The 120,457-nt window shown below is 38.9% G+C and overlaps 1 protein-coding gene across 3 annotated transcripts; it reads left to right on the forward strand.

Annotated features, from left to right (window-relative positions):
- The first annotated feature begins 48,708 nt into the window (after positions 1–48,708).
- Positions 48,709–114,588, forward strand: LPCAT1 (lysophosphatidylcholine acyltransferase 1). Of its 3 annotated transcripts, XM_041476484.1 has the most exons (15): positions 48,709–48,985; positions 54,698–54,840; positions 56,410–56,624; positions 66,245–66,357; positions 67,739–67,799; positions 70,193–70,251; positions 75,029–75,063; positions 77,572–77,626; positions 81,436–81,518; positions 92,030–92,155; positions 97,739–97,892; positions 98,755–98,853; positions 102,388–102,526; positions 106,679–110,844; positions 111,183–114,588. In XM_041476484.1, exons 1-14 carry the CDS (start codon positions 48,869–48,871, stop codon positions 106,861–106,863), a joined length of 1,584 nt encoding a protein of 527 aa, XP_041332418.1. In that variant the 5' UTR covers positions 48,709–48,868; the 3' UTR covers positions 106,864–110,844; positions 111,183–114,588. The 3 variants fall into 3 exon arrangements, with proteins under 3 accessions (XP_041332418.1, XP_041332417.1, XP_041332416.1); XM_041476483.1 differs by lacking the exons at positions 106,679–110,844; positions 111,183–114,588 and adding an exon at positions 105,713–106,630 and having other exon boundaries at positions 48,727–48,985; XM_041476482.1 differs by lacking the exons at positions 77,572–77,626; positions 81,436–81,518 and having other exon boundaries at positions 48,727–48,985.
- The last annotated feature ends 5,869 nt before the right edge of the window (positions 114,589–120,457 follow it).

The raw sequence follows: 120,457 nt of genomic DNA on the forward strand, positions 1-120,457 counted from the left end.
GGAACAGATTGTGCATCTTCAATTTCAGAAATCAGATCAATATTCAATGTGTACAAAGGAGTGTATCTTCTGATTTTCTGTTTGAAAACAACACATTGTGGCTTGATTCACAAGGGCCCTTGGATGCTGAGTGCTGCAGCATTTAGCTTGCAGGCAGTTTTGCCTAGTGAAGCTCTCAGCTGTGACCTAGGCAGAAGCAGGTTCTTTGCAGAAAACACAGTCAAACTAAAGAGTCTGGGAATGGGATTTGCAGAAACCAGCACGCCACACAAGAAGCTAGAGCTGCTGAGGAAGGCAATGCTGGTAAGAAGGCTATAGGTTAAGTCCTATTCCTTACAGGATTGTTGATGTTTATCTCCAGCTGGTGTTCATAACCAAGACTTTTCTCCTGGAATTAGGCACTGAGGCTTTCTTCCAAGCATTAAGAGTGGTGTAGTCCTTTCTTTCCCAACAAAGAAGTGGCAGAGACAATATTGCAGTATCCCCTTCTCTGCTCCATTTCCGTTCCCTCTCACCATCTATTGCAGCATACTTATGGTTAAATTATCTCCCATCATCAGTGTAAGCCAGGTTGAAGCCTCTCTTCACAGGGATAAGTCCAAGTCCAAGTTAGTTCATATGAGTTAGGCTAGCACATGAAACGAGCAGAGGATGTCTCACTTATAAATCTTGGTGGTACCCTGAGCAACACCAAGAAATTTGGGAGCCCCATGGCTTGCTTGCTTGTGCACATCGTTCACATTTCTGGTGATACAGAATCTGCTATTCCACCCAAACAGGTAATGTGATTTTAATCCCCTACCTGTTTTTCACTCTGAGCTCAGTTAATTCCAGTTTTCTTTCGTCTACTTAAAGCTAAGCGCAAACATGAATATTTATGGATATGTTTATGGATATTTGGCTAATGAGGTAATTTGGTCATGCTTTAAAGCAATAAGTTCCCAGTCACTTGTTAATGAAAACAGTGTTTATTCTTGTCTTCATATTGTGGATTAGAGGAGGGTTGTTGGCTTGCCACACAATGGTCAAATGCCATATCAATGAAATCCCAACTCTTTCATATATATACACACCTTTTATAATACCAAGTAATCATGTATTTGAGGGGTTTTGGTTGAGAGTTCAACGCTGTTAATTTTGAACAACTGAGACAACTGTATTTGTCATCCTCTGTTGAGGTGGACGCTTCTTAATGTAAATAGAACACCCGCACCTTTCAGTTACTCCTGAACAATTTAACACTGAAAGAAATAAACATTTTTCTTCTAAAGTTTCCCCTTTTTAAGTCGTGCTTTTTCCTTCAGGTTTGTCATGTTATGGTAGTTGTGTTGAATGATGATTTATTGACCAACACTTATGTCCAGCAATGCCTTGGGCACATGGTTACCTTGGAACACTCTTAGGAGTTCAACTGGAGTCAGCAAGACTTCTTGCAGTCAGCAGAGTGACTGCAAAATTGGTGTCCTTGGTGTGATTTCCAAATCCTTATCTTCTTTCTGCTTTGGTCCTAATTTTTCCTCCTATAACTTCACTTTGTGAGAAACTGGTCCCATTTCACCAGTTATATGTGAAGCAGTAATAGAACTGGAGAACTGAAGAACTTAGCCCAACACATATTTTTTCATCATAGTAGCAAGCGAGCTTCTAAGAGGAACTTTGAGTATCAGATTATTGAGCAAGTCATCTAAATCAAGATTTGGGAACAAAATATTAAGATGCTGCTTTTAGAAAAATAAAAAAATAGATTAGTCTAACTAGCTTGGCTCATGTAAACATTTTATACTATGAGGATACAGGAAAATGTGAAAAAAGGCCGTACACTCCTAATACATTTAAGACCTTACACTTAATACACTTAAGACTAGTCTAACCTTTCACAGGAAAGGGAGCATAGAGAAGATTATCTAGAGATCATCTCCTGTGATGATCAGTGAATCCTGTTGCAATGTTCATTTTGTTATTTGAAATGTCTATTTACAGATGTTTCCCCCTTCACAAACATCTCAGTCATGAGTCAAATCTAGGAAAATTTAACAGTAAATATTTCCACCAATATTTAATTTTTCCTTCGGATTTTTCCATGTTTATGGATTCTATACACAGTGGGAGAGGCAATGCTCTTAAAGCACATTAGTCCTAAATCCCTTTCCTGACAGTTCTTATATTGGTCCCAATAGACAGTCTTTGAGATCCACACATTAGTTTTGCTAATTTTTTTCTGATATTCTAAAATTTATGGAAGGTAAACTGTGTAACACTGCTTAACAGAGCTCAAAGTGGCAAATTCGTGATGCTAGTGCTGAAAAGTTCAAGTTAGGTGTTGAACACTTGCTACCTCTACTACCTTCCTCTTTCATGCATATATTTTCAGCAAAGTCATGCTGCTTGATATAGATCTCTCTCTTCTTGGTATAGATCTCTCTCTTCTCTCTTCTCTACAATCATTTCTTTTTTATCCAACAGGTATCTAACATAAAACATATACACTATCAAAGGAAAAGCTAACAAATTCCAGGACTTCTTGCTTCCAGCCATATGTACTAACTCCCAGGGCACAAAATTTCTTCCTGCCATTCAACTTGACCTTCTAGGAGACACAATGTCCCAGCACCAATGGGAGTGGATGACTGTGCTCTACAGATATACAGGATGAAGGTCTGGCACACTGCTGGCATGCAGAGGAATCATAGTTAGACCAGGAGATCATTTCAATCCTAGCCTGGTGTAAAAAGTAGTGATTTTTTTCCCCCAGGGACCATGCTTGCACTTTAGTGCTTTGGTGATTCACTGTTTTTTGAACGTACTCAGATCAACATAGGATCATTACATCCAAATACCATCCAGGTGGTCAGTGATACAAGGCAGCTTCCATGTTTGCAGGACCACAGCAGGTTCTATCACTCTCCTAGTCCCTGGAGCCGTCTCCTCATCAAGCTTGTGACTGCTCAGCAGACCTTGGATTGCCAAAAGTGTTATCCCTGCTGGGGCCAGATTCTGAGAACATGCCCTTCCTTCACCATGTGGCTTCCCTACTTAAGACATTCAGCTGGCCCATCAAGCTCTTTGCTTGAGGCTCCCTTTCTTCTGGCTTTCTCTTGAACAATCTTCAGCAGCTGAGGTGAAGAAGCAATAAGGGTTTCTGCCAAGCCATGCAGCAGCAGGACAGCTCGATGATTAGTGATGAAATAAACTCCTTCTGCTCCCTGAAACCTTTCAGCTGCCCATCTCATGACTCTGAGATGAGCACCTCACCCACAGGTCCCTGTGACAGGGGGAAAACACCTGCTTGAGATAAAATAGAGAGAAGGGAAAAGGAATGATGGAGCCAATGATGTACCCATTAGTTGTGGGGTCACATGTGGGGAAGAGAGAGCTTCCATTCCTTGCTCCAGAGTTTATACATCACATTTATGCAAGGTAGATGTAGATTAGGCAGCTGATTCTGTTGTTGTAGCACAAATTAGAATCCAGTACTCACTTTTATACATGAATGCCACATCATTCCTTTTCAGAGTCATATGTCTCCTGGCTCAGTTAAGTCCTGAAAAAGCCAAAGAATTATGGAACAGCCCTGGTTGGAAGGAGCCTTCAAAGCTCATCTAGTCCAACCTTTTAGAGGAAAGGGAGCATAGAGGAGGTTTGTCTAGCACCCTGACCAACTTTATCTTGAAAACCTCCAACCATGGGGACTCAACCTAACCCCTCTGCTGAAGGCAAGTCACTTCAACAGGAACCAGTTAACAATACAGAGCTGATAGGATGAGTGGGAGAACTAAATTCATGGAAGAGGGAGAAGGGCAAGTGAGGGCTCCCCTGAGCTTCTGGATGGAAGGGGATGCAGCAGTATCTCCCCTACCAGTCGTACTCCCAAAAAAAGAAGCTACCCAGCTTGAAGGACAGTATCTGCTTTACTTTCTTGCTCTCAGTTTTTAAATTTTGTGTATTTATAAGAGCAGAGTCCCACTTGCCCTCACACTAGAGCATTTTTCAGGGGGAGAAGCTCTCATGCAGCGGGACGTGGCAGAGAGAAGAGGGGTAGGACTGACACAGGAGCCAGCACAGCAGGGACTGAGAGGTTGGTGAAGGAAGCAGGATGCCAGCTAAGCATGTTCCAGAGACAGCCCTTTCTAGGGTCTGGATGGGACTGCTTGACATTTTCTGCACTTCAGAATGTGTGAAACCTACCACATTGACTGAAACAAAGACTGGAGACAGAGATTGCTGCTGCAAAGACACACTGGAAGTTCTTTCTCATCCTTTTATTTCTGTTCTGCTGTAACAAAGTAGTGGAGAGGAGGTCCCCCATGGTTGGTGTTTAAATTTAATTTCCCTCCTTGTGTAAAAAATCTATAATGCTGTTCTAACATTTCCTGGCAATATTCTAATACTTATTAGAATTAGAATTATCTATTACATAGACTTCTGGCAAGTACCTGAGCATTTAGACCTTGACAGGATTTGGGATCATTAGGCTTTGCGTTGGGAAGAAGCATGGAACCCATCTTCATTTGTGATGATTTGATAAGGAAGATATATTAATTTTCTGCTGTGTTTCTTTTCCCATTTCTATGCTGGTGATTTACATGATGGATTTATTAATCTAAAAATGCATTTAAAACCAGCTTGTATTAAAGTAAATCATACAACATTTCTGAGATTGTGTTTAGTTTCAGATCTGTGATTTTTTTTTTATCTTCTGAAACTCATTCACATTGATTGGCCCACACTTCCAAGTCCATTTCTGACTGATGCAACTACAAATTTCCAAAAGCAGGATAACCATCAATTGATTCTGACAGTTCATTTCCTGATTCAATCCTGACTGTAATCATACTGATTTGATGCATCACTTGTTGGCAGGAACATGATTCAGTATTCAATCATAATGCAGTGTTTTGATGAAAAGTTCTCCACACATTTATAAAATATAATTGTAGTACAATGTATTTAACTGCCCATTGCTGTTGCAAGCATATGTTGTCCTAGGATTTCTCCTAGGAACAATACCTAGACATACTGAATGGTAATAACTGCCACTAAATCAGGACAGTGTTAACATCACTGTCACTTAACATGGATTAATTTAACTAGTCCTAATGCATGTAAAAAATAATTAACCAGAAGTTCAGTATGTAGAAAACTTATGTTTTAGCTTTTACAACAGATCAATTAAATAAAGATAAATTCTGTAAAGTTCACTCATTGTTCAATAGACCTCAGTGAAGAATAAAGGATTTCTGAGGTTCACTTTACAAGGAGAACCCATGAGCATCAGTCAGAAATTTTTTGTTCGTCTTGGGAATGAAAACATTCATGGGGTTTCGTAACATTCTTTAGTTGCATAGACAAATTCCTTGTCTTTTATTGTCACTGTCTGTGAATATTTAGTTGCAAGACACCTTATGAGAAACAAGTAAAAAGTAGTGCTTGGGGATGTTGGTTACAAAGATGCGGAGTAGGTGGTAGTGTGAAAACAGGAAATACTATTTACACAGTGCTGTTTCTGAAAAATAGTCTGTACAATAACAATATCTTCAGCAATGCATTGTCAAAGTTTATACAGCCCATGATGAACATTTTGATATTCTGGTTTTGAGGGTCTTAATTTACAGTATCATTTTTTCCAGCATAAAGAGCAAACAGACTAGATATATGTATGAAGCTAGCTTATGTCTCATCATTGTTGATATGTTGATATGTCTCATGCATTGTTTCATGCAGAAATTTTTGCGATGTTGATACTGCATGTAGAAATCTTTGCCAATTAATCTCTTCTTTGGCAGTGTATGGGGCTGCATTTTCAGCTGGAGCATGCTACCCACTTTGCTTCAGTGTAAGATCAAGCTCTGCATATTTTATTTAGGGAAAAAATTATGAAGAGAATTATGTTAATAAATGTTGAAGAGACTAGAAGAAGATGTATTAGGGGTTGAAAGAGCAGAGCTAATGAGGTTTGACAGGTTAACTTTCCTGGAATTTGCCTAGGGTATCCCCTCAAGAAGTAGATGATTTCAAAATCAACATCCTTGAATGAGCTTTTGCATAAGCTTTACCTTTCTCCTCCTAAGTGTTACAGGGGGAAAAAAGTTAAGTGTCTGTAAAAGCAAATAAAGAGAAATTTTAAGGGAAGATAAAGAGATCCAACAGAGCGATCCCAGGGGAGATGTGAAAGGAGAGCACAAATGAATCTTTCTGTAGGCAAATGGAAGAGAAATTTTTTCTGGTTTAACTAGCAGTGGGTATAGCTGGTACTCATAAGAATAGCATGGTGCCAGCTTGTCTATAGCTATCAGTACATATATATTGCAGTCAGTATGAATGTGACAGCCAGGGAGTGCCCTGTGGTAGAAAGAAACCTAAGCCAGCTTCAAACTGGTTAGCTTTGTAGCAGCAGGCATCTATTGTGACAGAACAGACAGGGATGGAGTCTGCAAAACCAATATTGCAGGCAGGGAAAATTACCCCAAAATCTAAAATAACCATAGAAATTAAAGCTTAATAGAAATTGAAATGGAAATTGTGCCTGCTCTTAAGGAGAACTGAACAATTCAAGGTAGCTGTTGGTCTCGAGATTCTGTGGACCCTAATAGCCTAGAAATGTTTTGGTGCTGGCTGATCCATCAGCTGTCAGCAGATGAATCTGGCTGAGAATGCCTACGTGAGAAATACATGAAGATATTTGCAGAGATATTGGACTGGCAAAAGTTGAACAGCTTTCACATCTACTTGTTCTGCTTTGTAACACTGCAGTATCAGTTGACTTGCAGTAGGCAAGTTAACCAGCTGTGTCCCATCTCTCAATCATTTGCATCCATTGTAGGAAGTGAGTTAATATGCAGAACACTGTTAAAATAATTCATCAACCTGAAATCAAAAGCTCAACACAGTCTCAGAAATAATAAGATATACTTCAGTTTAATATAAATTGCACTTAGCTGCATTGAAAACTTCATAATCACCTAATTTAAAGCACAGCAACACAGAGGGAAAATCTTTCTAGACAGCTATTTAGACTGGTTTTCTCTGACATTAGCAGAGATGGAAACTGATGGAATGGATCTAAATGTCTCCTTCCAAGCCACTGACTCTAATGAACATCCCAAATCTACTTCCAACTAAGCACCTTCCAGTTATAATATTGAATTACATTTCAGTCATTTTTTTATAAAAGATGAGAAATTTAATTGAGGCATTTTATCACTACAGTACACTATCTTATCAAAAGAAGTTATTAAAACCGTAGTGCAGTCTGCTCCAGTAGAAGATTTTTAAAAATTAGAAATTTTGGAGCATCTGAAATCTGGAGAGCCCTTGAGAGTAAGTCCTCCTCCAGCACAGTATCTGCTGCTTCTAAGACCAGCCTGGAACTGCTGCTTGGGAATTCTGCTGTAGCATTAGGTTTGCAAATATAAGGGGGGTTAGCAAAATGGAAGTTTAAATGCTTTCCAAGCTGCTTTTGTATGAGATATTATTTAAAATCTTTGTCTCAAGTTCAGTTTAAGAGAGGCAGCATCATTCTGAATCCACCCAGTTTCTTTAGAAAGGATTCAGCAGTAATTTTCAAGTTCTACATCTGCCCACCCAGCTTGCTGGCAATGTCGGATCATTTTTTTAAAATCCTGTCATGACATTTATAGAACATTTTTTCCCCCTTTGCTTCAGGAAACAGTCACAGAAGTAACAATTAAAGTGCATTGATTGATAAAAACCTGTTTTGTGGCAAGTCAATTACAGGCCCAAACAGGTATATCTATTCCAGTCACCCTCAGATCAGCACTCAGGCTAAATCACCCAGGTAGTCACTTCCAGAGGTATACACTGTGTGCAAACTGTTATCTGACTGGCAAAGACTGCAGTGCTGTGAACCCTGAAGCCCCTTTAAAAATGAGCCCTTAAAAAATCCCCACACAGCCTCCAGTAAGACTAAAGCACAAATTAAATGCTCCTTCAAATAGAATGGCTTTTCAGCAAGCTGTACTGGTAGATCCTGTAGGGTCTGAGAAGACACAATGCTAACACCCCTTCCATTGCTCTTGATGAGAAATAATGGAGGAAGGCATTATTTGACAACAAGCAGTCACTCTGTCCCGAAGAAGAACAGAATGGCAGAGGAAGAAATGGAGGGGGAAAGCTTTCCTGGCTGTCCAGCTACTTCTGTGTAGCTGTTCCAAACCAAATTGTGCTGAAATGCTTTATGTTGTTGGAGTTTTCTTGCAAGTTGGAAGGCTGGATTTGAGGGTGTGTACAGTTTCTATTTGGTTTTGGGTTTCTGCTCTGCAGAACAATTTGCAGTCAATTTATCAAGCACATTATGCAACACAAAGGCCGGGATATTCTAGTTAATCTGCCATGTAATTAGTGTCTTCCTAACTATTACATGGTGGTTTTCTACCCCAAGCATCACTTACAGGCATATGAAGGATATTTTGACCCCAAATCTATAAGACAGTCAGTAGCTGGGGTGGAACAAGCCAGTGTTTGGGCTGTGACACTGACAGTGTAACACAGGCTGGTGCTTTTATGTGTGTATTGCAATGACAGGGGGAAAAGGCTTATCTGGGATATTTTCCTACACCAGGAAGATGTAAATGGATATATATGTAAAGCTGAGCACACACATGTATTTCCCACAAATATATGTATTAGCAACATTATATGTAAAGATACAAAAAATATCCCTAGCAGTCACATAAAACTTTATTTCCTATGTTCCGAAAAACTTGTCTGTGTGGGACAAATTATTTTTTAACTCTTTTAGTCCAGTGATTGTGTGTCATTTGAAATAAAAAAAACCAAAAAACATTATCTTTCTTGGACACATATCTATGAAAAGTATCTAAATAAAGATTTATACCAAAAGTAATTCTAGGAAACCTAAAAAGTCTGGTTTAAATGATGGAATATTCCTACAAAAGTTATTATTTTTACAATTTTTTTCTGACATAGTTTTGTAAAGTTCTAGTGAGTGATCTGAATTGTTGAAAACTGAAAATATTACAAAAAGTGCATTAGAAAATCTACAGCCTATTTTTTCTTTACCTTCTAGGAATTAATAATAGAATATTAAATGGACTTTTTTGTCTTTAAAAATTTAAAACGGTAATTGCTGTACATAAACAGAATTCTTAAATTAAAAAAGTCAAATGAGCTACATTTAATTCTTAGTTTATGTCTCTTTCAGAAAATGAAGATTGTTGAATCAGGAGCATCCTTTAGCCATCATCTCCAAGGTAGGTGCTCTTAAAAAAAAATAAATAAATAAAAAAAATTAGTCTTTTTAGCTATAATGTATTTCTATTTTCCACTGGCATCCGTCTAACAGACAAAACTGGTCCTTCAGCAGTCCTGCAGTTTAACACAAGATACGTGTCTTGCCAGCTCCTCTTTCGGCATCGGGTTGGGAGCAGTGAAATTATGATCCCCATTTCCCAAAGCAAGAGCTCCACCATTTGTTGGCCAGCCGCAGTGCATCCTTCCCCGTGCTTCCAAGGGCGAGACAAGGACAGGGAAGCCGAAGTTTGCCGAGCAGGTGACATTTCAGAAGCGATGCACATCCTCATTTTCTAGCCTTGCCTTAGCAATCAACAGAGAGCTGTAGAATTTCTGCTCCCAAGACGCTCTCGCTGCGGGACAGAGTCTCATTTTTTACCGTGCTGAGGAATGGGGGTAGAAAAGTCTGAAGAAGAGAAGGACGCTGAGATTTGTGCATGGCTGAGCAGCACATGGTTCAAGAAAGATCCAGGAGCATCCTTGCCTGGCACCAAGTGACTGGAACCATGGTGTCAGGCAGGGAGAGGCTGCTGGCACTGCCATGCCTGAGGTACCACGGGACACACATATACCAGTGCCAATGGGAATTTCCCAGGTTTATGGCATTTTGAAGTTTCCTGTTTTCAGCTAGGGTAGATTTAATTTCTTCTCAGCAGCTGTTACAGCACTGTTTTGGGGGTTTGGAATGAGAACGGTGCTGATAACACACTGATGTTTTGGTTTTTTGCTAAGTCATGTTTGTCTTAAGTCAAGGACTTTTTTCCATGTCTCATGCCAGTGAGGAGGTAAAAACAAAAACAAAAACAAAACACACACACACAAAGAAAAAAACCCCTACCTGTGAGGGAGCATAGCTGGGACAAATGACCTGAAGTGACCCAATTTATGACCTGAACTGACCCAATTTACTTTATTTTCAATTACTAAACTGTTCTTATCTCAACATACAAGTTTTACTTCAATGTTCCTCCCCATGCCACCGGGGTTTGGGGGGAGAAAGGGTGTGTTAGCCGGTGGCTGTGTGGTTTTTCATCTCCAGCTGGGTTTAAAACCATGACAGTTCTTTTTGGCATCCAATGTGGGGCCTGAAGGGTTGAGATAAAGCCAGATCCAACCAGAGTGTGTCAAAAGAAAATTGCTATAAACATTTACTCTATTGGTTTAACAGCTGTTACTTAAAATTTGGACTTATTTGTTCTTATACTCACAGCATTTTTTCTGTATTATACCAGTTGTACTTTATTTGCAGTAAGTGTTCTCTGTGGTGTATTTTGTAGGATGGGCTTATGATATGACAGTGTCTTTGTTTGGGGACACCAGTCTGGGTTATGTGTTCAGTATTGCAGGCACCTTTGTGCTTTGGGAGTCATCTACTCAAAACAATTAATAATCAGACCTTTGGTTTTTTCTCCTCAGATGAACAACCTACGGGGAGACAACTTCCTATTTTTTTCTCTTCTCCTTTTTTACTTCCTTGTCCTCTGGGCTGATTACTGTAGTCAAGAAGTTTAAAGATTTTTAATATCTTTTGGCTACCCTTGAAACCAAACATGTTGTCCTTGAAACCAGAACAAGTGTCTGTAGAGAACAAAAATGAAAAGCCAGCAGATGTTTCTGATTTTTTTTCTAAAGTCCACTCAGACTTTAATAAAATGTCCAGATTGCAGAAACTGAAATCTATCAGGTTCTAAGTAGAAATTAGTGCAAATATGGTGTTGCACTGTTTCCAAGGAAGAGTGAGCTCAGGATGGGATCATAGAATCGCTTGAGGTGGGAGGAACCTCAAAGATCATCTAGTACCAACCCTGCTCTCATGAGCTTGGACACCTTTCACTAGACCAGTTTGTTCCAACTCCTATTCACCCTGGCCTTGAATGCTTTTAGGGTTGGGGCATCCACAAATCCTCTGGACTACCTGGTCCAGTGGCTTACCACTCTCACAGTAAACAGAATCATATAATGTAAAATGTGTCTCCCTGGGGTAGTAAATGTGACTCAAAAATAACATGCAAATGTCAGGTTAGGCTTTGAGCAGTTTTCAAAATCCTGACAATTATTATAATTACCAAACTACAGATTTTGTAAATGAAATGGTTGGGTTTGAGACATAAAGAAGAATTTCATTCCAGAATGAAATGTCTGCCTTTCCGTAATATTTCCAGGCCTTGTGCATCTGTATTTCAGGACCCCACTTTTATAACCTCGTATTTTCATTGAAGAGCAGGAGCTGCTGCAGTGATCCCAGACAGCTCCAGCGCCAGGCACTGTAACCGCAGTCACTCAGAAATCCAGATATTTGACCAACTAACAAAACTGTGATGTGTACCAGGCCTGAGCCATACAACAGGAGTCACAGGTTTTCATTCCCTCAGTAACTTTTCCTGTTGTACACAAAACACGCTCCTATCCATCTTATATACTGTGCATGTGCATACAGCTCTGTGCATATCACTGTGTAAGGATGGATATCATAATCTACTTATAGATCATGCCTTACCTCAGGTATTCAATGTTATATGCAACAGAGGATGTTATACGAGCCAATCTTCACATAAAGATCACAAGCAACCTGAGCCATGTTTATTTATAAAGCCCTAGATTTATTTTAGGGGCTGCCTGAGCCTGGCAGCACTGGTGGCTGCTGCCCCCAGGCTCCAGCTGCCTGTGGTGTGACTGAGATCATAGTGCCAAAGGACTCTCCACTCAGGCCAGGATTATGTCCTTTTCCAGGTGACAGTCTCCCTTGAGACATGAATAAATATTTCATGTATTCATTCTTCTTATGACATAATTGAAAGCATATCTGAAGCCCCATTAAGCAGAGATTCAAAAATAATATTTTAAAATTCAGAATAAATCCCAATAAATTGTACTGCTTTTGGAAATCTCTTCCTCCTTCAGTGAGAAGCTGAAGAAACTCCAAAGAATTGCATCAGCTTTTCAAAGAAAATTAATGAGAAAACTCCTACTGAATTATCTGCTCCATAATTTAAAAAATGAGAAATGCTTTCTTTGGGCATTGAGTTATGAAACAAAATTAAGATATCCATATAATCACAAAAGATTGTAATACATTACTAATTTAGAAACTTTAATAATACTCTGCAAAGGAGACAAGTGTGATTAGCTTAAGAGTGCTTACAGGTTTCTAAATTTTTAAAATAATAGTAATTCCTGTGATAAGAATGGAAAAAAACTCTTCACATTTTAAAGGGCATGCCAAGACTTCCTGGAATCCTGGAAAGGTTTCTAGATGCCAACTGCTTTTGAATCTCTGTGGGAACACCTAAATTGTTTTTCCATTCTGGTGCAGGAAATATATAGCAATATCATCTTAAACTTCTCACTTGAACCTTCAAGTATAGAATTCTGCATTTTTTATACATGGCAAGGATTCAGAATTGTTCTCACAAGACTGGCAGGTCACTTAGACTTGCATAATATAATATCAGAACAATGCATTTATTACCATAACTTACTAATAAATAGAATATTTCTGGAGTCAAATTTTGCTATGCTTTTTTTTCCTCTTGGGAGAAGGAGAAGGGTGGAATGTCACATTGTGTGACAAATGAAAATGACCTGAGCCCTTGTGCTTTTATGATCTGTCAATATCTTTCTGGTAATAAGATGCCCATAACTGAACATAGCATTGCAAGAGCATGTTTTGCATCCTAAAACCACATAAAGAAAGATTATTAGCTTCCTGCTCCAATACAGGATGATAGGGTGCCTGGTGGATGCAACCCAAAACCACATTGACCTTTCTTTCTAGGCACAACACATTGGAAGCTCATGTCTAATTTGTTACTTAATATCTCTTGGGATTTTTAAAATTGGACTGGAAAAGGTAAGGAAAGGAAAACTATGACTCTCACTTCAGCAAATGGATGGAATTTTTATTTCAGAAAATAGTTTCCATTCTGGTTTCTCTGTTATTGTTGTTTCAAAGCAACAATTTTACAAATATAAATCCACATTGAATAACTAATTATTCTATTTACAGTGGATTACTTTGTATGACCCAGTCCTGATTGCTTTGGTAATATGAGGTGAGCCTTAGAATCAAAGATACAAGCCCAGTGCATTGAGCAACCAGGAGCTCTCTGAAGACTTGCAATAAACACAGAGGTAAGTTGTAAGCAGTAAGTAAATAATATTTCAGTAATCACAATTTTTATTAAGTATGTAGTTTTTTTAAATTAGAAATTAATTAAGGAGACAAGTAAGATAAATAAAGAGACTGTATTTTTTATAAATTTAACCTGCTGAAAGCTTTTATTCAAATGAGTGTTCATCTCTATTAACTCGTCTTGCTGAGCCCTGAGTGTTCAAGGACACCAGACGGTCCCTTTGTTTAATGTTAGGGGAGCCTGGTGCCCTAACTTTGTATCCCTGAAGGCAGTGTGTAATGCAGCTGGAATGCTAATGGGTGACATGCTGCAGGAAAAAGGAAGCAGGTTATCATATTTGGGACATTGACAACTCAAAGTGTTGGGTGATATTGAACAACAATAGTCACTTGACTAACATGATAGCATTAGAAAAGCCAAGTCCTGACCTGTAACTAAGATATGTCATGCTCAGAAAGTGGATTAAGTTCAAAATGAAATGTCCTGAATACAAAAAAAACCCTCCCAAACTACAAGATTCAGGGTAGGTATTATAAATATGGAATGATGAACCAATCTTATCTCTGCAGTTGCAAACACAGCTCTGCAATGGTCAGTCCATCTCCCTTCTTACTGGTGTCGTGGTCCATACCTTCCTCTCAGGAAACAGAAGAAACACAGTTCTACAAAGCACATAAAACTGGAGGTGCTGGTTTCAAGCATTTGTGTACAGACAAAGTAGGAGAGCAGAAGCAGTGGCAAGCCCCTCTGAGCAGCACCCAGCATGGCAGGAGCGCGCTGGGACACAGACAGGGCAGCACAGAGCAGCTGGGAGAGCTCCGTGCCCGTGATCTCAGAGCTGCCACCTCCCCCGGGGGAGCAATTCCCCACTGAAGGGACTGAAGAAACCTTCCTGCCTGTGGGAGGAAAACAGCTGCAGTGACCAATCTGCACCTTGTTGTACCTGGGGATTTAGAGCTCTGTGACCATCTTCTGAACATATCACCACTGTACAAGAGTCTCCTAGACACACACTAGATAGCAATTGGCTTTTTAATACTGATCATCCGTAAAGAAACTGCACAAGCATTAGAATATAAAAGAATATTTCTTTTAACAGAACAAAATTCCAGTTTGGGGGTTTTCTAGTGTGATTTTTCTTTTCTTTTTTTTTTTTTTTTCAGTGAGATAATTCATTGTCCTAGCCATATAATAAATATAAGGAAAGGAGCAGGACACAGATAATATGAGCAAAGCTCTATCAGGAACCTGTGATTTCAAAGACTGTGCTAGTCTCACATTGCCTTAAGCTTTCATGTCTGAGCAGCTAGGAACAGGAGTATTTGATCACACACTTCAGAAGAGCATTTTGAGGCTAAATCCATTGCATTCTCTAATATTTTGAGAAGTCTAAAAATATACATACAGAAGTTATAATTGCTCTAGGCTAATGTTCTTTATATGTATAATATGGATACAACTGTTCCTTTTTCATGAGAGAGTAGTCCAGATTTTTAGTTGTTCTACAACTAAAAGTTTTACTTCATCATGGAACAAGCACACTCCTTTTATGCTACCTATGCTATCCTTTTATGATACCTATGCATTGATCCAGACTTCAACCACACTAGCACTTTCTTCACATTTCTGTCTCACGGAGCTGAAATGCACAGCAGCAATGACTTTGTACAAGGACTAATTAGCATTAGACCTCAGCAGTCATTAACGGGAAAATAGTGAAACTTATACTGTTTTCCCAGTAAAGTGAAAGAAGAACCACTGCTAAGTCTGATACTAATTAACATAGTCATATGCTTAAAAAAGAAAATCAACAATGACAAAACTGTGGTGACAGCTTGGCAGTGTGATAGGTGATACTGAGGACCAGCCACTTGCACAGTAATCCAGATTGCTTGGCAAGATCATAAACTCACCACTGGCAAGTTTTTCAAATTGCCTTCTAGCATATTCCCCACTCCCAAGCCAAAATTAGGGATGCCTGTGTCACCTTCACAGAATTTTCCATAGTCTGAATTTAAATACCTCCCAAGAGAGATTTACTGGCACACTGGGAGAATCTCTTCCACAGTTTCACCATCCTTAGAGCACAGAAGCTTCTTCTGGTGTCTCAGCTGAGTCTACTGATGGACAGTTGGAATCCTGATTCCTCTGCAGTGCTCCATGCGTCTGCTATCTATCTTCCCTGTAGCCACTTTTATCTTATTTAACAGCTGCTGGCTGAGTTTAATGCTTCATTCTTTACTTCAGGCTACCCCTCTTTGTTCAAATTTCCTTCACTGAGGACTTTTTCCAGACCTATGATCATTTCCAGTTAGCCATTCTTCAGTTTTTCACTGCCCTTATGATTTCAAACTGCCTTCTCAGCCCTCTCCTCCTCATGCTTTGTTCCATGCCCACAGACATATTCTTTATCCCATACTCTAGGTCATTTGTAAAAATACTGAGCAGTTGGAGGCACAAAGTGGACCCTGTCTGTTTTGACAGTGCTATCAGTTGCAAAAAATCTTTGAGCATACTTTTCTGAAGAATTTCCAAACTGCAGCTTGTCCAGGATGCGCTTCCCTATCGCAGCTGTCAGTGTATGACATGAGACAGCAACCAACGCTACCAACTGCTGCTCATCTGTGCAAGAGTTTTCTCATCTTGCTGAAGAAATTTAGCAATTTGCCACAAATTCTTTCTGACAAATCTACACTGTAACTCATTTTATTGCTTTAATAGGGGGGTTCACAGGTATTGGTATCAATGCCTTTTTTTTTTCTGTAATTCATTGCCCTGGTCCAGGGTGGGGCTGTGGGGAGCTGGAGCCTGGCCTGGGCCCTGAGCAGGCTGGAGAGCTGCAGGGGGCCGAGCAGGGGCAGTCAGGGCTGGCTGTGCCCTCATGCCCCTGACAGTTTCCTTACTTTGTTTGAGATCAGGGAAAATCTTATCATTTGGCCACATCGGTCTCTTCTCCAAGGTAAGGAATAGGACAAGACAAAATGAACTCAAATTACATCAGGGAAGATTTAGATTGCATATTAGGAAAATTTCTTCACTGAAAAACTTGTCAAGCAATGAAGCAGGCTGCCCAGGGAAGTGGTTAAATCACCATGACTGGAAGTGCTCAAAAAGCATTTGGATGAGGCACATTTTAAGTTAATTCATAATGCAGAAAGTCACTCCAGAGCAGCTAAGTATGGTAGTGGATAGTTGTTTCTTTGGTAACTGCAGTAAACAGCCTTATGCCTAATAAATCTAAGATAACAGAAAAAGTCACAGGGCTCAGTTACAGCAAGAGATTAGCCCTCACTCCAGAGGCACCACATCCTGCCCAGTCACCCAGATCCAGCCCTGCTTCCCAGCTCAGTCATGCTGGGCTCTGTCATTTGGTCATGATTTATTTACCCAGAGTGTTAAGTTGTCCTGGCATTTCCACAAGAACTTGTAATGGATATGTAGCTGGCGGAGGGCATGTGTAGACAGCACAGCACAGAGCATTGTCAGAGATACCCATCTGGCTGGGAGGGAGCCAGCACACCTATGTGGAACAGCAGAGCTCTCTGCAAAAACACAAACCTGAAATCCCCGGCCACATTCAGGCACAGAAGCAAATTAGCTCAGCTCAGCACTGCACATGCACAGCTTACATCTCCCAGCCAAGCAGGATCAGGGCCAGCAAAGAGATCTGTGTGTTGATCTCTGCTGTGCAAGGCTGGCATTCCCCACAGAGGTGGCTGTGCTGCCTTCTCCTCCTGGTGGCAAAACCAGCTCTTCCCTCAGCATCTTGTGTACAGCAAATGCAGGAATACCATCTGCTCTTTCCTCCCCTTGTTCTTACTGAGCACTGGCTATAACCAAGATGACCTTTGTCAGAAAATACTTATCACACTATTTATGTCTCGAATTGTTGACATACCTTGTCAAACAATGGATTTACGTCCTGCCTAGTTGATGTATGAAGTCCATACCTGATTTATAAGTCACGCCTCTTTGCTACTGCATTCATTTAAGGGTCACTGAGCTGATTTATGGCTTGAGATTTTGAATGATAAATCACAACTGCATTCTGCATTTCCTGTAACTGATTTTTAATCCTGCACTTTTCACTTCCATTATAATCTTTGCTCTGCTAACTTGCCTGTACAAATAGCAAAAAGATACCCTTTAATAAGATAGAGCTCTAGGGAATACTTTGCAAAGCTCAGGCACCTTTAGCACCACCAGGCTCATCCGGCCAGGAAAAACTATTCTAATCCTTGTATAACCACACCACACACAATCCCATGAACCATTCTGTAGCCACTCAAACCAACACCTTTGAGGCTAGTGTGGTCTGAACCACAGTTTTTATAGGTCTCTGATTGTGTCTGACAATGCAAACAGCCAGCATCCATTCATAAGGGCTCAATACACCTGCTCTCAGATTTGGGATTATACAACAAAAAGGCTGTGAAACCAGGAGAGCATGGGCTGGCAAGGCAGATTGGGCTGAGTGCTGAGAGAGAGTCCAACAAAGCCAGTCTCACAGGGGAAGGCTTCCAAGCCCACGGAAAGAGTGTTAACAGAACCCCAAAATTGGCAAGGTGCTAAATGCAGGGTTTTCCACCAGAAGGGGGTCAGACAGCTAATACTGCCTATACAGCACACTTCAAACATTTTAAGTGTGAATTACCATCTGCATATTTTGGCTGGTCCTTCTGTTTATCAGTATCTCATCCTCTTAACAGAAATGGAATAAGTATTAAAGTTAAAGACAAAATAGCAAAAGGAGTGCTTGCAGCCAACTCAGGTGCAGTTATCTTCCCTAAATTTTCTATTTAAAACAGATGTAGAATTCAGCATGTTACTGGAGGTGACAACCTCTCTTCATTTTTGATAGTACAGTATCTCTTGGGAATTAGGACAGGAAACCCAGACATCTATTTGTACATGATTATTTGTATATTATTGCTATATATATTAACAGAGATTTCTTCTGCTCTTGTACCATGAGTCTCTATACTGGTCAGGTATGTTCTTTCAGGAAAAATAGCTTGTGTCACTACTTTGTGGCTTTGTCAACTATAATTCAGAAAAAATATGGTGGATTTTAACACCTGCAGATTACAACATCCGGTTCAACTACAACAACTCATGTTCATAGAAAAGGAAACCTCTCTCACTGGTTCTCTCACTGGGTGTTTCTTCATACAAAGCAATAAAAATGTAAACACGGATGAGAACTGTCAAAGTCCTACGGGTAGGTGCCTACGCCCTATTCCCTTTGCTCCCTCTGTACTTGGCACATCACATGGGCCACAGCTATCTTCTTACAGCAGGGGTTGTGACCAGGCCTGGGGATTGACCCAGCACAGTAAGCCATGTCACAAAAAAGTCTTTAAAGAAGAATATATATTCATCTCTTCCTTTAGATCCTGTGACTAAACCAGATGTAGGGGTACTGACCGAAAAATAAGAAGGGTCAAAGACTTCTGTTCCAAAAAACAAAATGATTGCTGAAAGAACATTATTGTCACCACTTACATTGTGACTGACATTTCCATTCCTGCTGGGCGTTTCTGTGAATGCTTTAATTCATGTGTTGAGTGTTGCAAATTTGGAAATAAGACAGGTTGCATGTGACATACAATAACATTCTATATGTCTCTGTGATGCACATAAAAAAATAAGAAAGTTGTTTTAAGAGCACTGCAGGACCAAAGAAAAAGCTGCAGAAGTTACTCCAGGGTCATACTGAAGCTGTTCAGCAGAAACCAGCCAATGCATTCAAAGGTGGACAGAGGATGCAAGAGACTTCAATACACCTAAAGCCTGTGTGGATGGCATGTTTGCATGAGGGAGTCCTCACCTAAGGCAAACATCTGTTTAACATCTTTATGGATTATTTGGACAGGGCAATTGAGTAAGTTCACAGACGAAACAAAGTTGGGTGGGAGTGTTGTTCTGCTTGACAAACTGTGGATGGGCTGAGGAAAATGGCATGAGGTTCAATAAGGCAAAATGTCAGGTCCTGCACTTCGGTCACAACAACCCCTGGCAGCACTACAGGCTGCAGGAAGAGCAGCTTGAGAACTCCTCATCAGAAAGGGGCTTGGGGATGCTGGTTAACAGCCAGCTGGATATGAGCCAGATGGGTGGCCAAGAAGGCCAAGGGCATTCTGGCCTGTATCAAGAATAGTGGGGCCAGCAGGACCTAGGGGAGAGATTTTGCCCCTGTACTTGGCACTGATGAGGCCACACCTTGATTACAGTGTCCAGCTTTGTCCCCTCACTTCAAAAAGGACGCTGAGAGGCTGAACTGTGTTCAGAGAAGGGCAGTTGAGAGGGTGAAGGATCTGGAAAACATGTCTTATGAGGGAACTGAGCTGAGGGAGCCAGGATTGCTTAGTCTGGAGAAAAGGAACATCAAGGGGGACCTCATTGCCCTCTCTAACTACATGAAAGGAGGTTGTAGTGAGGTGGGGGCCAGGCTCTTCTGCCATGTCTCAAGAGGAAGGATGAGAGAAAATGGCATTAACTTGGTTCAGATTAGATATTAAAAAAAGCCTTTCATGGACAGAGTGGTTAGGCATTGGAGTAGGTTGCCCAGGAAAGTGGTGGAATCACTGTCTTGGGAAGTATCCAAAAGGCATCTGGATGTGGCATTTGGTGATATAATTTATGGTGCTGCAATGCTGGCAGCTGGACTAGATGATCTTGAAGATCTCTTCCAACCCTGATGATTCTGTGATTCTGTAATTGCCAAGGAGGGGATTTCCAGACTAGAGGAAGAAGATATAAAGCAGAAGCAGCAAAGACTGGGCAATTCCCTCAATTGCAGCAAACACAATATTTTATAGTTCTGTTTCTGAAAAAGTGTTTGGGGATGGCTCTTGCTTTGGGGATTTTTCTGGTAGGTATTGACAAAAGGTTGAATGGTTTGAATGAGAAAAGGATTTTAAAGAAATCTTCCTCTCATTAATTTCTCAGCTACCATTTCAGATTTATTTTATTTAGGTGCAGATGGCAGTACTTGTAGGTGAGGAATGGTACTGACATGTGAGAGGCTTGTGACTTACTGAAGCAAATTATTAAAGTCAAGAGTAGTTATTGTCAGAATAAATGTATTCTTTAATAATCACATTAATAAATGTTATTATCTACTCTCCATTTATACAATCACAGTTTGAGAAGTTCCAAGTAAAACTTAAGAAGTTGCTGTTCCCTGGGAACCATACGTTTGCATGGATCTAAGATTTTTAAAGAAACCATTATTCAACATGCTGTTTAGTTACCAATAGTGCTGAGAAGGTCCTTGTGGTTGAATAAATCCAGCTGCAAACAGGCTGCAAAACAACCTTTTTCTTCTTTAGGCAGCTACCTGCAAGGACTTTTTTCAGGTGTCACCCTGACACAGAGGGGAAAAAATAGAGTTTCAAGGTAATTTCCTCTGTCTCTAAAAATTCATCGGAGGAAAAGTAGGAAAGAGATGTTTAAAAACCAATAAATTTCAGCCATTAATATTTTCAAAAACAATAATTTAAAATTACTCTTTGCATCTATTCAGGGCTACTTGCAGCTGCTATGACCTACAGGCAGGTTAGCTCTTAGATTTGTGACAACCAGCAGAGAAAAAAATGGATTATCTCTTTGACAATTTTTTTCTGCTATACAGACATGCCCCAGAAATAAAACTGCTTGAGGTGTTCTGCTGAAGGTACTTAACTCTCAATATCCAGAGACAATAACTGCTTGCATTACTGAATGTCACTGCATGGAATTTTAGGCATTGGTGTCTAGAGCAGAGAAATGGACACACTCTCTGTAACACTCAGTTCATTTCCTTGGCAAACCAAGGTTAGTGTCCTTGTTTGGAAATACTTCATCCTCTTGTGTGAATCCAGCAGGATGCAAACTGTTGGCAGTTATACTCACACCAATCTCCAGGCTTGTTCTTGAGTTGGCTTGCCTGCCAAAGCTGGAAGATCTCAGTTAAAATATTTTTCTTCACTGCTGGCTGACAAGATCCTATCTACTGGCTGTAGGTAATTAAAGAAACTGAAGCACTAATATTTGCCATAGAAGTTTCATCACTAGCCACAATGACACATACTTCCTGAGAAAGCACCTGAACCTCTGAAAGTTAGAAAACACCCTGCAGACAGTGCTGCCAGACTGCGACTTTATATTTTCAGTGTAAGAAATGGGCAAGTACTTAGCTTTTCCTTTTTCCATGGGCAAATCCTCTTCTCTGGAGGTCCCAAGCTGTTTTCATTCACCTGTCCCACCCAGATGGGCAGTGTGGCTTTGCAGTTTCACCCAGCGCAGTCTGCGGTTGTTTGCCATGCTCAGTACTGATGGATGGTGGGACTGAATCAACCAAAGCCTTGAGGTACAGCTGCTCCACATAACTCTGAAGGGAGCAAACCAGAAGATACCATCTGCCTCCAGCTTTTAAAGCAGGATTTATTAGAACTCAGCATATAAGTGCAGAGTAACTTGTCAGGTAGAGAAATCTTATTAAGTCAATGACATAAATTCACAAATATTTAAACAGGTCTCTTGTTCCCTGAAGCATTGTAGGGAATATCCCTCTCTCCACCCTGCTTCCTGCCTCACCCTGCCCCTCTGTCCACCTGCTCTGGCTCTCTGCCCTTGGGGCAGAAGCCATCTCTCATCCTTGTTTAACAGAACCACCATGGGAAGCGCAGGCTGCCCCAAACTGCCCCATTCAGCAGCCACACAAGCCAAACAACAAATGCTCTGAGAAGCAAGGTGGTCCTCATCTCTCAGTGGCACCTTACTATTAGCTGACATTTTTATAAATAAGACCTGTCTTCTCTGAAATATAAATATTCCCAAGGTCGGATTCAAGGAGGACTGAAAGCAACATTTCCAACCTTAAGCCTCCTCTTCCTCCAGCAGTCCTATGAGTTCACCAGGGTCTTGCTTCAGCAAAATTAATCTGCCTTACTGAAAGTCCAAGGTGCCAGCAGCAGGACAAGAAACCTCGCTGGCAGACCTGGCCAGCCTGCACAGGCTGTGCCAAACTCCTGGAGAAGCACATTCCATGGGACTGCTCAGTGTCATACACATTTTTTTTCCAATCACATCAAAATGTTGCTTGGTTTTGCACCAAGCAGAGGATCAGGATGCTTTTCTAACTTCTCAGTAGACCACCAAAGGACATGTTCAGCACACTAAATTCTTTCATATATCAGAGGGCTTATCTGCAGGTATCTCCTGTTCAGCTTCCAATTTCTTGCTCAGTGCCAGACTTAGATAAACCTTTCCACTCATCATTATTGCTGTTAAAAGGTCAAGTCTTTAGCTCATATCAGCTTGCTGACTGCTTGCCATCTGACTTAACGCAGCCACTGACATGGGGGCTTTAAATCCACAATGTGTCTGCAGCCTGTAAACCAGTGGTTAAGCTGACATATTGGTCTTCCAACAACCAAGAATTCATTGGGAGGAAATTCCACTGTTATTTAGTACGTGTGCATGTCTGCAATGACAAGTTCTTCTTTAACAAGTAACAAATAACCCTTTTTTTTAAATGTACAAATCATAAGGGTTGTGACAGAGACTCTGTACCAAAGAATAAGGCAATAGCGATGAGTCATCCCAGAGACAAATGAACCAGATTTGCTTTATGTGAGCATGTGCAACTTCTCCTGAATGACTTCCACGTCATGTACTGTACAGGTCAGAAGTGCAAGAGAGCTGAAAAGTAACAATAACTTTACAGTAACTGTAAATTGGGCTGTAATATTTTACAATAAACTGTAAATTGTATATTTTCCAACCTGCACACAGCAAGCCAGAACTATACTTCTAATCGTTTTGGCATGTGAATTTATTGATTTACCCTAACAACCTGCATTTTCCTGGGGTATGCAAGCTAGGAAAAATTCTTTTTGTACCACTTCATATCTCTGCCAAGTCTGAGTTCAATTTGGTAAGACAAAAAGAAAGCACCGAAGCTCATCAGCAGTATAGAAGTTCCCATCATGCATCTGTCCTCCATCTGCATGAGTGTGGTCTCACAACCGCAAGAATTTAGGCAGTGCTTGGGCATTTGCTGTGTGTTGGGAGACTGAGTGAGTAGGTGTATGTGTTTATGTGTGGTGGCCACCCGGCTGACCATCTATGTCTGTCTGGGAAGGGAGGGACTTTTTAATAAGCTTTCTGATTAGGAAAAGCCAGAGGGATGATGTAGCTGTGTGGAAGTATCCTTGCAATGATTTAGGGTTTTCATGGTACAGGAAGCTACATCAAAGCCTCCTTCATTCCTGGGCATAAGTGGGGATGGATGGGGAGAATTGGTTTTCTGTAAGAGTGGACAAAGTGTTGACAAAGAGGCATTGCCTCACTCCATGTTTGGCAGCAGATGGGCCTATATGGCTGGGTAGAGATGGGGGTGGTACTGCTCTAGCATGCGTATTCTGCATGAGGCACCAAAGAACCAGCGCCCCAGAGCAAACCAAGTAGCAAAATGTGCCAGCATAAGGAGCACATATCTGCTTGGGCAGCAACACACAGTTAGCAGGAATGCAGCTTCACTGAGCTGTGGGTCAGGACCATGAAAAGAACTCTAATGATTAAAACAAGTGACACAGGTAAAACTACCACGGTCTAGATGAAGAGATTTGGTTCTATCGCCCAGCCACAAGGCTGCAGAGTGTTTCATAAGAAAATATAAGACACCTCAGGCAGTAAGACTCTACCTGAAACATCTTGTTTTCTCTTTCAGGGTATGAAGGATCCCATGTATATTTATGGATATGAAAGATCAGGTGTATCTTTCAAAACAAGTTCTTTCTGGGGTAGGGAGGTGAAGATTACAGATCACTCTTGAACTGTTATTTCTGGGTCTGGAAAAATAACCTTACCCAAGCAGAATAAGTCTCACAAGACAGAAAGTAAAGAAGGAGAGAAAAATGAAACTTCAAAAGGTGGCATATATGGTGCTGTAAAAGAGGGGGAATGTGTGGATCTGAAGGGGTCTTAGAAAGTGACTCAAAAGAAAAATTTTTTTCCTAGAAAAAGTAGACACCATACAGAATTTATCTGGGAGAAGGATGTCTTTCTATCGCTGCATTGCATAATCATATGTCTTTGTTTATTACTGTTAAGTAGGGGAGAATGAACTGGCAACTAATAATATGTTCAGTGCCTGAAACTTGATCAAGCAACAGAGTTAATCCCAAATTAAAATTTAATAATGACTTTTTTCCCCAAAAATCTGAACAAAAGTGCTTGATTAGACTCTGAGTATATGTAAGAGTGTATTTTCAAACAATTGTTTTGGAGATCTAGGAAGCTTGGGTTGCCATGCTCTTAATGCAGGGAATATAGCAGATTCATAAGGAAACCCTGGAGCAAAACAGTTAATAATGTCGTGTAAACATTTCCCATGCAGAGGTCACATATAACTGACACACAGCACTGCCGATTTGATAAAACACTTCTGTAGACTAAAACAACATAAGCCAGCCTGTCACTCATTTGAGCCTTAGCCTCAAGGCTTATTTAAGATATAGAAATGAAAACGAAGTGTGCTTTTCTGATACTCTCTCCTGTTTCTCTTCCACTGGTGCTGGAAGGACCAGTAGGAGTTCAGTACATGTTGGAGGAAATTGTGGTACCTATTGGTGAATGACACTGCTATTTGTACTCTATGCCCTACATGACCCAATCAATTCTTTGTTGCAATAAACACCACTGCCTGGCTAAAAAACTTAACCTCAAAAATACTGAACCCAAAAACAAATGTCATTTGAACTAAATTGGCTTTTTTTTGTTTGTTTGTTCATTAAAATTGTTCATAAGATTCCATTTCCTGAGGCAAACAAAGGGCAATAGAAGCAGAGATACTGCTAACTATAATCCTTGATGATTTTATATTGAAAAGTCAGTGCTTGGCTACACCCATACATATTAATTGTGCTGCTATACTCAAACATTCAAATTAACAATTACAAGCAGGAATTCATAAATATCAAACTTTACTTAAAAAGCCTACCTTCTATGTTTATCTTTATTGTATTGTTACCAATCAGGCAGTCTACACCAGCTCAGGATTTAGAAGTCAAGAGTTTGCACCTGAACTTAGAATTTTGATTGATTTGAGAGCAGACTGCTCCTGTCTCCTCATGTCTCTTGTAAAAAAGACCTGTTCCCTGAGGGAAATATTGTGCTATTGAAGTTAGCTATCTGGCTGAAGAGTTTCTTTGCTGTGACTGTTACAATCAGCTTATCAGCTTAAAGGATACTTTTTCTGATTCAACATTATGACAGAGATAATAATAAAATATTACTAAACTTGAATGGGGCTGAGACTTAAACAAGAGTATTTTTCTTACTTTTTGCTGTCATAGGAATCTGAAAAGGTTGAGAACTCTCCCCTTGATATCATCTTGCAGACTAGTTGTCTAACCTACATCAGTGAAGAAAGCCACAGAGATGGCTGACGGATTTGTGAGCAAAATAAATGTTTTGTCAGCCTCCTCCAGCTGCCTGAGGGACCATGAGCCCAAAAGACAATGTCAGGTGTCAGTACCAGAAGGCTAAAAAAGTGCCAAATCCTTCCCAGGGAGAATAAAGCATATAATGAAAACTGTTAGAAAATTATAGCTGCAGCTGGGTAGTGCACAGAACCCATAATTCCATGGGACTAATTCTGGAATAGCAGCAGTATTCCCAGGCACACAAGAGGGATGTGCAAGGGCTGTCTACACCAACACCACTAAGAAGGGAGAAGTGCCTACACCAGAAAAAGACTCTTATAAGGTTGCTGTAAGTTGAGTCAACTCTCTCTCCAGTTGAACACTCAGCAATATTTGTGTCAGTGAAGGAAATCCCAACATTGCACTGAAAGAAATACCCTGAACATTTAACAATTAGTGAGAATATTAGATTACATTGATGCAGATGAAATAGCCTCTGCACAGAGGTATGTGCCGTAAATGGCATGCACAAAGGTTTTGGTTTTTTGGTGAAAGCTTCTAGAGAAAGTGTCTTTGTGTGCTATATCAGGAGACTGTTGATTCCAAATACAGTTTTTTTATTGTATGCTTCAATCTGTGCTGATTGCCTTGTCATCTGTTTTATTACATCCTGAGGACTTTCATTTAATTTATTTAAAATTAAGAAAATTAAGAGCAAGGAACAAGCAGGCTCCATTGTAGGGTTCAGTGATTCTCAGAAAGGAACATCACTAAAAAGTCTTGAAAAATGAGAAATTTGGTGCTAATGTATTTTGAAAAAGAGTGCATTTGTCAATGATGCCAGTTACTGAAAGACAAAGGCTGGATAAACAACTTTTCTTTATAGACATCATGTTTTATCTCAAAAAGACATTATACTGCTCTTATGGTCAAAGGACATTAGAATGGCAAGATATGTAATCATAATTCTTTACTAGACCAACTCATATTCGAAAAAAATTAGGTTTTTGGGCACAGAGGCTCTCGTGTACATAAAACCTTGTCTTTATTTTCCATTGCTTGATAACAATGCAGATATATGCATTATAAAAACACAACAATGCAGTTTCTTCAACTTCAAGCACTTTGAAATCTGTATGTGAAAAGTCTCAGAAAAAAAAAAAAAAAAAAAAGAGGAGGCCTTTTTTTGCCATCCTTATCACTGCTACAAACATTGTGATTGACTCCAGGTTGTCAGCTCATTTTGATCTTGAGGGAAAATCCAAGTGAGTGGCCTGAATTCACTTTGGAACAGGATTTGACATCTTGTGAAAATCTGTCATGACAGTGGATCAGCCTTCACTTTGGCACACGTGATGAACTTATATTTGCGTTGTGCATGGAGCAGTGCAATTTTGAATGAGTACTTCCTTATAAAAAGACAGAATCCCACACTCACAAATTTTATATCTTGGTGACTCCCTCTAGGGTGAACAAATCCGATTTCTGGGACTGATGACTTTTTGTGACAAAAAGGACAGAGGAATTAGCCTTAGATTGCCATTGCAACACATTGATTTTGTCCTACTTAAATCTGCATTGAATTTCATTATATTTTTATTAGTACTACCCTTAGTAGGGTAGTAACTAATAGTATAGTATAGCATAACTATACTATACTATAGTGTAACTATAAAAACAAGCTTTGTCCCAGAGGAATTCTGTTTAGTAATACACATAATTTTAAGTAAAAAATCATTACAGAAATCATTACTCACATTAGACTGATTATAAAGTCATTAAATGACGGCTGTCCAAATAGAATTCCTAATGAGGACTTGTTGATAATAGCGTTTTCCTAATAAACTCTCTCAGCTGCCAGGAAAATGTTCCTCAATACTCCTATGTCAGTTCTGAAGGAAAATACGGGCAGATTATAACAGGGCAGGGATCTCAAAGACCAATCAGTAGTGAAAAGGAGGGGTCATTTACACAGTGGGGACCATTGCTGGGTCAGAGAGTGGGACAAGGAGAAAAGGGCTGTGTTTAAACTGGGAATGTGTTTTCCAGCTCTGGGTTTGTATGTATCTTTTATCCATGATCACGTATGTGGCTGCTTGGAGCTTTCCCAAGCAGAAGGCCAGGAGAGACTTCTTGGCTTCCTCCTTCAGCAGTCACCATCATGGTCAGCCTGGAGGAATGGTGTAGGCAACAAGGGGAAGGGTGGCAGCCTTGAGAGTGGCCCTGGCTGTGCACCAAAGGGATGGGCTGAAGGAAAAAAAGCTGCTGCTGAGGATACGAAACACTGATGCCTTTTTTCTTCTTTATTATCACTCCCATCTCAGCCTCAAGGCCCAATATTTCTAAGAGGTCTAAAATTAGCAACACTTTTTCTTGCTGGTGGACTCAAATCTCAAAGGAGGATGTGTGAAGAGGACAGAGACTGTTTCAACACCCTCACAAGGGGAAGTGGAGAGGCAGGTGCTGATCTGTTCACTCTTGTGACCAGTGACAGGACTCAAAGGAACAGCATGAAACTGTGTCAGGGGAAGTGCAGTTTGGATATCAGGAAAATGTTCTTCACCCAGAGGGTGTTTGGGCACTGGAACAGCTCCCCAGGGGAGTGGTCACAGTGCCAGTCTGACAGAGTTCAAGAAGTGTTTGGGCACTGCCCTCAGGCACATGGTGTGACTCTTGGGATGTCCTGCACAGGGCCAGGAGTTGGACTCGATGAACCTGATGGGTCCCTTCCAACTCAGCATATTGTGTGATTTTAGTAAGATTTTAGGGCAGAGCTATCAGTAATGAAATGATGTCAAAACAGCAACACTCAAGTGCATCTTGAAAGAATAATGAGCCTTTTAAGTCCTTAGCTGGTAATATTATAGCATATTGCGGCTATATCAAAGTGATTTAAAACATTAGAAATATGTCTAATTATACTAGACAAAGTTAACTATATATTTCTAAAAGTTAAAAAAACTAAACAAAACAAACAACCTAAACCAAAAAAACCCCACACATTTAAAAAAAAAAAATCAAACCAAAACCCACCAAAATATTGCAATATTTTGATTAGGGGCTGTTTTAACGTAATTTTGTATGATTTTTTGGGAAAAAAATTAAAGTTATTTTTATTCATCCAAATGATGAAATTCTGCAATGGTTTTCCAGAAAAAGAAACCTGTAAACAAATAAAATTCCAAAGTTAAAAGAAACAACAAATATTTTAAGCCAACAATGAAAGTAGCTACAGTATAATTTTTTGTTTGTTGTTGATAATCATCTAAGATCTAAACTTTGCACAAAATCATTTGGTATCAGGGAATGGGGCTCTGAGGAGCAATTGGAATCAAGTATGCTTCACTAACAGCAATTAACAGCATGCAAGCTGTAGTAGCTGCTGCAATGAAACAGGGTTAAGCAGGATGAAGGAACACACTGCATTACTTTGAGAAAGATTCCACTTTCTTTTAAGGCTGATGTAAATCTGCAATTACTTCTGTCACTTTTGTAAAGTCATTATGGCCACTAAAGGCCAATGTCTTTTATCAGAATTCACTTCTCATGTATATTAACCAAATGCACATTTTTCAGAATTACTCATATCAAAATAAGCAGTAACTGACTGCTTACAAGGTTTTGCGCAGGTGACTGTTCCATACATTGTTTTTCCCATGTATAAATGAAAACCAAAATCTACAGAAAGGGAGTCTTTTGCAGCCACTTATTAACATTTGTTAATAAATGTCTCCCAATGCTAAAAAACTCTTTATTTCTGAGAAAACACAAGGTCGAACATCCAATGGAAATATGTTTGCTAACAGACCACATGGAATAGGATAAACATTTAATTATATAATTTTGAAAATCCAAGAGAATCAGCAGAGCTGTAATTTGTCACGTTAGTCTGGTTTTGAATACTTCACACTGAACTTCACACTTGTTTACTCTCATGTTAAAAGGATTTTTTTCTTTTGAGCAAAAAAGGAGGGTGAAAATTTTTCTGTAGAACCAATGCTGCTTTAGCAAAACCCACCACTTTACAAAACACTGCAGGAGACTCTACTGTGAACTACTTTTGTTTGTAAAAAGACTAAAGTATTTCCATCTGCCTTCAGCCAGTGAGAAGTTATCCTAGAAATTATTTTATAGGAGACTGAATGGCAAATGATAGAACTGTTTGCTAAGGAACATATAACCTATAATTGATTTTACTCCCCTCAGTTTGAATAATACTTTCCTTTATCTAAAATGCATGAGCACATTTACATCTATGGCTCATTTTGGCACAAAACTACATTAAAGCTTCTCTCTGAAAATGAGCTGGAGTCTGCCCACATTGTTTACTGTCTTATCCTCCTTCTTCAAATATTAAATCAGTACCACAATCAATTTCAAACTATTAAGTTATAGACTTTGGTATTCTTGATGGATTGTTAGGTCATCCTGCTCAAAAGTGGCACAGAAAACCAAAAAATAAATAGACATGATAAGTAAATATGTCACGATATACTTATGCAAATATGCTGGTGGGAGATGTGCTCAGTTATCCATTTTCCATAGGCTTTTCCAAATGTGTAATCATGGCTGACATATACAAGTCACAGAAAACTCTAATGAAGACTGTAATCCAAATTATGTGTTCTAGTTTCTGGATTTATTTTTTTTTTTTAGCATTTAGGAATAATTACTGATCTGACACGTTTTTGAAGGTTCACATTCGGCATGTGAAAGACCTGATCTCACTATAATGAAGAACTGGAGGGTTTTTTTAAAAAAAGGAAATGCTCTAGTAACTGTGTGCAATCCCCTTGAGTTCCCAGCCTTATCCAAAAGAGAAGATGCACGAAGTTCATTTGTGGAGAGAAGAATGGTGTTACTGTGTCCTGTACTGCTTGCAGATCCTGTTTCTTACGTACTGTGCTCCTACATGCAGAAGATGATTTGGGCTACTCTAACAAAAAAATGAAGAATTAATACAAGTAAATAGAATGGGGGGAAGGGGGGAGGAAAAAAAAAACCAAATAACCCCACAAAAATAAACCCACCAAACCCCAAACACATGAGTTCAGCACTAAGGTCTCAATAAAACATTACATGTCTTGACTGAATGGTCCTGCTCAGAGCTCTGAATGCACAAACACTGTCACAGAACAGGGAGTCCAATACAGCCATGAGATGCATCTGCAGCATACATGGAAGTACTGGACCTTGTGAAAAAGGTGACTTGTTTGTGCTGGTGCCAACAAAGATCAGGGTTACCTGTTACCCGTGAGCAAGAGACCTCAAACTGAATTGAGAGCAGAAAACATTTTATAAGATATTCTTAAAATGGATAGTAAAGAATCACAAGGACCACGCTTCCTTCTAAACAAAGAAATGCAGTGAAAGTATTGCACTGTCATTTGTAGGGCATGTGCAGATGCTTCAAAAAGGTTCAAAAAATATTCACAAACTGCAAAAAATGCTTCTAAGAATAGAGAGAGAAAGACTTCAAGACCTCAATCACTTTAACATAACAAACAGAAGACTGAGAGGTGATTACACAGTATAATCATCTCTATGAGGGAAAAATACTAATACAAGTATTCAGCGGTTTTTGAAATCAGCAGTGTAAAGCGCACCTTTCAACAACAAGGTTGAAAGCTAAAACCTGTCACCCCCATTATTAAACAGGCAGAATATTTTAAAGAGGAGGATAGTCTGAAAAATGGTAATAGAGGAAGTAGCTGATTATCCATCTCTCATGGTCTTCAAATTAACTATTCAAATTAACTGTATCTTGGGCTGCATCAAAAGTAGCATGGCCAGCAGGTGAAGGGAGGTGATTTTCCCTCCTATTCCACTCTCCTGGGATCCCACCCGAGTCCAGCTCTGGGGCCCTTAGCAGAGCAAAGACATGGACCTCTTGGAGTGCGTCCTGAGGGGGGTCATGAAGATGACCAGAGGGCTGGAAAACCGCTGTTATGGAGTCAGGCTGAGAGAGCTGGGGCTATTCAGCCTGGAGAAGGGAAGGCTTTGGAAAGACCTTATAGAACCTTTCAGCACCTAAAGGTGGCCTGCAAGAAAGCTGGAGACAGGGTTTTTACAAGGGCATGTACTGATAGAACAGGAGGGAATGGCTTCATACTGAAAGGTTAAAGACTAGATATTAGGAAAAAATTCTTTACTCCAAGGGTTGTGAGGCACTGGGGCAGGTTGCCCAGAGGAGCTGTGGATGCCCCATCCCTGGAAGTGTTTGGTGTCAGGCTGGATGGATCTTTGAGCAATCTGTTGTAGAGGAAGGTGACCCTGCCCATGGCAGGGAGGCTGGAACTGAATGACCTTTAAAGTCCCTTCTAATCCAAACCCTTCTACAGTTCTATCCTGCACTGAATAACAAAGGAAGTGCAGCTTCCTAATGAAGTAATTATAAGGAAAATGTTAACAGGTACAAAACAGGCTTCTTCTTGTAATATCACTCTGGGAAATGACCGGACTGTTTCAGGTGAAAATCAAACATGCACAAACCCAGAATCAGCGTGAAGCAGGCTCCTTAAAGGGAAAGTTTTGCAAGGCTGTAGACAAATTAAATTAAGCCTTAATTATAAGAAGTAGTAAGACCTCATTCTTTTCAAAGAACCTTTGGGTCTGCCTGGTCTTCTGTATGGAAGGTTAGGCAAAAACAAGCTTCATATCTCAGTACTAAGCAAAATTAACAGTACCATTGATGTATAATTAACAGTATCATTGCTAAAGTGATTGCTTTCAAATATACACAGAATTAGTGTAGCTTCATTGTCATATTCAAACATATTTCTAATAGCCTTGATTAAAATTTAAAATAAAAAAGAAGATTTTAGATTAAAAAAAAATTTTGTTCTTCATGAGGATACTAACCTTTTAAAAATGCCACATAGCATTAGGAAAACTATCTGCTGTATTTCTTAGGCTAAAAGCAATCTGAAAGATAATGCAATTATAGAGATTGAGAACATATTTTTAAATAGTAAAAATACCCTTAGTTTTGAGAGCTCACAAGTTTTTGAAAACTTTTTTTCAAAATTTTTTCATCAGTTTAGTATAGAGGTAAAGTGCACAGTAGCCTTTACCTGTAAAATACAGAAATAGTTCTTAACCGTGCCAAACATACCCACATGCAGTTAGAAATGTGCACTCACACACATGGATAACATGCAAGTAACAGAGTTTGACTTCATGCTTGCAAATTGCATTTTTTCTTCCCTTCCCTCCCCTAAAATTCAACTGCTGTAATGAAAGCCTTATTAGATTTTCTACTTATTATTAACCTGGAGACCCTCCAGCCTCCTCCCTACTCTCTTTCTTATTCGTTTTTAAACTTCTGACCCGATGCAATCTGCCTGCAGGGGCAAATACAGTTATCTCCTTCTAAATTAAAATTGTAACTCATTTGGTACAGTTTACACAAGGCCTCAGCTTTGACACATGCAATTACTATGAACATAGGAGGAACATGATTGCTGAGAGCCACCAGAAATAGAGTTTAATCAGAAAACACGGAGTTGTTCCAACAGATTTGTAATTTCACCACTTGCTATTCTTTTATGTTCCTGAGTGTTCAGATAATTAGATACACTATTTTTTTGCTTCCCAAGAGGCCAGTGAAAGCAAAATTCCTTCTTTTACATTAACAAGATGAAATTATAATACACAAAATCTATAACTTTTCTGTTGAAATGACAAATTCATACAACATTAATTTTAGTACTTACAAAATGTTACAAATAATTTGTTCTGTAGTATCAGTGTGTATCACAAAATGTAGACTTAGGTGAATTAATCACCCATTCAGATGGATTGCCCAGTCTATCAGCTTTTACTCACATAAGAACCCCTAGGTTCTTATGTGAGTAAAACCCCTTTGCTTATCTTTAAAGACAGGGGCTTTTTCAAGGTTCTTTAAAATATAAGGTTCATATTTTGTGCCACTGTTAGGGAAGGATCCTTTGGGGTAGTGGATCAGACTGCAGATCCATTTTAAAAAATGGAGATGTTAGGAAGCAGATTCATAGCTCCCCCTGATCTCTGTGCCTCCAACTCCTCTCTGGAAAAAGGATTTTTAGTGTATTTGATCAAAGTTAGTGAAACACAGAGATGAATTAACAAAGAGATATCACCCACTGTAATTAGAAAGGAAGATGCAGACTTCAACTATATGTTGCCTTGCATGATGGAACCACATTCTTTCAAGAACAGGGCTTTTCATGACTCAACTGCTTTTACAAATAAAAGCATCTGAACAGTAAATATAAATGAATAGACAAGTGCACAATTGCAGGGTTTCGGGGTCCTTTTACCAGGGTCTGAACACATTCATCTCAATTATACTTTAATATCAAGTTCCCCAGGCTGATGGATGGGCCTCTGGGAGGACTGTAGGTCAAGTAGGGAGTAAGGTTACAGAAAAGGGCTACAAAAAAATACTTCAGGTAAAGAAAATGCATGGCTGACGATGTGCTCTGTAGTACAAATGTGGTCCTGCAGCTCTGGCTGCTTTTTCAAGAGGCCACCTGCTTTCTATTCCTCCTTTTATGTTAGCCATTAATTTTTCTGCCACAGGCACAATTCATACTTACAAGGTTGGAGGCTCAGACAAAAGCAGCTGCTGTTTCAAATAGCACTACTCCATTCCAAAGACAGCCAACTCAGCTGCAACATCAACGATGTGGATACACCACATCCACCAAAAGATAGACTTTCCCATCCTTAACACACTCTTTTATGCTGCATATAAAACAGCAAATCAAACCCATAAGGCTAGAAGGAAACAAATTGTAGATAAGACATGTTTATGGAAAGAGTCTGAAAGAGCAACAGAAAATCAAAGCAAAAGAAAAAAAAAAAAAAAAGAAGAAGAAAATTATTTTAACAAATATTGGTGAGGAGGTTTCCAGAAAAAGAAAGAAAAGAAAACTTCTTGGTCTAGTACCTTTTCATGGTTAGTGAAAACCTAACTTGTTTGATAGTAGCAGTTCCCAATTTACAAAGAGGTGGCAAAATAGAGAAATGTTGTATCATCTGAGCCCACTGCAAAGGCAGATTTATTTTACTTGGCCCCAGGAACACGCTCTGAGCCATTGGCACACACTGCCTTTCTGGCAGCCTGTGCACCCCCAGGACCCCACACTCAGCAGGCTCTATGGGAGAAGGCAAAGCACCTCAGAGCTCTCTCAGGTGCTAAAGAGTTTCTGACCTGACACATGGCCCTGGGTAACTTGTGCTTTTTTGTTCAAAGCCCATTTGGTTTCGTCTCAGCCCACTCTGAGAAAATCCAGCCCAGGGGTCCCTGCACCACACTTCCAAAGCTGAAAATGCAAGTAATGCAACTCAAAGCATCCCAATACCATCATAGGCACAGCTCTTGCATTGATGTTCATACAAGGAGGCAGGAGCCTGCAGCCTTTTTTTAAAAAAAAAAAGAGATCAGGATCAGGGAAGAGGAGGAGAGAAAAGGACCACAGTAACCCCGAGCAGCCTGCCTTATGTTGCAGATAAGAAAACACCCCCTGAATCAGCTGGAATTTAATCATGCCCTTGTGCACCAAGGAGAGTTAGAGCTTGGGAGCAGTTCTCCACAAATATGTGGGGACAGCAAGGGCTCACAGTGAGTGGTTTTGCAATATCCTGAATGGAAAAGAGACTGATTGTTCCCTGTCTTGTCCAGTACAGAAGCAAAAGCCAAAAAAATTCATAGCAGCCACGCTCAAAACAAATAAAAGGAAGTGGCTCACCATAAGGCTGATGGAGAGACGAGAAACTCCTCGACTCAGAGGCTGCAGCTTCAAGAAGTGTGATGGGCCTCTAACAGAGTCTGCAGGAGCACTTAAAAGGTCCTAAGTGTTGCAAAAGAGACCACAGCAGATTCAAGAAATACCCTCAGCTGGGAAACTTTTAAAAGGGAAGTATTTCATAGATTTGTTTTTATTGTTCCCAAGCCACAGGCTTTTGGACACTATGGGAGACAGGATAATGGATTAGTTAGCCCATGATCTGTGCCACTCCAGCCACTCCTCTGCTCTTAAGGCTTATATGTCCTACCAGCTTCCAGTTAGCAGCAGCTGGGATATTTCCAGGGCTGCAGCTAAACTGCTGAGTTTGACAGCCACATCCGGCTTATCCTCCAAAAGTATGCTTAATCCCATTTTTTTTAACCTGTTTCCGATCTCCATATTATCTTGCAACAATAATTCTAAACTCTGTTTAGAAACTGTGAATAAAGGCGCTTCATTTTTGTTACTTTTAATAGGTCACTTGGCACCTTCATTGAAAGTGCTCTACTAACCACATTATGGGAAAACAGTAAAAAAATCTGGGGATCTTTATCATATTCTTTACCATACATTCATACAGCTCTTTTCTAGCCTGAAACAGTTCATCCACTTATTTATATTTTATCCCTCTGTGCAAAATTATTCTCATAAAGTGTTAGAAAGTACATATTTTAGGAGGTAGCTTTGAGAGTTTAATGTCAAAATTTACTACAGATAAAGCACAGGAATTTAAAAGATAACCGTTCATTTCTATAGATAATTTCAATTCCTATTATGGTCTTCTGTTGTGCTGATTTTTCATTGAATACAGACTCTACCCTTGTACCAGACTCTTCCGCAGCACTCTGTCACAGTTCAGATAATTACAGCCACATAAGCTGACTCTGAGGGAACTGTGAGGACACTGAGTACTGTAATATGAACATGAAAACACCAAATACTAAGTATAGCAATAGAGAATCCACAGCACTTAAAAAGAAAGGACTGTCTAAAGTGATATTTTTATGATGGCCATGAAAATTGATAGTAATAGTGGCTCAACAGGAATAAGGATAGAATAGAAACACTTTTGTAATTCATTTGATTTGTGATGCTAGACTTAAACTTCTCTCCTGTGCTTGGAGAAGTATATACACAAAAGCAAGTGTATATACTTCAAATGCAAAGACAAAAATCTGTCTTATTTGCTGGACCAGCACAGCTTTCCGCTAGATGGTGCTCCGAGCCTTGGGAAAGCCATAAAGAAGTTAATACCTGCTGCATTGCGAGGGGAGGAACAAGTTGTTTCATGAGCTGGTGAACCAACAAATGCAAAGTGGCATCTTGCAGGACTCAATCCACATTCCTAGAGCCCTAGGCTGCAGTAATTTTGTTCTTTCCTCATGCCTGCCATGTACTCACAAGTATATTTTCTATTTCATTCTCACGTTTGTCTTCTCATCACAGAGACTGCCCCAGTCTTCACCCAAAAAAAATTCACAAAGCCTGTAAAGATGCCTCTAAAACATTTTCTGCAAAGCAGAAAGATCTCTCAGAAGGATGCTTTAGGAAAAAATATCTATTTTCATATATTATGCAAATTCTTTATCTGATCATCTTCATTCTTACTGTTATTCTTTTTATCTCCTCCACTGTTTCCATAAGGGTTACCATCTTCTTCCTTTTTGACAGGTAAAAAAAGAAAATAAAATCCTAAATAATGCTCTTGACAGACACTGACTTTTAGTATTCCATTGGCAGATATTGCAGTACAGATCCACATCACCTCTCCTCACCCACCATGAGAGGCATTAATTCTTTTTACTTGGGCAACACTTACTGCTACCTCCTCCTGTACGCGCTTCCATCTGGTAGCAGAGCAGCTTTTTCATCAGCCTCCTCAGAATAACAACATATGTAGAAAGATGTTGAAATACCAGAGACATTTCAGAGATGAGTTGCTGAAATGATCAAAGACAGGAAAAAAGTATCTCCCAGTGAGATATAAAAGTTCAAATCTGTCCACTTGAAAAGCGTTTAAGTACAATCACTTCCCAAGATAGGAAAATAAAGTTAAGAATTAGTACAGAACCAAAAATACAGACCTAGTTCAGCCCAAGTTAGCAGTGGTGTGCAGCAGAGTTGGGTTCATTATAAGATGGAAGAAGCTAAAACTGAGCAGACTGTAAGTCTTCCCAAAGAGAGTTGTGGGTTGTGGTGGTTTTTGGTTTTTATTTGTTTGCTTGGGTTTTTTTCTCCTTGTAAGAACTGCCTGTCTTTGGCTCAAAACAGCTTCCTCTGGTGGGTGGAACAGCCCAGCAGCTGGCAGCACCATCACAATTTTTGTGTCAGAAAACATACTGCCACAGTACACTAAAACGAGATTTCTCTTCAGGATGTAAGATTTTCCTGGGACATCGGGAAGATCACCATTTACAGTTGCTGTCACTGGAACACTGCTGATAAACCAGCTGTTGTGACAGTAGTCCACACTGCCATCATGAAGGAGCAGTCCACAGTGCTGCAATGCATTTGGAAAGACCACACGGTCATGTGGGCTGCTGGTGAGATTCATGTATCCAATATACTGAGTACACTCATGGAAAGAATATTCCTCTGTTGTTTGACAGAGTTACAGAGAAGTCTAGTTACAGTAAGACTGGTTTGTCACGCTTAATAGAGAAAGACAGTTTGTTTTCCTCTCTAGGTTTCAAACCCCTTTAATAATTACTTTGCTAGAAGAGAGGAAAGGCTGACCATGGCCCTAGGCTGACCAATAGGGAAATCTGTACTGACAGGCAAATGAGAAATGTGAGACTGAGTCTGACAGATCCATTTAACCTATCCTGGCGAGCAAGACATAGGGAAGAAACAGAGAGACAGAGCTGCTGGAAGTTTGAACTGCAGATGTCCTTTCTGTGAAACTCTGTGACTGATGGGGGAAGCCCACTTTGCCTTACCATGTAGAGCCTTAACTCCATAAGACTAAGTGTGTAGAAGACTACACACTTCTGCACCTGGTAATGATTCCTTAAAGGGAATCATCATGGACTTTGAGTGCTCAGTACCCAAAATACAAATAGCTACACATCCTCTCCCAGATTTATGGCCCTCGCTACTGAGTATCTCCTCCTTCACCTGTCTTTTCCCCTGCCCCATGCCCCAGTGCTACCTTGTAGAGCACCTGGTAGAGCAAGGAGAAGTGATAGCAGTAGTCAGAGGGTTCCTGATGTTCTTTCCAGCACGTCCCTCACAGAAACAGCTAGGCTGCCTTCTCCTGTCCAACAGAACAGAAGAAGCATTGAAACCACTGTTACAGTGGTGTATTTCTGCTTGCAGAGATGGCAATAAAACACCTTGGATTGAGGTTAACAGGGGTGTCTTATGTTCACCTCTTTTCAAAGGGGTTTTGAGACAACTTTGGTCTCTATTCCAGAGCAGAAGTCCTTGGACTCATTCCATTACTTACAAAGTCATCAGGCTCTCTGATGTTTTCTACTAGACATACCCTTGTTGGATTGATTGACCCTGGTTTGAAGAGCCTGTGATGAAAATATGACGTAGGCTTACCATGTTTTCCTGAAGCTGAAGGTGCTCTCAAGGGCCTCCCAAGGCAGCCTCCCCCCATGACTACCAGGTCAGTGTAGGTGGGTTTGCAGCCTCCTTGATGACTGCTGCCAGCTAACTGGAATTGGCAGTTACTTGAAACCCATCAAAGAAGGACAGATATGCACTGTGCTACCCTTTCTGGAATCTCCTTTCAGGAGTTTCCACATGCAGATGTAGAATTCAGCTCCTTCATTCATTGCTGCAGAATAATGCTGCCCCAGCTTAAATGGTAACAAATGAAAACCAGTTTTGATTTAGTTATCAAAAGCTGCACACTCCATAACTTAAGATTAAATATGGCCAAACAGAAAGACCGGCTAAAAAAATTACCAATAAAATAAATGCCTCCTGTACAATTTGTCAAAATTGTATTTACTGCAAAATACAGTTAAGCTGACCCTCTTTGGATTCTTTTCTATGAGGAAAGAGCCTTAAGCAGCAGTCTTGAGTGAAGAAGAGTAACATGCCAGTGTAACAGAGGTTTGGGGGTTTCACACAAGAACACAAGACATTGTGGGTTAATTGACCTGTATCTTTTGAAAGGAGATATGAAACTATAGCTTTTGTATGTGGTCTGTGGCAACAAATTACCTGCATGCAAACAGTTCCTACATGGTAAATTATGTGAGACCAAGGACTGAAAGTATGGTGTATGCATCTGTGTGCATGAGTATATATAAATTATTATTATTATTACTATTAGTATTATTATTACTACTGTTATTATTATTATTATTACTACATTACTGTTGAGTATCTTTTTATAAATATGATGCAGTTACAAAGCTTCAAGCTTCTGCTGAGCTGAGCAGGAGGATACTGAGCTATATTTCTTGCAAGTCATAAAATAAGCCAGTAACTAAAAATTTGACATTCATCACAGAGGAGAGAGCCAAGCTAAGAGGGTGCCCATGGACTGTGGACTCTGGCATGGTTCAGTTTTGAAAAGCAGTATAAAAGATTCTCTTCATCATGTCAGACAATAGAAGGCAGTGAGTTAATGGTTCAAAAGAGACACAAGTAGGGGCATAAACTTTTCTCAAGCTTTCTGAAAAATCTCAGAGTTCTCTTCATCATGTCAGACAATAGAAGGCAGTGAGTTAATGGTTCAAAAGAGACACAAGTAGGGGCTTCAAGCTTTCTGAAAAATCTCAGAATATCTAAAAAGGAGGAGAAAAAATGCTTTACACTATAGCAGCAGTGTATCTGAAGAAAAAGATTCTTTCTGAGAAACCTCCTTTTAAGTCATTGCCATTCCCTGACTTTCACAAACACTTCGTGTGATAAAAACAGTCTCACACATGCTACAGATAGTGAATTTGAGATTTTTAGGGCAGATGAGCCTTGAAATATATTTCAGCTTCCCTACCCGTTACACTTTGCTTTTTGTCTCTGATGCTGACTGCAACCATTGCCCAAGTCTCTGGCTGCTGGTAAATTTTCTGTGCAGTTCATTAGTTTAACTCAGTAGTCAAAGAGGTGAAGTCTGCCACTTCTGGAGCAATGGCCATTCAGGCAGAATACCACATGACCACCTAAAGTGATCTCTATAACTTCTGCCTCCAAATCCTAGACAGTGACTTTTGCATGAATTTCTAATTCCATTAAGAAAGACTGAAAATATTTGCTACAACAGCTAATGTGAGAAATGAAAACATCTGAAAGGAAACCTTTGAATGTTTAATTATTTTTTTCACTAGCCTTTTCCCAGATCTGCTCTTCTCCAAATTAATTTGAATCTGGATGCTTTTAGCTTTCTTCCAGTCACTACATCTTGTTATGATATTGTTTTCTGCAGGGTTAGAGTCACCTACCATTGGCAATCTCCTTAAGTGCCTGTAATCAATCCTACAGGATACATCAGACTCCAATTTTCTCACCAGCCAGGTTTTTTTTTCAGACCACAGAATATTCTCTTGTTTTCTGGTTGAAACCTCACTTAAACGCTATTGTCATTCATGACTCTCGTGGGGACAGCATGTGAGGAGCTCTGTATTGTTATCAAGGCACAGGGGCAATAATCTTCCCTGCTCCCTTTGCAAATCTTCTGCTGGCTGCCCTGTGATTACTGGTGGTTGTAGGTGGAGTTGCATGAAGTCACACAGAACAGCTTAAAGCTCATGAAAGACATTTTGTTTAACAGGGGTTGCTCTGTGGACCATCACTATGACTATTCTTCCACTGAGTAGCTTTTCTAAGATCTATCCATCCTTACCAAAGTTCTGGGAAAACTATCTGAACCAGCAATAGCACACTATAAATGAATCAAAAGTCACTAGCAGGGAGCTCCTGAAAACTGAAAACTGGATAGTTAGTGCCACTTCTTCCACTTTACACAACAGACATTAAAAAATCAATCAGCTTTTGGCAAAAGCCAATGAAAAGCACTAAAATCTAATCTATACAAGATTAGTATAGAACAGGACTGTGCAATTTACAACTGAATCATTTCAGTGACTATCGAAACTTGACTATTGACTACTACTAATTGACAGGGTTTAAACCTTCACATCAAATTAACGCACTCTGTATAGCCAACCTTACTGTTTGTCATCATGGCTCACTGTTGTAAAATATTTCTTTTGAAATATTACTAACACAAAATGTTCTATTCAAAGAATCATCTTTTTATTGGCAAGATGATCTTGAATTTAAGAAAAGCTGTAGAAAAGTTAGGTACAATCAGTCATATTAATTAACCACTCTGTTCTCCAGCACCAAGAAATTGTTCATAGCATGAAGAACAGCTAAGTAATTCTGAGCTCATAGAAGAGCCTATCTAAATTTAACTGCTGTATCATGGTAATGAGAGATAAAATGCCCTGCATCCACAAACAGATGGTGCTAGCCCACATTAATAAACTCACTGGAGAACTTAATATGCTTAGATTTAGCTAGGTTATTCCACTGGATGACGCAGGCCATGACGCATCCTGAGGCAATGTATCTGTATTTGGCAGTTCTTCATCATCTTACTTGGCTCTCCTGGCTACACCGTCTGCTGTCCCTGTGTCCTGTCCTGCCTCTGGGCTATCCTGACTTGCACATATACACGTGCAGCCCCTTGTGGTTCTTACTTGTGGAAGCCAAAACACTCACTGTGGCACAGCCATAGTTTGTATTTTCACACGATCCCTGGATTTTACTGACCCCATGGAAGATCTGTGCGTCCATCAGTATTTGGAGAGCAGTTAGTGTAGCCCTGCTCTCTCCAGCAACATCCACACACACACACTCCTTTCCCCAGCAGAGTGAGGGGAGCATACAGGTATGGAAGATACAGATGCCTGTTTCTGCCTTGCCCTGTTCCATCTGAGGGCTGCAGCTGCCAGGGAGCTGGCAGGGGCAGGGGCATGAGCTGGGCATAAGGCTGCTGGCACCACTGTGACTCCCATATGGGCTTCTTGTGGCTTCAGGCTGTGATTCTGCCTCCCTAAAATCCAAGGCAACAGATTGAATCTGGACATTTTTGCCCAGGGATCTTTTGGCAGCTCATCCTATCTGCACTTCCAAAAGCATAAAATGTTTGTATATTATGCTTTTCATATTTAGCCAGTGTTATTAGCTTATAGTAAATAGATATTTAAAACATATTAAATATCACACTATTTCAGAAAAATTAAGAATTCATGTGATTGGAAAACAGCATTGAATGCAATTGGATCGTGGTATTAATTTTGTGATGGCTGCTTCTGGTGATATCATTTATATGAATTTGCTTCATCTCATCAGCAATCTCTATTACTATTTGTGATGTGAATAATGAGCAAAGCATCCAAAAATAAATCTTTGGATACCATTTTCCTCCTCTTCTGAATAATGTTAATGTAGTACTCCTTAAATAAAGGTTGCCTAATACAAAATTTCTGTAAATAAATACAGTAACTTAGAAATGAGAAATCATAGGAAGTGGGTGGAAGAGAACAAGTGCAAAGTACAGTTCAAATGTGTAGGAATTCAAAAGGTATTTTCATAAGATATTGCAATATTTGCACAAAGACACAAGTGGAGTATTCAGAAAACTTTAGATGTTCTTATCTACTTCATATAATGTGACCTGGAAGACAGGAAGCATTTTCTCTGTGTCCTAACTTGCAGAAGTTATCATGACAGTCATGGAGCTCTAGCTGCTATATACCTGGGCATGGGATTTACATGGGGGCAGAGAAATACTCCTTCTTTTGAGCACAAGTGCATCTGTAGAATTTGGGGATCATGTATAGTCTACTTGCAAATGACAGATGCACCTAAGAAGGCAGAGATAAGAAGTCAAGGATTTCATTCCCTACCTTCCAAGATTATCTTATATCAGGGACATACTTTTTCATTTCCTGAGTATTGCACTTTCCTGACAGAACTAGAAACATAAAATGTTTTTAGCCAAGACATTCAGAGAAAGAAGAAGGAGAAGGTATATGAACATGAGAAAGAAATGAACACATATATAGAGGGCTACAATCACAGTGAAGCACTGAAAATATTTGCTACTTTATTTTGTACCTAGTTCCCTTTATCTGGGCTCTGTTCTCAACTTCCTACACCTTGTGTGTGTAGCTATTTACAAGGATGTGGTTTTCCAGTTAGGAAGTGAAAGAAGTTCAGTCTAGATCTAAACCATCCCTAAGAACCAAATATTTTTAAATGTCTCTGATCTATTATCAGAACTGGTATGAACTCCTTTTTCTGTGTTTCAGTTTAAGAAAAATAAGAGATAAATCAAATACAAGGGACAAACTGGGATAATCAACTGATCAAGTATGAGGCAAATCTCAAATTGCACAGCAATTTGTTCCACTGTCTTAAATTAACCTTTGAATGAGGTGAACAAGGCTCCTGCTGACCAAAATTTCTTTTCCTCAATGGGGAAGGGATGGAATCAGCACACACTGCACCTTAAATTCTCTCACTCTCATAAGGCTGGGCATTTCCAGTAGTGTGCAGGGACAGGGTTTGTGCACCAAGTGTGAAGAGCTCAGCACCTGGCAGAGTCTGTGACACTTAAAACATCAGCCTGCTCCTGCCCCACTACTGAGAGGCCATCATTGGGAGGATCTAAAGAGTTTCTTTGTGATGCTGAAGCCAAGGTCATGTGTGAACTATAATACTGTGAGTCCTGAGGTAAAACACAGGTATTAAGAGAACAGTTATTTCCTGAAAATTCTGAATTGTTATGCTATGTTTCCTAATAATTTTTGAATGAGGGAGATCTCTTTCTCTTTTTTAACTATCAAAGCAAGAAACTGCTCTTCTTCCCATAGACCTGCCACTAACTCCAAGCATTCCTTTTCTGATTCAAGAAAGTCAGATAGATTCTGTGTTTCTTTACAAATCAGAAGAAAAATGTTCGTGCATTTTCATTGCAAAAATTCGTACTACTTCTAGCAATTCAACATTATTTTTTCCCTTCATAAAACACCGTTTTATCAAATATTTTTAAAATCTTTCCTAGTTTAAACATAAAATAGATTTATAATGAAAGCCATAAGGGGAAACAAAAAAAAAAAAAAAAGAAAAAGAAAGAAAAATACCCCTACAGAACATGTGAAATCAACTGTAGAAAATTGTTTTAAGGGTGGAAGTGTACCAGAATCATGCTTGAATAGGTATCAGCTGATTCTACCAAATGGCCATCAAGGTCAAGGACCATCATAAAAATCAAAGCAAGGACTTTGCCTAGGCAATTTTTTTTTTTTAAATTTTGAAATAAAGTTCAGGGCTGCGGTCAATATATTTGCTTTTTATGAACACTTCTTTGATTTATTTTTGAGAAAGCTACTTCAGTATAGCTGTTAAATATTGAATACTCCTTTTCCTACTTCAAGGTTCACAGAAGATTTCATAATATTTGTATGCTTTTTATGCATGAGTCCTCTTATTTATACAGCTCCCTATAAATCATATAAATGAATGACAGAAAGGACCAATTAGAGCCTTTTCAGGGTGGAATGGCTCTTAGATGGTTGTGCAGTTTCATTTTAATGGTTTCAGGTTCCACAGTTTCCCTAAGGAGATTATTTGAGAGCTTACTGCAATTTGTTCTCACGATAGTCAGCTTCAACATTTCCTTTTCCAACTGCATCACAATACACTTACATCCAACATAATGTATCACACCTCTTGTGCTACAAGGTAGATTCCATAAATCCTGCAATAAATTCATCACCTCTCCTTATGTCCTTATAAGCCTGTATTAGCTGAGTTAGTAGCACATGCCAGCCTTGAAAGCAACATCACAGTTATGCCTCTTTAGTGATTTGCACAAAAAAGCAGCAATCGAATTCCAATACTACAGACATATATTCAAGCAACAAATTAATTCACAAAAATTATCCATGTTTTATAAGATAATTCTATGGTTCTTTGTATTGTAAGTATAAAATACTGCCCCTTTTTTGTGCATGCTTGCAGAGCCTTAAGCCCATCTTCCTAGAGTCGTATAATAAAATTCCAGGAGCAAGTTTTTTATCATGTGTCTCTGGAAGGATTCAAATAAATTTTCCAGTTCACTACAATGTAAGCAGTACTGTTGTGTGTGGCTGACTTTGCCCTGCCATGTATGCTGGTCCCTTCACCTCTCTCTTTGTCACATGCCAAACTGGTTTGCTTCCAGATTCCTAGCCTGCCTTTCCCATTCAAGTCCTGCCATGGGTTTGCCCCTGTTCCAGGGCTCATGCTCAGTTCCTTCACTGCTCAAATTTTATTACACAAGAAACAGAGCTTACATTCATCTTTTTACAATTTCAGATTAAAGGGACTACAGAAATAGGGAAACACATTTCTACAAGTTTAAGACTACCAGGTTGTACATTTTTTTAAGTTATCTGTCTTCAGTTATACTGATCACATCAGAATTTTGAAGAAAACAAATGAGAACCAGAAACCAGGAAAGCACCCCTTAACATCCTAATAGTTCATGTATGTACATATTCCATGAATTGTAATTTGATAACCATCTCCTAGCTTGTTTTAGAGGCTATATTATTCCTACTGAACAAATGAGTTCTATAAAACTACAAAGTCTCCTGGAAACTCTGTCAGGTGTTAATGTGCTAATTAGAAAATAATTGACTAAACCCATGAAAGCAGTAATAAAAAGTTAGAATACTGTTCATTCACTCAGTAATACAGAAGAAGTGCTCTAATAGCAAAGGTTTAAGAGCCAAAGGACCAGGCAGGTGCCTAATACTTCATTAGGTTTTATAACTGAGGAAGACACTACAAATACCAGAAGCCAGTGGCCACCACCTCCTCCCTGCTGCCCTGCAGGACAGCTTTCACTGGCTGAAGAGTCTGGAAGATCCCTGAGGGAAGCTGCAATGAACTCCCTGGCTACATGGCATGTGGGCCCTGTCAGAGAGAGTCTCTCCTTCATTGTGCAAAAAATCTGTCGTTCATTACTGAAATCAGCCCCTTATGGCTGAACCAGCAACTGGCTTGAAGTCACTGGAGAGGGAAAAAATGTGAGGGTGGCCAAATTGTTTGGAATGCAGCTAAAATACTTCAGAGAGTTTAAGGTTAAAAGGGATCATTGGATCAAATACTCTGACCACAGGACAGTAAGTCTTATTACCAATCCCAAACTGAGCTAAGAAGCTTGTTTTTGATTAAAACCACTACATTTGCATTACATTATGTCAGCTCCTGACCACTGATTCTCTTTGTTTTGCTCTCTTCTACCATTTTAAAAAGCTTTAGCACAGCAAATCTTGCATATCTTTTTTGACAAATTGATCATGGATTCAGAACATATCCTTATGAGAGGCTTTCTCCGGTACTATAATGTTCTGCCAGGTCTTTCCTGCACCACTTGATCTTTAATGTCAAGAGCCACACACCTTGTTCTATCAGTTCCCACTAATACACACTGGAATGCTGGTAGTACATGCAACAGTCAGACTGGACACATTGTACCTTATCCAAAACAGTTTGCTTGACATGATTTTTAGACAACTTTTTCTAAGACATAAGCTCTCCTTCCAGAGGCATGGCTTGTATTCCTGGAAAATCTGGCAGTAAATTTGGCCTGCGCATTTGGCCATTTGAAAGTGTTAATTTTATTAAGCAGTCCAGATGACATTGCAGTTGCTCTCACAGTAGTTTACTAAGTTACCATTTAGCACATCCATAGATTTCATTAACAATGTGTTGATCTTGGATCTCTGGTAAAAATCTTGAAAATGCTGAGCCTGCAGAAACTTATATACCCCAAAACCATGAAGACTAGCCTCTGAAACCTCTTCTGATCTTTCAGAAGATCAAAAATATTTCTCTATTTAACACATTGACCGTTCAGCACCATTAGGCATTAGAAGTACATATGGTATTAACCAAAAGACTCAGAGACCATTTTACAGTTCTAAGCCTACTAGATTAAAAACAGAAGCCATGGTGTTTCTGCAGTTCCTTGTATCAATTTACCTCTGTTACTGAATAAGGCTATCAGAACTGTTTTATAAGTCGAGGTGACTGACACTAAGGATATCTTACTTATCTCTTTATCAAACCTCTTTTGCTTCTTTTTCTACTGTTTTGCCTGTGGTTTATGTTAAAAGAGTAAAGAACAGTACAGGACATCCAGCTGTGTCTACTGAAAATGGACAGAACACAAACGATTTTCTTTACTTCTTAGTAACTTACTTTTCATTTCAAGATTTATTAAACCCCAAACTTAAGCTACTTCCTCGGCCAACTCTGCCAAGATCCCACGGTGCAAATTAGCCAGACTTCATTAAAAACTGTCTAGGTTTGCTTGGAACAGAGCTCTCCCCACGGACCTCACCAATTCCAGCCACGTGATGCCCGCACAACACCTGGCTTCTCCCAGGTACGGGAGCGGTGCTCATCCAGCTGCGGCACCTCAGACCCATCTCCAGCCCGGAGCGCCTCTCCTCGCCCCTCCTCGTTCCCCTTTTTCTCTAAATTCCCTCCTCTGCCGTACGCCCAGCGGAACCCCCGTTTGGGGGTTCGACCGAGGTGCCAGCACCCGCCGCCGCGCACAGCCCGCGCCCTCTCCCGCGCCGCGCCTTCCCGTCGTCCTGCCCCGCCATGAAGTTGAGCAGCCGCGGCCGGGGATGCTGCGCGGGCGGCAGTCGGGAGCGCGGGCCGCCGCCGCGGAGCCCCTTCGTGCACCAGCTGCGCTTCAGCCCCCTGCAGAAAGCCAAGGTAGGGGCGTGCGGCCGCCGGGCCGCCCTTCCTTTTGGGGGTTCGACCGAGGTGCCAGCACCTGCGCGGCGGCAGCTCCCCGCGGCCCATTCCCTCTCCTGCCGCGGGGGATGCGGCGCCAGCGCGGCCCCCGGGAGCGCGCGGGCGGTTCCCCTCATGCCGCCGGGCGAGGCCGCGCTCCCGGCATGCCCGAGGGGGACGCTCCGAGGGTGGCTAGGTGGGCGGAGGGAAGGAGGGCGGGAGGGTGCGCGCCCACCCCGCCGCCGCCGCTTCCCATTCCCAGGCGCTTCCCATTCCCATCCGACGCGGAAACCGGCGCGCAGCCGAGCCGCTGTAGCCGGCGCGCAGGGCGCATGCGCGGGCGGCCGGGAGGGCGGGGGCCGGCGTTCAGCGGGGAGCGCTCCGGCCGCCGGTGCCGCCCGCACTCCGCGCTCCCGCCCGGCGCCGCCGCTACCCGGGACCGGCGGCCGCCGCCGCGCACAGCCCCCGCCCTCTCCCGCGCCGCGCCTTCCCGTCGTCCTGCCCCGCCATGAAGTTGAGCAGCCGCGGCCGGGGATGCTGCGCGGGCGGCAGTCGGGAGCGCGGGCCGCCGCCGCGGAGCCCCTTCGTGCACCAGCTGCGCTTCAGCCCCCTGCAGAAAGCCAAGGTAGGGGCGTGCGGCCGCCGGGCCGCCCTTCCTCGCCGCCGCCGCCTTCCGCGCGTCCCCCGCCGCGCACCGGCTGCCGGGCCGCGTCCTGCGGCGGGCGGGGGCTCCGCGCCCCGGTGCTTTGTGAGCCGGCGGAGCCGGGCAGCGGTGCGGGGCGTGTGCGAGGCGGCTGCCGGGGGCGGCCGTGCCCGGGCCGGCGGGCGGGGGTCTGGGGGCGGCCGTGATGCTGTAGTGCGGGGCGTGCGCCTCAACTTGTGCTCCGGTGCCTGCTTCAAAGGAGAAAAAAAAAAAAAAAAAAGCTGTTGGTGTTTGTTTGTTTCGGGGGTCTTTTTGTGGGTTTTCTTGGCATTTTGAGGTTTGGGAGTTTTTTCGGCTTTTTCTGGTTTTCGTTGGGGTTTTTTTGGTTTTGTTTGTTTGGGGTTTTTTTGGGTTTTTTTTTGTTTTTTTTTTTGTTTTGGGTTTTTTGGTTTTTTTGTTTTTTTTTTTTTTTTTTTTTTTGTTGTTGTTTTGGTTTTTTTGTTTTTTTTTTTTAATGGGGGACGGGGGAGCGGCCCTGCGGAGCCGCTCTTTTTCAGCGTCAGGTTAAGGTAGGTATTAACCTGGGCCGAGCCATCCCGGTGCGGATGAAGTTTTGCCCCTGGGTAAATAGTCCCAGCGGCGTAATTTAGGCATTGGATTGTGCAGGTAGCGGTGACTACAGGAGGCGGTATTAAAATGCAAATTTGCAGTTGCGTGGCTTTTTATTTCGTTGTTTGGTTTTAGGGGTTTTTTTCCCCCTCCTCCGTGCCTCTGCCTCGCCTCTCACGGTGAGCTGTAAGTGGTTGGGTATTCAGAGGGCATGGCCCTTGTCTTAGGCTTTCGGTAAGATCTGGGTCACTGGCTGGAGGAAGAAATACCGTCAGAGGCTCACCTAATGAGGGGCTGGCCATTTCTGCCGCTTCCATCACTGTAATACTTCATAAAGCTGTTTTTTTGGGTGCCTGACAGCCTTCAGTACCTGTTCACATTGGAAATTATGATTCACTAATATTGAACCTCTTGGGTCAAGGCACTTTAATTCCAGCTTTGATTTGCATTTAAGTGAAGTTCCTTGTTGCACTGCCCTGTTGCTGCCCAGATGCTTAACACAAGATATGTATGGCCTGACTTAAAAAACATCAGAATGTGCCTCATGTTACATATCAGGCAACCCAGGAATTTATAGTACACTCAAGGAAAGGAAAGGTTTTCAGTTTTATTAAGTTGCCCAGTATGTATTCAGTGGTTGCTCATAAATTGTTGCTTGAGCTGGAAAAGGCAGAAAAGGTTTGTGTCATCTACTTCATTTAGTTTTTTATCTAGAGCTTCCTCTATAAATTGCATAGTTGTAAAGATTTCCTTTCCAAACCATACTTTGTTCCTGAAGTCATGATTAATGCAGTTAATGAGATAGAAGTCTTTCAGGGAGCAGAGAAAAACAAAGATAGCACATGTTCATAGGGACTAGGAGTGCTCCAGTTATAACAACTAATGTTGCTTTCTGCTTGGTTATTTATAAAAAATGTTAAAAATACTGCTGAGAGAGGAGAGCAGACTGTTTGACAGTTTTTGCAGTATTGAGTCTCATAGGAGCTACTAGCATTGCTGATCTGATGTTAGTCCTGACAGACCTTGAGGTGCTTTGTCAAGGAGGTGACTGCTTGTAGAGCACACCTGCTTTCTGCGTGGGCTGCCTGTTCATAGGTTTGAGATGGGATCTTTGCCAATGGATTTCAAGGATTTGTTATTTCCAGTGAAGATGAGGAGATGTGTTCAAACCACTGTAGTTTGTCACAGTGCACAGGCCAAAGGAGCAGCCTCCTCACCAGATTGTGTCTCAGACTTGCTTTTTAAGCAAGCAGTCTTTCATGATATATGGCAGCACAGAGTTCTGTAACCCAACCTCTCTTCAGTCTTACTGTTGTAGTTTCATGCAGGAAAAAGCCCATAAGCTGGCATACTGAACTGTTGTAGGTTTTTTCTTTGCCTTAGTCATGCTTTTCCAGCCTCTTCACTGATTAAAAGTTGTGCTTGAGACAGAAGCTGTTAAAGCAGAGCTGTGGAACTGCTGCACCTGAGAAGAAATGCTCCCCAGGTGAATTACAGAAGTGTGCATTCTCATCTGAGCAGCCTTGGAGAGCTACAGAGCGCTCGGTGTGAACTATTGCAGCTGAACTCACTTCCTGTTCAGCTGTAGGCATGTACTGTGTCACAGCCTTTTCTGTCTGTCCTGTGCATCTAACGGGGGTTTCTGGGATTGCACAGGCTGTCCAGGAAGGTTAGGAATGTAGCTACAAGAAGTAGGGAGCCCAGGGGACTGGGAGACAAGACTGCTTTGTCCGATGGTCTGGTGTCTGTTGCTGATGGTCTGCCAGATAGCCCCGTTATCTTCGCTACAACCTCGTCCTGCACTCTGCAAGAGGTTAGATTAGCTTTTTTATTCATTAATGCAGCTCAGAAGTAAATGCTTTTTAGCATGTTCCAGCCCAAGACTGTGAAAGAAAGGTAGAAAGTGAGAGGGTAAAACAACCACGAGGAGAAAGAGCAACAGTACAAAGTAATCCTTTTGACCGTCAAGGAACTGTTCAAGTCATCTTTCACTGACTTTCTAAAAACTGGGAGATTACAAGAGCGTAAAAGCAGTAAGACTGTTTCAGAACAGAGTCTCATCAGTAGAAATTATGGCTATTTTACTCTGATCTGAGGGTGACAGTAGGGCTCATTCTTGAAGCTACCTATTTTATTTTAGTACTATAATAAAAAGGTTCTTTCTGTGAGAAAGACAGACATGATTTTATTAACCAAGGATTTTGTTCATGCTAACATCTTCTGGGCACCTGTCATGTAAGTCCAAGCTCTTGTTACCTCTGCAGAGCTGGCAAAAGCATTACTGGGGCTGTCAGTAAGCATCTGTAGCTTTTTTCCCTGCTACTTCAAAACACAATACAATGCCATTTTCCTTTCTTCCAGTGTTTCTGGCCCTTTTATTTCACCAGTGCTGGTGTTCATTTGGTGCCTTGGTGAGCTGATTTGGCTCATTAAACCAGCATATCATTGTGTTTTTGTGTTCTGATTATTTTCTTCTGCTGGGATGGCTGTGTTTTTTCTCACTAATGAGCTATATTGGCTCATTGGTAGCTCACATAAGTGCTAGAGCTGACTCAGGGGGAGGATTGAGGAGAGAGTGAACAGGACCACTCTTTCACAGCAGTGATCTGTTAGATTGGCTTAGCTGCACAGGAAAATTTATCCTGCTGTATTTATCTCCATGAATGTGTCTGCTGGGGAACTTGCAGAGTGGGGAAGTGGGTAGTGAGAGAATCGTTGAGGGATTAATTCCTAGCTCCTGCACTGCCATCTTTGGTGAGTTGAGCTATGGGGGTGATAATAGTGAGGAAGTATAAGTGTAAGATGTAATTTCTATCTGATACGTGTAAAAGAAAAATCAAAATCTCTACTGTGTCAAATACTGCCTTTCTCAGTATTGTGACTGCTACTTTTTAACAAGTCATGGAAATTTTGTTGGGAATAAACTGTTTTTAGTGATGTTTCTTATGGTATTGGTAATTTCCAAGTTGCATTTTTTTTAGCTTCCCTAAAAGAAGCATGAGAGCTGTGCTACTGCTTTTCAAGATAGGAAACAGACCTAAAGAAGTAGAAACAAGGGTACTCTGTGATTCTCTTGCTCAGCACTTAGATACATGGGACCAGATATTTTGGAGAACTTGAAACTTGAGTTCATATTTAAACCTTCAATGTGAGGTCATACTTAAATCTGAATGCAGTCTCTCTAAACAAGGACAACATATGATACGTATGTAGTTTAAGTGACTTGCCTTACATCAGATTTAAGCCCTTCTGATGGAAGAATGGAGATCAGTTTCCCTGGGCAGCCTTCCATTACAAGCTGTCCACAGGTCTTTCACAGTATACACTGCAGCTTCTGAAAAAATAAGTTGGATGCTGTAGACCAGCAAATGTTGTAGTCAACCCCCTCTTGAGATTTCTTTAGTTATGAACTGAACCCCTCACAATACAACTCTGGATGGATCTTTAGGGGTTTTTAAATGTATCTCAGGACACAGGTGTTCACATATTACTTATTGCCAAACAGAATTTGTAGTTTTAATGGAAGACATATCTCTATGAACATCCCAAATATGTAGGAATGTGATCACCAAAATAATGTGCACATAAAGTCAGAGCCAGAGTGTATGTCTCCTGCATTCTGGTCTCTGACAGTGGCCAGTGGGGACAGGATCTTCTCCTTTTTTTGTCTCTTCTCCTTTTTTGTCTGACACTGACTGTGCACTGTTGCTGTACATAGGTTTTACAAGATAGAAGCTTTCTTACCTGGAAGGATGTCTGAATGTAGATATAGACTGAACTACTTTTCAAACGCTAGCACCTCTCTTGATTCCTAACCTTCTTCAGGAGGTAGACATACTTTTCTCTCCTGCCAAATTTCTTGTGTCAACAGGTGCTGAACTATTGCTTGCTAAAAAGAGGCTGGTGTCACAGCCAGACCCTGTACATTTGGTGCATTTGCTTCTTGCTGGCCATTACTATTCCCGCTGTCTCTGGAAGACCAAGAGGCCTTTTATGCACATTTATGCCATCTTTTATGACATTATGGATGCAACTTCTGCTTTTATTCTTTTACCTGGCACTAAAAGGATCATTGGTATAAAGGATTGGTGCAGAGAGTCAAGGGGTGGAATACCTCACTACCAGTCACCTGCCATTCACCTTTGCTCTCGAGCAGGAGAAGACTTGGAGTGGGAGGGAGGGAGGAAGGAGGTGTGAATCCCAAAGGTCTGTGTCCTCACCTGCATTTTGCTTCACTTATTTCTTAGTGGCTGGTCCTTCTCATTTTAGAAACTTAGAAGGCAGCAGCTCTCATCTCCAGAATGCTCCTCTATTTGCTGCCAGACATGGTGGTCTTGCCTATGGAGTTGTGTGAGTTGGTGTAACTTTGGTGCTCATCTGACAATTGTAGTGAAGTTTTACTGGTTCATCTGGGAAACTAGCCTACCTAAGGAAAAAAAAAATCCTTTTTCTGTCAGTTCTGCAAACTAAAGCGGAGTCTCCATGGGGACTGGAAGCCTGTTCTGGAGGGTGAGATTGTGGTTGTTATGAGATGATGGTGCCAGTCTGAAACAGCGCTGTAAAATCCAACTGCAGTGGGCTGGTAGCTTAGGGCTTGAAAGTGGTATCTTGGGCTTTTCTCCTGCTGTGTGTTCCCTGCACCTACCCTAGATTTACAGATTTGTGCACCTACAGAGTGAGTTGGTTGTTGAGCTGTTTTGGGAAGTGAGAGGAAGTGGAAAGTGAGCTGCATGATGACTAGATCTGCATCAGGGAAGAGAAGAATGTGAATTAATCTTTCCACAGCAGCCTTGAGATGCATCAGATTAAGCACAACATGAGACAGCACCTTATGCATTGTTACTCATCCTTGCCCAGATATGGTGATATTGAAAAATGTGCTTTTTTTAACCTTATCTGGCATATCTGGAATTGAATGGTATTCTGCTGTTTCTGCCATTAGATACTTTTAAGTTAAGAAATGGTATTAGTTTCTAGGAATCACTGATCTTTTCAGTATGAAATTGTGGAGGAATAATGTGGGTTGTTTTTTTTTGTTTGTTTGTTTGTTTTTGGTTTTTTGTTTATTTTTTGGTTTTTTTGCAGATTGCCTTCATGACCTTGACTCTGTTTCCTATCCGACTCTTTTTTGCTGCTTTTATGATGTTGCTGGCCTGGCCTTTTGCGTTCATTGCTTCAATGGGATCTGATGAGCAAGAGCTTGAAAAGCCTCTCTCCTGGTGGCGAAAGTGAGTCACTGATGTGGTGAAATACTGAGAGAATCATTATAAAGTTCAGCAGTTTGAAAGAGAGATGATTGGAAATACCTGTCTCAGAGACCTACTTTTCTCTTCAAAAGAAAAATATAAAAATTATTAAACACTTTCCTCAGATGGGGAACTAAATGCCTCAACTCTTTGATTTGCCAGGTGATCCAAGAATTACACTGGTAATCTCTGGCTTCTTATCTTTATTGAGGAGGTAGTGTGAAACTTTGTTGTGGCATCTTCCATTGCATTTATTCCTGTAATGTCAACTTCTGGTTATGAAAATTGACTCTATGGAATGTGCCCTGATCTCATATTCTAAATTATTGTTTTAAACTGTTTCACCCCATTGTCTTCTACCCTGTGATGAACTGACAAAACTCGTGTTGATTCCCCGAGGGCTTGCCCCATACTACGGTGCTTATTGAAAGTCTGTGGTTGCTTTGATATTGCAATGCTAATTAAGGTAGAATGTAAGACAGTGTCCTCCCATCCATGAAAACTGCCATTTGAGGAGCAGGAAGGGAGGGGTGTATCACCTCTTCTATAGACAACTTTAAAATTAGGAGCTGGCACTAGCATGAAGGAAGGTGATTGTGTTTTGAATCACAGGAGGGAAGGAGGTTGAGAGCCAGAGAGGCATGTCACTTTACATTTCATTTGGAGCGATATCAATGCAATAACTAATGGAATAATTGTCTGCCTTCAGTCTTGCATACAGTTGTTTTGAATCTTTTTAGATTCTCTCTTCCTCACTTATTCCAATTTTCAGTGTTACCCTGCTCTCCAGCCTCCAGTCCCTGTAAGTGTTAAAATTTGTGGTGTTTGATTTTTGTGCTCTGTTGATTCACAGTTTCTCTTTTCATGACTGTCAGACAGTTTAAAAAAACAAACAAAACTCCACCAAAAAAAAAAAAAAACCACAAACAAAAAAAACCACCAAAAAAACAAACCACAACCTTCTCCACCCCACCAAAAAAAAAAAAAAAAATCCACAAGAAACAAAACTCAAAATCACTTCAGGAGAAGATGAGGAAAGGGATGAAAGTAAACTATTTCCAAAGCTCTCATATGTATCCTATAGGCCTTCCTGTATTTGAGAGTTTCTGCCCTATATTTGTCCCTTTTTGCTTGGGTAAACTTGAAGCCAAGAATCAGGGTAGGTGCATTCTGGCAATATTCTAATAGCATATTTCAGGACTGAATTTATTAGAGCTTTTTAGGTGTTACTAGAAAACCTTACTGGGCATTGTGTAGAAGAAACTTAACAGTCATAGTCTTAATTAAAATTGACAATGTACTAAATGATGGTCTTGGAGACTAGAATGAATTAGTGTTCAGGTATAAAATGAAGTTGAACAGCATCTTGCCTAAAAAATGGTAAAAATGGTTTTAAATCAGCTGAGAAAGAGAAGATCAGAGTGTGTGCGGTGTTCCAGCTCTTCTTTAAGCATCATATCCTGTCTGAACTTCCATCATGCATGTAATTTTTAATTTTATTATTTTAAGGTGTTCCTGCAGCAACATAACTGTTTTCCCATCTCTTTACAGGGTAGTGGATATTTTGCTGAAAGCAATAATGAGAATGATGTGGCTTGCTGGTGGATTCCACTGGATAAATGTAAAAGGCAGACGGGCATTGCCAGCAGAAGCAGCAATATTAACGGTGGCTCCCCATTCTTCCTACTTTGATGCCATTCCAGTAACCATGACCTTCGCCTCCATTGTGATGAAGGCAGAAAGCAAAGATATTCCTGTTTGGGGAAGTAAGTTGGTAGATACCTCATTTTTCAAGAACAATTTTAAAAAGATGGCTTAGGAAGTTCTTTTAACTGGTCAACTCTGAATGTCAATAAAAAAATTGGGGCAGGAGGGGGAAGGGAATGTTCTTTTTCCACTTTCTCTGAAGTCGAATCCCCATATGAAGTCAAAGCAATCCTACAGAACTCATGGTTTAATTTGCAGTGAACTTGTAACATTTTAAGACCTGCCAGGTAGAAAAGCAAATTAGGATGGAGCTATGGAAGCAAAGACTAATGCTAGAGAGAAAGTCTACAAAGACTTGGTGCGAGTTGGGGTACCCTCCCAGAAACGTGTTTTAGGAATGTGGTCTGCTCTGAACACAACCCTGCCTTGAGGGAGTGCTGGTAATCCTTCACACATCAATAAGTTTGTTTCAGGCAGAGTGTGAGAGATGAGCACAAGAGCAGATTGGTGTGCACTTGGGTTTAGTCATGACAGAAGCAGATGCCTGAGTCAGTAGTGCTTGAATACTATATTTGGAATTATTCATGTATGTTCTCACAAATATTTGAGGGACACCTGTGATTTTTTGGTACAGTTGTGACAGGCAAAAAATTGTGTAAGCTTTTGGGCTTGTAGACTTCTTACCAAAGTCTGTGTTGAAGCAACCCACTGTCTTGTGTCTAGCGACCAGCAAAGTTCAAAGAATATCCCTGTGTCTCATTGTGTAGATTTTTATGGGCAATATAAAGGTGACAAAATATTTTACTTTGGCCATGGGTAGGACTCTTAAATGTAAAAGTCTAACAAAAGCTTTGAGTTCCTTTGCAGCTAATTGGAATTAGGCTGTTGGTATTGACATCCTTCTGAAATTTAATTAGACAATGTGTTTTTAAGGTCCCATTCAAAAACAGAAGCTGAGACACAGCCACAAATGGTGAGTGGTTAGCTATGGAAGTTTCATTTCAGGAATCTTGTCATATAAGGAAGGGTCTGCCTGTATGAGGTAAAATTCAGGCCAGATCTGTAGTTGCATCTTAATTTCGCTGAATATCTTACTAATGGTGTTTAGAAATTTGTGGCAGTGAAAAATCTATGTAAAAATTAATAGATGCTTTGAACCAAAAGAAAAAGGGTGCAGGCAGGCATGTGTTTTTGAAAACAAGTGTATGCAAACAAGCATAGTGTGAAAACAAAAAGAAATTGAACTCCCTTGTTCAGTTGTGAAAGAAGATACTGTTGTGAGACAGTATGTTGGCAGTCTTGTACAGCACAGGTGTATCCAGGCCAACTTGGGCTTTAGGAGCAGTCCAGACATAGAGGCAGGAGCTGGTATCTTCTTTCTGAGGTCACTCAATTGGCTGTTTAATAATTGCTGGCTCAGCAAAATGAAAGCAGTCTGTGTGGAACTCCCTTTGATTTGAAGGTGGTCTGTCTGGAGGACCCAAATTAAATGGGGTAACTCCAGTCCCTGTTGTGCTACTGCAATGTGATGAAATGGCAGAATGGCATTTGACTGTACTATAATGGCTACTAAAGTATCCCCACATGGTAGATTCATTGGGAACCAGGAGGATCTGTAGGGATATGGAGATTGTATGAATGTAACACAAATAATGTGTATTAAGAAGAACAAATTTTCTAAATACCTAATTTAATTTTGAGGTGACTTTTACAGAATTCCATTGAAAGTCTAGACTTCCTACAATATATTTTAAAAGTTATTCACTTCATTTAGTTCATATGTGAGTAAAACCAGTTACAGAAAAAGAGAACATGTAAGTGATTTGATGGAATATTACTGGACTGTACAGTGAAGTCAAATAAATGAACGTTTTGTATTGTATAGCTGCATTTGCTTTATGCTGTGCAGCCACAAAACTTATGTAGTTACTTGTGAAATGTTCACAAAAATGCCACAGGAGTGAGGCATACCAAAGGTGGTAATTGGGATTGAGAGTTGAAAAACCATTTTTGTTTTTAGGGGTGGACTTTTATATGAGCAACATTAATTATAGCAGTTTGTGTTCTTTAAGTAAATGGACCTTAACAGAGAGGTAGTAATCACTGTATTGATTAGTTTGGCTTAAAAATTAGTGAGAACTTTCCAGTAAAACTATTTTTTTAAAATCTCTTACTGTTTGAGAGAAGTTTTCTGTGAAGCAGATAGTGCTGACCATCTTCTCCTTTGATCTAGTATTTTAATCCCAATGTTATTTACACCTCTCTACATGCACACACAGAAAAAAATACATTTCATGTTATCAGACCACTGATATTTCTCTTGTGCTTATGTGATAATGTGCTCATGTTTTTGTTGGATTGCCTGGTGAATTGTCAACATTCTAGATATTCATCAAGAATTTATCCCAGAGAGGTCAGAATCATGTGTTCTTCAGTTTTGTAAGTCCTGCAAGCTTGGTATGCCATCTTCAGTAAGGTTTTGGAGCCAGTCACTGATATTCCTAAACTTATCTCTTGAGTCTTGTGAATGGTTATTCTGAATCTTCTAGGAAGTTTTGAATAAAGTACATTTATTTAAGTATCTGAGCAGACTTAAATAGGTAAAAAATGAAGTGGCAGAGGAAATTTAAAGATCATTTGCAAGGATGAGGACTCTGGGTGAAGAGTACATCCTCATCCTGTATATTCAAGTATGATATAAATAAATTGGCCTTTTGATGTAATGACAGTGTTTATTAAGACATTGTACATTGTATACCAGAGGGATCAGGTGCTTTAGCAGGCACAAAATGATCTGATTGCTAAATGGTTACTAAGATTGGTTCTGCAAGCATTTTAATAGGTTTCTGGAACAGCTGCCTATATTATTGTACCCTTAGTCAGTCATGGGATATTAAGCTTCTGATCCACTTGAAAGTCCAGATGATTAAAAGCCGGTTCTTTATGGGATTGGAAGTACTCCACAAGTGTATTTGTGTATGAGGGTTTTTATTGCTGTCTAACTTGAAGGCAGCTCTCTTGGTTTGCAAAGTCCAATTTCAGAAGCAGACTTATGTCTTGTGACTCTTACAGATATCTTCATCCTTTTTAGGAAAACAAAGAAAATCAGATTTAAAAATGCTCTTTGGTTCTGGGGTAAGAGTTATGAACTCTTCAGTCAGTGGTCAGTAGTGAAGAAAATTATCCATTTGGCACACACACAAGGTTAACAAACTCTGGGGAGGAACTGCTTGCCCAAATATAAACAGTATTTCAATGATCATTAAAAAAAATCAGTATCTGGAAAGAAGAGAATGCCAAACAGATGGAATATGTCATGATGCTGAAGGAAGATGTATGTTTCTATACAGTGATTTTCCAGGGTTTTGGTAGCTTGGAGATGTGACCTTTGCTGGACCACTTAAGTCTTACTGTGGGAAAATGCACGTAGGAGACTGTTATACATTATATGGTCTGGAGAAGTCAGATCAATTTATCAGTACAGATCCTTAAACTTCCCTGTTTTGTCTGCTGAATCTCACTTCAAGTCAGGACAAGGTTTGTGCATAAATTTTGGATAGTTACACTTCACTGTCTTATTTTTGGCTGTTGAAGCAACCTGGATGAAAGTAGTTTTTCATTGCTGCAATGATTGGTCCTGCTGCAGAAATGCTTCAGGAAGAAGGACAAGAAATTTATCAGTAAATATGAATTGATGGGGACTTTGGACCATTTTTATGATTTGAGCATTTTCACTGGTCTGAACTTTTAGAAACTAAATGTAAGTGAAAAGTTAATTTAAACTTTGGGCAACTTCTCAATGTCTCTAACACCACTCTGAAAAAAAGAGGGAGTTGGTATCTGTGAAATGTACAGGATGATAGGTTACCCTAGGTTTATAAAAGGGAAGGAGGTAATTTGTGTTTGGCAGAACACATCAGAGCTACAGAGAAAGGGAGAATTATACAGTGCTATAAAACTATCAATTCTCTTGTAGATGGTTTTTTCCACACCTAGTAAACCAGTGAATTTTTGTTCAAGCTCATTTTTTTGAAGTGCATTATAGGTTTTTCTCAAGCATCATGACTAAAAGATGAGAATAAAAGTAATTCAGGGGAAAGTATTTATGCTTGGCTAGCTGGGTATGTTTTCATCTCAAAACTTAAAAGGTGCCAAATTACCCACCAGCTCTGTTGTGCCGCCTAATCCTCTAGCCCTGCATCCCTCCCCACCCCTTCCATACACTACAAGGAAGGGAACTGTGGTAAACCCGTAGTTCTTCTGTGAAAATCACACATTTAAGCACTTACGAGATTCACTAAAACAGTCCTTAAACTCCTTATGGAAAAATCTGATCTAAGGTGAAGGCATTACAGATTTCTTATCTTTTATACACTGTAAATCAGGGGCTTGAACACTGAGGTCACCAGGATGAATGCCAACATCCTATGCTGTGTTGGCATTGTAGCCTGCCTTGAGTACACACTTGAACTGCCCATTTCTGAGCAGCATCTTGAAGTTGTAGCCAAGCTTATCCATTTCATCTTCTCCTTTAAAACCCTCTGTTTCAAAATTCAATGTTTCCTTCAGACTGTGGGCACCCAGATGGTCCTGCAAGATTTCAGTCTCACAGAAGCTCTCTCAGATTTAAAATACTTGCATTGTCACCTGTGTGTTATGGGTATGTGTTTATCATTTGGCTTGGAGTCCTGGAAAATTCTGTAAAAATTACTTCTCATTTAAACTGCTACTGGAATGCTTTCAAACCACCATCTCTAGTTAATATCATTTATTGAAGTTACAAACTGCAGTATATAGGAAAACTTCAAACCAATACTGCTGCCTGCCTTAAATACTTTTTAGATTGGCAGCAGAAAGCTAAAACATAAAACCATGTCCTCATACAGGTATTGCAGGTGTCTCTGAGATAAAAAAGAAGTCTTTGTCTCTCAAGGAATCCTTAAAGGAAATTGATCACATTTTTAAAGACTGACCCAAATACCACAATTTGCTTCTGTTAAAGCTAAGGAGGGTACTGATTATTTACTTCCCACTACTGACCTTTCCTTGTCCTATGGGCTGCACTGTTTCCTGGCTTTCTCTTTGGAAGCAGGGAGGAGAACTTTCCCATTAATGCTGCCTCCCATTCATTAATACCATGAATGCTTTGCATGCCTGCAGTCAGGTGGTCCATCTGCTAAGCATTTAGTCAAACTTGGAGAAGTTTTCTTGACATACATTTATCTTCAGTGGTTGATTTAGACTTGAGTCAAATAAGTATATATATAATATATATATATATGTATATATATATTTATTTATTATATATAAAATATATATATAAGTAAATATATAATATATATACTTATTATATATATATATATAGTAAGTATATTTATTATATATAAAATAAGATACTACCACCAGCTTTACAAATCTCTTACCGAGTATCATGACTATAATAACACTTCTTTTGTAAGAACAATGTAATTCCAAGTGCAGAAGATCCTAATTTTGGTTGAATTAAGTTTTGTGCATTGATACAACTTTGTGTATTTGGGGTGTGTATGTTTCTTGAGTTTTTACATTTTTGAGGTCTCTTGTGTCCATATGCACAGGAAGTAATTGTAAGAAAACCTCAATGGTTTTCTTCCCCTATAACTTGCAGAGGACTTTTGAGCCTCTTGTAGATTTCCTTTCTTCTTTTCTCTACAGAAAAGAGCAGTTTTCATATTAGGTGTTATTTCATTAGAAAAGTTGTGAACTTTTGTTCACAACAAAACTTCACAGTTGTGAAGTTCAGAACTTTGTGAGCATGTACATTTGGGTAAGGCAACTCTTGAAAACTAAGTCCAAGGTAGCACTTTTCAACCTTTATCCTTCATGAGTAAATACTGTAAATGGATATCCCGCTGCAGCCTACTTGTACAGCTTACCTCCGTGATAAAGGCAAGCAGAGCCAATTGTGCTGCCTCTGTAGGATTCCCTTAGAGTGTCAGGGGTTTTGTGTTGTTTGGTAGGGAGGCCAAGTGAAAGCCTCAACTTCAGCGTCCTCTACTTTTGCAGCCATCACTTTGTTTGTAGTTGATTTTACAGTGGTGAAAATGTAACTGCCCACTCAAAAATGTGTGTATGGATACATTTTAGAAGAATTGTAAGTCGTGCCCTGTGTCTGTTCCATAGCTTTTTGTGTTCTCTGGTGCCTTGTGGAACCAGTGGTGATGTTGCCAGTATAAATGGTTTGCTACAATACTTTCTGCTGTTGTGTGTTATACAGCACTTTGTGTCTTGAATTGAAACAAGGTTTCTTCACACATACTTGCCTGCAAAGAGAGAGGGGAAATAATTTTTTCCCTTTTGTCTTAAGAAGTTTAAAGACATCAACTGTATGTGTTCAGCTGATCAGGAAAAAAGATGGGTTTTGCTTATTCATTGTGCTGGTGCTGAAATTGATTGCATGGGAGTTACTGAAATCACTTGGAGCTGCCACCCTGCTATTAATTAAAGCAATACTGAGTTTTTGCAGGCTCTCTTTAAAAAGGCTGTTTCAAGCAACTTTCTGTTGGTTAGAATATCTGTGGCATTCTGGCTGCCCTGAGAGGCAGAGGTTTTAATGATTTACTGGCAGCACTTTTTAAATTGCATATGAAATGCCTGCCTAAGAAGGTAGAATGCAGCATGTCAGCTGTCCACAGGACTCCTTGTATGATCTGAAATTGGGAGTGAGAGGGACTAGATGAAATGGGACTGACACTGCTAGAGAAAAAGCTGAAATAATGACACTCACAAGATCAATTTTGTGAATTGACAGATTCTCTGTCATTGTCCACTAGATTTGATAATTCAAGGGTGGCTTTAATGGAGTGAGAGGAGCTGGGCAAGCACATTTTTCAGAATCTCTGAACTCTTGAGCTGTGGTCTTCACTATCTGGTTACAGCCAGTCTTGGACAGTTAAATTGCTGAGCAGAGGAGGATATGATTATGTTCTGTTTATTGAATATGTTGCAGAGTTCTGCTTGTTTCCTTTAGTTGCTCAGTATGCCAGCTGTCTGAAGCATTTTATGCTTTCACTTCTGGCCTGACTTCACCCTAGTCCTCCCTATTCCTTGCGTCACACACTACCTTAGGTACTTTCTCCCTGTGTTTAAACTTGACTTCTGACCACAGTCTCATCTTGGCTGCCTATTTGGTATGTTTTTCAGCTTCTCTTTACAGACCTTTGGCCCTGCTCCTGACTTGAACAGATCAACTTGGTATACAGCCTTTGAATTTTCAGATTTGTGTGTTTACTGAACATGAAAATATGTGGTGGAAGTAAAGGTCTGTGTAGCCTTGTGCTCTGTTTTCAGAAGTGGTTAAGAAAAGTAAAATTTAGCTTTCCCTTGGTGTGTATTTTCAGCTTTTTATTGATGACTGAGTTTCAAGTTCACTTAAAGTGTTGGACTTAACCACTAAGGGCCTGGTAGCTGGTGTCTCACAGGACCTTCAGTTGCTGTTTAATATTAAAACAAGAATTCTGTCAGCCTTTTTAGTCCAGTGTCTAAGGAAGTAAGGCTTAATATACTACCCTAATAGGCTAACTCAACAGGCAGAACAAATCCATAGGAAGCTTTCAGTTGCCTCTGTCTTTCAGCATACCAGAGTAATTTTTCTTTGCATGAGGGTGTGTTGCTGTTTGTGGTGCTGGTCATTTGTAAGATAACTCACCTGGTGTTCCTCTGGAGCTTAGTAACATTACAGTAGCTTTCTTTTGGGAAGGTTGTAACAGTAAAGCTCCCAAGTGTGCCCATCTTGTCTGTACAGTTCTCAGATACCAATGACATCAGTGTAGTCTGATGTTTTCTGTCACACTGCCCAAAGGAAAATCTGTCTGCTTGCTTAATTTCATGCGTGATAAATAAGACCCTGCTTGCAGCATGTCCTCAGAAGAGCCTAGGAGTTCTGGAATTATCTTATTCATTCATTGGCCTGAAGTAACCTAAATTCTGTCATTTGAGCCTAATGTAAAAGAAACTTTCAAGTGAAGGCTGGGGATATTGGATCTTTTGCTTTCCTTTATAATGTTTTTGTTGTGGAGTAAATCGTAACAGTGGGGCAAACTCAGGAGTAGCATCACTAAGAAGAAAACAATTATGATACCAAGTGTGGTTTCCCTTGTTATTTTTATTATTTGTTCTGTGTTTGTGGGGTTTTTCCCCCCTATTCTTTGTATGTTAGTCTTTTTGTGGTTTGTTTTGGGGCTTTTTTGTTTGTTTTTACCTCACCTTGACAGTACCCCAGCTGGCCAAAGATGATTTTTGCTCCCCTGACAAGCAATATTGTATAGATATTGTCTAAGAGTGGACATGTAGGAAAAAGTACAGGAGCAAGGTAACTTTTCTGATACGCTCTCTCCTGAGCCATGGCAGCTTATGGGATAAAAGTAGTATTTCAGAGGCTGGCTGAATGTTTGGGAACTTGCTATAAGGTTTGACAGATTCGTTTCTCAGAACCTACAGTACTGAAGGATTTTGGTGAGTTGATGGCTAAACTTCCAGTGGTATAACGCCATAACCAGCAGCTTTTGCTGAGTACAGGGCTGTAATTCCTTACACTGTTTTTTTCTTCACGCTTTAAGCACTGGCTGATCCGTTAATGTAGCAAGTCTATCCTTGACAAAAGCAGATTATACAGTGTCAGTGAACTCTTCTCACAGGGGCTGGAAAAATGAAAACTGTATTTGAGGCAAGTAGAATAGCTGATGTTTTAGTGACTCTTGAGCCTTCAAGTAAGATTACACGATACAAAAATTATTGAAAGGTTTGGAAGACAACCTGCTTAAATAAAGGCATGGAGCACTATATTTGAGGGTGCTTTTCTTGTAGTGCTTTTTGCAAGCACTACAAAAGAGCTATATGGGCTTATTATTTTGAAAGTATTCTTTGGTGTCCTTGTGACGGACATGCATGGAGAGTATCTTGTGGATTGATTTCTGATTTTTTGCTCATGTTCATTTTGTGTCTGGCTACGTACAAGAGGTTTCCCACTGAGCCAGAAAGAGGATGTCTGAGATCAAATTCATCTGGTATGAAGAACAGGCAAACAAGTGACAAGTGAGAAAATGAGCATGCCTTTTCTGTTGACACTGATTCTTCACAAAAAATAACATCAGTGTGTATAATATCTTGGGTGCTGTACCTTTAGCGGAGCTGAGCTGTCATAGAAGACAAAAGCTCTAAAGACAGAGACAGTTTGACTGACAGAATGTCTTTTACAAGCACCTAGGTAGCAGGGAGATTCCTGCTGGTTTGGGAGTGGCTATAGACTGTGTGATTTTTGTGGAGGGAGGAAATGGCCTATGGACAGCCACAGCTGCATTGTTGCAGAAAACTGCATAATATGTACCATCATGTTTTACATTATCTGTGTTGTATATATGGATCTATTAAAAACTGAAAAACTGCAAAATGCCAAAATTTTTAAAACTGTTTTCCTCACAGAAACTTGAGAAAATATTTCAATAAAGCTGCAATAATTCAGCTGAGTATTCGATTTTGCAGTGTAATATAATAAAGCAGTTATGTTCTTTTATATTAGTTATGTCCAGAGGACTAATTGGTGGTGGGGGGGGAGTGGGGATGTATGGAGGGGGTGGGGGATCGTTTTCAAACAGAGGGAAAATAAAGGCTGGTCCTTGTTTTTGTTTTCCCTCCTCTTCAGCTCTGATCAAATATATCCGACCAGTATTTGTATCTCGGTCAGACCAGGATTCTCGCAGGAAAACTGTTGAAGAGATAAAGAGGCGTGCCCAGTCTGATGGTAAATGGCCACAGGTACTGTATTCTGCTACTCTGTAAGAGATGGTATTTGGCATTTCCAGGCTTTGGATATGCAGTTTGCTTTTTTCATTGTGGGTGGCTTTAGATGGTTTGGGGTGCTGTGCGTGTGTGTGAAATTTTCCCCACCCCCTCTTTCTAGAAGATAAAATGTAAGATTCTCATCTGTCTCTCATTGCATTGTGTTTTGGGGGAAACTGGGTAAGTACATGGCTAGACAGCTCTTAAGTGGTACTAAATGGACAGACAACAGCAGGTGAGGAAGTCCTCTAAGAGGAAAAAAAATGAAGTGCTCAGCAGAATACCTGGAAAAGCACTGTGTGTTCTCACCCGTCACAAGATTATGGCATTGCCATTGTTGGCGATGTGGTACTGGGCAAGGCAGCCCAAAAAATATGGATGTTCCAATACCCACCTCTGTTAAAACACATGGTGAAAACATGGATAGAACTAGTGGCCCAGGACTTTTTTCTGCACCTTAAATGTGGCTGTTTATAATGTGCCTTGAAAGAGACACTGGGAAGGAAAGGATGATATGTAAGATCTCAGATTCCTAGAAGCGTGTGATTATTTTGCAAATTTGAAGCATTCCTGTGGTGTTTTTGAGAATAGGGTACTGTATATTTTTATGGGATTATTGCTGCTAACAGTGGGTATACCTCTGCATACTGGACGGCAAAAATGTTATGAACAGCTATAAACAATGTGACAGGTGATTTACAGCTTTTGCATCATGAGTTTCATGATTAGATTTCAAAGCAAGCTAGGACAGAGTGGGCAAAACTAGTAATGTTAGTTCTAGTCCATTGCTTTGTTCCCTTATAATATGGATTGGGGGGGGGGGGCTTTGTTTGTTTGTTCTTGTACAGTCTACCCTGTTCTGCTGAATTGGTTCAACTTAAGTGTTTTTGCTCCTTTTTTTATAATTCTCTTCAGGTATTTTCAGTGTCTGTCATTTGGGCATCTGTGCACATGCCCCGTAATAGCAAAGAGAAAATAACAATTTTCTTAGCCTGCAAGCAGGAATTTTGTTCTGATACACAACAGACTATGATACTTTATCTACCACAAAAATCTTCAGTGAAAATACTCATACTTAACAAGTGTTTCTGGTCATTGTTAGTGTTTCAATAAATACAGTTATTATTGGAGGGCAAGAAAGAGGCAAAAATCACCAAAAAAGAAAAATATTTTTCCTATTAAGGTAGAAGTTTACTTGACATCTTCAGCAACTTTTTTTTTTTTTTACTCTAACTGAACTGTCTGTCATGGAGAACATTTTTGCTGTAGTCGGTTAATAACAGCTTTAAAAATATGTGTTTATAAATAAATTCACATTGAAATAGTTCCTAAAAGTCAACTTTTTTTTTACTTCAAGATAATGATATTCCCAGAGGGCACTTGCACAAACCGATCCTGTCTAATTACATTCAAACCTGGTAGGTATTATGCTCATTTCTCTGTTCTCTACAGAATGTCCTTGTATCTTCATATTCTGAAATACCAGTTGCATTTTAATTTGCTTGCTGTTGCAGAAGTTGAGTTAAAAACCTTGCAATAGGGTAAAATTGGAATATAAATTTTGATGCTACAGGAAGATTGTAATTCTACTATTGAACAAAACAGTTTCAATAATTCAGGTTTTTTCTAGGCTTCTGAGATGCCTATGAACTGGAGGAGTAATGTTTCTTCCTGGGTTTTTGTTTATATTCGTGTCTTTTTGCTTTTTTTTCCCTTGCTACCTCCTATATTGGGTCTGTCATGCAGCATTTAGATATTCACTGCTACCTTAAGCTTTGTAGTGTATCTATTTCAGGCTGCCCAGCATTTGTTCTGTATTGTATCTGGCTGATCCTTCTCTAACTCTTCTGTGGAGTTGCATTCTGAAGATGGCACAAAAATGTTTCCTGTGTAACACTGTTACAGAGGCTGCCATGTTTTACAGTTTTTACATAACATCCATGTTCTAAGCTCTTTTCAGTAGTATCACCCATTTAGTTTATCAGATTAGTAGAGGTTGTAATGCTGAACATTGCTGTAGCTGTAAAGTGCATTTCCAGTAGGGACAAATGCCAGTACTGCAGCAAACCACTGATCTTTAATGTAAACTTGCCTTTATCATGTAGGTAGGGAGATGGTCAATAAAGGAGCTTCAGTGAGCAAGGCAGCTGTGAATGTGTTTCTGGACTTCCTAGTTTTCCGTGTAGTTTCTGGTCTTACTGTGTGTCTTGTGTTTTGTTTGGCTTGCAATTTAAATATCACTCTTAGAATATCATGCAGTGAGTCAGCACTGTGGTTCCTTGCACTGATTCATTTGGCTGAAAGAATCTCAGACTTTTCTCTCAGCTGTTACCTTTTTAGATGATGGAATGGTGATTAGGGAAACATCTGCTTCTGTAGCTCTGTGCTCTCCTTCTCTCTCCACCTGAATCCTGACCATGCTTTGAAAGCTAGCCTGAATCCTTCATGTAAAATCCCGATTTCCTGCCCTCCCTCTGTGCCATAGACATTCCAGGCACCATGTATTTCATCCTTACATTCTCACTCTATCTTCCTCTGCTCTGGTCTAGGACATGCTGCTGTCTGCCTCTTGACTGTCTCACTTTTCCTACTGAAACATTTGTCTGTATCCATCCAGCCTTCCGGAAATCCTTTGCTTCAAAATTCCTCACTTATTCCTCACATGTTACTTTAGGTCTCTATTCAAGTTATTTCTATCTGGATGCTTTTCCCCATTCTACTAACATGGCCTATGCTCCTTGCTCTTACTACACATTTTCTTGGTTTTGTGTTTAAATGGTAGTGTTGTCATCTACCACTCAGCTTTTGTCAGCTTTGAATTATTTCAAAAGTTACTTAGACTGTTCTTTGAGACTGAGCAGAAGGTACCACTGGCCTCCAAATCTCTTAAGGATTCTATACAGACCACCTTCATTTAAAGATGTTTATACTCCATAAACAATTACTCCTTTTAAGTCCTAACAGTTATTTTGTAAAGCAAATGTTATGCTAGGAATACAGTGTACTTCAATTATTCTGTTCTTAATTTTGATTGGAATATTAGGGAGATCTTAGTAAACTGTCAAGAATAACATAATTTGAGTGAAATTCTTAATTTCTTCATGAGAGAAAGAGATGTTAAGAGAAGTCTTGAACCAGATACTTATTATGCTTACCCAGTCTTTATATTAGAAACCAAGAAAATGCTTAGCAAATGACATGGAACTTGTGCTGCTTATTTATCACAACTGTAATTTTCCCATGAAGTGAAGCAATGCTTCTGAATAATAGCTCTAGTTCAATATAGCTCTAGTTCAATTTGTAACTATTAGTTTTCCCATAGCTACAGAATAGAAGTGACATTAATTCTGTTATTTCAGAGATGACAAATTGCCTATAAATTATTGTTTTTCAGATAAAAATAGAAAGCTGCTTTTACATAAGAAAGCCCAAGGTCTTTACCAAAAATATTGTTGACCATAGGGAATAAATTAATTTAACTATCTTGTGCATGCTCATTTTTTATATTCATTTATTGAGCTGAATTTGGTACTAAGCTTTGACTTGTGTAAATGACAATATGTATAAGCGCTAGAGGATAATTTGAGAGATAATGTAAACAAACATTTTTAATTAGCTATCTGCTGAAAAGGAGTCATTCTCCAGTGCTTGCTTTTTTTGATTATTTTCAAGGCTACTTTCAGATCCTGTTGTTTCATCATCACCTACTTCCTATCAGTCTGTTAGCTGTATAATTTTTTTCTTGCTGCAGTAAATTTCTTCTCTACCAAAATTCACTATGAATTAATTCTGTATTGTATGTGCCTTCTAGGAGCATTTATTCCTGGGGTTCCTGTACAGCCAGTGGTTTTACGTTATCCAAACAAACTGGTAAGTTCAGCTTGCAAATTCAGGGCATTTTTCTTTAAGTGCATTGGCCCTTGTGTAACCTTTTAGGTTTAAAAATTCAAAAATCATTACTAAGGTGTTGCTAGTTAAGCATTTATTCATTAAACCTCAAGCAATATTAGACAGTTTAAATGTTTCTGCTTTGAAAGTTGTTCAGGTTGTTACAAGAAGTACTCAACAAATGGCAATTTCTGTCCAGGATCTGTGTTCCTAAGTGCTCCCTGTTCCTGCAGTGTTTGCTGGAGAGTTTTGTTAATGTCATTTATTGCTGGAAGATGTTTCTGCATCTCCTGCCTTTGGGGGTGTTAGTCATGAATTACTGTGACTGGCTGAATGGTATAAGATAATGTCTTGAGGTCCTCTGCACCTTTATAAAGCGTCATCTTGTCTGTTTTACATTCACCATGCCCTTGGCTAAGGAATTAGCCAATTTGGACTAGTCCTCCAATGTAAATTATATTCAGGTAAAATGCAGATTATAGTGTTTATTTACAATATCTGATGTTTTTGTCTCCTTCTGAAGTGGAATTTACTTAAGGAGGGTATGGAGAGTGTCAGAAGTAAAACAAGGACCACCTGGTCGCTTTTACTGGTGCATGTCGCATCAGAAGGTCTGTGACTAGCCCATTAACAACCCCGTGCTCTAAGGAAGGATTTTTTCTTCTTGGTACCTGAGTAGCTTACAAATATTTCCATCCACTGTTCTTTCTGTCATTTACAGGTTGATATAAAACCTGTCATTTACAGGTGGATATAAAACATATGTGTGATTAAAAAAGAAAAGAATCCATGCAAAGTTAATATACATAGACCACCATTTGCTCTTGGCTGAGTCAAGGTGTAATGGCAATCAAGTAGTTTGCAGTAACCCCAAAATTATCTTGGCAGATGCTGTGACAAGAGTAGCAGCCTGGTATGCTTACATAGTATCAAGTGCATTGTAGCAGGCTGCCTGGGATTTTTCATTACATAATTGTTATATTTTCAGGAAGAAATATTCATTTCTAAAAATAGTTTGAGGTTTTGGTGGCACTGCCATTTAAAATGGCAAACATGCTTGTGGCTTATGTCATATTAATATGCCTTGTAACTTTTTGTTAATGTTAAGCCCATAGCAATATAAAGCTATCAAATGTTATTTTGTAAATATCTTCAAAATCCAGGTGCATACTGAAATGTCATTATTGCCTGTAGTACATAATATTCAATGTTTGTAAACCAATAGTAAATGTTCCTATAACTTTAACACTTTACTAACAGAAATTTGTGAGCTTCTAACATTGACGTAAAACAATATAAATGTAAATGAAAATTTTCATAATTTTTATGTTACTGCAAACATCTCATAAAAGAAATTCTAACTAGTTATATAGATATCCATTGTGAGCTGGCATGAGTTTGTGTATGGGACTTAAGTTTTTCCTACTACTTTTACTTGCTGTAAAACACTTCATTTTCAGTGCCTTACTGAGTCATTTAACCTCCTATGATCTAATTCCTAGAGACCTTCCAAAGGTCTAAGCATTAATGACAGGAGTGATAATTGCTATTACTGCTTTATTTTTACATTAGCTTGGGGGTTGCAGAAGAGTTGCATCAGAGTTAGAAGGAAGAGAGGCAGAAGGAATATGATGTGGTACATGAAGGTGAGGTTTATTTTGGTTAGGAATACGGAGTTAGATTATTTTGTTTCAATTATTGAGCTATTCTTATCTCAACCTAGAAGGCAAGGCTTACCTTTTCTTCCCAATTCTCTCCTCCCAATTCTCCTGACACGCCAGGGGAGGAGGAGTAAGGGAGCAAGCAGCTGTGTGGTACTCAGTTGCCAGCTGGGATTAAACCACAACACATGTAAGAACAGAGTAGGGAATGAGAATTGGTTTTCATACACTAGGATAACATTTTTAACAAACTTTAAATGTCTCTGGCTTTCTATTTGTTGCCTTGTTTGACTGATGCATATTATAATTTTAGGTTTAGAAAGGAACTTCTTAAGATCTTTGCTTAGCCAGTGAACTCCAGGTTACATTGTGTGCAGTCACCCCACTGTGTTTTGCTTGAAGTGCCTGCTCTGATCCATGTTCAGAGCTTTGAGTTTCACAGTATAGATGACAACAGTCTTCGATTTGAGTGCACCTGGCTGTTTTGAGAGACTTTTTGAGATCAGAACCTGGGTTGAATGTGGTAGGTGTCTGCACTCTGCCATGTTTATTTCATTGTAGTCTGTTGAAGAACTAGGGAAAGCACTACTGTTCTGCAGTGGGCTGAAACATGGCAAAAGTGAAGAAGTAAATTCAGAGTTTTTTTATAGCAAATAAATCTAGTTCTGGTTGCTGTGAAGAGCTCTGTGTTTTATATTTTTTAGAGTTGCTCCCTGAATAACAGTTATCTTGAGGCTTGTGGCTGTTTGTATTAGATGACATCTCTGGTCCTGTATCAATGCTTTTTAGTAGTAATATTTTAATATGTTTCTCTTCTTGATGCATGAGCAGAAAGAAATTTTAACGCTTAAAATGTTGTTTAGACCTGATATTCCAAATTTTGCTACTGGTTGTCTAGATTGGTAATATTTTAGGTATTGGATGCCTGAGAGCTATTACCTATATTCTAATTAGAATATGGGCTCTAATGTCTGCGCCCATAGGTTCTCTACTGCAATCCTTTTTACAATTTTTTACTTTTTTCCCTTGTTTCTTCATTTGAATTTTCTGTCAGAATGCTGTTACTTATGAAATTATGAAAATATATAAACTATATACCTGTTTAAATATCACAGAGCCATTTAAAATGTATTTTATGTCTAAATATCTTCCACAAGTAACTGTGCTATTTAATAAGCGGTTTGGCAGCAGCTCTTGTACAGTTTTGGTATATCAGGGTTACCTGAACCTATAAAAACACAGCCAATCTCCTGTTTGAAAGTTGGCATATGATTCTCAGTATCTTCTTGTGTCAAATACAAACTCTATGGAAGATGGCTCTTCTCTTTATTTCCTCCTGTGCTGAGGGGAAATAACAGAGGGGATAACATTCAAGGTCAGCTTGGATGGAGCTCTGGCTAGCAGGATGTAGTTGAAGATGTCCCTGCTCATTGCAGGGGAGTTGGAATAGATGGCCTTAAAAGGTCCCTTCCAACCAAGCTATTGTATCATTTTATGTACTTCCACACAGTTTAAAGTATGCATTACTTGGATACAATAAATGCAAAGAATGCTGTCAAAGAGAATGTTGTCCAGAAGTGTAAGCTGGTAGCTGTGATAAATATAAAAGGTAAGTTAGTTATGTAGGGAAAATCCTACTTCCTTTTCTCTGCTTGTTGTTATTATCATAAAGATATTGATGATGCTGATAGGAGTCTCCTATAACAGGGATCTGCCTCTTGAAGATCAGAATCCTGTTTTCCCCTAGATAGCGTTTCTGGCCATTATCCCTGATGCATCCTGATATTTTGACCAAAAAAAAAGCATGCCTGTCTATTATGACATTCACATTGGGAATTTCTTGCAGGATTGTTGATAGATAACATGGCTTACTTGAGTTTGACTTGCCAGCTAGCCAGCATGAGGCTGGATTCTGCAAATACCTATGCACTGTTCAGTGATCCAGACACTTTAATGGAGATCACATTTTTTCTTTATCTCCCTCTGCGCTGTTGCAATTTAGAGAGCTGAGTTGGAGATGTGTAGTGCTTGGTGTTCTATAGGGCAGATCTAGTCTCTAGATAAGTTATCAGCTATCTACACTGGTTTCTCATGGTTTGTAATGAAAGTTCTTTGTGGGAAAAAGACAAAACCCATAATATGTTTACTTGCAGTATTATCAGAGACATCAAAATAGCCAGAAACTGTGTAACAGTAAAACTATCCACATTATAGTTCTAAAATATCACTAGATGGAGGTGGGTTTTTTTTAATGCAGATAAATTGATTGCTGCAGATAGACTCATCCTTTATCATATTTCATTTGATTGAAAATAATTGTTAAATGTCAAGTTTTGAATTTTTAGTGGATCTTTAATCACGTTTTTCACCTTTTATGGATGGCTTTGCTTTCTTTTATTTTTACTTTAGGTGGCCTTTTGCTCTAAATGGTAATTTAAACTTGAGTTTAACTTGTTTTTTCATGGTCATGGTACGTGTGATCACCTGAAATCTCTAGAATGGGTTTGGATGGTAGCATAGAAGTGAACTGGAACATGTTCAGTAGGTTGAAAAAATTATCTTTCTGATCAGGTCTTTCAGAAACCTGAATTTAATTAGTCCTCTTGTCTTTACATTAATGCCTTAACTCTTTTTCCCCGTTAGAGCAGAACTAATTTTTAGGTTTTTAGATTCTTTTTTGTACACTCAAATCACATCTCCAAGTCGTGCAGGTTTTTTTCCTGTGCTGTTTCTTAGTATTAAAAGTATCTTAGTATTTTCCTGTGCTGTTTTTAGTGTTAAAAATTGGATGATTTTTACTGTCATATTCCTAGCTGTTATATATTGCTTTACAGGTCTCTGTTCCCTTTTTGCTATTTGCATCTTGTTCACTTCTTTTACTGTGATTTGTCCTCTCTTAGTGTTTCACACAGTGTTCTTTTTGGCCATATAGCTGTATAAAAGATGGGCTGATTCCTAACAGGGTTAAGATCTTCTGTAAAGAGGGCATAGAAGTTTCCATGAAAGGTTCTTAGTAATATATTGTCAGTTATGCTGCATGCAGTGTAAAAAGTTGAAAGCACAATAATTAATTGCAAATGTCACACTTCTTTTTTTAGGACACAATCACATGGACATGGCAAGGGCCAGGAGCGTAAGTGGTTAATGTTTTATTGCTTTTATCATTGCTTGCCTCAATTAGATTTTATTTATATGACTTATATGCATATATAGTCAACCAGTTGCTGGTTATTTGATTATTTTTTGGGATTAATTTATTTTTTATCTGTTATTCTCTAATTATACTAATAGTTATTAAGAGGACTCCAGGTGTAAACTTGTACTTCAGCTGCTATGATTTTGTTGGTTTGCAGAATGAGTTTTAGGTTTTTATTTCAAATTTATTATATTAGCCAAGTGCCTGAAGTAAAATAACTTGCTTCTGCTCTACGTATTCTGTGGCCTGCAAGTTGATTTGGTATATTACTGTATAAAATCTGGGGTTGTTATTTGAAATTGTTCTGCTCTCACGAAAACAGTTGACCCACTCAAAGACTTTGGAGATACTGTTTCCATTATCTTGTCTGAATATCATTTCAACTTTTTATTTAAACAAAATATTATTGTAGAAGTTCTTTAGCAAATACATGTAATATAAAATATTAAACAAAGCAGTTCTTGCTTTTAATGTGTTTAAAAAAATGTTAGGCATTATTTTCTTGTTGGGATTTGAATAGAAATCCCAAAATGTTTAGATCAAGAGTAAAACAACAAATTTTGAACCCTAAGTAAGGGAGAGTTGGCTTCTGTGGATTATGCTTTGTATTGTTTTGAACGTCCCATTTGGCATCCTATATTTCAGTAATAATGAGAAAACCATGGGGATTAGCCAAGATTCAACTAATTTAGAATTTTGTCAATTAAGTTTTGCACTTAGGAACCAGGTCTAATTAAGGACATGATTTTGAGACTTGAGAAAATCATGGATCACTTGCAAAGGTTCAGCGTACAAATGATTTGTCACTTTGGAAGTAGATGAGTCCATGGTTGTGTATAATGTAAACAGACACTGCAGCATTTGCTGCATAAAGGGATTTCTGTTCTTCTGAGCTCCTACCTCTTCCCTTGCCTTTGCACTGCAATTCATCTAAAAACCTCAGCCATAGAGGAGAAAGGTGAGCAACTTACTTCCACCTTAGTATCCTAAGTGAGGGCTCAAGAACACAGAGGAAGATGGAAGAAACCTGTAGGTGTCTTGCCTCAGATCACTATTATGTCTAGAAAACCCTTATTCTGAAGTGTTGACCTCTGCTAATAAAGGGAAATTAAATTAAAGCTGAATCAGAATCTGCAGCAGCATGTGATGTTATACAAATTGACTGGGTCAGTTTAAATTACAGCTTGGCTTAATTAGGATTAATTCTCCTGGATAACCTAAAATGTATTTGTGATGTCTTAACAGAAAATGCTGTCAAGACTGATAACAGGGTTCCTTTTCTCGGCAAACACTTCTTTATGTTTTGGCTAACACTAAAGCAGAAATCTGGAAATGTTTTGGTATCTAGGAGTATTCTGTTTGTTTAAAGGTGCTGTAGCCTGTTAAATGGATTGAAAACTTGTCACTTGCAAACTTAAACACTCATTGAAAGTAATGTTTTTACTGCTTTGACAGTATTCAGAGCAGATCAACTGAGTCTACCTTGAAAATAAAGAATGACCATAGTTGAGTTAGACACAGATTCTATCAGTTTTAAATTTTTATTTAAATTCAGGGTTCAATCTTTGAGGATTACAGAGATGGCAGAGAGAAAAGTTTACTTGTAACTTGTTGGGGGTTTTTAATGCTCTTGAACAAGGACCTAGAAACCAGACTTTCGTGTTTCTGTCAGGAGTGCAGACTTCAAATTACAGGCTCCATTGTTGTTCCTGATTCTTTGCTTTGATGTGTTGGAAGCTCAATAAGAAGGAAGTGAGGGGGAAATGTTTTGCAGCCCTGCATGGGTGCATAACAAAATGAGTAGGGTTTTGCTTCTAGGAACTGCCCTTTTTCTGTGTAAGAGGATTTTGGCCAGCAATCCCCTCACAATAATTGACTACTATAACTGCCTAGATAGTGTATGAAAATGTGGCTACTTGACACTGCTCCTTAATTTAGGTTTACTAAATCCTTTCCTGGATTTGAATCTTAATGCTTTCAAAGGTCAAGTTGATTCCAGTTATCTTGTATCTTAGGCTATTAAAACACACATACTGCATTTCATTAACAGACTTTGGAAGTATAATGCACTTTGATTCCAAACTAAGGTAATGATAAAATCTCAGTGGTTACATAATTAATGTTGCCAGCTTTGTGCTGAATACAGCATTTTTCTGAAACAGACTTATTCTTCCTTTAACATGTCATGCATATATTACCTTTCACTTTTTGTGTTCCTGTTTTTGACTATTTTTTAAGAGGCCAATTCAGTGTAAACTACTTTTGTTCCACCTTACAGAATTTAATATGTAGAAGTACTTTCAAAAGCCTTTTCTGTTAATTTTTATCTGAATATGATGTTACTACAAGTAGGATGCTACGTGAAGACTTTGGAGCATAATGTGTTACAGTTTCACTACATACTTTTTTTTCCCTTCATCCTTCCCTATCTTTTTCCCCTTTTAGGTTTGAAATTCTGTGGCTTACTTTATGTCAATTTCACAATTCTGTGGAAATTGAGGTCAGTAAAAAAAACTCCACTGTATTCTGAGCAGTTGTAGAATACATAATATTGTACATAATTCTGCAGTGAAAGTTTGTATTCATATCTTGGATGTATGTCGTAAAAACAGTTTAAGACACCACTTATATTTTAGACAAATGGCTGTTGTATCTGAAAATACAGTCTAAAAATGGAATAGCAAAATACAGTTTTCCAGTTGGCATAAGACTTTAATTTTTTAGTGATTTGAATTGAGTAGATAAATTTCTGGCTCACTTTAGAAAGTCTTTTGTGAACAAATTTCTTGTCTTCTAATGATAGCCTGATTGCTCTTTTGATTAGTGTACCGACTTTGTGTGTTAAGACATTCAAGTGTGTGAATGCTGATGTATGAACTAAGAACTGTCTTGTAGAGAAAAATTGTAGGTGGTTTCTTATAGGCCATATAAGTTATTTAATATCTGGCTATTTTTTTTATTCGGCTGCACTGTTCAGAATGTGAAGTTGGAAAGCACAAAGAAAATCTATTTATATTCTTAACTTTATTTTGAGGAAAATACTGTAATTTTAAGGCTGAAGACTATTGTAGTGAAAACATGGAAACAATTATAGCCTTGCCTTTCAACTTGTCCTAATGCATTTTACACAGAGTAATTACATTTTTGTGGACAATTACAGTATTTGAAGTGTGTCATATAGGATATTTGACAGATGTTCTGCAATTCTTTTGCTTTTTGAATAATGAAGCAGCTATTTAGGTCTGATAGATGGAACTGATGGCAGGGTAAATCAGTAGGAAGAACTATTGCATGTTTTCATACACTGTGTTACAATAGTAACATATATTGCATGCTGATCACTGTACTTTTCATTGCTCTGTATTTGCTTATTTTTGCAATCAGTCATTCTCAGAATTAATGAATATGCAAAATACCAGCCACTCAGTAGTTGTATGTGTTGTAAAAATTTGTGGTTTGTGTTATCAATTCAGTTGGATAAAAAACAAGTGGGATTTCCAGAATAGTGACCTGTGTTTTGCAGAAGGGCCAGGGAGTGACTGCCTCACTCAGGGCTAAGACAAACCAGCTGGTTGGCAGGATCTTTACCCTTTCTCAGGAACATGGTTTTCTGCCCTAGGCAAGTAAAATGGGTTCTTTCACACACTAGAGTGAACACTGCTGAGCTTTCTTGATTTTTGAGGCAGCAGCTGCTAGCAGATGTTGAGTTTCTGTAACTCTTACATAACAAGCTGTGATCTTTGGTAGTTCTTGAGGGGAAAAAAGCAAACTAGTGACCTTCTGAGATAGCCCATACTAAAGAAGGGGCTGGCAGAGGATAGAGGAGCAGACCTGTTTGCAAGGTTGCTCTCAAGTATGGGGCAGAGTAATACCTCAGGCCAGTATGAGCTGTGTTAATGTGAATGAGAAAACAAATGTGTTTGGATATCAAAGTTTTGAAGTTAAAATGCAGATGGGACTCAAACAGAATGTTGATGCCTGAATGCCATGGATACTACCTGGATAACTGTAGACCAATTAACACCAACATAGTTAAAAATAATTTACTTCTGACTACTTCCAGATGCTGCCTTCTTGTGTCAGTTCTCTGAACTTTCCCAGTTTACTCATGCAGCTTTTGGTACAGGAGATTCCAACTCAAATGCTGTCAAGGCTGTTCTGGAGCTGTAGCAGTTGAATCTGTTTTTGTAAGGATGTGCAGTGAGGATATATAGGAAATATTAGTTGGTTTGTGTTTGAAGTCATATTTTTGCTCTGGTCTCTGAAGCTTGTTGGTTGATACTCCTGCTCTGTTCAATCAACACAGAGATACTGGCAAATACCTACCAGCCTGGATACTGCAGTTAGTGCTGATGATCCAATAATTCAGGAAGACATATGACAAAACACAAACTCAGAGTTTTATTTTTTTATTAAATGATAGCCAGTAAGATTTAACAGCCAGCAATCAGGATCCAAACTTTGCTAGTCTGGGCTTCTCTGCATGTAATATATGTTCTGGCATGTTGTGTGTGTCATCCAGCGTGTGTATTGAGAAGCAAGCATCTATGTAGGTTTTATAACAGGTTTCTGTAAATATTCACCCATCCACCCATCCTGTACTTAGAACTGACATGCTGGCAATGTGAAGAAGGATATATGATCATCTGCACATGTAGTTTGTGTTGGCTCATGTCTGTTTGTTTTACTGACCTGTCTACTTCAGTGTTTGTACATCCACGACAGTCTGCAGCAGCTGAGAATTCTTCTCTTGGTTTTGTTAGTCATGTTGAAATGATTGTGCTGTTTATGTTGAGTTAGGCACAGACATGCAGAACACCTCTGAAGTCACCTCATATTCAAACTTCTGTGTTTGAACAAATTACTTGATAGCCATTTGCAACTCAAATAAATGAGGTTTGGAAGTTGAAGGAGCAGTCTTTCCATCTCTGTTAACTTCACAGTCTTTGTGGTTTTGTATATTATATGAGGCTGGTGTACCTGCTTGTAATGTAAACTTTGACAGGAGTCAAGTGTTTTCAGCTGCAGTGGTGCATGTAGGGAAAACTCCAGCAAAACTCAAAATAAATTCAATATTTGTCCTTTACAGGAAACAGGTGAATGTCCAATAGCAGTGTTTGGGTACTGTTGATCATACAGTTATGTAATTTTAAAAGCGCAGCTAGCTTCATGGTTATTGAGAAGTGTTTGCTGAAATTATAAACTTTAAAATAAAGACCAACAACTTTACCCGGTTGTTAGTTTCTGTTTCAAAGACTAGTGTGAAATTTCTGGGTCATAATTCCCATCTTCACTACCCATATGTAATTATATGTATACAACTAAGCTTCTTGCTGCTTTTTTTCTAATATAGAAGCTTTACACAGGATTGTGAGCATTTTGCTCGCTTAGTGCATAAATTATCTCACTGTGTGGCACTACTGAGAGAGTTGTCTGTCTGGTACGGAGTAGGCGTGATGATCAGAGTGATTTGCTCTTGTTCCTCCCATCTGAGAAGTTAGTCGCTTGGCAGAATGAAATGTTTTGAAGGTTTTATTGGTGAGACTGGCCATGATCTTGGGAATTACGTAATTTTTCAATGGACACTTAAAAACAGCTTTAAATACTGGAAGATATTTTAATGTAGGCTGTGCCGTTCCAAAAGCTGCCCTTTCTATTGTGGGTCTCCAGCAGTTCTGGTTTAATTTTCCCCTTTCCAACATAAATTGTTCAGTGGTTCTCTGGTCATCTGCATTCATTTAGATTTTTTTTTTTCAATGGAGTGTTAATGGCTCATGTCCCATTAGAAGGAAAAAAAAATTCAAAACATCCAACAGCAGAAAATAAAAACACTGCTCGTATGTATATTAGGCAGTTGTACATGATTTCAAAATGTGCAGGGGGACAGTAGATACCTGATGTCCTTAAAATTTGGATTCTTAATTTTTAAGTTATAAAACAATATTCCTTTAGCATGTGCTTTTTTTTGGTTATCTGGAAAGAGCTGAGCAATACAGGAGGTAAGTGAGGTTGATGCAAGAAAGTGCTAATACTTCTAAATTATTTTAAAATTCTGAGTCCCACTTAGGAAATGAAGGTAAAACTCTGCTTGGGTTCCATGTCATAAGAAATTAGCAGAGTCAGTGTTGTATTAATTTCTAGACGTGTGACATATACTTAAGCATTTAAAAGTTTAATTTTTAATATTTTCTGTAGTCTTAGTACAATTTTCTGAGTAACAACAAACTGTATACAATTTTCACGATAGTGCTGTAAGAGATTGTATAAAATGTTAAATATTTTTGGTATAATTCAGTTCTCTGTATGCAGTTTCTACCCGTGTATATTCCTTCAGAAGAAGAAAGAAAAAATCCAGTGTTATATGCCAATAACGTCAGGCGTGTAATGGCAGAGTAAGTATGTCGTAATTCCATATAAAAATAGATGTGTGATTTTAAATTTAGACTGAAGAAAATATCACGAAATCAAGTCGGTGTGGTTGTCTGCCTGCAAAGAACCTTGTAGTCTGCAGGAGTGTCTGCAAGACCTTTTACACAGCAGTTGCTTTCCCCTCTCAGGAGGCAAGGGAGCCACAAATACAGCAAGAACTGTTGGAATTGATGGGTTTGGAATATTTCTTTTCGGTTTGTTCTTTTGGGGATTTTTAACATGTCTTCATTTAACAAGCCAGTTCTGCTTACTCCAGTAGGTATTTAGTCTTTTGGGGGAAGGATATGGTGGAATTTTAGGAAAGTTATGTAACTGAATTTTGTGCTATTGGGGTTGCATTTTAACTATGACTGTTTTAATGAGGTTAAGAATAGTTTCATGTATTCATTGTTAGCCTGTAGTATTTCAGACAGTAAAGCGCAGTGAAGTGGCTTTACTTCCATTGGAAACAGAGGACTGATACAATGTAAATTAATTGAAGTTAATGTTAATGTGAAGACAGTTAAAACACTTGTCTATAGGGTATAATAAAGGCAACATTTAATACTTTCACTCTTTTGTTGCATTTTTATTAATGTCTTTTTCATTTATTTTTTGTTCTTTCAGTAAATCTTCCATTAGTCAGTAGATAACTTTCCATATTTACAGTGAACCCTCAGGCCTGTGATTACTAATAACTCTTGAGAGGTTTATGTATCTTCCTAATCCTGATTTTGAAAGAACTTGTGAAATCATAATTTCCTTTGTGCAACTTCTCTTCCATTTTCAATTTAAGCCAAAGGCCAGTTTGCAGGTAGTAACTGAGAATTCTTGTCTGCTTGAACCCACGTCTGTGAGTTTCCTTACGGATGTTGAGACAATAATATAACAATAGATCCATTGTACAAAAGGGCATTGCTCACAAGAGAAAAGAACAAAAGGACCTGTTTGAATCATCCTGTCTTGGAGACAAAAATCTTTGAGGCACTGGCCTCAAAGACTTTTGTTGTTAATTAAAGGCCATCACTTGGCAAGTGTTGTCCTCAGACTTTGTGTAGAAGGCCAGTTATTAAATCTTCATTCTGAACTCTGCTCCACTCACATAACAGGGATTGTGTGCTGTAAGGAAAAACTTTGAAAGCCTACAAAAGTTTACAACAACTGGCATGTCGCAAGCCTTCCCCTCTGAGTGCACTTAGGAGGAAAAAAGTGATTATGTTTCTCCCTCCCACCCCTGAGGAATTAAGCATTTTTGGTCACAGAAGAGGAGTGCAGATCCAACAGGAAGACTGTCAAAAGGGAGATGTCAAAAACGGCTTTGGGATGAAGCAGGGGCTGTAGATGCTGTGTTAATGTGAATGGGAAAACAAACGTGTGTGGATATTGAAGTTCTGAAGTCAAAATGCAGGTGGGAATAAAACAGAATGTAGATGCCTGGGTATCATGGGTAACTGTAGACCAATTAACATAAACATAGTTTAAAATTATTTACTTCTGACCACTTCCAGATGCCTCCTTCTTGTGTCAGTTCTCTAGACTTACTCATGCAGCTTTTGGTACAGGAGATTCCAACTCAAATGCTGTCAAGGCTGTTCTGGAGCTTGGAACTCAAGTACCTCAGGTGCTGTTTGGTGCTAGCATTGCACTCTGCATTGCTGAATAAAGGACAATATTACTGCTTCATCTAGATTTTCTCTAGGATTGAGTTAGTGGCAGTGTAGCATCTTATTGTCAAGAGGTCCTTTTGGGGATCTCTTTAGGTTTCTTACCCCTCTTCCTCATCATATTTCTCTGGCAGAGAGTCTAATTCTACTGGATATTTTACAGCATCAAAGGTGGCGCTCTCAGGTAGTAATGATTTGTGAGTCTAGAACCAGTGTTGTGGAAACCTTGTGTCTTGCTCTTGATTTCAGATGGAGTTGATAGAAGTTGCTGAGTGCAGCAATAGATACAGTTTCTGCTCTTGAAATCATTTGCCTTCACAATAATCTTAATTTTTGAACAGCTTCTATTTAGCATTGAACAAAGCATTTGACAAGACATCTTTATCTTATGCGGCTTCTGCTTGTTGACTTTCTGAAGAATTTTTGGTTTACCCATATTTGACTAGCTTTCCTGTGGGTGGCCACAGATGTGATTGCAGTCTCTAGATACTCAATTTATATATGTATGTGAGTGAACACTTAACTATTTTGGTAAGGAGGTGCTGTCATTCACTGAGGTTTGTTTCTTTAGGACATCAGTTTCTTGCACATTGGGTGAATTTACTTGCCCAAAAAGTGAAATCCAGAGTGTGCCTGTGTTATCAGAACTGGAATGACTCATACAGATAGCCACTGCTACTGAACATGCTTGACATCTTTTGGGTCGTTTTCTTAATTTGCACAAAAAGTATGTGCAGAATAGATTAATCTGCTGTTTAAAATATGGTCCCTACTTATACCTTAACGATATGCTTCACATTTAATTTTCTCATACAACCTATTTTTGAGTGAGTCTGTCTTGTTTGGTCTTTCTGGCCTTGTTCTGACTCCTACTCAGTTTAGTCAATTCCCGTGTCACCCACCAAGTGCTATCAGGAGCTGTGTTTAGAGTCACTTTCAAATCACTGAAAATGTTGAGTGCTTTTAAATATGGCAACAGTCCTGGCTGGATCTCTTTAAAATCGATAAATAAAGTGTGGTGCTGTTCTGAGCTATAATTGACTTAATGTGTTCTTTATTGCTCTAACAAAATTCTGACCTACTAGTAAGTCATGCCATATAGATAAATATAATATTGCCTTACTTTTGTATTACTTAAGCAAAATCATCATTTTGGTCTTCATGTGCATAACCTATTATCATCTTCTGTTGATGGTAGTCAACATGGGTTGTTTTGGTCTGTTAATTTCTTGAGTTCCGCAGTTTCTTCTATATATTTTCTACTTGAGTGTCAAACATTCTGGTCCGTGTTGGCTTGTGGGGTTTTGTTTAATCTTCTAATTAATAAGTGGTAGTTTACTGGAACTATGTTAGTGTTGTAAAATTGCCAGTCACTTGAGACTTCAATCCAGCTTTTCCAGAATTATTAGGAACAAATCACTTGACCATGCAATCACAAGTATTTATTTCTAGAAATTTCTCAGTGGTAGAGGAAATATCTCTATCACTCTTAGAGCATTGGGAAATACTTACTTTTATTCATAAGATATGTTGTCTTAATTCTTTCCCAATGTAAAGTATTGCACATGACAGAAGGGGGCTTTTTTCTGATGATAATTTTCCTATCCTTAGCTAATAGTTACATTATTTTTTGTATTTTCTCTTATGCCTTAAAAAGTCTTATGCTTCTGAGCTGCATCAATTGCAATTTTCTATGCATTTTTACCTTTCTATGTTGTTTTGCTGCATCACAATTCCTAATTTACTGATAGCTATTTAAAGAATAGCTTTAAGAGTGTTTTGTGGTTTGTTTGGAGTATTTTCCCCTAAAGTAATATATTAGTTGCCTGTTTTTATTGTGGGGTTGTACCCGTTTGCAACTGTTCTTAAATGCCTAATTTTCATGAGCAGCTGTATTCTGAAAGACATCTCTTAGTTGTACTCAAAGTACTATTTAGCGTATAGAAATTCTGTTTGAACGCAAAAGTAGATAACATTTACTCCCACTTTGGAGGGAAAAACAAGTTTGTTACCCTGCTGTTCTTTAGGACTTAGATATGTTTGAAAGAAGTATGCCAGTAGCTTAGCTTTTAGTTGCAAAAATTCATTTTGTACTTAGATAAGCCAGTGGTAATGCAGGCAGCTGATTGTGAAAATCTGCACTGCAGGCTCTTTGTGCAAGTGTGAAGTAACCTCAGCTGTAATTACAGGTATAAGCTGACTGATGATACACAGACCCACAGGTCACATATTAACATGCAAACACAAATTGTTTTCCTTTAGTTTTAGTTTCTCTTAAAGACTGTCTTCAAAATAGGGAAGAATGTGGTTAGGTAGTGCAATTTGGGAAAAAAATGAAAGACAAAATATCGCAAATCTGTTAATTTTCTTTTTTGCATGTGGCAGATGTTGAGACTGAAACTTGTTGGAAACCAGACACTTTTGCCCCTTTGTTTTTCAAAACTGTAAGCACTTCAGGACTGAAGTTCTTTCAGTACTCCTGATTTGAGCATTTTATTTTCCTAGATCTTTTGAGTGTTAAACTCAGCACTGTAATAACATCTGTGACACTGTCCCGGAGTTCTGAAGTTTCATTTTTGGTGAGCCCAGAAAGGCAGCCTTCCTGTAGAAATAGCAAAACGAATAGTTGAGTTTGCATTTTTCCAGTAATTTTGTTTTTCTTCCTCACAGAAACATTTAAAGACACGTTTGTATATTTGCAGTAGATGCTGAAATTGATTAAAGTGCAGCATGTTAAACACGGAACTTGAAACATCTGCCTTCCTGATGTTTTCTGTCAAGTGCTTGCCAGGATCACTTTCCCCATGTTGGAGCATGTCATACAGTTAAAGCACTGACTTACCAGCTTGACATATGAGCGTTAACATTTTGCTTTTGAAAAATGAGTGTTTTTATCCAGCATGCTGGTGAAGGCAAAAAACATTACAGGTAGTCTTCTGTGTCCATCTTCCCTTTTGTCATCTTCTGCACAGTCAAAATCAGGGTTTGTTTTTTTTCTTGCAGGCTCTGACAGCATCAGAACCTAATCTTTGCCGATATATGTGATAGAGTAATGCTCATTGCTGAAGAGTGGCCTTGAGGATGTGAGTTTACAGTAGCTTACTGGTCTGACTCATGGCTATTTGTTGTATTCAGTGGCCTGTTGAACCTAACTTGGGAAAAACTGCTGTTTTCTGTGCCTGTGCTGTCTGAAATTCCTTGTGTGATTCTGCACAGGTACTGTTTGGATGCTCAGCATTCAACTTCGAAATCCAAACTGGTTTTTTGGCATTTTTATACCATCAAAGGCATAAGCATCAGTATAAGTGGAATTACTGTAGTGTTGGAGTTAACAAGCATCCATTTGAAGCATCGATGGTGAAGGGTCTAGAGAGTAAATGATGTGAGAATTGGCTGAGGGAGCTGGGGCTGTGTAGCCTGGAGAGAAGAAGGCTCAGGGGGATCTTACTGCTCTCTATAACTGCCTGAAAGGAGATTGTTCCAAGCTGTGGGTTGGCCTCTTGTCCAACACAGTGATAGGATGAGAGGAAATGGCCTCAAGCTGCTCCAGGGGAGGTTCAGGTTGAACATCAGGAAGAATTTATTCATGGAAAGTGTTAAATATCAGAATGGCTGCCCACAGAGATGTTAGGAAACAACTGGACGTGACACCATGGTTTAGTTGAAAAGTCAGTGATCAGTCAAAAAGTGATCCAGTTAAAGCTGGACTTTAACTCATAGGTCTTTTCCCTCCTAAAAGATTCTATGCATTGTTTGGGTTTCACACCATAAACAAAAATGGAGATGAGAAATACGTTGTGCACTCTGTTCATTTCTGTGAATACTGTGAGTGTGGCAGGTGGAGAACATAGTCATAGAGCAGGGTTAACTGTGCAGCTTCTTGCTACATTTATTTTCTCAAGGAAGAAATAAATTTCTTAAATGTTAAGTAATACTTTGTAACACTCTGGTTTTAACTGGTTTTTGAATGCTGACAACACAAGGAGAACCTCCTCTGTTTTTTACTCCTTGAAGATTTGTGATGTGCAAGTCCACAAGATCAACAATTACAGGACCCAATTTCAAACAACACCAGGCAGAAATACAGTTGTTGGCAGCTTCTTTTTCTGTCTAAAAATTAAACCATTATGAGATAATAGATTCCTTATGTGAACTTCAGACTCATGACTGGACCTTCTTTTGCTTGGAGAATGTCAAAAAGTAGTAGTCTGAGGAGAGAAAAGGGACTATCTACTCTGGCTTTCCAAAACTATTAAGTTGGCAGCACTTCAGCTTGGGAAAGGATAGGGAAAAAGAGTGGAGGATTGTTTTGAAGGTCAGGAAAATCACCAGTGTTCTGAAAAACTATACTAAAGGAAGTCTTACTTTTCATGGCAGGAGAGATTGAAAGCACTCAACAGTAGATCAGCTAAAAGTAAATGGAGTAAGTCTTTAAAATGTCCAAAATTGTGGCATTCTTTACCAGATAGATAAAATTACTTCATCAGAGCTGAGATACACTGTAAAAAACATGTGGTTAATGAGTGATTCTAAAACACAATGGTACAAAAGGTCTCTGGTTCAGGAAGTTTGTGTGCTACTGATGACTAGATTAGATGACTACTAATAATTGAAGTTATTTGTCCACTGTGTTTTGTGTGTCTTTTTGCTGAACATCTGCTAATGAAGAAAAATACCAAATTGAATAGAATCCTAATGTTTTCAGCACCCAATAAAGATTATAATTGATTTAAAGGAGTTTTTCTGTGAGCAGTCTATGGAATGTTCTCTTGATTAGTTCACAGTTCTGCTTATGAACAATGTAAAACATTTTGAGAATATTTTTCTTGAAATGTAGATTCCAAATGTCACAATATTGCCTGTACTATTTTCTCTCACTTTGTATAATATTCCAGTAGTCACATTCTGTTTTATGTTTGGCATTTTGCATGCATAGTGGATTGGTATGCAGAAAATGAGGAAGTTAATAATTCATCTCATATTATGACGGCACAAATGTTAGACATAGGGAGCTGTTTGGTGTAAGACATCAGGATATAACAAGGATAACTGTTGTGTTTATCAGATTGGGTTTGCAGGAAAGCTTTTGGGGTTTTGTTTCATTTATTATTTTCAAGTGACTTGGTGACTTTGAAACTTCATGTAGTGTGATGTCATGATGGGTAAACAGCCAGCATCTTGGGGAGGGCAGGGAAGGAAAAAGTCTCAAAGTATGTCAAGTGAGATATTCATGTCAGGCCAAAAAATCTGCTGGACTTTTTTAAAGGCTAGACTCACATTAGTTGAGTGTGAAAGCAGAGGTAGTTTGAAAAAAAGAGGGGGGGAAATGCTTTCCAATGAAGATATGGGAAAAGTTGTTTTATTTTTAGTTTATTAAAAATATAGGATTGTACTTGTGATTTGCATCTCAAATTGAAATTATTTTTTTTTTTCCCCAATTGAAGTAGAAGAAGATTGCCCTGGAGGATAAGTTAGAATGGTTTGATAACTGGTTCTGTAGAAAATCCTGTGAGTTGCACTTGTACTGAGGCCTTACAGTGAACTCTAACAAGCCAGGCTTTATTCTACGATACTAAAAATTTCACAAGTCTTAGCACAAATAATGAACTTTATATGCTGCCCAGCTTCAGTTTCGTCAACATTCTGAGTTGAAATCAAGGTCCTTTAAAGCTGCTAGCTCTATACAGCTTGTGATTTGTCTTCTGAACTCAAGAGCCCCTTGAACTCTATCTGGCCTTGGCTGTTTCTATGATTGAACTTTGCTTTGAGCAGAAGTATTTCTTTCCTTCCTCACTTCTGATCTTTGTCATTGTGAAAGTCTGGATGTATATGTACCCTGTTTAAGTTCATTTGGGATTTTTTAAGTCCAGCAGCTTGAAAATTACAACAGGTGAACAAGAGAAGCTGCTTTTGTCTTTCTGAATCCTATTTTGTGTATGTGTTGACATTGAACATATATGTAGGTATTAATTGTAATGGGGATTTTCCTTCACTGATAGCAGCAATATAATTCTGGCCCAACTACCACCTCTTTTATAAGGGGTGCACAAAGCTATAAAAATATGCAGGTTGTGTTTCCCCTTGCGGTTTGGCTGTGTCTGAAATGACCCTGCCTTTTGTTTGGAATTTATTTTCTGTCTTAATTTTGGTTTTGATTTTCTTGTTGTTTGTTTTGGGCTTTTTGAAAATTTCTCTTTCGCTAGGCACCTTCAACATATTTGGGGACGATTATTTAGCAGTTATTTAAATCTGGTTTAAATCTGGCATTGGTGCTGGGTTGGCAGCCATTCAGGCTTCAACCCTCCCCCCAGGCTGAGTGCCCTGATCTTTCTTAGTCATCTTTCTTTTGATGTGTTGGAAAAGCATCTTGCTTTTGGTTTTAACAAGCTATTGTTTCTTGCTTTGGCTTGCCACCTTATAGTTATGTTTTAGCTTGTCCATCTTCTCTGTTTCCCTTGAGAGAATGCTTGAGTTTCTTCTGTTTCTTTAAAGTCTCTTTAATTGCCACCTTTAATAATTTTCAATGACACTAAATGTTTTTTGTCCTTTCGGAATTTAAGTGACTTACCACTTCTCCTGATTTCCTAATATGTCAACAGAGGAGCAGTTTACTCTTTCAGTTTCCTAACTTATTTTTAACATGCTTCCCCTTTTGCATGTAGTTCCCCTGTGCTTCAGCTGATCGCCTGTAAGTTCCTGTATTTCTATTACATGCTATATTTAGCATGGCCTGGAGGACTCATGCATTTTGGTGTAATGTGCTTGGCTGGGCTAGATATTTGTTTCCTTCTTTTATGGAACTGCTCTGGGTCGTACTGTCTGTAGCATGTCCTTGGTGGAGACAGTTGACATGGATTTCTATAGGGATGATCAAGTGCACTGGCAATAGAAAAGATGAAAATAGGAAGTAATCTCAACTGGCTGAATAGACTCTGCTTCTTTCATCCACTCCTTTCTCTTCTTTTGAGGAAAATTAATTTTGTAAAATACCAGTGATTTCATCTTGTATAATACAGCATTATATGGAATACTATAAAACAGAAATATTGACATGCTCCCAATACCTGATCTCTAAGTCAGGTTGAACTTGGAAATGGATTTCAATCCCCACAGCACGGGGGAGTTCTTCATCTGTATTCTACCATAAGTCTGGGGGGGTACGGTAAGGTATCACAAGAATCTTGTCCATTCCATTAAGGTGGTTTACTGATTTACAAATACTGCTGGGACACTTCATAGGAGGGGTTAATTGATGAAACAAGAGCAGATCAAGCAGAGAAAATTTTAGAGGAACTGGATTTAATTGCTTAGATCACCAGTATGAGGCAATCTAATTTTCACCACTGTGCTTGTAAGATGACTTTTCTATGTACCTAAATCATTTGGTTTAGTTGGCTTTGTCCTTTTGTTCCTTTCCCTTTGTTGCTCCTTCTTAGGAAGGGGGAAGCTATTCAGCCAAAATAACTACCTTCTAATTCCTTGTTTTGTGCATAAATACTATCTTTTTTTTTACCATATTTGGTACTTTGGAGCTTGAATATTTATTAGTGAGGTGTTCTTCCTAAATGTTTGACTTTCTCAGCCTTCATGAGAAGAGAGAAGCGCTGATCAGTACCTTTAAGGTTCAGTGCATGTCCTATATATCAGAATTCCTGAAGTTTGATAATTAATTGGTGGACAGAAGGGAACTGGCTTTTGTTATTTACCTTCCTATTCAAAGGCCTTGGAGTGAGATTCTGAGGACGAGACGGGCAGAAATTGTTTGCATAAGAGGTGACTGTCATTTCAGTTCAAACTACTTACAGTAAAGCATAGAATTGAATGCAGAGTTTTCATCAAAGCCAAAATTAGTGTGGCAGGCCTCAGGGTTTTGCATCAATCTTGCCATTAGTATATATTAACCTCACTTATTAAAAAGGTGGTTAGCAGTAAGGTGGACAAACTGTGGATGAAAAGAATGAAGGTAACTAAACAAAAAAATTCTGTGAAGATTTCATCAAACTAGAAAATGCTGCATAAAGGAGATAATGCTCCTTAAGTAAAATGAAGTGTAATAAAAAAATGTGGCAGATGAGTAGCTTATATGGAGCTATGTTGGCTTTCTAAATTGCATCTTATGTTTGTACACTGAATTCTTAAAGGCCTCTTTCACACCACGCTGTCTTTCTCTCAACTTTGCCACAGCAAATGCAGGGCAGCTACAATATCAGGATTTCCATCAGTTATCATTTGGTGCAAGAATTACTACAGAGCATTAAGTTAGAAATTAAGCCAAAACCAATACTGAATTGTTTGGTGTATAAAGACTTGGGAGTAATTTTTTTTTCTACCTTTATGTCATACGTTTAAAAATAACTTGTTTGCTTAGAGCGTGTTTTTGTGTGTTGTGTTCTAGCTGTTCTTTATAGAGAAATGTTGCCTTTTGTATAATATTAACCTTAGTTGAAGAGTGATTATGCTAACACATTAACAAATAAATAATTAAAATATTGGTCACAGTTGTTAATAAATATATATTTATGTTCCAGATGAAAAATTTTGAAACCCTAGTTATTCATTTATATGAAATTTGTGTATGAAAGTCTATGCACTGCCTAATTTTTGCCTTGTGTTCTTGCATATTTTCATGGACTCAGTCAAAGCAGATGCTCTGCAACTGATCTAGTACCATATTTCATTCTCTCTGTGTAAACTTACTTTTACCGGCTCTTCCTTATAGTTTTTCAGAAAAGAGAGCATAATTATTACAGGATTTCTTGCTGTGAAATAAGTGATTATTCTGCTCAGTTTTCTTAGTGCCTTGTTTACAGTGTTTCTTTGGTTTATTCAAGGGCGTTGGGAGTTCCAGTGACAGACTACACATTTGAAGACTGTCAGCTGGCTTTGGCTGAGGGACAGCTGCGTCTACCTTCAGATACGTGTCTTTTAGAATTTGCAAAGCTTGTGAGAAGCCTTGGGTGAGCATGTACAATATTTATATGGAAAGTGCATCTTTATTTTATATCTATAGTTTTCCCATCCTGTAACAATACTGTGTTTATGAGTATAAATGGAATGTTGTCATTATACAGTCAGGGAAACACAAGTGTAACATTAAAACACTACTGTACTTCACTTGCAAGCAGCACCCCTGAATCCTAATGAGTAGAGTAGGTTATAAAATTCTTATTTTCCATCTGACAAGTGAGCAGAGTGGATCTGAAGCATTCATTCCTGAGCTAGAAGACAGTTTCTGAAGAGGATCAAGAATACCGTGGGATTCCTAATATTTGATGCAGTTGAGAGTCAGTTGCCTTTTCCTGTGACATCTGTGGTGGGAAAACAAATGCTGTCAACAGCAGTCTTGTGACTGGATTAACCTTGTAATAGTGAGGACAGAGGGGTCACCCTTTGCTCAGAAAGACAAGGTAGTGGTTGATCTTTTGAGCAAGTCACTGCCAGATGGACTTTCTAATGCAGCTGTAGCTCAGTGAATGCAGCGTGGGTCCTCTCTTCTTTCTTCCCATAGTGCCATTTCCTGCTAGGTCTACCTTTCAAAAAAGCCTCAGCAAACTTGAAGAATTTACATAAACCAAGTAGTAGAACTTGCTGCTGTTTTCCAATTTTTCTCCTGCTTCTCCAGTGGTCTTATTGAGCAACCATGAACTAAATGTACAGCCTCATTCTGTTAACTCTCAATATGCGAACACCTTTTTCATTTTCTTGTCTCATCACCTGAAAGTACAGAGCGTAGTTTCATGTTTCCATTGTGTATTTCCTTTCACTAATTTTTCCTTCATCTTCAGCTTGTGTACATAAATGAAAATAAAGAAGAAAAAGCTCTGTTGGAGAATAAGGAATGTAGGACAGCACACATCATGAATTCAGATGACAAGGATATACTAATCTATTGTCAGGGCTTCCATCTGAAAAACGTCCATTAGCATAGGAGAGATTTATAAGGGAAAATAAAGATTCTCACTTTGTTTAAAATGCTCTGAATTTACAGTACTAAGGAAGAAAAACAAGTGAAACAAAACAAACCAACCACCCATGTCTCTTATTATGCAGTTGATAATCCTGGGATTCAGTTTAATCCTCTTGTTAAGTTGTCTGGCTTCTGTCTGCTCAATTTAAAGCTGTTCTTTCAAATTATGCTTTTCTAGGGTTTTGTTTTGGCCTCTGTAACAGTTACGTGCATTTGTGAGTGAGGTTTACTGCAGCCCAGAAGTTCTCTCTCTGGTATGAGCAATTAATCCTTGGTGAAATATAATCCTCTCTGAATTTGGGCATGTGCCAATAAGAAGGATATTATGCTGGTATTTTTCTGGCACAATTGGATGAAGATTGTAATATGACTTTATCTCTAATGCATGTTTGATAATAATGTAGTCATTTTGTTCTTATTCAAAGGTTTTGAGGCCAGGGAAGCATTAAGATCATCCACTAGCATCCCCAAATAACTGGAAGAGTAAATTTTATCCAATGGATTTTTCATCCAGTCTTAATATTTATTTTTTGAGCAGTGACGTACTTTCAAGATAATGTCCAGTCTTAAGATTGCTATAGTAAGGCAAATTCAGATTTCTTTTTGGTTTAGATTTTTTGAAAACAACTTACACCTCCGTTTGCTGTACTGAAGAGTTACTTCTGTGCACATTATATGTCTACAGGATTCATTATTGTTGCCTGTAAAATGTGCTTAGCCTGTGCTCAGCTGGATGGGATCCAGTCCAGAATCCATGCAGGTACAGCAGTGAGTTCTCAAGCTTCATCTAAGGAAGAGCTCGGGCTCTGTTAACAGAGCTGTACAGCTGGCTTGTATCAAACTCTGTGATAAAATGACTGCTTTATCAATGAGATCAATTGATCATAGACTTATCGTCTCAAATTGTGCATTCATTGCTCCTCAAAGAGTCATGTTTCTCCTCAGTCTGATAATTTATGTCTGACCAACAAGCTAATTCCTAAACTATGTGCAGTCTATGTTATAGCTTTCTTTTTTATTTCATTCATTGTAAATCCTCTGCGTCATTTGATGATTTATTCTGTTATTAATGTTTAAAGTGAATCTCTATTTTTACTTGAACTGGATCTATTGCCATGTTATGGACACTGAATCTTGTCTGGATTTTGTGCCTTACTAAAGACCTCTTTGAATATCTTCTCCTTCAGGAAGTGTTAATACAATTAATTAAGTCTAGTCTGTCTTTTTATGAGATACTTCTTATGAGCTGCTTTAGGGTAGTTGCCTGCTAAGAGATCCTTGAGTTCTGGTTTGAATTGATTTGCTCCTATTGTTTCAAGCTTCTGTTTGTTCTAATTCCCAATATTACCTCATCAAGTTGACCATGAGGATCCTTTTAGTCAATGCAGCTGTAAGAAGATTTGCAAGGACCTCAGGCCTGGTGCCTGTCTATTCTTGCTCAACAGCCTCTACCAGAGTCTCTATCTAGACTACAATGCAGACTTCTGCTCTCCACGTGTGTCTGAAATGGTCCAGACTGTAGGTAGGACTTTGTGTCCCCAGAGTAACAGCCCTCACAGCTAATTACCTGCGCTGTGACTTCAGAGTGCTCAGAGGTCATCTATAACAAGGGAAAAAAACCTCTGGAGGATGTTTACCTTCTGCATTTGTGATAAAAGCAATGCTCTCCACTACAGGAAGTGATCATGGATCAGGCATGACAGCAAATACCAACCCCTGCTTTTGTGGATCAAGGCAGGGTGTGCCAAGAGTATTCAAGAAGGTCAGTTTTGCAGTTTTTCAGTACCCTTGCTCTATGATGGCAAGAAGTTGCACAGAAGTACATCATCAAACATAAAGCTGCATGTATTGTGCTTTTCTGGCTTAGGGCATGTTTGTCTGTGCTTGCAGTTTCCAGTAGCTAGCTACAAGATCCAGCTGTTCTTCCAGCTCTCTGAAGGTTTTTGGCAGGTTCCCAGCATGCAAGAAATAAGCTTGTTTTCAAATAGTCAAATAGCGAAAACTAGCTTACTTGCTAAAAATAGTGATAATTATGCTGTAAGATATTCTACCTTGAGGGATCTGGTTTTCCTGGTGAAGTCTGCTGTGAAAAATTTCATGTTCAGAGCTGTTAATCTTGAAAAATGTCCTTTCCATCTTCATGGACTCAGGAATACTTCTTGTTCTCTTTAGTGTGCGCTGACCTAAAAAATGAAGCAAAACACCACAATAGCAAATAATTTTATATATCATAAAGCCTGGATCCTGCATGAAAACTATGAAGCCAACAAACATCATTTCATGAGGGAAGACATTTGTTGTGGGCTTTCTGTAATTTATGGCCTCCATTGGGATAAAAGTAACAATTGTAAAGGAATTGGGACATTCAGACCTTTGCACATTGGTTCAGAAGCTATTATAACATTTGCACTTGGCTTCTGAAGACTTCAGTTTAGCAGCTTATGGTCATCAACATATTAATGACTTCCTGGTTTTGAAGGGCTAGAGGGAAGTGAGCCCACCTTGGATGACCAGAAGTACAATTCTGTTATATTCAAGTTGAAGCAGTTTGCCTCACTGATCCACATACTGCTTTTGAGATTGCCTTACACATCTTTCCATATTTACAAAACATAAACCACAAGATGCCTGTAAGATTCTTGGTGAGCTGTATTACTTTCCATACATTATTTTGCCTTCAAGCTTCTATAGCTGTTCAGGCTTAATTACTCATGAAGAGGAGATCTTGCAGGTCTTGAGTGCTACTCACCAAAGGGGTGCTCCCTCTGTTCTAGAAGGTGAATTTTGAGACAATTCATTGCAAACAAAATCTCTCTGGTTTAGAGACAAATGTTACACTACATATTCTGCGTCAGTGGGGGCTTATCTCAAGGGAGGATTTAGATGCCAGCTGTCCTCATGCTACAGTCAAAATCCAGTGCAGCCACTACCCTGGGATGTGTTATCAGTGGACACTTCTTACATGTAATCCTGCATGTGAGAGGGTGAATTCTGTGTGCATCTCAAATCCTCTATGGATTTTTTTTTTTGTTATTGTTCCTTCTCCTTTTCTACTTGATTGTGGAAAATTAATGTTTGCAGAAGGGTGTCTCACTCTTTTTTCACTGTCTAGGACTAAATCTTAAGATAGGTGCTTTAATGCTAGGATGGAGATTTGTGAATGTTCTGTAGGAGCTGTGGGTTTCTGGAAGAGTTCTTGCATGTTCAAGTCTTATAATTCAGAAATACAGTCTTGGCATGGTTTAGTTAGTACATATTGGTAAGTCAGTATAGGTCATGACAAAAAACATGGGAGTTGTATTTTTACTTAAAAGTTGTGATGTTTAGGAAGAGTAACTACAGCAAGCGATCACATTCTGGAGCTGATGTATCAGATCATCTTCCTAGCAGAAATACTCTTATCTTTTTTCAGAAGCTCCTCAGAATGCTGATATTAAGCATTTTATTCATTCTTGTTACTGAGAGGAAGCTGATGAAGAGTCCCAGCTGCGGTCTGGGAGCAGTTCTGGTGTAAGCTTCTGAGTTGTGTGAATAGCTGCTTTTCCTTGTCTGCAGCAGCAAGCAGCAAAACAGACAAGTGCAGAAGGACATTGTAGGAGACTTTACTGGCATGTTTTGTCTTCGGAGTGGAAAGATGCCCAAGTTACCCTAAATCAGTTCAGAGGAGACCTGATCCAGATCTGCTTGATGTTGTATTAGGGGGGAAAGCTGCTTTTCTTTACATCATACCTGCAGTACCGTTTATTTTATTCATAGTAAGATTATTCAGTAGGGCTTTTTTGTTTGGTTGTTTTTGGGGTTATTTTTTGTTGTTGGCTTTTTTTTTTTTCGCAAAGCCAAAACAGGAAGCTTGACTTAGGCAAAAAAACCAGCCAACAACCATGCAGTAGATATCTATGTAAGTATAAAGTTCATTCATCAGTCAACATCTGGTTTTGCAATAGGGAGGGACTAAGGAAATTGTGTAGCTGTAGGAACTGCAAGAATTTTGTTTGGGTTACCTCATAATGATGTCCAACTCAAGACTGAATGTGAAAAATGAGGACTGATAAACAGGATTAACAGTATAATCACTATTACGTAATCCCTGATTTTTTATTTTTTTTTTTTTTAGGTAAGGACATGCATCATGTCCTTCCTGTTCAGTGACATTAGTAAATTTGGAAATGTAATTGGTTTATAGTACTGTCCTACAATACAGCCATTTTCAGGTGACCTAAATTCCACCAAGTTCTCCATGCTTGGAATTTATTAGCTAGCTCTAGACTGTTTCTTCCTGTTGAGCTGCTTACACATATGGCTTGTAATCAAGGTAGACTAAAGGACATGAGTTTGTCCAGGGTTCTTAAACCCTTGCAGTGATTCCTGATACAGCTTGAGAATTAATGGGAGCTTTAAAATTACAGACATACATTATTTGATAATAAAGTTGTGTAATAATCAGAATCTAAACTTTGTAGTGCTTTACACCATAATCATCCATTTTTTCATTTGATGTTTTGAAATACTGTTTCAAAACAATTGTTAAAACTGGGTTGATTTTTAAAATGTGCAAAAATAATATGCTTTATAGGCTGAAGCCAGAAACACTTGAAGATGATCTTGATAAATATGCTGCCAGTGCCATGAAAATGAAGAAAAAAAAGATTGATCTCAAAGAATTTTCATCCTACTTGGAATTTCCTGTTTCTCAGACATTAGAAAGTATGTTTGCACTTTTTGATGAGGTAAGAAACAACATAAAGTTTAAAAATTTTACTACTTTTTGTAAACTCCACTTCAACCTACTTCTGTTTCAATTTAATTCACTGAGGTCTGATTTCTGAGCACTTCATCATAAAATTTGCTTACTGCACTTCCCTTTCAATAAGGTAAGGGCACCTATCATCAGCTAAATAAAGCATTCCTTCAGCTAGAACTTAAAAGGAATATCAGCTGGACAAAAACTGTCTCTTTTCTAGATGCAAAATATGAAGAGGAAGAAATATGAAGAGGCTAGACCTCTGCTGCTGCTCACTGCAGATGAATGCAGTGTCTGTTAGCTGCTATTTCGTTTACCTTGTAAATAAATGACTTGTTCTTCTACGAGCCTGAAACCTGAAGAATCTTGGCAAATGAGTTTTTCATTCCTCTGGCAATCAGTCAGAATGGGGAAATGACGATTATCTTTGTGTGGATGAGCTGCTATCTGGACCAGGAGGAGGTGGATATGTCCACAGTGTTCTCTTTTGGAACAGATGTCATGTATTCAGGGCTTAAATTAGGGTGCATTGTCCTCTGGTTTTAATTTCAGCCCAGTGATTCAGAGGTTTAATGGAAAAATCTTAGATATGCGAGTGAAGGGTGACACTAGCAGCACTGTCTTCCAAGAATATTTAAACTGTGACTTTGACTGAGACTGTGAAAAGAATCTGCAGAGCTTTCACCCAGGTTCTTGTCCTCGTGTGATTTCATTTCAGTGAAATGTTTTTTTTTGTCGTGGCACATATAAAAATCTTTCTGAATATTCTGCATTTTTAGCAACTGTTAGTTATTTATGAAAATTGTCATTCAAACTGCACTATTTTGATGGGAGGTTTTCCTTCACAGAATGAAGATGGCATCATTGACATTCGGGAATTTGTCATTGCTCTGTCAGTTGTCTGTAAGCCATCCAAAACTCTGGAAACAATTCAGCTGGCATTTCAGGTAAGCTGCATTTTCTTGGTCTACGTAGTTTACTTATTTTTAGAAATTACTAATACTGAAATTAGACTCAATAGATGTTCCCACGTTTCCTTTTAATACTTGATTACATTTTCAAACAATATTAATGGAAAGTTATATTAAGAGTTCATGTTAACAGGGAATACATTGCAAGTGTAAGTTGTATAAAATTATGAAAGCTTGCGTCTTGAAATTGTCCTCTGTAGAACTCTGGCAGAATCCTTTTTAGCAAATTAAGTTTCAAACCTCAAGTCCTTTGTACAGATTCCTCTAAACAGTCTGTCGAGTTGTACTTACTACTCTTAGAATATTTCAATCAAATCTAATTTTTCAAGTTAATAAAATATTAAAAATTTCCTACATGCTAATAGAGATTTTTTTTTTATCTCCTTCTTTCTTCTTGTTAAAATTTTCTTCCCTCTTAGTCTTACCATGTATGTGTGGTGGTCCTGCAGTCTTTGTCCAGACTTGATGCTTCCCAGAAGTGCTCCTGATCTTGCTCTAGCCTCAGTGGTTTGTTGTAGCATCACTATAGATTGTTAATGCAAGCTTTTTGGGGAAGTGACAGCAACAATGCTTAACCAATGAGCTTCTGACACCTTGATTTATTACTTTTCAGTTAATTTCTTTAATATTACTGTTTCAACATGCAAACTCCGCTGCATCCTGCATCATCTTTTCCCTTTGCCTTGAATTCACATGGTCTTCAGTGTTACTGAAACTGAGTAGTGCTAAGTCTTGATGCTGTCTTCACTAGTGAATGCATGAAGCTCAGAGCATTCAACTGCATGGTGCTACATTGCAGCCTTATTTTCTGTGTAGTTGTATTCAGGTTCTTCAGCATGATGACTTTGAATACGTGCTGCTGAAGAAATGAGGCTCCTGTGAATGCTTAGTGTTCACATGTATCATTCTTACCCTTCAGCCAGAATCCAGTAAATTTAGCAGAGGAGGAAGGAGCAAAAATATTTATTTCCTACAAATATTGTGGGAAATTTGCCATTAGTAGCTGCTGTTACTTATTGCTGCTTCTGAGAGAAAAGCAGAAAGAAAGGTCTCTGTCCTGACTCAGTCCATTTCAGCTATTAAATAGCATAGAAAAATAGTCAGGTGCTGTTTGGTCAGCTCTGTGTCTTCATACTAAAATGAACAAATTTGAAGTAAAGGGGGCTTTGGGGAAATATTTTTTTAAATTTAGCTGTCATGCTTGATAACGTGCAAGATAATTTTATCATTTGACAGGAAGAAAAGCTCAGATTGGACAGTTATTTTCTTTCTGGAAGCACTTGAAGTTAATTAAACTGTTTCTTTAAAAAATTTCTGTTCTTCATTATCTGCTTCACTCCCTGTCACATACCAAAGTGACTCAAAATTATGTATTAATTACAAAATATAAAGTTAGCTGTAAAACTGCAAAGAAGCTTTATTGCCTGTATTAGGAAGGGGAAGTACTCAGCGAGGGGAAGCAGGTATGGCTCATTTTATCCTGCTAGTGGTGATTGGAAGGGTTAAGAAAAGTCTCAAGCTGAGGAAATTTTGCTTATTCTGGGATTAAAAAATAAGGAAAGGGAACATTTTTTAATCCTTTCCTACCTCCTGTCCTGACTTCACCTACAATAAGATATTCACACAGCTTACCTGGAGCCATTGAAGGACCTCGCTAGTTCATGAGTGTATGACTTTGAACAGGCATTGTCCTCTGCCCTTCCTTCAGGAAAAGTGCAACATTTCACATAGCTACAGGTTTTCAAAGTTAAAGTGTTTAGAGTATGACTAAAGAACTTGAAAAACAGTATCATTATATGCAGTTGTTACAAAACTGGGGGAAGTGGGAGGTAGATGTGAAGGCTGTGCTGCCATTCAATGACACCTCCATAGGCTGGAGAGTTTGATGGGGAGAGACCTGAGGTAATGGAGAGGGTCTGGAGCATCTCTCTTACGAGGAGAAACTGAGGGAGCTGGGGATGTTTGGTCTGGACAAGAGAAGACTGAGGGGGGATCTCATTAGTGCATGTACATACCTCAAAGGTGGGTGTCAGGACAGTGGTGCCCAATGACAGAGGAACAGTGGCCATAAATTAAATCACAAGTTCCACCTCAAGATGAAAAACAACTTATTTATGTTGAGGGTGGCAGAGCGCTGAAACAGACTTCCCAGGGAGGTTGTGGAGTCCTCCCTTTCTGGAGACATTCCAAACACACCTGGGTGCACTCCAGTGCACCCTGCTCTAGGTGACCCTGCCTTGGCAGGGGGTTTGGATTAAGAGCAGCACTCTGGTGTAAGAGCTACACCTTCCCTTCCGAACTGCAAAAGAAACTAAAAGCTGTTGTGAATCTTGTCAATATAGTGTTTATACTGGCCACCCAATATTACCTGACTACTTGTTCTGTGAAAATGTAGCAGGTTTTATTAAAGAAATGTCTTGGTCTTTGCCCTATTCCTGTGAAACAGTGTGCAGGCTAGGTGCTGGGGGGCAAAAGGCAAGACTCCTGATCTGAGCATATGTTTTCTTCCATGGAACTTCAATATTTTTATTCCACTAAGGTGTGCTGTCTCATGACAACTGCTTCTGCTTCTGTGAAGAATACATACTTGTGCCTGTTTTGTTCAATCTCATTAGTTCCCACCTTCTCAATGATGTAGAGAAATTAAAAGGAAGTTTCCTAAATGGCACTTTTTACATGGTTTGATATTTTTGGTGTTGTCATGCTTGAAAAGGACAGAGAAATGTTTCAAAACCTCTGTTCTCTCACTTCACATTGTATAGGCAAATTGAGTTATTTTAAGGAAACTATTTGGTACAGATGTTTTGAAGTATTCAGGTCCATTTCTCAGGGTAAAACACCGTACATATGCAAAAATGCAATGAGACTATGAGCAATTATTCATAGTTATCAATCTGTCAGAAATAAAGCTAACTTTTTGAGGTAACTCTTTAGGATGTAAGAGTATGCAATTGATTGTTTTCTAGAATAAATACTTGTAGAAAATTTTATGCCCGTCACTGGTGTATGGGGTAGGATTCTCCTGATTAATACCATTTAGATACAGACATGTAATGCAAGCTTGCTTTTGGATTTTGGTCAAAGGAATCTTGAGTTTTACACCTGACCAAGTGGAAATGGTATCTGATTTAGGCTGACCTAAATATATCTCCGGATATTACAGACTGTGTTGAAGTTCCAGCACATAGCTCGATGGACTGAATATTGTTCTCAGTTATATGTTTGCAAAACATGTTAATGTTTGACAGTCTTGTTGCTGAATATCACAGTGATTCCAGTGGTTAGGACTTTTTTCTGATTATAGCAAGCTTTACTTTCTAAGCATACACAGGTGAACTGATGATGATATTTTTTACCCAAACTAATCTGAAATCCTTAATATATCACATCAGTCTGAGAGTGACTAGAATTTCTAATACCAACTTTGTTTTGCTTTACTTCAGTGTAGTGCTGTTTATAGGAGCTGGCATTCAGCTTTGCAATGATTTATCTTGCTGTCTTGATTCATAGCTGTACCAGTCAGAAGGCGGAACTGTAACAGAAGAGGATTTAGCTCATATTTTGAAGACTGCCATGGGTGTGTCACAAATTGATGTTACCCATCTTTTTAGAGCTGTAGATGAAGAGGAAAAAGGAAAGATTACATATGGTAAGTATTCTAACTGCTTCTGAACTGTCACAAAATGTCAAAGTTGCGAGCACTCATGTTGACAAACAAAGCAGTTACATTTTTATTAAACTCTACCTTTTTTACTTGGCTTGACTTCAATATAGATAGCAGCACTGCAAACAAAGTAAATGTACATTTAAAAAAAACGAGTTTCACCTTTGGTATCAAATGCCATGTTTGCATGTTTTCAGTTTTCCCTTCCTCATCAAGTCACATAATAGGAGGGTTAGCTCCTTCAATGTTTTCTGTTCTATGACTTCCATGTATGTGAACGTGTATTTTTAAAGAAACCTGCCTTCGCTCTGTCTTGTTGTTTTTTCTTGTGTCTGAGAGCAGGAAATGAGGGAGTTAACCAGGCTGCCTATTCTATAGTCTGCAATGTAGGTGGAATGAAGGCAAGAAAGTTGCATTTGAAAAATTGAGACCTGGGTGAATAGATTGTGCTGAGAGTCGGAGTACTTATATGTTACTTCAGATTATTTATGTTTTACACAGTAAGGTTTAAATTTCATTGTATCATTTGAGTATGAGCTGAGTTGTTGATAGCCAACATATTAAGTAGATGTGCTTATGCCATACCCTGTTCCAATTGTTTTCCCTCAGGATAATCAGTATGTATTTCATTGGTAAAAATCTTACAAAATAATACATTAGTTTTAGTAAATTATAGTTTCTACATTAGTGATTCCTCTGTTTCAAGCATACAATACATATGTAAAACTTCAAATACACAAATGTTTTAGAGTTACTGAAATCAGTATAATTGCCACTGTCCTTTCCATTTTGCCTGACTATTGTCTTCTCTCCTTGATTCCTGCTGTACTATCCCTTTCCTTTCTGTGCCTCTGTCTGTCACATCCCCAGCATTTCCACATCCATCCTGCCCATTGTCTTTTTCCTGCTCATCACTGTTCCTCCTTGTCTTCCAACTCATATTGTGCAGTGACTCAGCTCTTCCCACCACCTTCCAATCACCGGCTTCAAAAATACCAGCACAAATCTTAAGCTGGTAAGCATAGCAGAATTGTAATTTTGGCACATTTCATTGTTTGAGAATAGCTAAATTTGTAGTCATGTACAAGTGAACTCAGACCAGGTTATGTAAGTTACCAAAGAATTCATATTTTAATATTAATCTGTAATTGGTGCATTTAATCTGCACTTTTTCCCTAAGTGGTCATCATATGTTCCCATCACAAGAAAATCTGGACCACCAAGAGACAGCAGTGGCCACTGGAGTGCTTGGCCCTCATTTTCACTATTTTATATCCTGTAGTCAAGATTAGGTTTTTTGTGATGGAACACAAAGTAGGTAGGAGGATGGTGTTTGCATAATTTCTTTGAAACTTCCCTTAGCGGTTTTTCTGAGAGAAGTGCTCATTTTATAATAGAAACATGTCATTTCAACATATCTGAAAGTTTAATAGTGGGATTGAATATCCAAGTTACTAGATTAGAGAATTAGAAGGTGTAAATAAACTTTTGGTATTGCATTTCTGTCTTGAGAGTTCCTGACATAAATATTGAACCTCTTGCCTCTCTTGAGAGTATGTGGAACTTCACACATGCTCAATTTATTGCACTTACTAAAAAGGGATGGTGAAAAAACTTGCAGACCACACAGTTCTGAGGATACTGTCAAGACAAGTTCTGAGAAATCAAAGCATTGTATCTGGTGGAATTAATGTTACTTTGGATACACACAGCAGAGGTCTACTGACAATCTCCTTTCTAGGGTGTTGGAATTTAAAACAGGAATATTAAGTTGAGCCTTATTTGTAAGAGGAAAAGATAAAATACCTAAAGTATCAAACCTAAATTGCTGCACGCACAGCAGAGTCCTTGAAGCCACAGATCTCATCTCAAAGGAAAAGCTCAGGTTGCAAGTAAACAGAATAATCAAGATCAAAATCAAGGATGTGAATCTGAGTTGTTGGAAATCTGAATTTTTGTTGCATGGTTGAAAGCACTCGGGTTGCCAAAGATTGATGTATCAGTTCTCTTACGCAGTGTGCAGTTGGCTTAGTTGTTCAGATGCACTTTGACTGCAAAGCTTTTCCTATTAGTCTAATATAGACAGAGGTAAGATTTATCAGTCTTAAGACATGGTTCTGGAGAGTTTGAATAGGATCTCTAGAATGGCATGTCAAATTCTAGGAAACTCTGCACCAGCTCTTTGTAGACAATTCAGACTATGAAAGTGTTCTGAAGACTCACTGGCTTGCTGTAGCCAGAAAAAAAAGGGGAATTGGCCATATTTGAAGTATCTGTATGGATGAAGAATCAGGGAAGGAAGAATTATTTGCTTAAAATAATTATATATTGATCAGGATTACAATATTTTTTTGCTTAGTGGAAACAGAAACTAGAGAAGATTAATGAACACAGAGCTTCCAGGAGGAGCATCAAGTAGTAGGAGGGTGTTTCAAGGGTAGGAGAAAAAAATCTTGAAGTTCTTGTGGTACATATGCATACTTAATGCAAAAATATAGATATGACTCTTAACTCCACTTTGGGTTCTTTCTTTGTCTCTTTGTTTTTAATGGAGGTGGGAAGCAAAATCACCTTTTTTCCCCAAGTTAATGACTGAGGTGATCTTTTAAATGTTTCACGTTTCTGATGAATAAGGCAAATGGTATTCCAAGCACTTTCCATTGCACTCTGCTGAGTACAACTTCAATAAGTATTCCTTAATTCTTTGAGTACTTATTTCAGCAGGACCCAAAATGTCAGCTTACTGAGATCTATCCAGAATGTTACTCTGTTCAGTCTGGATTGCCCTTTCCTCATAAAGACTTTATCGTTTATATGATCCATCAGCCTGTTGTACATAGAGTTTTTCAACGTAGATGGTAATGTTGGTTTTCATGACCTAAACTTCATCAACTTCTGTTGAAGTTATAGGTCCAGAATGCTCTAGATCCATATGGATAAAGGATGATACCCACTTTTTTTGTGAGCGGAAGGACAAAGTTACATTTATTGCCTTCTCCTTGCCTATCCCTTTGCAACAGTTCAGAGGCAGGGTTGCCCTACAACTTCAGTGCCCCTGTGAGCCATATGGCATTCCCTTGCTCCCTTGCCCTTTGCAATATTGAAAAATCATTGTCATCTCAAAGAGTGGCAGAGAGGGAAGGCTGCAGTGTTTCTCTTCTTCCATACCAGCCCAGTTGTAGGAGGAACTTCACTCCTTTGAAAGGCGTCTTCAGGTGTCATCTGCTCTGCACTCCAGGGAATTCACATCATCATCTGATCGTGAGCTCTTCTGGGATTGCACAGTGAATTTGAGTGGGAGGTGTGTGATACACTGTAGGTGACTGAATTAGTGAAAACATTCACATCCAGATTTTTCTAGTGTCAGTTTACGTTATAAGAATAGCTTCTTGTTGCTTGGTTCCTGTACAGTATTGTGTGTTCAGATCATGTCTGAATAAAGTCATATGGGCAAATTGAGACAAAGTTTCAGTGTCTGATTTTCAGCACAGAATGTTACTTCTTGGTGTTAAGGATTCCCCACTCCCCCAAGAACTAATCTGGCTTTTCTGATTATTGTGTTATTATCCAACATTAAAATCAGGAATTCTTTCCTGCATTATAGATTATCTCCTCAGTGTTATTCTCTAAAATATTGGAACTTCTAAAATGCTGAAATCTTGAAAGCAGAAGGCAGCAATGACAGCTGCTGTTAGGTTGAAGCAAACTATGAGTGCAAAGCATTAAAGGGCATGTTTGCAAAAGAGTTTTAAGCATTTAAGAAATGACTGCTCTTGATGTTCAGTGATCTTCAGCTGGAGGGCTTCTGTACTTCCCCAGTGAATAGTGGAATGCTGTGTCAGGGCATGTGGTGCTCATCATGCATTTTAATGCAAATCTGAGTCTGTTTACCCCTTCATACAGCTAAGCTCTGGCCTGAAGTGTTTTCAGAGGGCTTAGATAACTCTTTGCAGCATCTCAGCTCTGCAGATGTGATAAAGTTAGGCTGAAAGCTAAAACAAGCATTGGGGATAGCATTATGTTAACTGCTGCTATTTTCCTCCAAAGAAATCATGTGATTATACATGTGTAAGTATTCAAATTTAGCATCCTTCTGTTTCAAAGAGCTGATTCTGTGCAACAACTATTTTTTTTTAGATGACTTCTACACATTTGCTGTGTTGCACCCACACTTTGCAGAAGAATATCTCTATGCTGATCAGATGCGAGCTGAGAGCGGCTTGGAGACTTCATCTCTTTCTGCTCCTAATGGTATCTGTACTGACTTCAGCCCTGACAGCAGTGGAGATAGAAAGAAGCCCTTGCAGAAGAAACTGAATTAACACTACAACTGTTACCTTCCTCTCCTGGTGAGAGGGTTGTATTTTCTTGGGATTTTCATAAGTCACTCCAATTATACAGCAAATACCAGTTTTGTGTGTGAAAGTTCTACCTGCATACCATCCTTTGAATCATATGTGCTATGTTTAACAACATGTTCCAGGTTGCTTTGGGAAAGGTGTTTTTACTTTTTTTTTCAAAAGGTCTTTGAAAGGCAAAAATGTGAATGTGCTTCATTATTAATGTTCATATTTAAAAGGAAGCGGCACGACTTATTTATATTCCATTGGCTAGTTCCATGTACCAAGTGTCGCACAAACTGTGCATGTATAAAGAAACTGTAGCTACTATGGTGTAAAGTGCACTTTGGTGATTAGTGTTTTCCCTAATTACGGGGATGTTTATTTGGGGCCAAACTTTGATGTCCATATCTGAATAGTCAGTCTTGTTGATTTTGGTGGGAATTATTCTCTTGAGCAAGGCAAGCATACTTTGGCCCTTTGTTTTGGTTTCAGTGAGCAGTTTGGAAACAGTAATACAAAAACTTGCTAAGGATTACTTTTTTATTTTTATTGCTGAATGACAAAATTGTTTCTCTTTCCATGGTAGAATGAAAAGGAAAGTCTTATTATCCCTCACCCCAACACTTTTCTACTGTAATCTTCCGGATGCAATTAAACATGAATTTTTCCAAACTGACATGCCACATACTGTCTGAAAATACATAATTGAACTGTTTGTGCTTTCCTCTCATAACCAATTCAGATCATGACCACACAGCATTTTATAGGAGATGTGTACAGAGCTCTGTTTGATTGAGATTTATCAGGAGTCACAGGTTTCTTTTGTAGCAAGCCTGTATGGATAACATAGCATGGAATATGTCATGGAAACTTTGGTGTATCAGCAGAAGTTGGAAAAGGTTGCAGTCACTTCAGAGACCAAGCCAGCAGCAAGTTGCAGAACATCCTGAAGAAGTGCTAGTTAAATCTCTATAGCAACATTCCATATACTTCATAGAACATATATGAAGCTTAGAATAGTTTAGAACTGTTTAAAAAAACCACCACACTTGTATTTAGTAATACATATGTTTCCTTTTGTAAAGCCAGATGCCTTAACTGCTACTGGAGGTCTCAGAGAAAAATCTAGAGTATTATAAAACCACAGAACTTCATTGATTGGGAAATGTGACAGAAGCCTCAAGGAGTAGGAGGGAGGACTCTGTCACAAAATAACTGTGATGGTGACTCTGTCATAAAATAACTGTGATGGCAACTCTGCTTCCAAACAAAGAAATCTTCTAAGTAATTTCTGACTAGTTTTGTAGGGTTTTGTGCATGGAAAGCTATTGAGATTTGAGTCTTCCACAAAGGAATTTAAAACTAGATTTGAAAAGGAAGAATTTTAGCAAAGGATGTCTGTTTGTACCAAATGCTTTTATAACTATTTTTTTTAAATAATAGGAGGTGCTTTAAAGCTTATTAGGGTATTGGAATGTGTCCTTAGAAATCCTGAACTGTATGTGGCAGGTCTCCAAACTGGAACTGGCTTTAATAAAGAGGGTAGGAGGAAAAAAATGTAAGAAAATATGCTTTATGGGGCGTATGTGGAGGTAATAATTAAATTTTTGATTTATCTAGGTAACAAAAGCCAAGCTCATGGGGCGGCAGCAGACTGGCTGGCAAGATTTGAATTAAAGCTGATCATGACAAATAGGAGAAATTGATTGAAAAAATAAGACATATGAGAAACTACACTTAAGTAGGAATAGTCAGCTGCACAGAGGAGGGAGTGAATATTACTGTGCTATATCTGGAGGCAGGGATGGCACAGAATATGTCAAACTGAGCACTGTTAACTCTTCGCTGCAGAAAAGGTGCTCTTGATGGTGGAGTGCATGAGTATGTGGCCTGTGAGAAGCAGGGTGGATTTCTTCATTACCAAGATGTGATAAGGTCTTACCTGAGGTACCTGTTCATATTGGGGCATCTGAGAGAGATGGGGTATAAATTAATCGAGTCTGAAGGACAGAAAGTACTCAAAAAGAGATCAAAAGTATCCTTTAATCCAAAGAAGAGGACACTGAAGGAAGATGTGAACAGTCTTTAAATACGGGAAAAGTTGCTACAGAGGAAATAGGAACACTCTTCTCCACAAGGATGATAGGTGCTAGCTATTAATTGAAAAGGCAAATTAAGCATTAGGAAAAGTCTCTTACAATATGCCTTATTAAGCTAAGGAGGAGGGTTATTTCAGTTGGGGTGAACAGCCTGCCTTCCTTCAGTGGAGGAAGGAGGTTTTTGAAAACTGGAGTTTTTGAAAATAGAGAAGCTCCAATAGAGACACTTGATTTTGCTGATCATGCCCCAAGGTTACAGGAAGATGTCCCTGAGGTCTGTTTTCTGTAATTATGCAGGATGTAAGGGAAGGCAGGTGTAGTCTGGACATATTGTATCTCTACAGCACATGGCTCAAGCTGGCTGAGATAGTTATCTTTTGCTTTGTATGTGAGCTTGGGAATGTGAGAATTTCAGAATGCAGGGAATGAGAGAGTTCCTCAACATGTGTCTGGAAAGAAGAGGTAAGCTTAGAATCCCATGGACAGCTCTGAAGTGAGAGACACTCCAGAGGAGATACATTGACCACATCTGTGAAAAAGCAAAGAAAGCTGAGTGAAGCTGGCTAAATACAAGTATGTCGAATTTGCATGTATGGTGTGAGTAACTTGAGGGTCTGTTTTATGAAAGCCCATAGGTTCATTGACTTCTTTTTTTTTTTTTTTTTTTTTTAATTTCTGTTTTATAATTGTGGTGAGTGTAATGACTGTACTTGTGTGCACCTAAGCTTTACAGAGTGCATTGGAGGGCGCTGCAGCCTGTAGTAGATGGGCCCTTAAACAGGCTCCACAAAGAGGCACTGAAAGTCCCGTGCCCCAGTGAGCTCAGCCCAGAGCTGCTGCTGGAGACCAACACAAGGCACAAGCAAGTACTCTTGGTGGATTAAAACTCATTTAAAAATTGGTTGATTAAATCATTTAAAAAAAAAAAAAAGGCATAAGACAAAACAACAGATTCTGGAAGGAAATGTGATTCTCCCTCTTCTGAGAAATTACTGAATGAGATAAAGACATAATAGGAGGAATGATAGGGTGAAGGATCAGCCTGCATGGAAACACTTTTAGATCACACATTGTATCACAAAAGTTGAGATTAATCCATATAATTCCATTAATTTTAGCATTTGTAGTATATAATATTAGACTGCCTTGTAGTGAGAGAGTAGCCACATTACCACAGTTCAGAAGCCTGAACTCAGGCTCTTGAGGGCAGAGGCCTGTAGCACATCACATGACTGCAGCCATACTCTCCTTACAACTCATCCATCAAACCCCAGTTGCAGAAGTGTTTCAGTAGTTCCTGATGAGAAGCCTTTTTAGAGGCATCTGACTGTAGAGCAGCTCGATTGCAACAGTTAAGTTTCAGTGACCTGATGCAAAGTCAGAGAAGAAGTGAAAACTTCCTTTCCCTTTCACCAAATGTTGATGTGTAAATGCTTTCTATTAAAATATTACTGATTTTATAGGCAGATCGGTATATTTTAACAGGTACTATCAACACCCCCTAAATTTACAAGGGGACACAAGCAGACTTAGCAACTGTTTAACTTAAATGATCCTTACACGAAAAATGCAGGGTTGTGAAGGCATTTAACATTTCTGATGAGCATTTTTGTACTCTTATGTAACACTGCCATCCCTTGCCAGTAGAGTTCTTGCATCAACCTGAATTTTTACATATTGTATGATACCCAGCCAATGCACTGGGTATCTCTTCTCATAGCCTGAACAAGTATTTAAAGTTACCCAGAAAACCACAAAATCCAAAATATCTGAAGTTTTTGGGGGGTTGTTTGGTTTTTTGTTGTTCAATTTGCATTTTTTCAAACATAATGAAATCCCACTAAAACCAAATGTTTTGTAGGTGCAAATGATGTTTAACTTAAATGATCCTTACACGAAAAATGCAGGGCTGTGAAGGCATTTAACATTTCTGATGAGCATTTTTGTACTCTTATGTAACACTGCCATCCCTTGCCAGTAGAGTTCTTGCATCAACCTGAATTTTTACATATTGTATGATACCCAGCCAATGCACTGGGTATCTCTTCTCATAGCCTGAACAAGTATTTAAAGTTACCCAGAAAACCACAAAATCCAAAATATCTGAAGTTTTTGGGGGGTTGTTTGGTTTTTTGTTGTTCAATTTGCATTTTTTCAAACATAATGGAATCCCACTAAAACCAAACAAATGTTTTGTAGGTGCAAATGATGTTTAAACCACTGTCTCTAGCACGGTATGGCAAGTGTTGTTACAGATTTTTTGGGGAGTCTGTTGCTGTAACAGATAAATTTAAAACACTTCATAGGAAATTTATAAGCCTGATGGAGAAGCTAGGCTGTACACTTCGTTTTATATTAATTAATTACACTATATATTTTAGATGCATTTATTGTAGCTAGAATGATCTAGGTGAGATAAATAGCAACCAGACGTGTGTGTGTGTTTGCTAATCCCATTTTCGAGGTGTAAATCCTTAGGTCACAGGGGTTGAAAAGGACACGTGTGCAGTGGGGAAGTGATGCAACCTCTTTAGTGACACAGCTGCCAGAAGTAAATAGCTACGTGTCACACAGAGCTCTTTATTAATATCTTCATGCAAGCTGAATAACTTTGTTAGCTAGTTTAGGCATTGGGGTGGTTGGAGTATTTTTGTCTTCACAAAATGCAGTAAACATTTTCCTGTAGAATTCATTGTTGCCCTTCAACATCTGCTAAATTTATAAAGCAGGTGTGGTTTTATATATTTATGAGTTCCCTGATAAGTTCATCTTTGGTATTGCCAGTAAATTATTCTTCCTACTTCCTACTTTTAATTATTCTTCTTTTACTTTTACCATGTGGTAACTATAGCTTCTCATATTAACTGTTTTAGTCACCTTCTGCTCTCTGCTCCTTCAAAAATAGCATCCTCATTAAAGGACAAATTAAAAAAAAAACAAAAAAAAAACCAAAAAAAAAAAAAACCTAACAAAATAAACCCACCTGCCCTGACTTACAAAATACTAGCTGCAGAACTCTAGTAGCATGTGCTGTAGATCCTGTGTAAGCACAGCTTTGCATATGTTATGGGCCTAAACTAGGCTAGAGAGAAAACAAAATTCTGGTTTAAAGTTCTCACCAATTAAGTTCAATTTTTCTTTAGGTCAGAGTGTGGGTCATAATACTTTCTGAAATGTTGCATTTTACCTAATGTGAACCCTATGTTTTTTTCTCTAGCAGAGCTTTCGTGAGTGCTCTAGAAATAGGAAATGACAAATACACTGGCCAAGAGTTCTACATTAGCAAAATTCAAATTTGGCTCCTAAAGCCGTATTGAGGCACAGAAGCTCCCTGTGAACCAGGCACTTCAAATAGTTTGCTACTTTTCAGATATCTGAACTTCAGCTGATTAGGAAGACTTAAATTAACAAATTATTCTAAATAAATCACTACCAAAAAAACCTGGAAGAATACAAAATGGAAATAAGAATTGTCATCAGCCCCATTGATAATTAGTTATTAATTAATTTAATTATTAATTGATCAGTCTAGCAAAACTGCAAGATCTGTTTCACATATGAGCAGGAAGGCTGACATGGTCATTCAGGTAATTTTGCTATCCTGACTAGGTAGAATTTAAGAATTTAAGGTAAAGACCACTCAGAAGGTGATTTCTTGAAGGTACTGCAACATCCCAGTAATGTCTTGGTCACTGACAGTGGAGATTTCATCTTCTCACCCTGCCTTTTTTTAATTTGAATTATGGAGAAAAGTATTCAAACCATGACAGGAACCCTGTAGGATCTTATTACAGGTAAAAGCCCTCCAGCACCACCTCAGAGATACAAAGGTGATAGTTCTGTGGAATAGTTATGGTGGTGAACTGGATATGACAGTGCTGGTCACCAGCATCTTGTGGTCAAACCATGTGCAAATGATAATACTGAGTTAAAACTGCTGAGAGAACACAGCAGCAAACAGGGCATCCTTTAGATGTGTTTGGACTTGGGTCTGTGAGTATTTCCTGTGTCTCATAGTGCTTAAGTTGAGACAGTTTCTTTCTCTGGGAAACATTTCAGGTTTCTTTCAAGATACTAACTACTTTGACTTCTTCAAGTGGAAGAGTGCTTTGTTTTGTAGAAAGCAGCTTCTTTTTCCCCAGATGGTGTGATGTGCTTTATCATGTGTAATGTGATTAAACTGAAATGGGTGATACCAAGAGAGCAGAGGATATAAGAGGCTTATAAAATAGAAGGTTTATGTTTCTGTGAGATATGCTGACACATTTCTGCACAGTAGTTGACACTGCCTAGATTGTCTTGCAAGTCCATTATGCAAAATCATTTTACTAGTTGCGTGGTCCAGTGGCTGTTTATTCCTTAGCAGGGTGGCAGAGCAGAATACTCCTGTGCAGACCAACTTTGGGTATAGATGTATTTGCAGTTTTAAAATGATCAGTGTCTGGGAAAAGAAATGGTAGGATCACCTTAGCACTGATTGCACCTCAGTAAGTTATTTCTGTTACGTAACTTAGCTCCTTGGAGTATTTTTTTATTAGCACAGTTATCATGCTTTATTCTGAGCTAAGTTGAACAGAGCCATATGAACATCAGAGCTCACTTGAGATAGCTTGGGGATTTCAAAAAAGGTGCTGTATGATAATCTGTTGGTAGAGTGTTACATTTCAGTTTTTTCACTTTGACCAAAAATGTCAGAAGCAAGAGAAAAAAGTCATGACTTCTGTAATACTCTATTTTTATACTGTCAATGGGGTGTTTTATTGAAGAGTGCCAGTTCTGAGCCAAAGTCAGCTGAAGAAAAATCAGGCTGAACTTCTGATTCCGAACCAGCAAGTAGAAAATCCCATCCATGCCCAGCATGGCAGCAAAGCCTTTACTCTGCAGCTGGCCTTTTCCCACAGTAAAGAAGGATCTTTTCTGCCTCTTGGGCTGGTGAATTCCGTTTACTGTATCCCTAGTTCTTGCTTGTGCTGTCTGTTCTTTGTAGGTTTGTTGCAGCCAGAGGGAGACCCTGCCGCCTCTTTAGCTGAAGTGACATTCATGAACTTTTCTCCCTGAGCAGGCAGCAGCAGGTTTCACCTATTCGAGTCCCATTCTGATAATGCTACCCAAAACTAAACTATTTTAGCTTGTGCCTGCCATTAGGTGCAGAACTGCTTTTTCTTTTCATACACTTCAGCCATTGCAGGTGTGTCCAGGTGACAGCAGGTCTGGAGGAGCTTATGAGATTGTCCTTCTTCCTGTGAGCAACACAAAATTAAATTTAGAAGTATTAGAAGTTTACAGTGAAACCTTAAATTGGATTGACTCCTGACTCTCTCTATATATATCACTTTCTGTGTGAGCCTGTTCACTTCCATGTTCCAAGTGCAGGATCTATAAATGTGATTGCAAACAGTCTCCTCATGGATACCGAAGAAAGCTGATGCTCAAGACACTTTTCATCCTACCATGGTACTGGAAATGAAATTCATCTGACAATAGGTTGTTTCTAAGTCTATGAATGTATATGGGGAAATCCCAAATACATGTCTTTTATTCACTATCCAGCATGAAGACAATTTTGTATTTTAAATGCTAAAGAAATAAACTTTGAAAGATCTTTTATGGCCTAAGTATATATTTTTTGTCCTATGTTTTCTTTTATAATGAACTTCAAGCAAAATATTTCTTATATTTCAAAAAGGACATTTAGGTTAGCCAGTACTGTATTTTCCAGACAACAAAAGCAGTTTTAAAGTGAACATCTAAAAATGAAATTGTATTTTTAAATATGTGAATTAGAATTCCTTTAAGTTAAACATGTCTCCTTAGCAACTGTATATACTTAGAGAAAAAGCAAACCCATTGCAGCTGCTTGTCTTTATAGTTGTTTGTGTCTGGTGATTTGTTTATATTGCTTTGTCATATTGCTCTAAGGGTATTAAAGTCCATGTAAATCAGCAATGTTAGAAATAGAAGTCAGAAGTAAATTTCTTTAGAAGTGATAGAATTTGTTTCCTGGAAGAGGACCAAGAGTAAGCATCAGCTAACCTTGTATTATGTACTATACTAGTTAAATGTTGCAGCGTTGTGCTGAAAGTGTTTGACATCTGTTCAATGGGACCACTTTCTAAACCTTTTTATAATTCCCAGCATCTGTCCAGGTGTGTGAGACATTTCTAATTTGATGACAGATACTAGTTGATCTTTTTTGGAAAAATAAAATTGAGTAATCAGCAAGCTGAGAAATAACTCAGAAAAAAATAATTTTGATCTCTGTTGTTGAACTTGCATTGAGGATATCATTTTTATACTTTGGGAGAAAAAAAAAAAAAAGATTGCTATGGTTTTGAACACACTTGAAACTTGAAATGCAAAACCGAAAAAGTTAACACTGAAATTACCACATTTTGGAATTTTCTTGTACTTCTACTGAATCCAAGTTAGGCACTGCCATGAAAAGGATGCTTTTAGCTGGAAACCTGTGTTGACAGAGCAGGAAGCTGTTTCGTAGGGACTCACTTGTGAGGTATCAGGTGGTTGTTCCATCAGTGGTACAACTTCTATTGCTGACTTCAGGACTGCTCAAACAGAGCCGGTGTGTTTAAAGAAAAAAGGTTTTTACTGTAAGAGCCCTTGGATGTGCAGTGTAAATCTGTAACAATATATAGTGCTACTGGATAATAATGATCTAAATGCATATTTTCTGCTGTAAATTTCCCTCATGTGGCTCCAATGAGATGTGTACATAGACTATTACCTTTGCACTGAACTGACTATACTTCATAAAATGAAGAGCAAAAACAAGTATTGTACTGAAGATGACCATACTTTGTGGCTCCAATTGTGGAAATACTTTTGCAGAACAAAAGGTATAGCTTCAGTGTTATAAATTTGATTTTTATATTTTTTATTAACATGCATGGAAGACTAAGGATAATATTTTTTAAAAATGAACTTGGTTTTTGTACATTTTTTCAATGTTTAAAACTATATGATTTAACATTACCTCTGAATGCCAGTGATCAGTAAATTTTTAAAGGAAATACCTCAATTCGAGCATTCTTCTCTTGTTACTTGTCTGATAGGTTAAAATGGACTATAGGGTGTGATGAAGTGAGCATATGATATAGGTGCTTAAACTGTGCTATAGAAGGCATATGATGATTTACTGAAAGGGACCTAAATGATACACTACAAGTGTTGAGTGCAGTTACACAATCATGGCTCATTCTGCCCAACTGGACATTTTCCTCATGAATGGCTTGTAAATTAAATTTTCAGCGTGAAGCCAAATTAAAAAAATGAAACAAAAAATACTTCGTTTCCTCTGGATTTTTTTTCTTTTTTTTTCTTTTTTTTTTTTTTTAACCACAGCATTTACCATAAGAGAAAGGATATAAACCATAACTGTGAGTAAGACTGAGTCCATATGTGTTTAGGCATGCTTTGTTGATGGGTGTTTTCTGTGTCAGTGTGTGTAGGAAAAGTGTTTGTTTACCTGACAACTGGGAGGATGAAATGCAGGGGTTCAAAGGGGGAGGGAGGGGAGGAAAAAAAAAAGAGAAAAAAAAATTCCCTCTGTCACAGCATTATTGTCTCCAGTTCTATTTTGTGTGCTTAAAGAAGAACATGGAAAGATCAAAAAGTATTCAGAAAAGGGACTCCTGAATTCTGGAAAAATAAGTCCATCTAAATTAGACTGAATTAGCTCTGGCTACATTTTTTTATTCAGGAAGCAGACAAGAAGGGGTCCAGCACTCCAGACACTGAAAAATGGATAATGGAGGGTGGAAAAAAGGCATCCTCTGAGGTCCAGTGGGTGTAAGCTGAACCATTAATATGAACAGTATCAAGAATAAAAGTGAACCCCTGGGGAAGCTCACCAGAGAAATAACAGACATTCAGCATGATATGAAGATTTCAAGGGAAGACTTGTTAGTGTTTTACTTAATGTTATTCTCTGATTTCAGGTGATGGAGTTGTTGTGATTAACCTCAGCTGGCTATTCCTAAATCAGTGAGTATAACAATATTTCTGGGCATAGTTTTCATCTATGTTTTTTACTCTTAGTACATAATGTTCTCAAATTTGTATCTTCCCTTACTTAAACTTGGAAGTTGTTAACTTCTATGTTTTTATCAAATATCAGGCCTTTCACTTTATCTAGGATTATGGAACTTTTAGTGAAATAGTTTTACTCTGAAAAACTTGAAACACTGTCAGTCATTGCTATGGCCCTGATTAATTAATGGACTTCTTACTGCAAGATGTACATTCCTCACTAGTATCTCCGGCTGTGCTTTCACTAGCCATGTTAAGAGAAAATCTTGCAGGGGACATGGTAGTTGCTATCTCTGATGGGAAGAAAAATAGAGATAAATAACAAAGCATGGTCTTCCTGTTTTAATTGTTCACACTTTCCAGAATGAAAAGGTGTGACATTTTTTAATTTAGGATCTAAGCGAAAAAGCCATTAATCTCTGTGATATCACCTCACTCTCCTGTCAAAACAGGGCCAGATGAGCTATTTCTGCAAAGCAAGCATTGTGTGATACTGACACAGAGGCTGACAGCAGGATCCTCAGCCAAGTGATGCAGAATGATTGCATCTGCTCTGCTCAGGTGGAGTGTCTTTCAGGGAAAGCTTGACACTTCTGATATGATGTAGCATAGAGCATCTCGTGGTACTGCCATAGCTTTTAAATACAGATAGCATTTTATATCTATCCATCTACCCACCTGTAGTCAATATTATAATACAATTAGAGATCTCAGAATAATAGTTTAGCAGCAATTGAAAATTTATGCAACATGCACTGTGAGGGAACAGAGATCCAGGAATGAACTGGGGACCTAAGTTGTTTGATAGTGTAAATGTAGCCAGAGAGATATCAAACATGGTTGATGCAGGTTTGACAAATAAGAGTATATACCTTACACAGAAAACATCTCCTTTTTCTACCTGTCACCTTGAAAATACTTCACCTAAAACCACAGTGATGTGCAGTATAGGATTCCAAACCTAGATTTAAAATATTGCTTCAATCTCATTCTTCATCTGAGCCAAAGTGAGTTTTTGCAATGGACAATGCTATTTAGTCTATCATTTATGCATGTGGAGAAATGGATTTGAATGGAACTATGAATGCAATTTCTTCAAGATATAAATTTCATGCACTCCTTTCAAATGTTGTGTCTCAAGTACTGCACCAGGTCTATTATGCTGAGCTAATGCAAAGATTGGAGTCAGCACCTACATAATTTTACAGCCTTGTTGTCCTAGTTGAAAAAAATATTAGGCATCATTTTCCTAATTTCAAATTTCTCAGCCAAGTAAGATGAATAATCTATCTTCATTTTCATGGTTACTTGATAGCAGGTCTATTCCTGTACACATCATCCCAAACATTGACATAAATTCTTCACTTTGATTTTCAGGACTTAAGCCATAGTATTCTTGTTCCCCTTTCTACTTGGTTTCTCCAGAGTCAACATTACATCTGGTCAAGAGGTTAAAGCACTTCTCTTTGCATTTTTACATTCTAAAATAGGGGATTAGATTAAAAAAACTTGCTGAATATAACAGAGATGTCTTTTTAAAAGACAGTAGTTCTGAATTCCCCTGGATTTCTCAGGGTTTTTATTACACAGAGAGAAGTCTACAAGCCTGATTTTAAAGCTTGTAAGCTGACTTCTGAAAAAACAAAAACAAAACCAAACCAAACCAAAACAAAAAAACCCAACAAAACCAACAAAAAAAAACCAACCAACCAAACAAACAAAAAAAAAAAAACCACAAAAAAAAAAAAAAAAAAAAACTTCTTTTCCCCTGGATTTTTTTTTTTTTTTTTTTCTTTTTTTTTTTTTTTAACCACAGCATTTACCATAAGAGAAAGGATATAAACCATAACTGTGAGTAAGACTGAGTCCATATGTGTTTAGGCATGCTTTGTTGATGGGTGTTTTCTGTGTCAGTGTGTGTAGGAAAAGTGTTTGTTTACCTGACAACTGGGAGGATGAAATGCAGGGGTTCAAAGGGGGAGGGAGGGGAGGAAAAAAAAAAGAGAAAAAAAAATTTCCTCTGTCACAGCATTATTGTCTCCAGTTCTATTTTGTGTGCTTAAAGAAGAACATGGAAAGATCAAAAAGTATTCAGAAAAGGGACTCCTGAATTCTGGAAAAATAAGTCCATCTAAATTAGACTGAATTAGCTCTGGCTACATTTTTTTATTCAGGAAGCAGACAAGAAGGGGTCCAGCACTCCAGACACTGAAAAATGGATAATGGAGGGTGGAAAAAAGGCATCCTCTGAGGTCCAGTGGGTGTAAGCTGAACCATTAATATGAACAGTATCAAGAATAAAAGTGAACCCCTGGGGAAGCTTTTTTTTATTCAGGAAGCAGACAAGAAGGGGTCCAGCACTCCAGACACTGAAAAATGGATAATGGAGGGTGGAAAAAAGGCATCCTCTGAGGTCCAGTGGGTGTAAGCTGAACCATTAATATGAACAGTATCAAGAATAAAAGTGAACCCCTGGGGAAGCTCACCAGAGAAATAACAGACATTCAGCATGATATGAAGATTTCAAGGGAAGACTTGTTAGTGTTTTACTTAATGTTATTCTCTGATTTCAGGTGATGGAGTTGTTGTGATTAACCTCAGCTGGCAATTAAGAACCACGTATCCACTTGCTCACTCTCCCCCCACCCCTGGTGGGAAGAGGAGGAGAGCTGGGGAAAAAAAAGAAAAACCTGGGGATTGATATAAGATCAGTTTAATAGCTGACATAAAATAATAATGAAAAAGGTGACAACAAAGAGAGGGATAAAACCCAAGAGAAACAAGTTTTGCACAACATAATGACTTACCAGCCTCTGACCAACACCCAGCCCCTCGCTGAGCAGTGATCAGCCCCTCCCAGCAATTCCCACCAGTTTATATACTGGGCAGGATGTTCTGTGGTAAAGAATATCCCTTTGGACAGTTCTGGTCAGCTGCCCTGGACATGCTCCCTTCCAGCTTATTGTGCACCTCCTCACTGGCAGAGCATGGAATTCATCCCACAAATGGGCTTGCCTTTGCCCGAGGCAGCAGTAACCCAGATTGCTTTCCCCAGCAATCCCTTTTCCCCAGTTTTTACATGCATTACAGGAACTTTATCACCTTCCACATGAAAGTACATAGAGGTTTTGATTAAGTAGGGCCAGCCAAAGTGGCAGATCCTCTGGTCTTGATTAACCACGTAGCCTTTGCTAAGTGTGTATCCCAGTGTTGGAAAACCCCACCTTGTTCTGCCTCTTCCTCATGTTCTTGTGGTGACCTCACTTTGTTCTCCTTTACTGAACAAGGTGACTTTTCCATCCATGTCTTCTGTACAGGAGGAGCTGATACCAGCACGGGTTGGTTCTCAGGGCCAGGTGCTGTGCCTGTTGCTGGGGTCAGAGTAGCTGCAGTGCCTGTTCCCTTGTCTTCAGATCCAGAGACCTTCT

Source organism: Pyrgilauda ruficollis, unplaced genomic scaffold (assembly GCF_017590135.1).
Source record: "Pyrgilauda ruficollis isolate IOZ18807 unplaced genomic scaffold, ASM1759013v1 scaffold39, whole genome shotgun sequence".
In the NCBI taxonomy this organism is placed as follows: Eukaryota; Metazoa; Chordata; class Aves; order Passeriformes; family Passeridae; genus Pyrgilauda; species Pyrgilauda ruficollis.

Bases quoted from the DNA above. Each gene is read 5' to 3' on its own strand.
- LPCAT1 (XM_041476484.1), top strand. From the start codon at position 48,869: ATGAAGTTGAGCAGCCGCGGCCGGGGATGCTGCGCGGGCGGCAGTCGG. The intron at 54,841-56,409 runs GTGAGTCACTGA...ATCTCTTTACAG, and splicing joins CCTCTCTCCTGGTGGCGAAA to GGTAGTGGATATTTTGCTGA. The intron at 97,893-98,754 runs GTAAGAAACAAC...TTTCCTTCACAG, and splicing joins TGTTTGCACTTTTTGATGAG to AATGAAGATGGCATCATTGA.